The sequence below is a fragment of the Mauremys reevesii genome, linkage group 1 (genome assembly GCF_016161935.1).
Source record: "Mauremys reevesii isolate NIE-2019 linkage group 1, ASM1616193v1, whole genome shotgun sequence".
NCBI lineage: Eukaryota > Metazoa > Chordata > Testudines > Geoemydidae > Mauremys > Mauremys reevesii.
In genome coordinates, this window is record NC_052623.1 from 292,325,953 (window position 1) to 292,470,131 (window position 144,179).

General features: G+C 40.8%; 1 protein-coding gene and 1 long non-coding RNA gene across 2 annotated transcripts; both read left to right on the plus strand.

The window, feature by feature from the left end:
- Positions 1 to 32,860: 32,860 nt before the first annotated feature.
- Positions 32,861 to 83,439, plus strand: LOC120374886 (potassium voltage-gated channel subfamily C member 2-like). Its single transcript, XM_039495327.1, has 6 exons — positions 32,861 to 32,957; positions 37,331 to 37,377; positions 72,530 to 73,457; positions 76,429 to 76,596; positions 81,188 to 81,282; positions 82,310 to 83,439. The coding sequence occupies exons 1-5, from the start codon at positions 32,861 to 32,863 to the stop codon at positions 81,247 to 81,249; spliced, it is 1,302 nt and encodes a 433-aa protein (XP_039351261.1). The 3' UTR covers positions 81,250 to 81,282; positions 82,310 to 83,439.
- On the plus strand, positions 53,598 to 59,189 carry LOC120395574. The gene is made up of 3 exons (XR_005592705.1): positions 53,598 to 53,656; positions 58,154 to 58,165; positions 59,022 to 59,189. It is a non-coding gene; the product is annotated as an uncharacterized LOC120395574 (long non-coding RNA).
- Positions 83,440 to 144,179: the final 60,740 nt, after the last annotated feature.

Sequence of the window (144,179 nt, forward strand, 5' to 3'; positions counted from 1 at the left end):
TTCCAAACTAAACATTCCCAGTTCCTTCAGCCTTTGCTCATATGGCTTGCATTCCATCCCTTTGATCATCTTTGTTGCTCTCTCTGGATCCTTTCCAGTTTCTCTACATTCTTTTTATACATTGGTAACCAAAACTGGACACAGTACTCCAACTGAGACCTAACCAGCACTGAGTAGACTAGTGCTATCACTTCCTGTGACTTGCATGCTATGACTCTGTTAATGCAACCTACAATTGCATTTGCAAACAGCATCGTGTTGCTGACTCATGTTGAGGTTGTGATCCACCACAACTCCCAGATTCATCTCAGCAGTGCTGCTGCCAAGATAGTTTTCCCCTATTCTCTATTTGTACATTTGGTTTTTCTTCCTAAGTGTAGCACCTGATTTGTCTTTATTGAATTTCATTTTGTTGTTTATATCCCAGTTCTCCAATTTATCAAGATCCCTCTGAATTTTAGCTCTATCCTCCAAAGTATTGGCACCCCCCCGAGCTTTGTGTCATATGCAAACTTGATCAGTATGCTCGCTATACCTACATCTAGGTCATTAATAAACATGTTAAACAACACTGGACCCAGAACAGATCCCTGTTGAACCCCACATGAGACCTCCCTCCAATCCAACATAATTCCATTAATAATTACTTTTTGTTTGCTATTGTTTAACCAGTTATGTATCCACTTAATGGTAGTTCTGCTGAGCCCACATTTCTCCAGCTTACTTATCAAAATGCATGTGGGACTGTGTTAAAAGCCTTGCTGAAGTCCAGGTATATTATGTCCTCTGCATTCATCCTAGCCACCAAATCAGTTACCCTGTCAAAGAAGGAAATCAAGCTGGTTTCCATGCTGGCTGCTAGTGATTACCCCTTCATCCTCCAGATATTCGCAAATTGAATGTTTCATACATTGCCCTAGTAGCTTCCCAGGTATTGAAGTCAGGCTGATTTTAATTAAACTAGAAATGTTATAGGTGAATAAATGGTTTAAGGTTTTTAATTTAAAATGAGATGATACAGCCATGAGGCTATATATAGTACCAAGAGTTTAGTTTACCACAAGGTAATCCCATAGACTGGTTAAAATCCAGGGCGCACATATGTTTTTCGCATGTTTTATACATTGCTGTGGAGTTTAAAGGATCTGGTTAAAATCTGTGAATATCAACCTTTATAATTGATTACTTTGCTGTTTCTGCAACCCAAGAAGATTCGAGTTGTATTCCTAACCTGTATTTGATCTGCAATTTATTAATATCCAGCTTGCTACAAAAGCTCATACTCACAGGGCTTTCTGAAAGGTACTAGTGGATTTAAAGTGGAAGGCTAAAACAAAGGCAAATGCTAACACACAAGCTATACACAACCAAAAAATACGTGATGGTGGATTTTGGTAGTTAGAATCTTTTTTGAGTGACAGTCTGACCTATGTGCAAGGTTAAACTAAGCCAGTGTTTCTCAAACTGGGGTTGCCGCTTGTGTAGGGAAAGCCCCTGGTGGACCAGGCTGGTTTGTTTACCTGCCCTGGCCGCAGGTCCGGCCGATCACGGCTCCCACTGGCCGCGGTTCGCTGCTCCGGGCCAATGGGAGCTGCTGGAAGCAGTGCGGGCCGAGGGACGTACTGGCCACCGCTTCCAGCAGCTCCCATTGGTCTGCAGTGGTGAACCGCGATCGGCTGGACCTGTGGACAAGGCAGGTAAACAAACTGGTCTGGCCCGCCAGGGGCTTTCCCTACACAAGTGGCGACCTCAGTTTGAGAAACACTGAGCTAAGCAATGTTTTTGGTAAGAAGCATTAAAGGTTGTGGCATAGGATTTCTGTGTGTCAAAAGTGTGTGACCACTTACAGGTCAGAAACAAAGATGACTCATGAACAGAGAATAAATGTGGTCTGACTAATTCTGAAATATTCTAATTTGTGTTGAGTTTAGTGGAAGTGTCTCCTAACATTAGACAAAATACCATCTGTTTGGCACAAGGATGCCAAAGGCAGTGGGCATAAAGAGCCACTTTCTAATCCCATACAATAACAGAACAGGCATCAAGAGGGGTCTTTGTTAACATGCTTACTACAATCCCATAGTCCCAAGTGATTTGGCAACTTCAGGCTAATGCAAGGCACTCAGCTTCTCATCAAGCATTCTATGATCAGCTCCATGTGTTAGCAGTAAGTATGTTACTCCTCCTTGGAACAGCAGTAGAGTGTTTCTGACCACTAATAACCCTTCATCCCCTAAACTCTAAGGTATGCCACATGATCAACCCTGTTCTTTTTCCCTTATACTTCATCATGACACAAGAAAGCAAAAGCTGGCCTGCAGTTAGTTATTTACAGAACAATAGATGAGAAAATTAACTCTCCATTTGCACAGTAAACTACTAATATTGAATCGCAACACCTGATGTCTAAGGTGTGTCATATTAAATGAAGTTAAAAGTTTAATTAAATTAATTTAAAAAAATGTTGATTTTATTAAATTGCTGAAGTTCTTATTAAAGATGTTCTCGAACAAAATCAATAGAGCCAAACACTTTGTGGGCTCTGGAGAAGTTTAGAGCTGGACCTTGCAATGTGGTTCTATCACTAGTTAAAATTTTCTCAAATATGCAGAAATTACACCCTCCTTCCCACACACAAGCTGTTTACTTAATGTAAAAATTGCACAAGTGCATTTCCTGTGAGCACAATCCATACAAACAAGGAAATCAGCAGTTAACCCTAACATTAATTTCCACAGCAACTTCAGTTCACATGTCTAATCATGCAAATAACTTGATACCTATATGCACACAGTCTTCACCTTCACAGCAGACTTGCTTCTACTTCCCATGTTCCCACATATCCAGTTCCCTCAGTCACACTCAAACACACAAGATTAATTGGACTTTTTTCTGAGGTAGTGATAGCACAGTACATACTTACAAAGAAAGCATGTCTCTTGGTAAAATACCTTAAGCTCCCCAAGGCTGCAGGTAAGCTTGTGCATTTGTGTGGGTTTGGAGGAACTGAATGAATATGTGCATTGTGGCTGGATGTATGTTGGAGGGAAAGGCATTTTTGTTATGCAGATGGAGAGTTTGTGAATGTATAGGGTGCTGTAATGTTTGTCAATATGGGGCATAAGCCGGCATGTAGATGCAAGGAGGAGTGTGTGGGGCCATAGGGGTAAACAAGATATAACATGGGGAAGCAAGCAGGACTAAGGGGACAGCATGAGGCTGGGAGTGAGTAGAGCTACGATGTAGGGCAGGAGGGAATAGGTTAGTGAGTGAGACTGTAGTAGAATTGGGAGAGTAAACAGACCTTAATTGGGAGCAAAGAGATTCCTTTCCCTGGTGAAGCATAGCATCAGGTGAAATACTACTCTTTGGCTTCACCTTCACCTTCACCTACTCCCTGTATTCCCCTTCCACAGACACACTCATTCCCCCTGCCCTCATATTCCTCCTCATTCCCCATGGTCCCTCCCCAACCCACCCAAGGCTGCTGGCTAGCAGTAGTTTGCCAGAAGCAGAGCTGCCTTGAAGACCATCCTAAGGATTGTGAAAGTGGCTCTCCTGCTGACAAACCACAGGAAACTTCTTCCCAGATTGTGTGTCTTCCATTGTGGAGATGCAAACTGGCTTTGTTAGCCCAATTTGGCTGCTACTCTACTCTCTCTCTGTTCCTTCTCACCATTTCTTGGCACCTAATAACAAGGGAGATCAGGAAGAGGGGTGGCTTGCTGCTGAATTGTACTAACAAACCAAGCTTGAACCTCCTCTGTGCTTCCCACACAGGCACTGTGTAGATCTGATGAACCTCATGCTCTTCACTGTGCAGAACGGCTGCTTCACTAGTCTGTGGAGAGAGAAAGGTGTTGCAGCACACTAGATATTTCTCTCAGAGCACAGAGAATCCACTCTCCATAAGCTAGAGCAGGTGCATCAGGTGGCGAGAGCAGGGTAGCGCTGGTGTTCCCTGTTGCCACCACCTTTTTAATGAGCATACCCTCAATGCCGTCCCATAGCCCAGTTCACACACTGCTTCTCCCAGCATCTTCAGTCCCTCTCCGGATGTCTCCTGCCTCCACTCTGTCCACCATGTCCCCATACTCCAGCTCATTCCCTTATTTCCATTTCTTCCCCTTCACCCCGCCAAGGGCACTTTTTAATTTTTTTTGGTAAGTCTTGTGATTTGTAGAAGAGCATGCCATTGACAAAATGTCTCTCTTCTCTTGGCTTCCTTTGATAAAACTCAATTTAGTTATGACAAATTACAGCAATAATTTTTAAATTACAGTAATAATTTTGTTTATTCAAGAGATTGTAAATATGAGATATGGGGTGAAATTTGAAGACTATGAAACGTTTATATTTTAAGAAGCATGAGGAAAAACTAATCAAAATTCCAAAAAGGTAGCATTTAAATGTTTACTCTGCTGAAGCTACTAAACTTTTTTTATATAATTAATATTATTAATTTAATTATCCCTTGAAGATTTATTCTGCCAGATTTGGAGATTAATAATTAAAATACAAAAGAGAGATTTTTAATAATGCTTTATGTTGAAATCGCAGTAAAACCTTACTTTGGAATCACTACTAATACTTCCAGTACTATTCTGTATTTTCATTAGACTTACAGAATTTGCAGATGATACCAAGCTGGAAGGAGTAGCAAGCACTTTGGAAGAGAGGATTAGAATTCAAAATGACCTTGATAAACTGGAGAATTGATCTGACGTCAACAAGATGAAATTCAGTAAAGAGAAACACAAAGTACTTCACTGAGGAAGTAAAAATCAAATGCACAAGAAGACTGGGAATAACAGGCTAAGTGGTAGTACTACTGAATAGGATCTGGGTGTTATAGTGGATCACAAATTAAATATAAGACAACAATGTGATGCAGTTGTGAAAAAGGCTAATATAATTCTGGGGTGTATTCACAGGAGTGTTGTACGTAATACATAGGAGGTAATTGTCCTGATCTCTTTGGGACTTGTGAGGCCTCAGCTGGAGTACTGTGTCCAGTTTTGGGTGCAACACTTTAGCAAAGGTGTGGATAAATTGAAGAAAGTCCAGAGGAGAGCAATGAAAATGATCAAAGGTTTAAAAAACTTAACCTTATGAGGAAAGGTTAAAAAGAATCTGGGCATGGTTAGTCTTGAGAAAAGAGGACTGAGGATGGACCTGTTAAGTCTTCAAATCTGTTAAGGGTGTTATAAAGAGGATGATGATCAATTATTCTCCAGGTCCACTGAAGGTAGGACAAAAAGTAATGGTCCTAATTTGCAGCAAGGGAGATTTTGGTTAGATATTAGGAAAAACTTTCTAACTATACAGGTAGTTAAGCTCTGAAATAGGCTTCCAAGGGAGGTTGTGGAATCCCCATCATTGGAAGTTTTTAAGAACAGACTGGACAAACACCTGTCAGAGATGGTCTAACTTTAACTGGTGCTGCCTCAACACAGTCGGCTGGACATGACCTCTTGAGATTCTTGGCAGCCTATATTTCTACGATTCTATAACGTGACACATGAAATTAGCTTTCTTCCATCTGATTCACAAATTGTGTAGAAAATGCTCTAATTATTTAGTGAAACAGGAAAACCAGCCCCAAGAGTGAGAGAAAATTGCATTCTTTGCCCCAGATACACTACTCCCCCATCACTTGAACGGTAAAATCGAAGGGCAGAAAGGAAGTGACTGTTTGACATGGCCCCCTCATTGAAATGCTGTGTTTAGACATCTTCCATCTGACTGCAGATACAGCTGAGTTTATATAAACATTAGTACTTGTGAAATGTTAATTAGAATTGCAATTGTAGTTTAAATACATAACATGATGCATTTTAGCTTCAGAAAAGTATAGATAATTTTGGCACAAATCTATTTTTAGAGTAGAGTAGAGTATTTACAAAGACTCAAGCAAAATTAAATTGGTAATGTTAGCTATTTTTTAGAAAATTATAAAGCAATGTCATTTCCATAATTTATCTCAAAACTTTCAAAAAATATACACCAAGCGATATTACAGTAATTTGGATATAATCTATAAATCCATATAATCTAATCTGTTTGCACAGGCAACACATTGTATAATTACTAAGTATTATATTACAGGGCCTGGACAAAGATATTCTAAAACTCTGCCTCCCATCAAGTTTGGGCATGTCAAAATTAAAACTAAATTGACATATTTCAATTATCCAGGTTGATACAAGTAGAAATAGTTCAGTTATACATGGTTCTCTAATATTTTTCATGAAGTAATTAAACAATATTTGCATTAAATACACCACAGTTCAACTTAGAAATGTCTTCACTGGTTTCATGTGATGACTAGTTCTTTTCCAACAAATTCACAAATCCAGTTTTTATGAATTCAAATTAGATTGTAAATTCTTTGGGGCCAGGACCATGTCACTTTGCAAAATGCTGCCCCAATACTTAAGAAGCCTTTTGATGCTACCACAATCTAGTTAACAACAATAATGGATGAATGAATCTGATAGGATCAAGTTAAATTCACATATTTGATTTAGTTTGGGAAGTACATTAAGCATTTTAAATAATACTACTTTGTTTCCTTCGATATTATCCATTTTTCATTAGTATCATGAAAACTGATACTTTCAGCTCTCTGATGCAATACTTGTATTAGTAATGTGCCATTACATTAAATTAGTTTGTTTGTATGATCCTGTACTTTATAAGAGCCTTCAAAAAGCTCAAGATTAGTGTTTCTCAAACTGGGATCGCTGCTTGGATAGGGAAAACCCTTGGCGGGCCGGGCCGGTTTGTTTACATGCCCATTCTGCAGGTCCGGCCGATCGCGGCTCTCACTGGCTGCAGTTCGCTGCTTCGGGCCAATGGGAGCTGCTGGAAGCAGCGCAGGCCGAGGGATGTACTGGCCCCTGCTTCCAGCAGCTCCCATTGGCCTGCAATGGCGAACCGCGGCCAGTGGGAGCCGCAATCGGCTGGACCTGCGGATGGGGCAGGTAAACAAACTGGCCCAGCCCACCAGGGGCTTTCCCTACCCAAGCGGCGACCCCAGTTTCAAAAACACTGCTTAAGATTCACGAGTCAATATATTTGTGAATAAAATCAGCTGAAGTGGAAATGTCATTTTCTCAGAGATGCCTTTTTCTTTCAGTATTTAAAATATTCTACACTGATGTGGGGGAAAAAGCCCTTTTAAATATAAGGACAACATATAAAAAGTAAAATGAATAAAAGCATAGAAATTATTTAAACAAAAATCTTGTTATAAATGCCTTTGTACTTGAGTACTTGTAGTATTGAGAGAGCTAAATGATCGTTTCTGAAGCTTTAAGTATTTGATCAAAGATAATTTATAATTCTGTTTTTAAGAAATTGAGGACTGCAATATTTGAGTCCTTTTATTGCGATCTCCTGTTTGCTTAGCAGCAGCAAAAAAATGACAAACTAGCAAATTGAATAGATGTCACTCCTAGGCTCCCCCTAAAATAGCTGCAGAAATTATTTATTCAATATAACTAATGCTGTAAAATATATGTTTAGTATTCAGTATTTTATTAGATTAGCATTTCCTTGGGGGAGTGAAGTGATTCCTATAATGATACATGGGGCCTGTTGCTGATCATATCTTGATTGTCTGGAGTTTATATGTGCCCCAGAAGGTTGTATAAATCAGCTTTACACCAGGAAGGTTGGTCAGGTATACAAGTAGGGGAGCTGTACTGATTAGCCAGATGCGTAAGGAGGGTTGGATGTTGTAGGGCTGCTTAGGAGCCAGGAAACTCATAAAATTGAAGTCCCTACTAGCCTAAGCAGCACTGCACACTTGAAAGGTCTGTAGCAAATTGCTCCTCCATCCTCCCAGCACAACTGGGGAGCTCTGGGGCCAACTATCTCTTGATGCTTCCCCACGGTGGTGTTGATTCTGCACCATCCCCAGTGTTGGTCTGTGACTAAGCACAACTGAGCTTAGAATCTATAATTTTCCAGCTTTGCCTAGCTTATATAAAATGAGAGGAAAATCACTGAGATTGTAAAATCTCTTACAGGAGAAACTTGTGGCTGCAAAATCTTGATAAGAAAATTGGTTGATTGTTTATGTCGTTATTCCCCATCTTTATGCAAATTGACTGATATGTAAGTGGGTTGTGATTTTTCCTCAGGTTCCAAGTGTGCTGTATGTTTGGCACAAACTACCCAAACATTCCAATGGGTCCATGCCCCTGGCAGAGTTTAGGGGCATGTATATAAGGGCATACTTCTGTTTTCAGGAGAATGTGAGGAAGCAAAAATCCTTCTGGGATTCCCACTATTCTTTCTGTCCATATTAATCTGTTTTAACAGTGAAGCTAAGTGAATGTTTATGACTCAGGGTGATTTCTGTGGAGTAGCATAGAAATGACGCTCCAATTATTTCTGCTGACATAAAGCTATCACTGCCTAATAACACTATGTCAAATGCATTGTTAAAGTATTATTTGAATTACCTTTGCCATTTGGGTAGAGTTTAGATTTGTCTGAGCTCATGCATAGTTTGAATGAAAAATTCTTTGCAGACCTTGAAAAGACATCTCTTGTGATGAGCTTTATTTATTCTGGAACATTCTTGGGAAAATTGTATCGCAGGCATTCTTTTATTCTGCTTTCTCTTATCAGCAGTTAAATAGGAGGGAGAGCAGAACCCTGCTGCTCCTTTTATAATGATGTTGCCCCTTTGGCCCGAGCAGTTAGCCAATATTTGGGGCCTTGCCAGGTTTTTTCCATTAGGAAGAGAAATTGATGGTACCAATCAGGTATTTTTTTGGTGCAATCCTATTTATTTACAAAGAATGTACATGCAGCCCTGTTGCCCTGAACACAGTAGAATCATACAACCGTGGGCAGTTTCCTTGCTCAGAGCCTGCCTTTCCAGCACATTCTGTGTCCAAGAAACTCTGTCTCTCTTCTTTCTATAAGGGTCACATGTGAGACTGCTCCTCTTACTGTCTGCTGGCTTTTTTCTGTAGCACACACCCACAGCTTGCCAAACCAACCCCCAAATCCTCTTGCGTTTACAATCAAGGGCTTGGCTACACTTATGAGTTAGTGCGCAATAAAGGAGCCCTGTGTGCACTAGCTCACTCCCCGTCCACAATGGCAAGGCACGTAGCGCGCTCTGACTCCACGACTAGAGCGCTGCTGGTACTCCACCTCAGTGAGTGGAATAACGTTTGATGCGCCCCTGCTGGAGCACTGCGGCGCCAGTGTGAATGGGGTGTTGCATTACTGCGCTCTGTCCCATAATCCCCTTAAGTCAAGTGGCCACTCTTGTCATTGTTTTGAATCACTGCAGGAATGCGGATATGCCCTTTGGAAGCTCCATTTCTGACAGCCAGCTGCTTACCTGCTCTGACACAAAGCAACCATTAGTGTGGAATGCTTTGTGTGTGAGAGACATGTGGGATGGGAAGGGGGAGGTCTGCTGCTGTCTGAACTTACAAGATAGCATGCTCACATGCTCTCAGCCTCCCCAAAACCCACTCTCTCTCCCCCACATACACACAACACACTCCCTGTCACACTCCACTCCACCCCCCCGTTTGAAAAACATGTTGCAGTCGCATGCTGGGATAGCTGCCCATAATGCACTGCTCCCAGTGCCGCTGCAAGTGCCGCAAATGTGGCCATGCCAGTGCACTTGCAGTTGTCAGTGTGGACAGACTGCAGTGCTTCCCCTACTGTGCTCTATGAAGGCTGGTTTAACTCAAAGCGCTCTACATCTGCAAGTGTAGCCATGCCCCAAGTAACCTCTTGGCCCACATGCTTAGCTCCTGATCAGGCCTTTTCATGCAGCCCCAGTGACTTGGGCAGTGGCTTCTATTATTTCCAGCTATCTCGCTTTATACAAAGGCTTAATTGCTTCTTGCATTTAGCCTGAAAGAAGAGTATTTAGCACACCCATCAGCTTTAACCTGGTCTGTGACTGTCTATAGATCAAAGACCTGCTTGATGGCAGCTATTAGCACCTTCCAGTATAACAATAACATTGCATTTTAATATGTGTGGCATCTTCATGAGAATGTAAGGTGATCATCTGCAGGAGTCAGGAAGGAATCCTATTTCTCCCCTTCCCCAATGTAGTGTCTCATAGCTGTATAAATGTATTCTGTTTTTTTTAACCTTCCTCTGAAATATCACATATTGACCTCTGCTACAGAAAGAGTTTAGAACTCAACTGATTAATGCCCTGACCTTGCATTCTTTTATGAGACCGTGTTAGCTTCTTAAGTCCTCATGTATACATTTCTCTTGGTAGCAAAAGGGAAATCAGTAACAGTAAATCACTTTGTAGTTCATATTTGCCACCGGCATCTTTCCCAGCTTTGCTTCTGATGGATGTAAGTTTCAGAAAGCCTCATGTTAATTGAGTATTTTAGGATCTACTTTATCTTTTACAGACCATTCTCTGCAGAGAATCTGGTTGTAGTGATAGTGTCTCCCTTTTCATCTCATCATGCTCATGTTGTAGCTGAAACAGAGCACATTTCAAAATGTTTGGAGATTTGGTTAAGTTTTTGTTAGCTTATCCAACCCTTATCTGAAGTTTTCTGGTCTATCAAATTCATATGAAAATTTACCAAGATTTACATTAGTTCAAGTTTCCAATCAGGCTGAAAATAACAGCAACATTTCTTAACAGTATTTCAGGATTTCTGGTCCCATTTGTAAACAGAAGAGCAGAGAACAGACCATATTTTATTCTCAAGGGCTTTGGAGGGAGTGGGGGAGGTCTCCCAAAAGGGAAAGTGCAGACAGACTGACCAGTGAACTTAAATGTTAGGCACAATAAGTGGAGTGATAAAGTTCCCGATGCATTTTGAGTGGAGTTTTAAAAATATTGCACATTTCCACTTTCACTGGAATTGTTAACACTACTGAAGATTTCAAACACAAAAACTTCTAACCTGTGAGACTGGTTCTAAGCTGGTGCATAGGACCCAGTGCATTTTCAGATTTTGCCAACCTATTCATGACAATACACTTCATAAAGTTTTGGGTTGTAATACCTTTGAAAAGATTCCCATTAGCCCACAGAGCTACAATCCGTCTGCTACAAGCAAGTCTGGTAGGTGGAGCCATATAATAATGATGCTACATTGGGTCCCTAATGAATATTAGTTCCATTTCAAGGTCCTGATATTAATCTTGGAGACTTTCAGTGGCTTGGATCTAATGTACCTTATGGACTGCATCTCCATGACCAGAAACTTCCATGACAGCTACACTCAGGAATGATGGGGTTATCCACGACAAGAGTTATCTGTGTGAGTGCTTGAGTCTGGACTTTCTCAGTGGCTAGCCTATGGCTGTGTAACTCATTTCCTTAAGATATTAGAGTGACTCCTAATCTTCCTGCCTTCAGGATGAAATTCAAGACCAATCTCCTCACCTTTTACTTTCCAATAATAACAATAAATCACTAGTAACCAGTGCCAAACCCCTTTCTATACCTTTTAATTGGAGGAAGGGTTTCTTTTCTTGTAAAGTGCTCAGATACCATAGTGATGAGTGCAGTATAAATACGCAGACAGACATAAATATGGGCCAAATACCTATCCCTGCAGTTAAACCCATATTCACATTCATTATAAAAATATTTAGGTCTAATTGTCATACACTCCTTATGGAAAAGTTTTGTAGAATTGAATAGCAGTCCATAGAATTTAGTTAAACATCAAATGGGCCTCCATTTCAGGTGCCTACTAAATTTTGGTACCCAGCATGAGAAATGGGCTTTTACCAGAGGTGCAGAACACCCAGAGCAACCACAGTTATGAGTGCTCAGCATTTCAAAATACAGGTTCTAGGTGTCTCAAGTTTGGCATCCAAAATAGTGGATACTTTTGAAAATTAAAACCATGGGTTTTAATAGTGTGTGTTTATATATATGTGTGTGTTTTATATATATATATATATATATATATATATAATATGTTAAATGTTCTAGTAAGGCTACTATTTTCTTTTAAATTGTGTAGGACTTTGCCATAAGAGTCAATGCTGGAGCTAAGGTTCTGGGCGAGCACTCAGAGGATCTGGGTTTACATCCCAGCCCTGCCATTGCCATACTGTGTGATCTTGAGCAAGTAACTTCCTTATTGTTTGTGCGTCAGTTCCCCATCTGACCAATGGAGATAATACTTCACTACTTCACAAGGATTGCACAAAGATACGTTCTTTAATGTTTGGGGAGTTCCATCCAGTGAGGGAGACCAAATAAATACCTAGACAGAAAGAAAAAATATTTGCGGCATAAAGTGCTTCTGCTCTTTTTCATTGAAGTGTGAATACTATTTTCTACGTTCTGGGAGAGTAAATGGTGATACTTTAAAATATACATTTTTATCATTTGTGTGATGCAGTTTTCTTTAACTTGCCAAAACCTCATAAAGGAATAAGAGCCGTAGCACTAGGACAGTGGTTCTCAACCTGTGCTCTGCGGACCCAGTGAAAGACTTGGATTGAAAAGTGACTGAACAGAATTTAACTATATATACAAACAACAGAAAAGGGATCTGCACTTCCATTCAAAATTTCCAAAGGGGTCCGCACCTCCAGTTAAAAACGTTTAGGGGTCCAGCCATGAAAAAAAGTTGAGAACTACTGCATTAGAGTACAGGAAGCAATAACTGGTTTGTGGTATAAATATCAAAATGAAGCTGATGCACTGGATAGCCACAAAAGCCAAACAGACTTGTGGTAATCCAAAGCCTCTGGCTTGCTTTGGCCATCACTACAAAAGCCATTTATTGCTTTGAATATCCCAATGCTATGAATGGAATTCCTGTTAGACCACAAGATTTAAAAATGATGGGGACAGTAAAACATAGCGTAAAATAACTGGTATATTCTTCTCTAATGGTGGAATGAAAGAGTTTGGTTTTTAAGATTTCCAGAGAATTCGTACTGGAGGATGTGGCAAATATGTGTATGTTTGGGGGAATAAATGAGAGGAAAGAGAAAACGAACAAAAAAAAGGAGTGAGAATAACACTACCCCAGGAAGTAGAAAAGGAAAAATGGGTAGGATGATAAAATGAGTGATGAGAAGAAGACAAGGAAATAAAATGGGAGGCAGAGAGATAAAAGGAATTAAGGAATGTAAAGACATTACAAAAAACATGCACACAGTTCAGGTTAGAAAACAGTGTTCATTTTATCTACTATACAGTGTATTTTATTTCCAAGACACAGAATGGAGAATCCAGCTTAAGCCCATTGTGGGGTGGGAGAAATTCTTGACAGCGTTGGATCCAGGAATGAGGGGCAGATTATTTGACCACAAATGTCCAGCAATAGGACATACCAGCGCCTCATCCACAGCCCAATTAGAAAATTTACCAATTTATTTTTATGTGACTTTCAATCCCCCTGGAATTTTGTTTTTCACACGTTTTGAGGGCCCCAAAAGCCTTTGCAAATTGGTTTGTGAAATCTACTTCTAGCTCAAAATGTTTTAATTTTGCCATTTGAGCAATTTGAAATTTGGCACAAAAGTACTCGCAGAGTAGTGGCCATCTTTCACAGCTTAGGCTTGTGGACAGAAGATGAGATTCCACAGTATTCTTTACAGACAAAAGAACTTCCAATTTTCTTTCAATTGTTTTCTATTTCACAAATGTGTTTTAAATTCACAAACAGGCACATTTTGAGTCCCCACTCCCAACCTTTTTGTCATGAAACTTTGCACAGTTGTAATGTGCTTAAAATATACCGCAGTATAAAAATGAGCCTAATACCAATATTATTTTAAATACTATTTTTGCTACTTGTTTTAATTCCTTATATTGTGGCATGTAATTTTAGATGTAAAGCCTTTCTTTAGACATAGATATGAATATATACCTAGTTTTCAGGCTTAAATGTATTTTGTGTGTGTGTGTGTGTGTGTGTGTGTGTGTGTGTGTGTATACATATAACAATTCAGTAAGACAAGATGGGAGGAAATGTCAGTATAATATCATAAATCAATAGAAGTGTACCTGTTATATTTCAAAAGACCACTGAATGTCCCTGGATTTGATAAACAGAGAGATCAATCACATATTAAATCCATTTTCAAGGGGGGGGGAAAAGAAATCTATTGCATTGCAATAAAGTGGGCAGTATTCAGTCAATGAATTCTGTGAGTGAATGTTCCTGCTTTTGGGCTTTTTAATATCTATAAATCTAGACATTTTCATATTGATGTGATTGTCTAGATTTTTGATCTGTTGATAACAGGTAAAAAGAGAGAATCTAGCATATAGTTATGCTGATCTAGAAAATGACAAGAGAGCCTGTCATTCCATCTTAGTTTGAATTAGTAAAGCACATTCCAAATCAAAATACTTAGCATATTTTCAGGATATCTTCCTACCTAAATGTTTGGCTTGTAAATGTGAGATGTGGGGTGCTGAGAATTTTGAAACATATGCCCCCTCCAATTTTTCAAAATTATCGTTGGAAAAAAGTCTCTCCTTCTTTCTAAAGGACAGGCTATTGAATGTATTTTCAAATGCCAAGGGAAAAGATAGGGGACAGGTGGGGGTGTAAACTAGTTGTGTTTTCTGCAGAGAATCTAGTGATTCCCATTGATGAAACCAGGCAGTGACACACAGGGAGAAAGCACTGTATACAAGTAAATCATTCTCGACATATCCCTTGGGCACTTGGCTTTCTTGTTTTATTCAGTGCATTGGGATGTGCTATTATTATTTCACATGTGATGATGTGTGTGCCTGTGCTGTCACTTTCCATTGCTGGAATAAGCAGTTTGAGCTGAATTATTTGTGTTTAAATATTCCTTCTTTTCTTCCTAAATGAAAAGTTGTTCTTCTGCAATTTCAGGACTTATTGAATTTGGTCAGCGAATAAAAACACGATTCTCCCTTCTCTTCCCCCATCTTCTACTCTAAAATTAAGAAGAGCCAATTACATTGTGGACTGTTTCTAACATGTATTGGGCACTGATAGTTAAGTATAAAGTAAGGTGGAGAAAATGCAGCTCTGCCTTCCAGTCCTGTTCATTTCCAAATGTAGGGCCTGCTCCTGAAGATACTGAATGTGGGCAACTACCACTGATGTCCAAAGCAATTCGGGGTGCTCATCCTCTGTTCAGATCAGACCCAAAGAAAGGTGTAGTATACGAGGCAGTCCTAACAAACATATTTTTGTTTTAAAGTAATCATGTGGCACTTTGCCTTGTGTTTTTCAAGGTCATTTTATTTGTGGTACACACATTTCTTTTACCTATTCATGAACATAGTAGCGTAATGCTGTTTGTCACCATTTTAAATCAGGACTAAGACCTCTAAATCCGGATCACAATCTCAACTGGCTGGTCCTGAAAGGAAAAAGGCTCGTGTTTTGTTCCCCCTTCACTCCCATATTCTTTTTGCCACTCCTATTATTCAGTAGTGGCTGTGGGTTTTTTAAAGGTGGTAGGGGAGGCAAAAGCACATTGTTTAGCATCCCTTTCAGTATAAATAGTGTAATCACATGCTGAACAAATAACAGCTGGAAGGGAAAATGTTTTCCTATCCCATGAAAATGTTCAAGATTCTGAAACTATTTCCTGTTCTGCTTCAGGATGAAACTGCAACCTTTCAAAACATTTTGTGAAAAATGTGTATGAGAGTGTGTGCAAGAGAGTCTGATCAACAGTCAAGTGGTTAGGGCACTCACCTTGGATGTAGAAGACCCCAGTTGAAGCCCCTATCTGCCTGACCTGGAATTCATAGATTTCCCCACCCCCCGCCTTGTCTTGGTTTTTTCCTGATTTATTCACAGTCAAGAATCTGATCTGTGACCACTGCCCTTTGATTGAGAGGAGTTAGATAGAGCACCCTTCAGGGTCCCCCAATAGAGCTCTTGATTTGTGTCTGAGAATGCTGCCCTCATACTGGTCCCAGCTCTGAGCATTATTTTAATCAAGTTTATTTAAAATGTCCTTGACTTTAACAAGTTGCACATGTATATTTGGCTATCAGTCAGTGAGATGCAATCACTGGTCCCAGACCTGAGAAGCTTATTTCACTGTTTTATTATCAGATTACACATATTCAGGACTATGCTGTGGCTTTGAGCCACTGTCCAAGGTTGGCAGATTGTCAGTAGGCACTTCCCTAGCAGGAGCACAATGCTTCAGAGCCAGAGAATGCAGTTCTTCCTACGTCCTTTGAAAGGATGTGGAGGTGTAATTCTTATTCTTATGTATTATTAGTGCTTGTCTGATGTCCCCTTTTCCATCCTACAACAGAAAATCAATACTAACTGACTTCATTAAAATTGTATGATCCCACCTCTGAGGAAGAAAGTAAGTAATCAGTTGCACGAGTAGCAGATGGAACATAACAGTACCTAACAGCTATTGGGGGAGAGTGTAGCTCTATTCAAATCAATGTCAAAGCTCCCAGTAATTTCAATTGGCCTTGGATTTTATCCAGTTTTCTTTGCCTCCTCTTGTAAGCATGGACTCCATCCTGGGGGATCCGAAGAAGGAAGTTGTCTGATGCACAGAAAGAGGAAACTGTTCCTGGCTCAAGTGATGACCTTATGTCAACAGCATTGGCTAGAATTTGGTCATATTTGCACGCTTACCTCCAGTCATATGTTTTAAATTAAAACAATTAAACTGGTACTTCAAAATGTAAACTTTCCACTACAAAGCTTTCTACACAGAGAGGTACTTTTTTAACTCCAGATGTGTGTCTTGAGTCATTGTAGCAGAGGTGTACATGGTTTGTCCAGCTCAGAATATTAAATGAGGCAATTGTAGCATTATGCAAAGTGACAATTTCAACACCAAACATAAAATATATCATCAGCAGTTGTATCCAAGCTTCTGCTTTAGTTCTCTATTTGTGTGGGGAATAGAGCAAAAGTTAAATAAGTGATATTCATAAAAGAGTCAAGCAGGGTTGAAGCAATGTCAACTTGATCTGTTGTCATGAGAGAATATCTCTAGATGAAATTTCATATGTAACCTGTGTAGTCAAAGTCAGAAAAATTTCCATATGACCTTCTGAGGCACAAAATATGGAATCCTGCTATTGGCCAGCTGTAAGTCAAATAGCCTTCACAAAGGCTCATAGATAAAACTGTCCTCTAGAATAATTTGTACAGGGTCTTACTGTGAAATAGCATTACAGTGAAAAATATCCTGCAAGTGTGCAAGAATAAGTGTGCACATAATTAATCATTACAACCTTTGGATTGTACAATGCTGATTTTTAAGTCATTTGTTACTTGCCACCCTTTTAGTAGGTGATATAAAAATAAAATGTCAGCTCAGCTAATTAACAGTAAATTACACTAAAATAATTAACCAGAGAAAATGTCACATAAGCGCATGGTACTGTTGTCTGTTTAAAAGTTTCTTTAGTTTCACTGTCACAGATCAGGTCAGGTGCCCCTGCTGGCCACCTACCAGATTTCTCTGCAGACTGAGCGGAGTCCATAGACACACTCTTGGGGTTGAGATCTGCTGAATAGCATCTCATCCCAAGAGCTGGAACCTGCTGCAATGGTGACCCTTCAGCCTCGTACTTAAACACGCCCTCTCCTTGGACTCCACTCCAAGGGTTGAGCTTTCTAGTTTGTACTTTCTCTCAGGAAACTTATGGTAGTTGTGAAGCAGATAATAAACAAACACACACCCTTTGCAATGAGTTTAACACCTGAATGCTCTTATTTAATCAAGTAAAGCACAAGAGAGTACAGATCATTTAGAAAACAATAAGCATCCTAGCTGCAATCCTCCTTGCTAGCTCACCCATCCCTTGGGAGTCTTCGGGGCCCAGAAATGCAGGCAGGGCCTCAGGGAGACCCCTACACACTGGGTTGCTGCTCTCTTCTTTTGAGCTATAGACAAAATGTCCACCACCCCTAGATAAATCTGCTCTTCCCTCTTTGCTTTTAGCCCCCTCTGTAGGGTGATACCTTTGCCAGCTGCTCCTCAGCAGCACAAACCCCTGCCAGGTGACTTCATTGCCAAGGCAACCTCTCCCTTGCTAAACCATTTCTGCTGCTTATAAGCCAGTCTGCTATGCAGAGCTATTACATTTCAACGGTAGAACATGTTAAATCAATGGCTTTCTTTTGTTGTTCTTTTGCCACCAACCTTTGGAATTTCAGCCCAACAAGGAGGCAAACAGACAACAGAGGAGGTAAACAGCTGCACATTCAAAATGGAGTTTGCGGCTTGGCACAGATGCGTAGAGTTCATAATCTCACACAGCATCCATCAATTATAAAACAGATTCCCAAAGTGTAACAATGACATGTTGTTGTCTCTTTTCTTTTCGGATTCAGACTATTGTCCAGTTACGTAGCTGGAGAATGTTTGCAATTGTTCTTACTCCACATGCTTCACAACCCAATTTCTTGCATTATAGAATTCTTCCAATGCTGATTGCAAAGAAAGGATTGATCTTTCCTTATAAGAAGAATTCCAGAGAAAGAATATAGTCTGATGGTCCAGAATACTTGAAAAACAACTCTATACAAATAAAACTCACCTAGCCATGTCATGTGATAAATATGCGTTATAATCAGCAGCAGATTGTATTTGTAATCCAACAATGGGATTTTTGGTCCCTCTCCATCCAGTCCCAGTTTTACCTCTGCAGACCTTCAGGTGTCTAACCCTTATGCTCCCTGCCCATGATGCTCTTCATTCTCCTCCTGTCCTTTCCCTGCTTCTTCCTTTCCCTTTTCGCCCTGTTTCCCTTTCCCTTTGCCCATTTCCTTCTCACTGCAATGATCCTTCCTTTCCTCCACTTTAATCCTACTCATGTCAGCAAAATAACCTCCGACTAAGTTGTTGTAACATAAATGAAACAAATGAAAAGAGATTTTCAAACTATTGTGATCTGTGCTTGCCATCACCCTATTTGTATGTTGTAACCTTTTCTCCCATGGCTTATATGTGGCATTTTTTTTGGTCTTCTTAGTTTGTCAACTACTTTGAGCAAAGAACAGCACTTTACAAATAAAGAGTAAGGAACATTTTTTTTCTAGCTAATATTTTAAATGGAAATGGAATGTCCAGAAAAGCAATAACACACAATTTTCACATAGACATTTTTAGTAAGGATTCCACGCTCAGCTGTATTCAAAAACAAAACACTGGCAGGACATTTACATGGATTTCAAACATATTCACAATTAGGACACAATCTGCACAAGCCAGTGGAATCTGTAAGTTCTTTGACCCAATAGAGATTTACTAACAGACCCCTGAGACCCTGTTTAAAAAACACCTCAACAATGCCAGTCCAGATAAAATCCTGTAGTTTATTTTATTTGGCACAATAAGAAATAAATGAGAGATGAAAGCTCTTTGAAAGCAGGGTGGGAAACAAAGGGAAAAAAATAGCAGGGATAAGATTAATTAATTAATAGAATTTTTAAATCTTAGCAGAGAGATTTCACTGCTCTATAATTCCAAAAAAAATCTTTTTCCTAATATTTCACAGCCATCGATACTATCTCATATGTTTTCCTTTATATATGTAAGTGTTGTAAATATTCTTGTGACCTTTTCATATACTTCTGGATGCTACTTGAAAAGAGGACAACTGTCTTTCAAACCAATTGAAACCTATGACAGCTCTAAAACCCTACAACACTGCAACTGATTGTGCTCCATTCCCATTATACAATACAAACTTCTGGACCATTTGGAAAGACTCAGCAAATTCTAATGCTGTCTAAACCAAAATTGCCATTTAGAACTTGGATGGAAAATCTATCGCACAGCATTACAGAAAGGCACACTGTCTTTGCCTTTCTCGTAATCTACTTCTGAGGCTACTCATGTGAGTAAGGATTATGGGGTAATGCCTAGCATGCTTGGCTATATATTAAGTCACTTAAGAAAATCCAATTTGTATTCCAGGTTGTATGTAAAGCACGTGTACAAGCTCGCAGAGGTAAGGTTGAGTGGTAAAGCTTAACTTCTGGAATTGCCTCACTTTGTAGTATTTTATTTCCCCTTTGTTAGGGTCAGATTGTCACCTGTCCTGTTCAATTATAAGTAAAGATGTAAGGCATCCCTTACTTTTCTGTCTTCTTATCACTCTACCCTTCACAGACCTTCTTTTCCCTCTGGACACCTCCACTTCACTCACTTTCTGCACTCTCCACATACACTCACTACTGTCCACACTTCTGAAATTCTCTTACCACTAACTCAGCTCTTCTTGGACAATATACTCTGCTGCATTCTTTCTCGGTCCCTGCTATCTCAGCCCCTCTACTCTTTGCTGCGTTTCGAATTCCTACTCTCTGCTGAGTCCCCTGGCCAGGGCCAGCTTCAGCTTTTTTTGCCACCCCAAGCAGCTAAGCCAAAAAAAAAAAAAGCTGCCATCGGTGGTAGCTCTACCGCACTGCTTCATTCTTCAGTGGCAATTCAGCGGTGGGTCCTTTGCTCCGAGAGGGACTGAGTTGCTGCCGAAGATCCGGACGTGCCGCCCCTTTCTATGGGCTGCCAAAAGCACATGCTTGTGTCACTGGTGCCTGGAGCCGGCCCTGCCCCTGGCCTAGCAAACACTGTTGATGGTTGAAAAGACCTGCCGGGGAAAATGATTAAGAAAGGGACTCTATGGTCAGCAGGAGTTGGGATCCAGGGAAAGGCATTATAGTAAAATCCTAGAGAGTGGCCCTGGAGTCTTTTTCTCCTCCTCTCCCTGGATTTGAGAGAAGACATGCCTGAAGCTGAAGATCATAAGAGAGGTAGCAGAGCCAACAATGGATAGATCTTCTTCTCCCTCTCCTCAGAGGGGAAAAGGACAGGAGAGGTTCAGTATGGCATCTCTTCTGAGCCCTGCGTTACTTTGCACAGTGAAGCGTAGAGTCCCTTCTGCACCCCTGAACAGCTGTGAGCTGTCAGGAGAGGGGAAGCAGGAGGCTGTTCAAGTACCACGTGGTTTGTGAGAGAGGTATTTACTTCCAGAGATTATTCCTTTTGCTACCTTCTGACAACATGTGGCTAGTCAAGGGATGCCACATTCAACCACACAGGTCCCAGGAAAGACTAGATTTGGAAAATGAGGTTTGTTTATAAAAGCGTTAGCCAGTCATGGACAATCCCAGTGTTAACAAACCCAATTTTCCTAGGTTACAGAGGCATAGTTAGCATGACCCAAGAACCCATCTCTAGCAGCAACTATGGCAAGGAGCAACAGAAGGTTTCACCTTTTCTCTTCTGGAGGAGGGGCAGGTACAAGTCTCCTAATCCTGTTGCTGAGGGTAGTTAAATGCTCCTCAGTGGAATCTGTTTATGCTGTAGCAGTGGTTCCCAAACTTTACTGATTCATGGCCCATCTTCTTTAAAAAATGATGTTTGAAGCATCCTGGGCAAATTTCTCTTTTTATGCACATTTATTTTTGGCCTTAACAGAGTTAAGTTAAATATTTCCTAGCTCACTAGTCAAATAAATGCCTAAGGAAGATTAAAATGTGTGCATATAACCAGGCCTGGCTGGAAAACAAGAATTTTCTTTTACAAAAGTTTTTAAGGTTTCTGCATTTTGTTTTTGTTCCAGTGTGGAATGAAACCAAGAGAAAGGTAGACTAGGGCTGTCAAGCAATTAAAAAAAATCACAAAAGTGCCATGCAAATGCCTGTTCTCACTTTCAGGTGACATTGTAAATAAGAAACAGGCAGCAGTCTCTCCTGTAAATGTAAACAAACTTGTTTGATTGGCGGAACAGGAAGTAGGACTGAGTGGACTTATAGGCTCTAAAGTTTTACATTGTTTTGTTTTTGAGTGAAGTTATGTAACAAAAAAAATCTACATTTGTTAGTTACACTTTCACGATAAAAAGATTGCACTACAGTACTTGTATGAGGTGAATTGAAAAATACTATTTCTTTTGTTTATCATTTTTACAGTGTAAATATTTGTAATAAAAATATAAAGTGAGCAGTGTATATTTTGTATTCTGTGTTGTAACAGAAATCAATATATTTGAAAATGTAGAAAAATCTAAAATATTTAATACATTTCAATTGGTATTCTATTGTTTAACAGTGCGATTAATCGCGATTAATTTTTTAATCACGATTAATTTTTTTTTAGTTAATTGTGTGAGTTAACTGCGATTAATTGACAGCCTAAGACCTTAGAATAGCCAGTAGCACTCACTGAGGATACAGGAGACTCCTTAGCCTGAAAATAGAAGACCTTTACCTGGACATCAGGCAGCTTCTTCTCAAGGAGGTGTCTTGCTCCTCAGCAGTGCAAGCCCACTCCCAGTCAGGTCCCTTGGATGCCTGGACAAACCACACAGCTGCTTTCTTTGCTGTGTATAGGCTCAAATTGTAGCCAGCCAGCTGCTCTGTAGTTGCAGAGTAAAGCAGCTCTTCTTAGTTCTGTCACCAGACTTTTGTCTGCTGCACATGATCAACAACCCCCACACCCAACTTCCCTGTGGAGACAGAAGGAAATTCCCTGAGTGCCCTTTGCCTTGCAGCACTGCAGGGATTGCAGTGGGAGTTCCTGCTCTGCAGCAGCATTCTGTGTGGGGGGGCTCCTTGATTTTTGGGCTCCCTTTGGCTGCAGGTTTTGCAGGAGAGTGCACTGAACCGTTATTGCTGGTGGTGTCTTCTGCCAGATCTTTCAATTATTATTCTTAAATCCTGATTGTCACCATGAAAGATGCAGAAAATAAATCCCCGTTAGCCATGATGAATCCAAGGGATGAAAGCCCGTTGCACCCTCAAAACGTCTGTTTGAGTAACTGTCATACAAACCTGCCTGTTATGACTCTCAAGATGCTTTCTAATCTTATTACATTGAGCTTGGAGATGAAAGACAAGAAAAGTAAATAACTAAGTGCTGTAAGAATCCTGAGAATTCCCGAGGCCGTACTTCATAACTCAGACATCATTTTCCCTTGGGAGGCTCACCAGTTGAATGAAATGAGAAAAGAAAGCGCTGTCTTCAATGGGAAATCTCTTACTTTTGAAATGATCAGTAAAGCAGTTCATCAAGAAAGTGCTGAATTTTGCATTGGTTTTGTTTTTTCAAGGCAAGTGGATTTTTTTTTGCTTTGTCCTGCTATCTCCTTGATAAGTCAATGGACAGGTTCAGTGAAAATTTTAAATGAGGAAGAAAGCAACTTAGGGGCCTTTTCAACCACACCTTCAGAGTTGTTTACTTGATAAATTCTTGAAGGAGGAAGTTGACTCAGTCTTTAAAGACTTTGGTAAAATGTATGCTTTTTACTAGTATTTTGTTGGTTAAACAGTGCCATGATTGTCCTTAATTACTTAGCAATATATGTGACATTTTACATTTTCAAAGCACAATAAACATCCTAAGTATCTTAAAAAGGTTCATTATTAAATATTTTAATTTGTGCCAAACCAAAAGGGAAAAATAGTCTTAGGGATGCAAGAACCAACTGAAAAGCAGGAAGCATTGGGGCATGTATGCCTTAAACCCACACATATAAATAAATTAATAATCATTAATTCAGAAGATCATGAGGGGGAACAAAAGCTCCACATTTTAGCATATGCTGTTCTGTTATTCCTGACAGAAAGTTTTTTGCATTCACACAATCAATCATCTGTTCTGTGTACACTGAATAGGTAGAGCTTTTCTATTAATAGAATTCTTTTGCTACTGTCAGTGCTATATAAAGACCCACTTAAATACAGACAAGAAGAGAGTCCACAAAGCTAAAGGTGCATTACTTCATAGAAGGTATCAATGACAGCACCTCTAGGAAATATGATTCTTGTGATACATTAATAAAATATTACTAAGGGAAATGTGAATGTACTACTAGAATCTGTCTGTGTGTGGTAGCTATTTATATGTGTTCTCTGGCCTCAGTTCAGCAAAACATGTAAGCGTGTGCTTAATTTTAACCATTGACTTCAATGCAATGTAAGCATGTACTTATACATTTTGCTGAATTGGGGCGCCTTTAAGCATCCATATAAACAGCCTGGGGTTAAATATAATAATAATACTTAAAACCTATACAGCACTTTATATCTTCAAAGCACTGTATGATCATTAATAATACAATGGAAGAGGCACAATAAATGTATTGAAAAAATCTTAAAAGGTGACAGGTGCGATGTTACCTGCATTTATCTCTGACGTCAATGGAGTTTTGCCTGGGTGCAGGTTGCAAGATTGGGTCTTGTGTTAATATCAACCCAGCCACTAAGGAGTCAGCCAAATCCTGAATTAATGTAAGTGAATTGGTTTTAGGTTATCCAGAAGGTTTGATGACAGAGCCAGGCCTTCAATTGAGCTCTTAAGAAAAATAAAATAAATGACAAGTTGAGATACTAGTGCTGATTACATATCTATGAAAGGGAAACATAGCCTGCTAAACCCAGGGTTGTGAGTTCAATCCTTGAGGGGACCATTTAGGGATCTGGGGCAAAAATCTGTCTGGGGATTGGACCTGCTTTGAGCAGGGGGTTGGACTAGGTGACCTCCTGAGGTCCCATCCAACCCTGGTATTTTATGATTCTATGATCATCAATAAGGCACTGTGCTTTTTTGGAAGTAAAACCATTTGCTCTCTCTGTCTTTGTCTTTCTTTACTCATATGTAAAACATGTATAACAACAAACAGCTGTGTTGTGAAGATTCACTAATGTTTATAAAGAGCTTTGATATCCTTGGAAGAAAGTTGCTGTATGAAAGCCTGACCCAAGTCTATTTAAGTTGATGGGATTTTTTCCCAAGTGCAAGACATTGTTTTTATTTGCATTTAGTGGCTTGTCTTCATTCATGGACAGAGACAAAACTAGAACCACACTCAGAGGTTCATGGACTTATCCATTTCTACACTGAACTTCAATAGGTAGACAGTCACTTGGAAAAAGAAAACTGTCTGCATCATAACCCAGAATTTAAAATATAACAGATACAAACATCTTGCAAGTCAAATATAGCATTTAAAAACTTTGGGTGGAATTTTCAAAAGTACCTTATTGATTATGATCAAAAGTCCCATTAATGTTTGTTCCTAAGTCACTTAGGCTCTTTTGATGATTTCACCCTAAATGCCCAGATTTTCCAGTGTTCCTCAATTTGTGGGTGCCCAACTTGAGACTTCTTTAAGGTTTTAGAGGGAACATTTTTCAGCACTTCTGGAAAATCAGGCTCCTTTAAAGTGTCTCAAGTTGGGCACCCAGAATCATTAGTTACTTTTGAAAATGTAGGCCTTAGCTCTTTCCATATGTGTGGGTTGAGCAGTCGCATGCAAACCCAAGTGCTACATCTTGGTGCAATGGGAAATACTATTTGTCCTTGAAGTTAAAAATATATTTTAAATCAAATTATATAAAGACCATTTGTATGAAAGCTTTTCCTGAATATTAGTCTATAAAGCAGTATATTTCATATATAACATGAAAATTAGGAGTCCTTGGTCACTAATATGATAATTATTATTATAGTGTAGATGTTTCACTTTGAGACTTCTATTTTGTTTCTCTGTTTCTAACCCAGGTTCTGTTTCTGTATTTTAAACAGAGAACAGCGAATGGCCACCCGTTCAACCAAATATAACACATTTAAAGGTCAGACAACTACTGCACAATTGTTTCATGACCTAATAAAATTGCAGTGTTTTTCTTTAGATAAAATGTTGTTATGATCTGAGATATAGTATATTGAAGAAGAAATTATGCTGAAACCTGCCCTTATTTTACAATTCCCTTTACTGCCTGAGTTAGTGGAAATGCAACTTTTGCTCACTGAAGGCATAATTCTTCCCCCTTTTCTGCAGCAATGCAGGACCCAAGACACAACAGAGCTGAAGCAATGCTACTGTGCCAGGGGGGCCAGGAATATTTTTCTGCAGCCCTGTGAGCAATTCATACTTTTCATGAGCCATGAAGCCCAGATAGAAATTAGGAGGGTTTAGAGGGAATTTGAAATCAAGTAACCAAAGACAGTTTTAAAAAGTCTTTGCTATTTGTTCAAGACTGTCAGAACCAGGAAGTTCACAAGAGGAATAGCAGGTCTGCTGGACTACAAGGCAGTAAACTGAGCAGTTAAGGAGAATATTGTGTGGCATAAGATGACATTCATTGAATGTTACTTACCTGGTTTTTCAGTTGATCACTCTGTTTCTTAGTTAAAGAGTAGCCAGTTTTGTATTTTAAACACAACTAGATTTAATGTGCTTATAGGGGTGAGGGTAATGGGCTAACGTTCCACATCAACCCTAAAATATTAGAGTGGGTTTTTGTTTGTTTGTTGCGTTTGTAAAGAATTAATCTGAGATGTTCAATTTCAAAGCTTGGGAGAGGCATCAGGTTTTTAAAAAGACAAAATTATAGCGCATCAGTTTTTCGGTTGGAAAATGCTTTTTGTCAAAACTAAAACATTCCATGGGAACATTGCTTTCATCAAAACTTTTGATGAAATTAGTATCAGAATAATTCATTTCTATAAGGTCTAAATATTTATTATTGAAACATTTAGACTTTTGTTATCTGTAATCATTAAAGTCAAAACATTTTGACTATTGTGTTATGTCACATAATATTATAGTCAAAGTTTTGACTACTGTATTTAGGGCTCTTCTTTTTGTAGGTTTAATTATTAAAAATAACCTCCCCCAAATGAAATTAATAGTTATGTAATTTGCCCTTCAAAAACCCATTTTTTGGATGTTTTCTTTGTAAAAACTGTCGTGAGTAATGTATATTATATACATTACAGTAGTATGTACTGTTATGGATAACCTCTTTGTAATGTTCCTTAGCGCACTTTAACATAGTGCTTTTTGAAACAGTCCTATCTTAAAGTGCACTTAGGGAACATTTAGTGCACATCAACAGGGTCTACATGGACCAATTAATGCTCAACATATTAGTGAGCCCTAGAAATTACATCCCAGTAGTCCACATTACTCCTCCATATAGAGAAATCTTTAGATATAAGTAGCTATTTCTGGTATCTTCCCGGTGTTTATCAGATTAACACAGATTTTATTTTTATGAGGGTGTTTTATTTGTTAAAACCAAAAATCAGAAGCCCTAAATACATCATAAAAGTCAAATCAATCAATTATATTTAGACTTTATCCAAATGAAACATTTTGACTTTATTGAAGTGAAATGTTTTTTGATTTTCTAAAACCAATTCATTTTCATACTAATTTGAAAAAAATCCCCACAATTTTGGAAATACCCATGGAACAGCAATTCTGGGTTCTCACCAGCTTTAACCCCTCCCCCTCCTCATAAAAAATCTAGGATCTAACTCATCCCCGGTATAATTTCCTTGCATTAATTTGATTCACTATAAGTAAAACACATCACATGCAATCAGCTTAGTTCACATAGATTTGATGGTCATATGCAGTGTAATTAAGGCCTGAATTTTATTAAATCTGTGACTAGAACTGAGAAACACTGTTAAAGCTGTTGGTCTCTTTGCAAAATTTAATGCCATTTAAAACATTTGTGAAGTCAAGAATGGCAAAGTTTTCAGTCCACGATCCTCTCACTATGGGAAAAAGCTTTTGTGAAGCATGGCCTTATAAGTCTGAGTCCAACAAGTATTGGCATAATATAATTTATCAGCCAAGGAGAAAAGTCTATTTTTAAGAAGAAAAACGTATAGGCCCCAATTTATGAGAGCATTTAAGCACATATTTAACTTTGAGCACATGCTTAAGTCACTTTGATTTCAATGAGACTTACAGGACCTTCTTTAGCAAGAAGTTATGAAGTTAAATGCTGCTTGAAAATAAAGGAGCTTTGGCAAGCGTACCAGAGGACAAGGGAGGCAAACAGTTGCTCTTGTTCTGAGCCACAGACATGGTGCTTCTATGAGGAGTTGCGTGTGATTCTTGGCAGCTACTCCACCACTACCCCAAAACGCTCCATGGATACCTCCCAGGAGCCCCATGTGACCTCAAGCAATAAGGAGGAGGCCACTGTTGATGAGGAACAGGAGGAGGAGAATGCAAGGCAGGCAAGTGGAGGATCCATTCTCCCCAACAGCCAAGAACTGTTTTTAACCCTGGAGCCCATCCCTTCACAGGACCAGTTGGCGGTGGAGCATGATGCTGGGGAAGGCACCTCTGGTGAGTACACATTTCCAATCAAACTGTAGGGGTTACATGCTATTATTTTTAACGTTGAATCTGAACAAAAAAGTAGGTGTAGTGGTTATTGGTGGCCGCTCCAGCTACGCAGAGGGTGATCTCTGAAAAAAGACTGTTTATGTGCACTGGAATGGCCCTGGAATCCTCCATGGAGCTCTCTAGGAAGCATTCATGGAGGTACTCTGCAATCCTTTGCAGAAGGTTTCTGGAAAGGGCTGCCTTATTTTGTCTTCCAAGGTAGGACACTTTCCTGCATCACTGCAGTATTAACTCTTCTGGCATCATTGCGGCACACAGCATTGCAGCATAAGGACCAGGTCTGTACTCAGATGCTTGCAGTATCAGCTCCCTTGCTGCTTCTGTTACCCTCAGGAGAGTGATATCGCAGATGGTCACCTAGGGGAAACGGGGGAAGTTTTAAATGCTAGTCCTTAAACCGCAAGCAATTCAACAAGTAATCTGCCCTTGTCTGGTGAATTCTGGGTCACACAACTACGCTTTCCCGAGCATGCCCTGGTTGTGGTTGGAAGGGATCACCACATATTGCAACCAGCATTTTAAAAAAAAGAGGGGAGGTGACTCTTCCTGTTTGTCTCTGTTCCACCCCAACCCAGTGCAGTTTTTGTAACAATCAAACTATTTGCGGGGCTTTATATTAGTGCCTGTCCTCAAGCACCATCCAGGTTGCTAGGGGAAAGGAGGCTGTGCTGAGGTTGGAACCATTGTTCCCAAGGATGTCTTAACAAAAGCTGCAGCAGAAGACCTCTCGCCCAGGCCTCATGATCTTACTCATCATGGCTATAGCAGCAAACCGATTCTTGCAGTAGCCAACAGTTGTGATTACGTTGTAGCTTGCAGGGGAGTGCATTGAGGGGTGTTTCTTTAAAAAAAAAAAGAATTAACCTCGGCCCAGAAACAATGTATGCACTGTCAATACTACTCTCATGCTTTGTATTCTTTGCAGCTGAAACCTTGTCCATCGGTGCATCCTCCACACTGGGACAGAGACTTTCCCAGATTAGAAGGCAGAAAAAGAAGACTCGGGAGGACATCTTCAATGAGTTAATGTGCGCCTCCGAGAGTGACAAGATGGAACTAGGCGCATGGAGGATTGCGCTGTCCAAAAGCCTGGATGCTAGAGTCCCTCTACAGCTGGACACTAGAGTCCCTCTACAGCCTATGCTGAACCTGCTGCCATTGTCACCCAGTTTTACATCCTCCTCTCCCAAACATCCTAGGATGCGGAGGGGAAAAGTCCATTGTTCCTTGCACTCAACACCAGGCGAGGGTACAAGGACCAGAAGGCGCCCATTCCCACACTTTTGATTGTTATTGAAGTGCAATTGTAAGCAAGCTGTCCTTGTCTCCCTCCCCACCCCCAGTGTTATCAGTCCTTCTGTCCCAGGTTATCTTACTTTTCTTTGCTGTCTCTCAGTGTTTGTGAGCATAATAAAATTTAATGGATTGAGGAGAAAAGGATCTTTATTCTATCTGCGCATAGTGGTTAGTGAGGTAGAGTTTACAGGGGAGTAAATGAAATGAAGAGGACAGCTTGGTAAGGAACAACATATATAAGTGTCACATTACTGTGGGTCATTGCTGAAATGAATTTTCAAAGCCTCACAGAGACACAGAGCCCTTCAGTGTGCTCTTCTGATTGCCCTAGTGTCCGGCGGCTCAAAATTGGCTGCCAGGTGATCTGCTTCAACCTCCCACCCGGCCGCAAATGTTTCTCCCCTTGTTTCACAGATATTATGGAGCACACAGCAGGCAGCAACAACAATGGGGATTTTGCTTTCACTGAGGTCTAACCTAGTAAGCAAACAATGCCAGTGGGCTTTTAAACGTCCAAAGGCACGTTCCACCACCATTCTGCACTTGCTCAGCCTATGGTTGAACCGGTCCTTACAGCTGTCCAAGCTGCCTGTGTATGGATTCATGAGCCATGGGAGCAAGCGGTAGGCTGGGTCTCCCAGGATCACGACTGGCATTTCAACATCACCAATGGTTATTTTGCAGTCTGGAAAGAAAGTTCCTGCTTGCAGCTTTCTGAATAGACTGGAGTTCATAAAGATGCGAGCATCATGCACCTTTCCTGACCATCCCACGTTGATGTCGGTCAAATGGTCCCTGTGATCCACCAGCGCTTGCAGCACCATTGAGAAGTACCCTTTTTGGTTTACGTACTCTTTGGCAAGGTGCTCTGGTGCCAAGATAGGGATATGCATCCCATCTATCACCCCACCGCAGTTAAGGAACCTCATCGCAGCAAAACCATCCACTATGTCCTGCACATTTTCCAGAGTCACTACCCTTCTTAGCAGAGTTCTATTTATTGCCCTGGCAACTTGGATCACAACAGACCCCATAGTAGATTTACCCACTCCGAATTGATGCCCCACTGACCGGTAGCAGTCTGGCATTGCAAGCTTCCACAGAGCTATTGCCACTGGCTTCTCCACTGTCAGAGCAGCTCTCATTTTAGTATTGCTGCACTTCTGGGCTGGGCAAAGCTCTTCACACAGGTCCTGGAAAGTGACCTTATGCATTTGAAAATTCTGCAGCCACAGCTCATCATCGCATAGCTGCATAACTATGTGGTCCCACCAGTCAGTGCTTGTTTCCTGGGCCATGAAGTGATGCTCCACCGTGTCAAGGTGATGCGTGACTGTTGCCAACATCTGCAAATTGCTCCACTCCATGCCTTCCAGCAGGGCTGCCTGTGTAGCATCACATCATTCCACGTGGCGGCTCCTGCTTTGGCTGAGTAAATATTGCAGGATAAGGCGCGAGGTGTTTGTAATGCTCACAACAACAGTGTACAGCTGAACAGGGTCTGTGCTTGCTGTGCTATGGTGTCTGCATGGGTAACCCAGGCTTAAGAAAAAAGTCATGAAAAAGGCTTGGTTTCTTTGCCATTGATTTCAGGGAGGGAGGAAGTAAGTGCATCATGGGAGGCTAGCCATGTTCCCATAACCACAGTGCAAATGTTTTGGTCCCATGAGGCATTGCAAGCCCAACCCAACATTCCCCACCCTGCTCCATGCACTGTGGGATAGCTACGCACAGTAGTGTAGGGTAGTGTAATGTAATGTAGTGTGGACATGCTCTTAGTCTCTGTCCAGGAGGCTTTATTTCTCCAAGCATAACCAAACACAAAAAAACAGTTCCTTACCCTGGGCTACCACTCCTAGGGGATTTCCCCCTCACCTCTCAATGCTTTCTGCAGGAATCTTCCATGCTCTCCCCTCTCCCCCTTCAGCTTTCCACAGCCTCCGCTCCTAGAGGATTCTGGCAGCCTCTCCCATGTTGTTTCTTGGAGCTATCTGGCTCTGACTACTCCTGTCTCTCTCCCTCCAGGTCCAGGTGCCCTCTTTTAAATCAAATTGGGGTCAGCTGACCAGGCACAGGTGCTTTGGCCCTGCTCTTTCTTAAAGGGGCAGTGTCACCCAGTGACTCTTCCTCCTTGTAAAAGCTTTTTGAATCAAGTTTCATCCTGCATAAGTATGGAAAAATTCCCAATCAGAAAAATTTTGTGTGCATGACATTGACTAGTAAATTGGCATAGCACTGTGTGATGTTTCAGCTGCCCTGGCCCACTTCCTTAAAAATGTACATCAGAGCGTTTTAAATCCAGCCTAAGCTCTGCTTCTCTCCCCCCATTCCCCATTTGGAACATAATTAAGTTAATCGTTCAAGGGAGAGTTGACACATGTAGTGATTGGTCACAGGGTTTTTATGGTCATATTTCATATTCTTCTAAAAGGATGGTAACCATGCTGCAGTTTTACTTGGTGAATGTCCTGAATGCAGTGACAGTACCTTATTATTCAGCATAAAATGTTTATGTGCTGATTGACTGCTGATTAAATCCATTCCATATGGAGCACTACAGCTGAATTATACAGACACTTTCTTTCCCAGCAGAATATTAAAAGAGGAAATATTTCACTGTGGTGCCTACAATTCCTTTCAAGGATATGGTAACTTGAATATTAATATCCCCAGGTTTGCAGATGTTGACACTATATACCATAATAAAAAGTAGTTATGTTCCAGTTTGGTGTAGTTTTGTTCACATTTTTTATGCTTTTGGGCCATTATGAGTTCAGCACTGAGAGATGCAGGCACCCTGAATGCCTGAGAACTTCTCAGCACAATGTGGGAAACTTGTTTTTAGTGACCAATCTGATGTCATGTTGACTGATGTGTTGCTCTGCTAAAAAAAATGACAGATAAATAAACAAGTTTACTGATGAGAGGAGAATCTGTAATTGGGAGTTTGACCAAGGTCAACTGGACATTAAGCAAAAAGTCATACGCAGCAAATTGGTTCGGTGATGAATGGTATAATCATCTGCAGAATGCAATCAGGGACTTGAAATGAGTAATTGCTAGAAGTGAAAATGCGCAATGGTTTGTAGAAAGATTATAAGAGATTTAATAACAGCATAGTGGAAAGATATTGGTCAAATTCTGCTCTCAGCTATACCAGTGTAAATCCAGAGTAAGCGACAGCCAGATCCCTGGCTTCCCACTCTATCTATTTGGACCATGGAGAGTTACTGTAACAGGACAGCGGAGAATTCTCTGTTGATGGGGAATCACTGAGAGGCAGAAAAAGCCGATGTCACTCGCTCTACTCTGTTTCTGAACCCCAGGGTTAGGGGCATCCCTCATAGGTGCGCCTGGAGGAAGAGAGGGGTGGTGGCCAGAAACCCTTTGTTTTGGTGATTCTGGGCCGGCAGAATGACCCCCAGAGAGTCATTCCAGCTGGTGCAAATTGGAGCAGACCTGAGAATTTGGATCATTGTCTTCAGTGGAGTTACTCCAGATTTATACAGATGTAAGCAGGTGCATATTTGGTTCATTGTGTACAATAGCAGGACTCAGGTCATCCTGATAAGAGTGAAACAAGATCTAAACATTTAAGATGCAAGCTTATTTACCTTTTATTTAGGAAACCTAAGAAATTAAATATGGTGTTGTAGGGGATCTGATAAAACAATATATTTCTTAAGTGTTCTTGATAATATCTAACTCTCTATGAATGTACTCCCAAACCATCCTAACCTAAGGAACTGACATAGCCTATAGATAGATCAGTGGCAGTGACATATTTGCAATTGTAGATATTTAGCCAATAGGGATTCTATTGTGTTAACAGCGTCTCTTTATCTCCTTTTGTTTGCTCTTTTGTGGGAGGGAGTTGCACTGATAGGGTGAGTAGTTCACTAATTTTGTGTTCTTCCAGTGATGTTAGGCTGCAGTATGTCTAAGTGTGGAGTCCTCTTTCAGGTATTTTCAGTATTCCAGTTAACTAGGACATCACCAATGAGCGTGTGAAAAGCTGCTGACACAGCGTGTGCATAGAGAGTGTCATCACACTTAACTGCACATATTAGGCCGATTCCTCAGTTCTAGTCGTTCTGAGCAAGGAGCAGACCAGGGTGGGTGGTGGTTACAGGTCATGGCAAAGCATCTCCGTGATCCTTGCACTGTGGAAAGCTAAGACAGTTTCAGGGGCCCATTGTATTAACTAGGGATTGCTGAGCACAGCTGTGCTCTGCCCAAGTTTCCTATCTCCCTGGGAATGAGGAGGTGGCATAGGAACCATTCTACTTTCTATTGCCAGGAAAATCCCCATGTAGACAACAGCCTGTGAGATCAGGGACTGTAAAAGTGGCTCAATCACTTTTGCCCCCTCCTGTCTTGCACTGAGTACAGCTCAGTTTGACTTGAGAGTGTGAGCCACAGACTCCAGCCTGTTGAGATTTTCAGAAATCAAGGGCATGCACAGGGGAAGGGGGGGACAAGCGGGGGCACACCCCCAGTAATTGGCAGGGGCACAGAGTTCCTCCAGCCCCAGGGATGTGGTGGGGGCACAGAATGTGCCCCTCCAAAAATGGTCAAATTTAAATTCCTGTGCACACCCCTGGATAAGCTAAATTCCATACCCTTATTTCAGCATTGAGTAAGTGTGTAGTGTAGCATATGGAGGGCCCTCCCAGTGTATTCTTCTTCCTCTATCTCCTCTTTTTGCTCAACATTTGAACAAGTAAATAAATATACAAGGTCTGAGATTCACCATCTAGCAGGTTTCCTAACCAAACCTGAGTTAGCATGATCCAGAGATCATGTGGCTTGTAATTTTTATTAAGATTTATCATTAAGTCTGTGGGCTATAAATATAAGACTATAAGAAAGTATAGAATGCACAATGAAAAACAAATTAGGAAACTGAAATGGCAAGGCTGGGTAAGTAACTTGTAAAGGTTACTTACCGTGAGTCTTTCACATCGGAACTGGACTACTTGATCAAATTACTCAGTGTGTCTAAAAGATAAAATGATGGTAACAAAATATATGCTCTAACTATGGGTCTCTAAATATCTCCAGCACTGGCAGTTCTGTAAAACACTTGCAGACTGCTGAACCAGACTGAACCATCTCTAAATGGAGCACCGGACCTATAGACTTGTTTAAACATTTAGTAAACTATTGAGCTGAAGAAAATTATTTCAAATTTAGTGACAATCTGTGGACATCTAAATGTGCAAAGACATCCCAATCAAATTTGCAGTAAAAGGTCAGGTAAACTGGTTTTGAGCAATCCATTTTTCAGTGCTTTGAAATTGGGTAAGTGCCTCTGTCACGTACACCATTCTAACCATGGGGATTCCTCCAGCCTCCTCGCTCTGATTTACTCAGTGCACATACTGCAAGTAGCCTGTCACAGAGCTTTTGTTCTTGAATACAGCCAGAGGCTGTGAGTAAACTGCAGCCAAAAATCAAATTGTGGCGTCTAATGAAATGGATGCCACTAATTCAGAAGCATCGGTACTGTCAGTTAATCCACTTGGTTACTTCCAGGATAAGAACATCAAGGGGTTGAAAATGAATACATTTACTTTCTTCGTTGCATTTAGCTACATCATTTGACCTGGTTATTATTGCTCTTCCTAGAATTTCAGTAATCCGATTAGAGAACAAGGTGTTTTTTCCTGTGAAATGAGGAAAGCATTTTATGAAATATCATATTCTCATGAACTGTAGGTTGGAAATGGAATCTGATTTGTACAGTCTGCAATAAAATATTCCATCTAATTATCTTACAAATGACAATGTAAAAGTTTAGTTGGAACTGCTTTCCATTTGTGAGACAGATGGGTAAATTCTGTTATAACGGATCTTCTAAATTACCCAAAGCCTTACCAAGCCAGCCAGTGTAACTAGTAACGTGACCCACCTAACACCTGAATAAGTGCAGTTTGGTACCTGAAGTTAATTTAAAATATTTTTTTTCATGTGGTTACACCAATTTAGAGTGAAGATTTTCTCAGATGTGCTGTGGACTCAGTGATCTTTGTTTCAACCTATCTTTAGGTTAAGCCAGTACTGGGGTGTCAGTGGATGGCGCAGAAACAGCACTATACTGTGGGTCGCATATCTGACAAGCATTTTATTTGATTTGATTTTTTCCAGTTAACCAACCTTAAGCCTATTTATTTATTTATTGTGGAGGAAGAGAAGGCAAGAAGCTCTGCTCCTTTGTTAAGCTGAACAAGTTTTTAGAACAGATCTATAATATGCGAACCTTTGCACATTCATTTTTAAACAAGCCAAGGTGCTCAAGGCTTTTTACAACAAGCCAGATCTTTTAGCATGTAACAATGGGCTTTGGGTGTTTGTTTTACTTGATTTATTAGTTTTTTTTTAAATCTGGCATCAGGTAGCTGCTGCCAACAACTAGAGGTACACCTCTACCCTGATATAACGTGACCCGATATAACATGAATTCGGATATAATGTGGTAAAGCAGTGCTCCGGGTGGGGCGTGGCTGCGCACTCTGGCAGATCAAAGCAAGTTTGATATAAAGCGGTTTTACCTATAACGCGGTAAGATTTTTTGGCTCCCCAGGACAGCGTTATATAGAGGTAGAGGTGTATATCAACAACAGCGTATGTGTCTGTGTTTGGTACCTATACACATGCTACACAGATTCAGTGTCACATTATCAAAATCAAACTCTGTCCCTGACTCAGCAAGTGTCTAGCTGTGAGCATGTGACTGGTCCCATTGACTCTAAAAGTGTCCTATAAGGAGACGCTCAAAATTGCACACCCGTAAACTTGGACACAGTAATTTTGTAATACAAACTTTGAGTCTACTTTTCTTGGTTCCCCCTCTGATTCTTTCAGTGTAACACCTCTAAATTTGATTATTATCTTAATTACACAAGCATTTCCATTGCACATGGATTTCCATGGAGTTAGTCTGGAATTACAAGCACATAACTGTGATCAAATTGGATCGTCTATAGCTCTACTCTGTTGCTGAAACAAACTGTCTCAGCTAGCTTAGGTTTTGGTGACACGTCTTTGATACATATTTATTTCCAACATCCTTTGCTGCAGACTGCTGCCTGCCTCATTGTCCTTGATTTTTCTTTAGAGGTCAAATTTTCAAGTTGCTTGTGCAACTCTGTATATGCAGACCAGAGGCATCCAAATCTTGCACGGGACATTTTTATGCAATGTCGCTTCTGCACACAATCACAGAATGTGAATACACCCATTTACATTTAATTTGTGTTTGCTTTACTCTCATAAACGGGAGGTTTTTACACATACTGTACGTTCTTTCATTTGTGGGCTCAAGGATTGCACGTGCAAATGAATGAGCTGCAAAGCTTTAAGTATACAAATAGAAATAATATTCTGAAAATTTGGCCCTACAAATTGCTTTGAATTTGAGTGTTCCAGAGTACCCTAGAACCCAAAAAACAAATATAATCAGAATCTGAATCTTTCACTGTTTGCACATATTACTGCTAACAGCTAAATGAGGTTCTCCTTTAACTCAAGCAGCGTAGTCCCCAGGGCCGCCCAGACGGGGTGGGTCAAGTGGGGCAATTTGCCCCAGGCCCCGGGCTCCGCAAGGGCCCCCACCAGAACGGCCAGGGCTCCCTTGCTGGCCCAGCCCGACCCCGCCTCTGCCCCTCCCGGCGCCTCAGTGCCTCCAGCAGTGTCCCGGACAGCTCCAGCGCGGCGCCGGCGGGGCCCCTGAGCCCCGCCCCGCTCAGAGCCGCGTGGTCAGGGGGCGGGGCTGGGAGCTCCACGCCGAGCGGAGGAAGCTCAGGCCCCGCCCCCTCACTACGTGGCTCTGAGCAGGGCGGGGCTCAGGGGCCCCACCGGAGACACGCTGCCTCTGTCCAGGGAAGGTCCTGGATGCGCTGAGGATCCGGGTGAGGGGGAAGCCAGGGGTAAGGGGCCGGGGCCGGGGCCGGGGGGGTTGGCTAAGGGGCAGGGAGTCCCAGGAACAGGGAGGGGGCAGAGGTGGGGGCAGTCAGGGGACAGGGAATGGGGGGGTTGGATTGTGGGCGTTCTGGGGGTCTGTCAGGACTCAGCGGGGTGGGGGGATAGGGGTTGGGGCAGCCAGGGGACAGGGAGCAGGGGTGGGGTCCTGGGGTGGTAGTGGAGGGTCTTTGGGGGACAGTGAGGGGACAAGGAGCAGGATGGGTCGGGTATTCTGAGGCAGGCAGGCAGTCGGGGGGCAGGAAGTGGGTGGGGATGGGATAGGGGGCAGGGCCAGGCTGTTTGGGAGGCACAGCCTTCCCTACCCTAAAGCTCATTCAGCAGTTTGAGGCTTGCAGGAGAGCCAAGCTGTTAGCTTTTCCATTAGGGCTACCATCCCTTTCACTTCTCAAATGCCAAATTATAGTCTACATTTAATTTCAGTGCCATAAGGAGATTCATGTCAGGGGAGGGTAGCTTCATTTAAAATTAGGCACTGGGGGAGGGATCACATGAGAAGAGCAATATCCTACACCACCTACCTCCTTCCCAACCCTACCAAGGAAGACCCCCCCTCCCTGAGGCTTCCAAGGGGTTAATTCAGTGGTTCTCAAACTTTTGTACTGGTGACCCGTTTCACACAGCAAACCTCTGAGTGCGACACCCCCTGTCTTATAAATTGAAAACACTTTTTTATATATTTAATACTATTATAAATGCTGGAGGCAAAGCAGGGTTTGAGGTGGAGACTGACAGCTCACGACCCCCAGTTTGAGAACCCCTGGGTTAATTTAATTTTAGCACCTTGTGGCCATTCACATGCATATGCAATTTTGAGCATTTCAGTTTTCACAACATAGGCTCATCCCAGATTCTGGACAAGCTCAAATGCTCAGTTCGTGGAGTATGTACGTAAGCTATACTAAAGACAAACCCACAGTAACTGTCTCCAGTTTGTGAGGGACCCCATGGAGCCAGTCTCTAGGAAACAGATAAATGCATGGAGATTAAGTCCATTAATGGCTATTAGCCAGGATGGGTAAGGAATGGTGTCTCTAGCTTCTGTTTGTCAGAGGGTGGAGATGGATGGCAGGAAGGAGATCGCTTGATCATTGCCTGTTAGGTTCACTCCCTCTGGGGCACTTGGCATTGGCCATTGTCGGTAGACAGGATACTGGGCTGGATGGACCTTTGGTTTGACCCAGTACGGCCATTCTTATGTTCTAAGCTAAATGAACCCAAAGTTATGGAAACAGATATGAGTCAAGGAAGCCAGCAGAGTATCAGAAACCTGGAAAAATCTCTGCCTGGATGGGCTCAGGCATTTGATCACAAGCTGAGGTGGTTCAAAAGTTTTGGATTTTTTTTAAGCAGATTTTTTTATTGTTTCTTTAAACAATCTAACACAGCAAGCAGCAAATATTTGGCCACATACTTCTGAAACCCCAAACCATATTCAGGTTTTGGCAGACTAATTTCAGCTTTTCAATTAAAAAAAACACAACAAATTTTGAAGGAAAACAGACATTGTCTGTGATTTTTTTTCTGCTTTTTAAAAACCCCTAGTTTTCGATCCAAAAAAAGTTTTGACGGAGAATATTTGTCCAACCCTTTTAATGAGCTTTAGTGCCTTTTAGCACTAGCTGATGCTGAGAACCAGTGATACCTTGTAAAGAAGTTTTCTCAAAACCGGGTTTGTGCCGAGATGCGGAAGGTTTATTTTTCCCAGGGCCACCCATGGGGGGGGAGGGGAGGAAGTGGGCAATTTGCCCCGGGCTTCACAGGGGCCCCCATGAGACTATAGTATTGTATAGTATTGCAATTTTTTTTATGGAAGGGGCCCCCGAAATTGCTTTGCTCCAGGCCCCCTGAATCCTCTGGGCGGCCCTGGTAGTACCTTTTTTTTTTGAGCCAGAGATCCTGGTTTCTATCTCCAGTGCCATATATGTGGTGTTTATTTGATGGTTACAACAACACATGAATATATGAAGCCATGGATTTGTTACTAGTGGTGATCATGTAGTAAAATAACTCCCTCTCCCTGCAGTGCGGTGGGAAGGTTTATGTCCAGAGGTATACAAACTTTTCCAAACCAGCTTTGTCCATCTCCAGTTTCCAACATTAATGTGCTTGGACCATTTACAAACTGCAGATAAAAAGAGATTTCATACTTTTCTGAGAGAACTTTCCATAATTACATCAGTAGCACTGAATTGAAATAGCTGCTCTACGGGATTTAAGGAAAACTGTTAACATATATAAAGATATCTATAGCTGTAGATAGATAGATAGACATAGATATAAAAACGTATATATTGCTGTCCATCATTGTAATACCTGAGCACAATGTGTATATGAAGCATTACCCTTCATAGCCTACAAGTGTCTAGGGAGTATGTCTTTAGTTAACTGCCTTAAGCAACATGAGGGATAAAGCTCACATCCCTTATCTTTCCAATAGAGGCCTCTACTCAGTGAGCTAAAAGAGTGGCTCCTAAGTCAGTCTGGGAAGGGAACTGAGCTGGTGTGACAGATACTGCATTCTGTAAAGGACAGTGTCATAGAGTCACATAAGCCTTTTCTTTACAGAAGCACTCTCGAAACCCATTGCATATTGGTAGATAGTTTGCTAAAATAGTACTGAAGTTTAGCTGCAGAAAACATGCTTTTAGCAACCAATGTTCTTAGCACTTGCCCCTTATGGTCTGTTTCAAAAGTATGATGCAACGCTTTACCCCATAACACTTATTAAATGTTAATTGGAGTTTTATGGCTAAAATAAGATGCACTTAAAATGTATTAGTAATATAGTAATAAATACTTTGCACTTCAAGAACCTTCCATCCCAGGATATCAGAGTGCTAATAGATAATTTTGCTTATCAGAAATGAAGATAGTTTCTCTCATCAACTATATGGCTATATGAAGAAATGACAATGAATATATAAAAAGGGATGGTCCCAGGGTAGGGACACACATAGTAACTGTTCTAGAAGTCTTTTGTATTTGGTAACCCAGAGTAACAGAGACGTTCCTGGATCCCAGGCAACAGATAAAGATTGGGCCAGGAAAAGAAAGCTATCACTGGCACAATTGTTAATGTAAGAAATGCATTAATCAAAAATACACTGAATTAAAATACAGCAAAAGGAAGATTATGCAAAAAGATATGAAAGCAAAACATCATCTATATAAACACGAATGTAAAGTTTCCGCAGAATATGTGGTAGTTGAAATTCTGAGAGCATCCTTGGGTACTGTGCACATACTGGCACTTCTATGATTTTAATTTTCCATAAACTAAAATAGCATTATCAGACTCGAACATCCATATTCTGCCTATGGGGATCCTCAACAAACAGCCCTCATTTAGATGCTTAGCACTTGCTGCAGTGTATTGAATATCCTACGTTCCCATATCAGGAGGCGCTCAGCACTTCACAGGACTGAGCCCTAAAACCCCACATAGTAGGCTCTAAACCTAGAATATTATTCTTTGTTGGTAGATGCAAATTGGTGCCAGCTTTTCTAAACTGAAAAAAATGCCCCATCCTCATTTTGCATTTGATTTCTTTTGGAGATAGAACCCTTGTGTTCATTTTATGCATGGCCACTCAATTTGTCTCAGGGCCAGTTTTTGTGCTGGATTGGCACAGGTGTATTTCCTAAACTTCCCCCTTACTATCACAGCAGCTGAACCTGGCAAGGGGAAACCACCCACAATCTGAAAAGCTCATCAGAACAATACTGTCTGATTCTCTCTTGACAGGTTAATTAATTGCATGACATTCTATTTTGTGTGATTTTTGGATGATTTTGATACTTTTATTTTAAATGTGGTTCCTAGCAGAGTTTGAAAAGGCTGATACATTGTCTGCTTGTCTGTCAGTTTAGCTGGTGCTTGATAAAGGAAAAAGAGAGAGAGAGCACAAAGGAGAGTCTGCCATTTGAAGTTTTAAACTAGGAACCATCCAAAATAATCCTGTATGCTATGAAGTCTGAGAAATTTCAGTTTGAAACTGTACAAGAGGAAAATTAAATACATGACAGCTAAATAATAGACTGTATCCCATTAGCTGCATTAATTATGATCAGCTGTATATCTTGTTTGGTAGTGGTAAGGGGATTATGTGTTGTTTCCTTTGCTTTAAGCGTGTAGATAGTTCCATTGAAACAAGAGTGTAAGTAGAGGTGGGTGGAGAGAGGTAAGTCACTTTCATGGATGATATTGATATTTTGAAATTTTGGTTTTGTTCTGATTTGTAAATGAAAACCAAAATTTTCAAAATTCGCTGTGACAGAGAATTGAGCCTAGCCCTGGGGCCGTCCATCTTGTGGGCTATCATGGTGCCTGCTCCCCAGAAGCCAGACAGGGGAGCTGGCAGAGAAACTTTGTTGAAATTGAATTGTCTCCGCAAAACAGTGTAGATTTTGATGAATCAGTAAATTCCAATGGAAAAACTATTTGTTGGAATTTCTGTGACCAGCTCTGAATGAAAGTCTTTCAAGGTCTGTGACTTGGCTGGTAATGCATGGGAGCCTGAAAATGAGACTAATTTTTTGATGATTAGTATTGTTTTGCTATTTTCACTTGAAATTGGGGTACTTCCTTAAGAAACCCCTAAAGATAAACCTGTTGTATGAGAACAGTGAAGGAACAAAATGGAATATGTTCACATTCAGTGAAACAGTATCAACTCTCCTACATGTTTTTTCATGTAGTCAGTGATGGTGAAAGTTTTTGGATTAACGATGCAAGTTATTTAAAGCCCTCTCAGTGACCATGCAAATCTCTCCACACTACACAATGGAGTTTGAATCGCTCAGATTCCATTCCCATTCAAGTTTTAACCTGTCTTATCTGTCTGTCAGGACACTACTCTGTGCCATTTTTTTGTTAGTTTCATTGATGTGGTCACTTGTCCACTAGGAAAGGTTTGGAACACTGATTCATAAAGGATCAACCACAAACTAAACCTTTGGGCCAGATGAAACTGTTGAACTAGGATACCCCTCCCCACCCCAGTATCCCATTCCCAATCTCTTGAGACATCCATCACTCCCATTAAACTGCATTACTAGAGAAATTTAAGAATTAGCTCATGAATAATGGAGTGGGTTAAGTGAATTGACCAGATATTATAATTTTCAAATTGAGACAATTCCAGAGGTTTCATAACGCTCCCCACCTTCTCGTGCCTAAATATTTGTTTATATTTATGGGATGAAGAGGATTTTGTAGTTTTCATTTCATGCCAAGGCTCTGAAAAGCCATTGCTGAAGAAAATTTTAAAAGACAAAATTCCCTCATTCATTTATGGGGACTGACCCGACAACCCAGGATGGCATATTACTTTGTGTCAGGCAAGTACAACTAAAGAGACGTCTAAATTCTTCACAAGTGAAGACGTTCACTGAAATACATTGTTGACCTGGAAGTGTGTGGTTTAGAAGAGCCAAGAATGGCCTGGCTAGACACAGAAGCATTGTCTGCACTTGAGCAGTTTGCTATTGTAATCCTCTCATGCCTGTAGCACACTGTGTCCACACATGCAATGATGTGCAAACATGCACAGCACTGTTGTAATTGGTAAGCACTGTGGCATCCACCACCATGGCATTCTGCACGATTGTATTACCAGTGTAGACAGCAAGCGCTGGCGTAGAAGTTTCAGTTGATCTTCCCAGCACCATTCCATACTGATCAAGAAACGCTTTCAGTGGCATCTCCGGTTGAGTTTCTGTACTTTCATGCCCCAAGAACAAGTCTTTCAGAAGTCACTCAACTATTCAAAATTCCTCATAAACCTCAATCTCATAACACAAACTTTTCCACCAGCATCCACTTTTGAGACTGCTAAGTTCCAGTGCAAGCTTCTGAAGTCTTTTGTGCAGCACAGTTCTCTTCTTTGTCTCAAAAAAGCATCCTGTGATCATGCAGCTGTATGAACGAAGCAGATGCTGGAGGGCTTGTATCAATTTGGGGCAATTAGATCTGAGTATGGTTGAACTTGACTCTGAAGAACACTCTCATTTCTGACTGGGTGTCAGAACATTTGGATTACTATACAGGTGTTGTGCACTGAGAACAGTAATGTGAGGAAATCCGTGCCCTGAAGGTCTGGGATGCAAATGTCCACTCTGGGGCAAGGTGGGAAACCAGCCCTTTCTCTCGAGAGTTCAAGGACATTTTCAGATCATGGGGCACAGCAATAATTCTTGACATCACAAGATACCTCAACCTGTGCCGTTGTGGACCTAGAAGGAATTGGCTGCCCTTGTCATTCTAAACCCAGGCTGACACCAGGATCTGGGAGCACCTGGGCCTTTGCCAGAGTCCCTCCCAAGACCAGATTTCCTATTAAAAACTGTACAGCTGGTTCCTGAGCTAGTTCTGGAAGAAAAGGAATCAGTAGATTGTGGGACATTTTATACAAGGTAGGTTGCTTTTTGTTGGATGTTTATTAATTTGTGCCTTTTCTGTGTATTTAGTGCTGGAAAATAGGTTTTCTTGATCTGCACATGCACTATAATTCTTGTGAAACAGAGGTATTTAGCCTTGTGTGAGGACAGAAATCCCCCTAGCTGCAGATGCTATCACTGTAGCTGATTGGGCAGCACCTCCCCACCTAGTTTAGTGGCTGGGACGCTTTGACAACTCCTTCAGTGACTCCTGTGACATTCTTACCCTGCAGTAACCAGTCCCCTTGGCCATTCTTCCCCAGAAACACTCACGAAGGTGAAACTACCCTGTTAACCTCGTGCAGAGATTGTCTGAAGCATGTCCTGTGACTGTTCTCTGATAGAGGCCATATACTGAAACCTTTAAGAAGTCACATACTCTGTAGTGCTGGAAATTGCAAAGCTGGATATGGCCAGATGTAGCTTACATCATAGACCTAGTTTGTAAATTATGTTGTTTAGGTCAGTCCATGTGCTGTGGCTGGACAAAGGCAGCTATCTAGTCGGGATCAAAATTTTCAGTATGCCACACTTTTATACACACAGAAAAGGACATTCACAGTACTAATCTACCTAGCAGTCAACTAAGAAAAGGGGCGGTGATGGCAGTGGAAGCATGGCTCTGTTCATTCCTCCTGTTGTCAGCTAATCTAACTGGGACAGGAATCTAGTGAAATTGTTTATTTTAGCCCTAATCTTCCCAGTCTTCAGGGATCACCTAAAATAATCTCTCAGCAAGTCACTGCTCTAGTTTGGCAACTAAATTCAGCAGAAATACTGCTTTCTCCACATCCCACACCCCAAATACTTCTCTGCATCCTGCAAGAAGGAACTTTATGATAGACTATGTGTATTGAATATCACCCCCTACTCATTCCAACTCCAAAAAAAAAAGGTGAATATTTAGTTAAGGGGTGCTATTTTGGTGCTGCTACTTACCATTTTGAAACTGGGCTCAGACCTAGCTATCCTCTGAGACAGAAGAATGTGAAAGTTAAGATTCCTTTGAGAGGAACAGATACAATGGTTGTTATTAAGAAGTATGTTGCTGCAAAGCAATGCAGTGTTTATTAACATTCCTGCTAAATCTTTGTTTTTCCCTTTTCACTATCACTAGTGCAGATCCCATTGCAGGCCAGGGTACTGAGCTCTTATCCAGACCCTGAAGGGACAGAGCACCTTGCAAATCTATTGTTAAAATGGAGAATCAGGGTCTACATCGTCTAGAGATGTAGAACAAAATCAGAAGATAGACTGGAAGATCAGATGAGCGGGAGCGGAAGAGAGAATTTCAAGGAAGAAAAAAAATCAAGACGCTTCCAAATCACCAGGACAGATACAGAGATGAAGATCTCAACCCCTTGAGAGAACATGTATAGATGGAGAAGGCCGTAGGACTAGGAATTCCATAGGGAAGGCATGAGATAATTCAGGTTGACTGTGCTATCCATAAGTGCCTCAGCATGTCTCCACTCATATCTCTCACCCTGTATGTAGCAGAAATCTACACCTCCCTCAGTAGCATGTCACAGAACAGCAGCACCACATTTCGGACTGCTCTGTTTTTTCCCTGTCTTCTTGCAGCCTTACCTAAGGCACTCTATTCCTGAAGATCTAATCCATGATCTGGAGAACATTAATCTCAAACGGATCTCATTTCCACTCCATGGAGTGCCTGCCACTGCACTATCTTTTGTATTTTGATTGCAGTCTGATATTTGTGCCGCCACTTTTGTTGTTGTTAAATAAAGTGGTTTTTTTCCAGCATGTAGCTTTCTCTCAAGATGTTATGACACTGGAAGCTGTTATACTGTCAATGATATATGAACAAAAGGAATTGATTTAAAATCATGAAGCACCAAATGAAATATAGAATTCCCCAAGGCATAGTTCACTTTTCCATCACTACCATCAGCCACCATCTTTTATTGGTCTGCCACATGCGTATTTCAGCAATGACGATGCTCTTAAATTTATGTACAAGTAGATTAGTCCTTATCGAAGTAAAAAGAGGTATGCATAACCAATCTTGAAAATAACATCAACCACCAGTAAATATACCATGCAGACATCAAATCTGATGTGGAAACAACAAATTCTGCTTTGTTCAGCCCTCTTCTCATTTTGCTAATGCTTATTTTGCAGAGTATGTGAAGCAGCTCTAATGAGCGTAGCATGCCTTATACTGACATCAGTGGCAATATTGTTCTCCAAAGGTTCTCTGGCTGCATGATCAGCAGCAAGATTTTCAGTCATGTCAAGAAACACATTTATTGAACAATTTTATGACTGAGCAATTTGCTACAGACACTACCCCTAAAGAACTGTGCTCCATTTGACCTCAATTTACATTTAAAATAAATGTTTGTGGCCTGCATTATTGTGAGGATAACTTTGAAAATATGAACTGAGCATATTACAATGCAGTGTTGTGTTCCTGAGTCTTCAGACGGCCTGAAATGATAGTTCTGAGAGATGTGAACTGTCCCAGGCATCTCAATGACATGTTAACCTTGCAACATAAAGATGAATTTAAATGTCAATTCTATATCACTACTGTTCATTTTAGCAAGAAGTGTCCAGCAAATCCAAATGCTTATACCAACCCTAAATTACCTCCCATAGCTCTTCCTGTAGCGAACTTAAATATACTTCTTTCCTTCCCCAAAAAGCGAGCAAACAAACAAACAAAAACCTGAAAGGAGCTGCTGTGCTGATTCCATTATTCATATCCACATTTAATATATTAGCTTCAGTTTTCCTAAATAAATAATAAATATATGGGAAATAAAAGGAAACCAGAAAGGGGATGAAGATGTTTATTTCCCCATTGCCAGGTGGCTTAAATGAGATGTAGACACTGTGCTAACATTGCTACTGCTGGGAGAAAATACCTTTCTTAAATAATTTTAATGTTCATCTTAAATATGCTGAAGTGGGAAGATCATTCTTGTCTGTCTTAGGAGACACATGAAGACTGCACAAATAAATTTGATAGATTTGATACAGGAAGTCATTCCTTATCTCTCTTGAGAATACCATTGGGGTAATGTATTGATTCCCTCCAAATGTTTGCAGGCTGTTGCCCAGCAGCAACATGCTCCTTGGACAAAGAAAGATTCAGCAAGATGATGCCTTGTGCATGACAGCACTGATATCTGTCATTACACTAGTTAGTCCAATCTTGAGTATAAGGATTAGTGTCAGACCCTTGGGCAAAATAGTGAAAAAGCCTTAAGAGAAGGGCTAAGCTAAGCCACATTTTGCAATGCAGACACCTTGAAATAATGGGAATATATTTGAAGTGATACTGTATGGGGCTTCTTGGCTAACACTTGTAATGGTGATAGCATAGAACATAATTTATACAGCAAATATAATGTCTAATTTGAATTTTGAACTTTGGAATATTGAGTTGTTTGCCTTTCTCTGTGTAATTACATTGCCAATTCAGCACCAGCAAGACTATTTTATCTGAGGAAAGGGTGGGGATTAGTGGATGGTAGCTATATTAGGATTTAAAAGTTGCCTATAATAGATTTTAACCTTCTCTTAAAGGAAAGTATGAGAACATAAGAATGTAAGAATGGCCATACTGGGTCAGACCAATGGTCCATCTAGCCCAGTATCCTGTCTTCTGACAATGGCCAATGCCAGGTGCTCTGGGATTACTATGAACAGTTGGTCAATCAATGACTGTTATAAAGTAAAAAGGTACATCCAGAGCCTGACCCACCCACCACTGGGCCCTAGGCAAAACCCCCTTGAGTCTGTCCCCAAGGCCCCCCTGCCATCCTTCTCCTGGCTGGCTTCCCCATGTGGGCACTCACTTCAGCTCCCTGTACTTGTAGCAGGTCTATGAGACTGTCCCTGAGTTGAGTCTTGCGGGCAGGGCAGAGGGAATGGGCTGCTGGAAGCAGGACAAGGCCAGACGTGCCCCCAGGGAGGGAACCCTGATGCCAGAGCTGGTCCCATGGCAGCAGCAAGGAGGAGCAGCACTGGCCACCCCACTGCTCACTCAGATTTGTCCTTGTGGCCCCTCTGTCATGTTGGGGTGGGGAGAGGGAGGATAATTTGAGTGAGTAGCATTGTGGTTGGATGGACAGGGTCCTAGAGCCACTCAGGTTGGGCCCCTGTCATGAACTGGATCCTAGGCACACACCGTAGGTTGCCTGTGCCTCAATCCATTTCTTATACCTAGAAATCAACATCCATGTATCAAATAAAGTTACTTGATGGTTTGCTTTGCCCCAGAGAGTTCACATAAACTTAGTTGCCTATTGTTGCAAAGAATAATTCACTGTCTTCTAAATTTAGCTTTGATCTATGTAATTGTGTAGTGAGTTTGGGAAAAGATTCTCACAGAACATGTATGGCAGCTTTAAAACAAAAAACCAACCAAATAAAAACAGCTTTCTGGCCTGAAACTGCTCTTTCAGTGCAATTGTTCAAGTACTTCATTAAAGTTGCCAGAAGAACGAATCAGTGCATCAGTTTAGATTTTTATGTTAACGCACTTCCCTTGAAGGACTTTTGAGCTGCGCTTGTTGATTCATGGAAGAATTCCAACAGTCATATCTTGTCTGGCCTAGCAAACAAGCTTAAGATGAAATACTATTTTCATTTTAAAGATCCATCTGTTATTTCATCATAGGAAGACCTAAATCCTCAGCTGAAGAGGAGACACTTTAATTTTATTAGACAATGGATTTGTTTAATTAAGTATTGCATTCCTCCTATGAGCCAGACTCTGTACATTGGAATAAATCCGAGTCTTATAGCGGTGGTGCTAATGCTTCATAGAACAGCAGAGAAGGCAAGGTGCTTACCTGCCTTGTGGATGGCGCCTGAGTAGAATGTGTCCAATCTGTGTAAGTAGCAATTTGATAGGTTTACATGAATATCTTGACAAATTTATGTTGTGATGCTTTTGTTGCCTAAAATACAGCTTATTATGTATTTTAAAGGCTCCTTATTGAGGTTGCAGGAACAAACCATCCCGATGTGTAAAAAGAATAATAAATATGGCAGGCGACCAGCTTGGCTTAAATGCTGATCTTAAATGCAAAAAAGAAGCTTACAAGAAGTGGAAGATTGGACAAATGACCAGGGAGGGGAATAAAAATATTGCTCAGGCATGCAGGAGTGAAATCAGGAAGGCCAAATCACACTTGGAGTTGCAGCTAGCAAGAGATGTTAAGAGTAACAAGAAGGGTTTCTTCAGGTTAGCAACAAAGAGAAAGTCAAGGTAAGTGTGGGCCCCTTTACTGAATGAGGGAGGCAACCTAGTGACGGAGGATGTGGGAAAAGCTAATGTACTCAATGCTTTTTTTGCCTCTGTCTTCATGAACAAGGTCAGCTCCCGGACTACTGCACTGGGCAGCACAGCATGGGAAGGAGGTGACCAGCCCTCTGTGGAGAAAGAAGTGGTTCAGGACTATTTAGAAAAGCTGGATGAGCACAAGTCCATGGGGCTGGATGTGCTGCATCCGAAGGTGCTAAAGGAATTGGCGGATGTGATTGCAGAGCCATTGGCCATTATCTTTGAAAACTCATGGCAATCGAGGGAGGTCACAGATTACTGGAAAAAGGCTAATGTAGTGCCCATCTTTAAAAAAGGGAAGGAGGAGGATCCAGAAAACTACAGACCAGTCAGCCTCACCTCAGTCCCTGGAAAAATCATGGAGCAGGTCTTCAAGGAATCAATTCTGAAGCACTTAGAGGAGAGAAAAGTGATCAGGAACAGTCAGCATGGATTCACCAAGGGCAGGTCGTGCATGACTAACCTAATTGCCTTCTATGATGAGATAACTGGCTCTGTGGATGAGGGGAAAGCAGTGGATGTGTTATTCCTTGACTTTAGCAAAGTTTTTGATATGGTCTCCCACAGTATTCTTGCCGGCAAGTTAAAGAAGTATGGGCTGGATGAATGGACTATTAGGTGGTTAGAAAACTGGCTACATCATCGGGCTCAAGGGTAGTGATAATGGCTCAATGTCTAGTTGGCAGCCGGTATCAAGTGGAGTGCCCCAAGGGTCGGTCCTGGGGCCGGTTTTGTTCAATATCTTCATTAATGATCTGGAGGATGGCGTGGATTGCACCCTCAGCAAGTTTGCAGATGACAGTAAACTGGGAGGAGTGGTAGATACTCTGGAGGGTAGGGATAGGATACAGCGAGACCTAGACGAATTAGAGGATTGGGCCAAAAGAAATCTGATGAGGTTCATCAAGGATAAGGGCAGAATCCTGCACTTAGGACGGAAGAATCCCATGCACTTCTACAGACTAGGGACCGAATGGCTAGGCAGCAGTTCTGCAGAAAAGGATCTAGGGGTTACAGTGGACGAGAAGCTGGATATGAGTCAACAGTGTGCCCTTGTTGCCAAGAAGGCTAACGGCATTTTGGGTTGTATAAGTAGGGGCATTGCCAGCAGATCAAGGGATGCAGTCATTCCCCTCTATTTGACATTGGTGAGGCCTCATCTGGAGTACTGTGTCCAGTTTTGGGCCCCACACTACAAGAAGGATGTGGAAAAATTGGAAAGAGTCCAGCGGAGGGCAACAAAAATGATTAGGGGGCTGGACCACATGACTTATGAGGAGAGGCTGAGGGAACTGGGATTGTTTAGTCTGCAGAAGAGAAGAATGAGGGGGGATTTGATAGCTGCTTTCAACTACCTGAAAGGAGGTTCCAAAGAGGATGGATCTAGACTGTTCTCAGTGGTAGCAGATGACAGAACAAGGAATAATGGTCTCAAGTTGCAGTGGGGGAGGTTTAGGTTGGATATTAGGAAAAACTTTTTCACTAGGAGGCACTGGAATGGGTTACCTAGGGAAGTGGTGGAATCTCCTTCCCTAGAGGTTTTTAAGGTCAGGCTTGACAAAGCCCTGGGCTGGGATGATTTAGTTGGTGTTGGTCCTGCTTTGAGCAGGGGGTTGGACTAGATGACCTCCTGAGGTCCCTTCCAACCCTGATATTCTATGATTCTATGATCACATCAATGCTGGTATGAAGTATTATTCAGAGTGGGGGGCTGGACCTCTGCCTCATTCAGTGCACAGGATCTGCTCTGGGAATAAATTAGGGTTGTGTAGAGGAGACTGTTGTGCGTAGGACTCATGCCTCATTTGTTGCAGAAGTTGGAAGCAGTGTAGTAAACGAGTCAGCAGATTTCAGAAGAGAAAGGGTGGGCTCATGGTTAAGGCACTAGAATGCTACCCTGGAGAACTGGATTCTATCCCTGCCATGGGTTTCCTATGTGATGCTAAGCAAGTCACTTAAACCAAACTTTTCACAGAAGGACACTAACTGTTTGTGCCTCCTTTTGTGGGTATCTGACTTGAGAACCTGGGTCTGATTTGTAGAAGTGCTGAGGACTCACAGCTGCAAGTGAAGTTAATGGGAGCTTTGCTTTGAACATATAAAGCATTAATAAGAATTTGGAAAAATAGGGTCCTAGCTATCTCAAATTAGGCACCAAAATTTAGCGGACACTGTTGCCCTTAACATCGCTGTGCCTCAATTCCCCATCTGTAAAATGGGTATAATACTGTGAGTTCATCTCATATAATAATGGGGATAATACCACGCTCTCACCTCATTTATAAAAATAAATGAATGTTTGTGAAGCACTCAGATACTACAGTGATGAGCACCACAGGAAAAAAAAAACATGACCAAATTAATAATTCCGACTTCAGAGCAGGGTTTAAATAGTGTACACTAAATAAGACATAGGGTCACACATTGAACAATGAGGAGAAAACAAAATATTGAATGGCTTTTCATTTAGTGAGCACCATCCCTTCTGTGCACGAATGAGGCAGGAATCCTGTGGAAAATATGTGATCATGTAATTAAGGATTTAATCAGAATACATATGCAGAAGAGGGCCAAGTTAAGGTTATACATGCAACCTTAATTCCTGCACTTTTTCGCTTTGGATTGCTTCTCTTTGCAACTTTAATTATGTTCTTGTAATGTAGATTTTCTTGTGTGTAATTAAATATAAATTACGAAAGTGTGTGCTGAAATAATACTATTTGATCCCTTGGTATTTGAGAGTGCCAATATTAAAATCCCACTTTCATGCCTCCAGATTAGTCTTTCTAGGTGGGAAAGCATAGTGCAGTCTCCATGTCTATTCAGTCCTTGGTATCTCTGCTAACTGCCCAAAAGGTGCCAATTAATGTAAACTGTGGTATATCTCTGTGATGTGGACACTAAGAACTAATTGAAGCCATTAGACTACTGTTGGAGGGTGATAACTTCCAGTCAGACTTATGCTTTATTTGATCTAGAAACATACAGGTTGAAGGCTCTATACAAATCCCTTGATTTTGTCTTATCTAAAATGGTGGCCTTTGTATCAATACTTACACTGTGAGTGTCGCTGTGTTGTGTGTGTTTGGGGTGGGGCAGTACTGAGATGCAAATGAGCAATCAACCTCACAAATTCTTGTAACAAAGTCTAAGAAACCTTTGGCAACTAATGCCATTGTATTACGATTACATGAGGTTAATAGAGAGAAGAGAGGTTTCCACTGCAACCGGAGATGGTGCCATTACAATTCTTATCTGATGGAAAATGCCCAAGTCCCAAATGTTTTTCTTAACAAAGCCCTATATTTACTTGTCAGATTCTAAACCAGGTTTTCAGTCACAGAGCTAGAGAGAAAGAAGATACAAGTGAACTAGAGTAGCTCAAATGAGGCAGATATTGTATGATTCAAATGATGTTTGTAACTTTCACTTTAATGGCCATAAGACTTATGGACTAGGCAGATAGAAATATAATAGAAGGCTTCTTCTCCATAAGCATTTCTCTCTTTACACCATGTATCCACATGGTTGTGAAAGTTTATGAGAAATAAACATTATCCTGAACATTTGCTCCAGTTTTGATCCATTGATCCAAATAAAGCGTTGCCAAAATCCATCACGTGGAGAACAATATTGTATGTAAAATATCATAAGTTGTCAGGTCCCAGAGCCTAAACTCTGCCATACTAATCAGAAAAGAGTGAGTCTAGGACAAGGAAATTAAGCATGCAAAAAAGTTAACAATATGGCATGTGGATTTGGGATTGGCTGAGATGGATGGCTATAAGTTGAAAGATAAACAGTAATTGGCTTTCTTCCTCAGCCCTGTAGTGAATCCTGGGTTCTGTCTGACATACTCTTCCTCAGGAGTAAGAAACCTTTGAGCCTCTAATATCAGAACTTGAAACCCAGAAGCCAGATTGAGAGACAGAGAAGAATGCCTCTCTTTCTCTTTCTCTTTCTCTTTCTCTTTCTCTTTCTCTCTCATCTTCTACTGTCAATGCAGAAACAGCATGCATAGCATTTTTTGTGGTTGTTAGAAATGGTCTTGCTATTTTAGCAGAAATATGTACAGCAGTATGTAATGAATGATAATGGTTTGCTTATCAGTCTGTGTAGCCATGCATACATTTTCTATAATGTGAGATCAAAGTGAACCTTACTACTGCTACCTTTTGAAATCGTGACTGCTAGAGTGAAAATGCTAAGTCTAGCCAAAAAAAATAAAACCTAGTGAGTTGCCAGGTTAGCCAGAGCTCAGCCAAACTATAACTAAAATAAGACCTATGCATTTAAATGAATGAAAAGGGAAGCCACTGAAGGCAATGGGAAATGATTAAAAAAACAGTTTTTTTAATTAGAGGGCCTCTGAGACTTGTGACTAGTCTCTAATTTTATGTTTTAGGTAGGTTGCTACATACTTGGTTCTGTACTGGACTAACAACGTAACTGAAGAAAGTCAGGTAATTTCAGTTTGTCTAAATGGGAAACCACTATGAGCATTTGGAAAGCTAATTTCTTTTTAAGAAAGATCATATTCCCATACAGGAATCAAATACAATAGATGTATCAGACTGTTCTTGGCAGCAAATAAATCTTGCTTCCTCCTGCGTGATTCTGAAAGGCCCTGAAGGCAACTGGTGCTATTTTACAGGGTGGAGATGGAAAGAAACTATACAAAGCATCCTCATTCTCTATGCACCACAGAGCACAATATCTTGGAGGTTACTTGGATGCTAGAGCAGACGAGTATTTTGCTGGCAGGTGTGGGAGAGAGAGAGAGACATGGGGAAAACATCAGCAGATGTATATTTTCATAGTTCTGCCAGTCAGACCCCTTTCTCATGTAGGTGAATGTAGGGGACAGCAGCTACAGTAGTAACTGCGGAGTGTTCCACTACTACTTTATGGCTTAGGAGGAATGACGTCAGCCCATCTGCCATGTACCCCATCGACTTTTCTAGTGCGCAAGTTGTTCACCCATCACTGAAATGCAGGGTCAAATCCTTTGCCTACATGCACAACTGAGGTAATGTTCTAATTATACACAATATTCAGTAGTACAATAATACACATACACAAAGTTTGTAAAATGCTTTTGGCACCCTTGGAGAGGTGCTATTTACATGCAATTTAAAATGCAACATTATTGGACTCTATTTTTCTGCTGGTATTTACTCCCTAGTTCTCATAAGTCAATGTGCCTTAGATTAATTGGGCCAGTAACTCCTCTGGTATAAACTGGCATCATTCCATTGACTTAACTTACACTGAGGTTCTGGGCCATTGCATTAAACAGGAGAAGGACTTAACTGCTTTGGAGGGACTCATTATAGAATTGGAACTCCCAGTAAGGGAAGGGAAGTTTATAGCCTTTTGCAAATGTTCCTCACCTGGTGTTGAAATAAGGTTGCTTTGTGAGACTGAAACAGATATGGCCAATTGAAGAGCCCGCACTTGAGAGAGAGAATTCCCAGTTTCTCATAAAATAGCAGCTGATCAGTGATTGAGGCCTGGTCTACACTAAGAAGGGGGTTCGAATTAGGGTACTCAAATTCAGCTACGTGAATAGCGTAGCTGAATTCGAAGTACCCTAGTTCGACCTACTCACCCGTCCAGACGCGGCGGGGTCGAACTCTGCGGCTCCCCCGTCGACTCCGCCAACTCCTTCTGCCGAGGTGGAGTACCGGAGTCGACCGCGGCACTTCCGGAGATCAGACGCGATAGTTCGAACTCCAAAAAGTCGAACTCTCCGCGTCGAACCGGCAGGTAAGTGTAGACGTACCCTCAGTGAATAGCTAGTACTGCAGCACCATAAATCCTAGCATGCTATATTACTGTGCACCCTCATCATAGATCTCAACTATAACACCACTAATGGGAAAATGTATCATGTTTTTCATTTAATTTGTGTCTGTGCATAGAATGGTAACAGCAGAAGTTTTACAATTATGTTGGGTGCTAAATTATGTTTATTTCAGAGAGAGAGAAAGAGAGAGGGAGAGAACACTATCAATGATTGCTAAAAGGAAGCCATTACTCACATTATGAAAAATAAAAGTTTGGCAAGAACTCTACAAAGCCTGGTTTGACATTAGTATTGGAGCTGTAATGCAATTTCATTGTCAGGGGGCTTTGGCTTGGCTGGTGGGGGAAAAAAGTAGAGTGGCACCTTTAAGAGTTCCCCCTTCCCTTGGGGATTGGGAGGGCAGGAAACATTACCTGAGCTGGTTAGCAGGCTGGTGGCAAGGGGTGGGGCTCAGGTAAGCTATTGACTTCTGCACACCAGATGAGGTATATAAACAGCTACCCTTGCAACCCGAGCTACCCTCTATGCCAAAATTTCCCAATCAGGAGGCCTAAAGTTAGGTAGCTAAATTTATATGTGGGCACCTAAACAAAAGTGGCCTGATTTTCAGTCAACGTGAGCTGCAAGTGTTTAGACTATTTGAAAATCAGGCAGGTTTTTTTTAGGTGCCTAAGTATTGATTTAGGAGTCTAGATCTAGGGTATTTCAGTTCTTTCCCAAAGAAAGCATTTGTGTGAGTAAAGCCTTGATTGCTTCAAGCAAATACAAAAAGGGGTGTGACCAGGGCTGGAAAAAAGTAATTTATAAATTAGTGAATACTTGCAAGAATATTTATTTATTTTGCAACATTTGCCCAGCTGCCCTGCCTACAAAGCTACTGTGTGCATTGAGGGTTCAATTCTGCAAGGGGAAGAACGCTCTTGCAAGGAAGTGCTGAGCATGTGGTGATGAGTGCCCTCCACTCTCACTGAATTAAGGAACACTCAGCACTTTGTACGAGTGCTGAAGTGTTAGATTATAAATATGCAAATTCTATCTGTGTAAGGGAAGAATATTGGTTGTGTTATCAAGCAAATCTTAAAGAGTATTTTGTTTAAGAAACTTTCCCCACCCCCTAATTTTACTATAAGGCTACCAAGGCTGGTAAGGAAGATTTTTTTTTACTTATTTTCATTCTAGATGCATAGTTTTACTGCCAGATTTATGTATCATTTCAAATAATGTGTAATCTGAATATATTTCTTTGGAAAGAGACTTTTGTTTTCTGTTAAGTCAGCACTGAGCTTGCACTAGAAAATATTAAATGTATTCCAAGGGCTTATTAAATATTCAACACCTGGCTTTTTTTTTTTTTAGTCAGTGCATCAAAGGTAAATTTTGTAAGCTCTGCAGCCGAACTAAAGTGAACTGAACCTTAAGAACTTCCAGTGAGTCCTCCTGTTAGAAAGTATACATTACACCAGGGATAGGTAACCCATGGCACTGGTGCCGAAGGCGGCACGTGAGCTGATTTTCAGTGGCACTCACACTGCCCGGGTCCTGCCACTGGTCCAGGGGGCTCTGCATTTTAATTTAATTTTAAATGAAGCTTCTTAAACATTTTAAAAATTGTATTTACTTTACATACAACAATAGTTTAGTTATATATTATAGACTTATAGAAAGACCTTCTAAAAACGTTAAAATGTATTACTGGCACGCAGAACTTTAAATCAGAGTGAATAAATGAAGACTCGGCACAGCACTTCTGAAAGGTTGCCGACCCCTGCATTACACAGTAGGGGGATTTGGAGGAGGAAGTGATGGGAGCCAGCCTCAGAGTAATTTATACTTGGGCAAAATGCAGAATCTTTTCTGGAAGGATACTGAGAAGTTGGCAAAGATTTTACCCAGATTTTAATAAAGTGACTTTGCCCCTGCAGAAGCTCTAAATTTGTGTTCTATTTTTCAACGTTGACTTAATCAGAATTACATGTTTTATGAGCAGAATATGTAGCTTATATTTTAAATCAATCTTTAAGGGAAATAATCTTTGGATCGCTATAGGATCTCTCACTTGAAATTATCATTAACAATAGGCTCATCATTGTGAATCACACATTTATAATAAAAAGTGCTGTTGAGGAGCAATGCATTATCTAAATATGTCGAAGCACTTCTTAAGTGATAACTAAATAAACCACGTAACAACTCTGGGAGGCAGGTAAGAGGTAGCAATCACCCACCACTGAAACATAGCACCTATTTAATAGCACAGCAGCACACAACAATTTAGATCTGGAAACAGTGAATATAGTGTCCAACTGAAACTGTGCGGGACTTGAAATAAATTATTACATGATTTGGATTTAAGCCAGGGCAACACAGTTAAAACCTCCTTTTTATGAGCAGTGCAATGAGTATTGCTGAATGAAAATTTTCTATTGAAATTGAACGGAAGATGCCTTCTTGACTAAAGTGAAAGTGTTTGTGAAAAATTAGCATTTAATTAGAATTTTTTTCATTTTTTGACCAAAAAAAGAGTTAAAACAAAAAAATTTAAAATATTCCAAAAACTGTTTTGTTTCAGTAGGAACACCCTTCTTTCTCCCTTTTAAAAAATCTTTATCCCCCAGTAGAAAAAAATATGAGTGGTGTTTTTGTCCCCCTGGCTGAAACAAGGAGGGGGGAAAAGAGGAGAGAGAGAGAATGCATTTGAACATTTTCCAAAATCCTGTTTTGAAAATTTTTGTCAAGTTCCCCCCCCAAAAGCCTATAATCATTTTAAAAATTGGAAAAAAAACCCATAATTTTCCCCTTTTTCATGAATATATTTATCTTTTTTCATCAATCTTAAGCCAGGAGATTTTACATATCCAGGGCCAGATGTAAAAAAATGAAGTCAATGGAGCTATGTTGATTTACCACAAGTGAGCATTTTGTCCTACAAGCAGTCAGGATCTCAGCTGCATAGACCCTCCTGAAACATACTGCCTCCCTAACATCGTGATAGAACAATAATTCAGTAATCTCTTAGATTTAAAGTGATGTCTCCACTTTCTGCAGCATGTATGCATTCCTTGAATTTTGACCAGCCCATTCTTTGTGTAGTGTTGTGAGCTATGTTAACAATCAATATCACAATTGAAGTACCACTATCATTTATTTGCAGGCTGGGCTACAGGTTGGTTTGGTGATCTCATCTGTTACAGAAAAATGGACTAGAAACCTATGCTGACTTCGTCTGAAATCTGATGCTTACCCATGCAAACAAATGGGTGTTTCATTTTAGAGGCTCATTGACTTCAGAATGAAAGCAAATGGAATTAGACAGAGGAGCAATATCACACTTGATAAGTAACTGGAGAGAGATAAGAGCGTGTGAAAATATCCTATATTTTCTAAACCAATTCGTTACATTACAAATGTTGTAAAAAGGTTGACAGACTCCGTTTCAGTATGTAGCCTCAGCTTACATGGTACTTTGTTGAGGAAAAAATGTTAAATGGAAAATGTAAAGGAAGATTTTTCAGTGAGAATATGTACTTTCATGCCATGAACTAATTTTCATTTGCTGTAAAGTGGCTACCAGAAGATTCTGATGATTATTACAATAGCACCTATAAGAGCAACAGGTCCCAACTAGAGTTGCGGCCCCATTGTGCTAGGTGCTGTACAAACACAGAGTAAATGATTCACTGCCCCCAAAAGCTTATAGTTTAATTAAGAAAAGACACAACAAATGGGCATAGCAAACAATCAGGAGTGGGGGGAGGTGGCAAGGCTACTTAAATCAAGTTCTCCCTTGCCCAGTGACATGGAGAATGGTGTGTGTGTGTGTGTGTGTGTAAAACTTCTGAATTTACACTAATCTAAATGGGGGTTGCAAGATTATGAACCTGTCACTAGCACTAGAGACATATCACAGCTATGTCCTATCTTTTTTTGCTGTGTGATGCCCACACTGTGGATAGCAGAACAGCATACTCAGCCTTTTCTGAAGGTGATTTGAATGCCTCTTCTTGCATTTCCTGCTGTAGGGGCACTGTAGCTTCCTTGTGAAAACTGAAGGTACTACCTGAATGGCTATCCCAGTCTCTGGACAAACACAAGCACATACAAACGGTGTGGCATACATCATAGCCTCATGACCCAAGTCGTTTCCCTGGACTTACACTACCTGGTATCTCTGGCATCCAATGGAATTTCCAAAGGTATATTAGTGAAAAATAATCTCGGAGGTAAACATGAACCAGAGGTGTTCAGGTTGCTAAAAAACAGGGAGGCTGTGGAAAAAGTCCAAGCTCCTTCAGTATTTTGACAGTGATACTCACATTGGGGCCTTTCACTGTGAACATCATACAAATTATAATAATAAATAGCATGCAATACAGTCTTGCCTGCTACTAAACTTCCTTGTTGTCTGGCATATTTTTTTTTACGAAGAATCCTCATCCTTGAGCTGAAGAAAATACTCTTACTGAAACTGGGTATTTTAGTAGGTGCTAATTATTTGCTAATTTGATTACTAGAGGATGCTGATCATTGTTGAATGCTAATTTGTTCCTTATTTTGTCATGGGGATTCTGTCTCTAAGTTCTTAACAAGATCACTTTGGGCTAGGCTGGAAATAACTTACTGTTCTTGTCTTTTAAGAAAAAAAATTGCCCACCATTGCAGTATATACAACAAGCAGAAATGGAGCACCTAAAATAGGGGTGCCTAAATTTTGGAGGCCCATAAAATAGAGCACAGTAGGAAAAAAATTAGGCAAGCCAAGGGCTGAGTTACAGAACTCCATGGATCAAGCTTTTGGCCACCATTGGCTTAATTAGCGATACAATCCATGTCAAAATTACAGAGAAGTTGTGGCAGCTGATGTGGTGAGTTCACTTGACGAATGCCTTCTACTTCCAATCATCCTGGCCAGTTGGTGTTACTAGCATCATCACATGAATAAGGGCAATGGTGCTGGAACAATTTATAGAGTGGGGGTGCTGAGAGCCATTGAACCAAACTATAAACCGTGTATATGGTGGAAACCACTTCAAGCCAGGTGGTGCAGTAGCACCCCTAGTTCCAGCACCTATGAGTAAGAGGGGGTTGTGTGTGGATGGGGGTTGATTTAACAAGAACAATTGCGCTATAACAGACGGTAAATTTGTAGTTAAGACAAGGACAGAGAACCTGCCTGATAAGAATCAGGAAGGCTGTATAAGATTGCTGTGTCTTAGTTTTTCAATTAAAAGTCAGAATAGTTGATCAGTATCCATGTTGGCTTTTAAGGTAAAGCCTAGTTGTAGATTTTCAGATTCAGAGAGTTTAGTAATTGCATTATTACACCAAACCCTTCAATTTAACTGATTGGGGAAAGAGAGGCAATAATAAATAAGCTGCAAATCTCTGATATAAAGTAACACAATGAATCAAATATAATTGTCAGGTCACATTACAAAATTAATCTAGTTTTCTAGAGTAAAATTGATTTTTCCCTATTAGTCATGCATACAGCATTTTCTCAACAGCAAAAAATAGCTTTTTAGATTAGTGAAGAAAGAGCATATAGTTTTGCACCAGTGCAATTTGAAATTAATGATTGATTTATTAAATGCACAAAATTGTGTTACAATGATGTTAAGGTCTGACTTAAACTAATAGAATGGAAAAATTCCAATTTAAGGCTGCCACTCTCCTTAACTTACCCCATTGTACTTAAATTCTTCACAGAGTTCCTAATGGTTTGTGATACAATATACTGTTGCCACAGCTTCACTTGTCTGTACTACTGGGATCCAGGACCTTTCCAGTAGACTGGCAACAGGGAACAATTATTCTTCTGCTTTACCAAACATATAATGTTTTTCTGTACCTGTTGGACTTCTTTCCACACTTTGTTAGGTGCTTACCTCTTTGTGTTTGAGAGAATTAATTTCAGGTGGTGGATTATTGGATAAACAAACACTATCTTGTGTGATTTGTAAGCAATATTTAAACAGCAATAAAACATTCAGTTGTATTTACTAAAGTAACTCAGAAAAAAAAACATGCCTCAGAAGATTTAAAGGATGTTATATGAACTTCAAAACTTACTTTTCCTTACCAGGTAAGAAATGAGTATTTATTTCTAGATAGAAAAGTGAAAAGCCAAAAGAGAGAGCATGAATAATCACTTTAATGAAGTCATTTTGTCACACACATTTCTGGGCAAATACAACCACTAATCACAAAGGACCAGATTTTCAAAGGTATTTAAGCAACTAAAGCTGTAGCTAGGTGCCTAGTGAGATTTTCAAATGCACCTCAGAGTTAGTGGCCAAACCTGCTTAGGTACTCTTGAAAGTTCCACTAGGAGCCTGTGATAAATGAAGGGTGGACACCCAGCCAGCCAGTAGCTATAAAATCCCTCTCAGTAGCTGTTCTCTAATTGCTCTACCTGCACATCCCTTGGCCTGCGCCGCTTCCCGCAGCCTCCATTGGCCTGGAGCGGCAAACTACGGCCAGTGGGAGCCATGATTGGTTGAACCTGTGGATGCGGCAGGTAAACAAACCAGCCCGGCTCGCCAGGGTTCTTACCCTGGCAAGCCACGTGCCAAAGGTTGCCGATCCCTGAGCTATGCTGTGAGAAGCTTTGGCCTGTTAAGAAAAATCATCAGTATCATACCTAGAAACTTCTCATTTAAAACCCCAGATATGTAAGTAGATCAGGAAATGTCTAGGAAGATGTGATTAGGCTTATCCCTTTTGTTTTGTTATGGCTTGTGGATTCCTCTGTGCCTCTATTTTGTTTTGCTTGTAACCTTTAAGTTGGCCCTCAAGAAAGCTATTCTTGGTGCTTATTCTTGTAGTTGTTCTTTTAAAATCTAGCGATAGTCTGAGTTCCCAGATGTATTATTTATTAATAAAATTTACCTTTTTCAAGAACAGAACTGGATTTTTGTGTATTAAGAGGTTTGTGCACATGTTTAATTAGCTAGTGGCAACAACTGTTTTTTTTCTTCTTCTTTCTCAGCTCTTCCCCGGAGTGGGGCATGAAAGGACTTGAGGGTGACAAGAAAGGAATTCCCAACTATGCCTTCCTAGGCTCTCAAAGGGGTTCTGCACTAGGGTGGTGGCAGGGTCTACCTATCCCAGGTCAGAGAAAAGCTGTAACCTTGGGAGTGTAATACAAGCCTGGAGTGGCAAGTATTAATTTTTAGAATCCTTGCAGGCCCCCACCTTCTGCACTCAAAGTGCCAGAGTGGGGATTCAGCCTTGACAGCACCTATATGCACCTTTATTGAAATTCTGGCCCAATACTTCAGAAACCTACAGGCCTTCTCCAGCTTCGAAAAAATCTGCCCTGCACTGTTCACTTTGGAGGAAATCCAGACTTTTTTCAAGTGTCTGCACCCAAGATTAACAAACAAATTGCCACCATGGTTTAGGCCCTGATTCAGAAAAGCACTTAAGCACATTCCCTATTCAATGTACTATGAAATCAAGGGCTAATATACCCCTGAAATATTAAAATGAAAAGATACCCCAACCCACCAAACAATAACCTCACCCACTTTCACCTACAGGCGAGTCTCATCTTACGCAGGGGTTCCATTCTGCGGTTAGCGCATAAAGCGAAAACCACGTATAGTCAAAATTACATTGAGTTGAATGGTGGGCGGAATCACCCACACTACAGGCACAGTATTAAAATTGTGGTTTTTCTTTTGTTTTTGTTTTTGCCGTCCGCGTAAAGCTGAAATCGTGCATGTTAAATGTGCGTAACATGCGACAGACCTGTACAACAGGGAAGTCTCCAAAAAACATCTCTTCATTCTGCCCATTGCACTGGACATGGTGACCCATTTATCTCTCCCTGCTTACCTCAAAGTTATTTTTCATGGGCTCCCACACAGAGAAGCTTTACTTTTTGCTTAAGTATAATGGTGGGAGAGAATCACAGATAGAGAGGCACCATACATTTAAGTCCTTAACAATCCCTGGTGAGTGTTGTGGAATCACAAAAAGATATTTAACAGTATTTTATCTGTTCCTCTGTCTCCAGTAGTTCACTGGTATTTTGATTTCCATTTGAGGCATTTGTCCTGGATTTGATAGTGGCACATGAGTGTTAAAGCTGGGAGTACTTCTGTAAGAGGGGGTTTGTGTAATGGCTGAAAGAGCATTGTGGATTTTATACTGATGATTATCTATTACTTTGTGCCCTTTGTGATAGCAGCAAGATCATTAGAGGTCTGCAACATGAAATTAAAATGCAATTAAAAAATGTGTCTAGTGCAAGAGAGACACATTTTTATGGTTTTAAGGTATTATAAACTACAGGATTTCCTTGTAGTATACCTATCTACTTCTGCATCTTGTCTCCATCTCTATAGCACATAGGTGCCTCCCAAGTATTTAAATAGCAATAATAACAACTTCTCTCTTGTTCTTCCTTCGGAGCCTGTAAGAGAAATATCTTGCTAAGTTTACTGTTAGTGCAGAGTGCAGAGAACTTGGGTGTGATGTATCACTAAGCTGGTAGGGCACTTCATTTTGTACCAGTTGGAGCTTTTTCAGGGCATGTAGCTTTTTTCGTAGATAGGATGAGCTGCAATAATCAAGCCTAGAGGTCAAAATGGATGGATCACCATGACTTGCACTGTGTCTGATAGAAGGGAAAAAGTTCAGTCGTTTGGCAAGTCACAGTTGGAAATGTGTGTCTTTTACTGCTATGGCTATTTGGCATCCACTAACACTGAGGAGATCAAAAGACCCCAAGATACAGGCTGGCAACAGGCTGAGGGCAATGCCATTGACAGTGCGGAATATTATAGAGGAGCCAAGTACTTCAAAGAGTTTTCCTTTGCCTACCAGCATCATCTCAGTCTTGCTTGGGTTCGTCGTTTGCCAGCTGTTCTTCATCCATTAGGATGAAAAGTGGGATTTTAAGAAAAGTGGGATTTCATTCTGGTTACATTTCATGTAAAGGCGATGAATGGCTGAGTGTCAGCCATGCGTTGCTGCCCCTTCAGCCTGTGTTGTCTCACCAGCTCTCTCAAGGGTTTCACCTAAAATTGAAAAATACAGAGGAGAAGATTGAGCATGTGGGACACTCCAGATGAGCAACCTCCAAAGCCCTCATACAGATCCTCTGAGTTCAATTTGGGAAGGAGGACCCAAGCTATTGCTCTTTCTCAACCTATTGTGTTTATCTGTGTGTCTGATAATTCTGATCTTTGCTATAGTTTCAACCAATTTGCCTGGTACTGAAGTTAGGCTTACTGGTCTATAATTGCCAGGATCTCCTCTGGAGCCTTTTACAAAAATCGGCATTATATTAGCTATCCTCCAGTCACCTACTACAGAGTCTGATTTAAGTGATACGTTACAGACTACAGGGAGTAGTTCTGCAATTTCATATTTGAATTCCTTCAGCACGCTTGGGTGAATACCATCTTGTCCTAATGATGGTGATTTATTACTGTTTAATTTATCAGTTTGTTCTGAATACCTCAATCTGGGACGGTTCCTCAGATTAGTCACCTAAAAAGAATGGCTCAGGTTTGGGAATCTCCCTCACACCTCTGCAGTGAAGACTGATGCAAAGAATTTATTTAGCTTCTCTGCAATGGCCTTGTCTTCCTTGAGTGCTCCTTTAGCATCTTGATCATCCAGTGGCCCCACTGATTATTTGGCAGGCTTCCTGGTTCTGATGTACTTAAAAATGTTTTGCTGTCAGTTTTTGTGTCTTTAGGTAGTTGCTCTTCAAATTCTTTCTTGGCCTGCCTTATTATACTTTTATTTTTGACTTTCCAGAGTTTATGTTCCTTTCTATTTTCCTCAGTTAGATTTGACTTCAAATATTTTAAAGATGTCTGTTTGTCTCTAACTGCTTCTTTTACTCTGTTGTTTAGCCATGGTGACATTTTTTTTGTCCCTCTTACTGTTTTTTTTTTTTTTTAATTTAGGATATGCATTTAGTTTGATCCTCTATTAAGAACATAAGAACATAAGAACATAAGAAAGGCCGTACCGGGTCAGACCAAAGGTCCATCTAGCCCAGTATCTGTCTACCGACAGTGGCCAATGCCAGGTGCCCCTGAGGGAGTGAACCTAACAGGCAATGATCAAGTGATCTCTCTCCTGCCATCCATCTCCATCCTCTGACGAACAGAGGCTAGGGACACCATTCTTACCCATCCTGGCTAATAGCCATTTATGGACTTAGCCACCATGAATTTATCCAGTCCCCTTTTAAACATTGTTATAGTCCTAGCCTTCGAAGAACTTCCTTTTATTTGTTTTAAACCTGCTGCCTATTAATTTCATTTGGTGACCCCTAGTTCTTGTATTATGGGAATAAGTAAATAACTTTTCCTTATCCACTTTCTCAACATCACTCATGATTTTATATACCTCTATCATGTCCCCCCTTAGTCTCCTCTTTTCCAAACTGAAGAGTCCTAGCCTCTTTAATCTTTCCTCATATGGGACCCTCTCTAAACCCTAATCATTTTAGTTGCTCTTTTCTGAACCTTTTCTAGTGCTAGAATATCTTTTTGAGGTGAGGAGACCACATCTGTACACAGTATTCGAGATGTATGGATTTATATAAGGGCAATAATATATTCTCAGTCTTATTCTCTATCCCCTTTTAATTATTCCTAACATCCTGTTTGCTTTTTGACCGCCTCTGCACACTGCGTGACATCTTCAGAGAACTATCCACGATAACTCCAAGATCTTTTTCCTGACTCGCTAAATTAGCCCCCATCATGTTGTATGTATAGTTGGGGTTATTTTTTCCAATGTGCATTACTTTACATTTATCCACATTAAATTTCATTTGCCATTTTGTTGCCCAATCACTTAGTTTTGTGAGATCTTTTTGAAGTTCTTCACAATATTATGTTGTTTTAAAATATTCTCCGTGCAGTTTGCAGGCATTTAACCTGTGGGAGTGTTCCTTTTAATTTTCATTTAACTAGTTTCCACATTTTTGCGTAGTTCCGCATTTTGAAGATAAATGCAACTGTCAGGGGTTTCCTTGACATGTTTCCCCCTACAACGATGTTAATTACATTATGGTCATTATTATCGAGTGGTTCAGATGTGATCTGTCTCTCCTCAGTCTGGTGTGAGATCCCACTTTTCTCTGGAGGGGTGGCCAAATAGTATACTCTCCCCTGGCTGAAGTCTAAATTATATCTGCTTTTCGTAGTCTTTGTTTATGCTGTCCCTTTAGGTTTTCTATATTAAACGTTTAATAAAACATGTATGTATGATCTAGCATAATTTTCCTACAGTCACCATTCATTCTCCCCTTTCTGTCCCTCTTTATCCCCCCCTCTCTTTTCTCTGTATTTTGGGTCTAAAGATTCCCCTATCTGAGCTTGTCAAGCCCAGTCAGAACTAGAATTTAAATGAGACAGCCAGCTTGAGCAGCTGTTGCTAAAAGTTCTGTGAAAATCTCTGTAGAAATCTCTATAACCACAAAATTAGGCATGCTTCAGAATAGATTGTAAACTGATTTTTTTTCTTCTGATCATTATAAGCTACTTGTAAAAGACTGATCCCCATCTTCTCACTTTTTTTGTTTGACTGGATAGCAAGCATAATTTCTCTGTAAAGATAATATTGGGTCCTTGGCATTTGAAATGAATGGAAATATACACTTTAAAAAATGTAACGTGCAACCCCCCTCCTCAAACACACTTTAAAAGAATGTTAAGGTTACAAAGTCAAACACCCAAAGGTTAGGGAATGTCAGAGTTAAAGCTGCCTGGGCAATTAATTTGCCTTCCTTGTGCATATGCATTACAATACCATGTTTAATTACGAGATCACATAATTTTTCCACAGGACCATTCCCCCTAACTCCCCTGGCTCTTCAACTGATCTCAGTCTCTTCTACAGTTCCCATGCCCATGCCCCAACCTCCTTCCCAGTTTCTCCACCCTGCGCCCAGTCTCAGTCTCCTTGCCTAATCAATCCCAATATCTCCTACACCCCAGCTTCCAATCCTACTTTCTCCTCCAAGCTTCTTGTTCCAATCTACTCCCTCAGCCCACTTTCCCCTATTGCAGGGGTGGACAAACTTTTTGGCCCGAGGGCGACATCGGGGTTGCACAACTGTATGGAGGGCTGGATAGCGAAGGCTGTGCCTCCCCAAACAGCCTGGCCCCCGCTCCCTATTTGCCTCCTCCCACTTCCTGCTCCGAGTGCCCCCCTCAGAACCTCCAACCCATCCAACCCCCCCTGCTCCTTGCCCCCTGACTGCCCCCTCCCGGGACCCGCACCCCCTAACCAAACCCCCTGCTCCCTGTCCTGACTGACCCGACCTCTATCCACACCCCCGCCCCCTGACAGCCCCCCCAGGACTCCCACCCCCTATCCAACCACCCTCTGCTCCTCATCCCCTGATTACCCCCTCCCGGGACCCCCCACCCCTAACTGTCCCCAGGATCCCACACCCTTATCCAACCCCCCTGCTCCCTGTCTCCTGACTGCCCTCCCGACCTCTATCCACATCCTCGCCCCCTGACAGGCCCCCCAGGACTCCCACTCCCAACCCTCCCTGTTCCCCATCCCCTGACTGCCCCCCCAGAACCTCCACCCCATCCAACCACCCCCTCCTCCCTGACTGCTCTCCAGGACCCCCCACTCCCCTACCCAACCCCATTACCAGCAGCAGGAGCTCGCAGCCGCGACACCTGGCCAGAGCCAACTGCACTCCCCACGCTGCCCAGCGGGAGCAGCGGCCCAGAGTGCAGCCTGTGTGGCGACGTGGCTGCAGGGAAGGGGGAACAGCAGGGAAGGGGCAGGGGACTAGGCTCCCCGGCTGGGAGCTCAGCGGCTGGGCAGGATGGTCCTGTGGGCTGTAGTTTGCCCCCATCTGCCCTATTGTCTCTATTGCATTCAAGTCAGGGTGTTTTCTCCTCCTCATGGCTTGGGAACCAGAAAAGGGGGATATTGAGAGTACAGGAGAGACACCGTCTCTGCTCTCCATTTCTGGTTCCTGGGGCCACAGTGGTCCACAGCAGCCAGGAGGAGCAACTGTAGGAACAGCCCTGCTCAGGCACTGCAGCCGGAGGCTGGAGCAGACTCAGTACAGATGGAATTTTTGGAAAATTTAGCTGCCAAATGCTAACAAATCTTTACTGAGCCTGTGAGAATTGACATTTTTAGAGGCTTATAACTTGGTCAAACTTGGGCAGTTTTTCACAGGAACAGCAAAAGGAACATCCCTGACACCAGGGCAATTCTCTTGCCAAATTCAAGTTTCTGGTCCAAGGAATGGTGGTACTAGAGGTTTTCAATGAAAAGGTTTTTGTAACATGGGCTAAACAACATATTTTCCCATAATCCTGCTTTTGGAAATGGCAGAACCTCTTTTGGTGAAACTTTCCAAAAATATTCAACCCAAGGCAGATAATCAGCATGGGAAATTTCAGCCTGAATGGTTAAAATTTGGCAAAGACAACTGAAAATAGAGTTTAACAATGGGAAGTATTGGGCAATCAGATCTAGAGAGAGCTATCCGTTCGGTGTGTAACAGAGAACATTTTCTCTAATGGATGACCTGCATCGATGAATTGACTGTTTACAGCTAATTTTTTTTTTGTACAAGAAATGTTTATAGCACCCCCTCTCCACCCAGTTACCTTCTTTAATGCCAATCTGCTTACAGGTTGTCATAAACAGATAGTTAAGGGTTAATGCCTCTTTTACCTGTAAAGGATTAAGAAGTTCACCTAGCCTAGCTGACACCTGACCAGAGGAACCAATGGGGGAACAAGATGTTTCAAAAGGAAGGAAGGAAGTTTTCCTTTGTTTAGAGTTTCAGTTTCAGCTGGAATGAAAAAGATCAAGGAACCAGCCTCTTATCAGAGTAGTAAGTTATAGAAAGGAATAAATAGGTTTATGTTTATTTTCTTTGTAACTTGTCTTGGTACCATTAAGGGAATTATCAAATTTGGGTATTCTTGTGTTTATTAAAGTTTTTACCCAGGGGAACATCCTCTGTGTTTTGAGTCTGTTGTCTGTGAGAATAGCTGGTATGCTAATCTCTCCCAGAGGGTTTTCTTTTCTTTAATTAAAAGCCTTTTTCTTAATACCTGATTGATTTTTCCTTGTTTTTTAGATCCAAGGGGTTTGGATCTGGATCCACCAGGAGTTGGTGGGAGAAAAATGGGGGGATGGTTAATTTATCCTTGTTTTAAGATCCAAGGGGTTTGGATCTGTGTTCACCAGGAAATTGGTGAAGTTTCTCAAGGCTACCCAAGGAAGGGAGTGCTTGTGAATGGTGGCAGCGATACCAGATCTAAGCTGGTAATTAAGCTTAGAAGTGTCCATGCAGGTCCCCACATCTGTACCCTAAAGTTCAGAGTGGGGAAGGAACCTTGACACAGGTATTGATGGACAAGTCTGGGTTCTTCTGGATCCCACCACCCACTCAGCAGGGTGTATCGTCTTTATTTTTTCCTATGAATTTATTTGGAGGTGCCTCCACCCCCTTACTCCTCCCTGGCAAGGTCACCAGGGCATCTTGGGAGGAAAATTCTAACCACAGGATAATCCCCACTTACTTGCCAGATAGCTGGAGACTTACAAGAAATAACACAAACACCTACGGTATATTCAACACAATCATTATATTAAACAGGGGACAAAGATAACATAACAGGGTAAAACACTGTTTTTAGGGTCACTGGTGCCCACGCTGATAATACCCATGACTTTCCCCAGTCACATGACCTAATGTAGCGAATATAAGATTAGTGTCCCATTGGTACGCATACTTTGTTGCGGCCCTTGATGATCTATGACCACAAAATTCTTCTCTGCAGTGGTTTAGCAGTGTGGCTGACTGGGTTCAGTACAGCCCAAAGGACTCACAAGTATTAGGAGGTGGTAAGTCCCTCCACAGGTTTAATATGCAGCAAGCTATAAAATCCCCAAACCCTTACTCCCTGGCTTGAGGACACAGTTCAGGGAGTACGTTTCCTGATTGACTAAAAACAGGTTTCCTGATTGACTAAAAGATGGTGCACTCACAAACTCCATGAATGATCCTCAGGTTCAGAGATGACTCTGGACTCCTCAGTCACTGCAGAGAGGCTGATCTCTCCTGGCAGGGATCCTCTTCAGGCAGGAATCAGGCTGCTTTGGTCCCAGGATTTCCCCTCGCCGCAAAGGGGTGCAGGTCTCAAGGTGCAGATTACACAACTGTACTAAAATCCAAACAGTAGTCTCCTAGCCCTGCATCCAGACACACACAGCAGGCAGCAGCCCTGAACTAGCAGAGTAGAGCTGACCCCATGTGGTGACTGGTCTCACCTAGGGAGCTGGAGGACTAACAGCCTGGCTGGGGACGTTTCCCAGCAAAACTCTACAAACTGAGAATCATCAGTGGAGAAGGAAAAACCCAGCTGAAGGATCTTGCTTTCAGATCCCTAAAGGCCAGTTCTCAGGGGGAACCCTGCATGCAGGCCTGGGACTCACCAGCCACACAGCCAGTCCTGCCCTTGTCCTGGCGGGCTCCAGACTGGCTCAGAAATGGCTTCTCCCCTTTCCTGAACAACCTGGGAAGGGCATCTCACTCCCTATTCATTGCTGGGCAGACTCTGAGTCTCCCTTGTCTCCCCCTCCCTACCAGGGACATGTGCCTCTCCCTGAGCTGCCAGCAGACAGAGCCCCAGGAATCTAGGTAATCTCTTTGGGGGTTACATGTTGATGACTTATTCAGGGGATATAGACAATATTCTTAGCAGCATGTATGAATTTCATGAACCAAAGCCTCAAACTTCATTAGGATCAGCTCAACCTGTCCTACCTCCTTCAGAGATTGAGAGCTGTGGGGGTGGAGGTGCCTTTGACGTTGGATTTTTGATATCCACACTCAGCAGGCAGGACTTTAGTTTTCAAGGCATATGTAACTTTTTTAATGAGGCCCTTGATGAACAGTTCCCCTGCCCAAGGCCGGTGCAACCATTTAGGTGACCTAGGCGGTCGCCTAGGGCGCTGGGATTTGAGAGGGGCGCCATTTTCTTCGGCAGTGACTGCGGCGGATGGATCTTCGGCTGTCCTGGTTGCCACCGGCATTTAGGCGGAGGGAGCTGAGGTAGGGGAGGGCCGCCTGCAGCAAGTAAGGGGGGGCGGCGGCATGCAGGGGAACTCCCTGCCCCAGCTCACCCCTGCCCCACCTCCTCCCCGAGCACGCCGTTGCTGCTTCACTTCTCCCGCCTCCCAGGTTTGCGGCACCTAAGTTGATTGGCGCCGCAAGCCTGGGAGGCGGGAGAAGTGAAGCAGCCACGGGGTGCTCGTGCTTGTGCGCGGAGTAGGAGTGAGCCGGGGCGGGGGGGGTGTGCCTCAGGGCGGAGGGTGGGGGTGGGGAGCTGCTCAAGGGGGCACCTCAGGGCGGAGGGAGGTATCTGCTGTGGGGGGGCACCTTAGGGCGGGGCGCGGAGTGGGGGGTGCAAGGAGGAAGTTTCACCTAGGGCGCGAAACATCCTTGCCCCGGCCCTGCCCCTGCCCTGCCCCTGCCCCTGCCCCTGCCACCATATTTTTGTTCATCGTGCTGTGTAAGGGTTGGCTATCACTCTCCACCTCAGGGATTGTTTCAGTTTAATGTTTCATGTGTATTAGTCTGTGAATCACTTTGGGAGCCTTTGTAATTAATTGTGCTATACAGTGTAAAAGTACAATATAAAATGTATGATTGATTATGATGATTGTTTATCAGTAGGGCCCTACCAAATTCATGGTTCATTTTGGTCAATTTCACAGTTATAGGATTTTAAAAATATTAAATTTTATGATTTCAGCACTTTAAATCTGAAATTTCATGGTATTGTAATTGTAGGGGTCCTGACCCAAAAAGGAGTTGTGTGTGTATGGGAGGGTGTCACAAGGTTACTGTAGGGGGATAACGGTACTGCTACCCTTACTTTTGTGCTGCTTCTAGTGGTGACGCTGCCTTCAGATCTGGGCAGCTGGAGAGCAGCAGCTGCCGGTGGGGACGGCAGTTCTGAAGGCAGAGCCACTGCCAGCAGCAGTGCAGAAGTAAGGCTGGCAAGAGACCATACCATGCCGCCTTTATTGCTTCTTGCAGAGCTGGGCCCTCAGTCAGCAGCTGCCACTCTCTGGTTGCCCAGATCTGAAGGCAGCAGCACAGAAGTAAGGATGGCACGATATGATATTGCCACCCTTACTTCTGCGCTGCTGCTGGCGGGGCACTGCCTTCAGAGCTGTGCGCCCAGCCGACAGCTGATGCTTTCCAGCCATGCAGCTCTGAAGGCAGCACATAAGTAAGACTGGCAATATTGTGACCCCCATAAAATAACCTTGCGATCCCTCCCCCCACAACTCCCTTTTGGGTCAGGACCCACAGTTTGAGAAATGCTGGTCTCCCCGGTGAAATCTGTATAATGTAGGGTAAAAGTACACATGAGACCAGATTTCACATTCCATGACGCATTTTTAATGGCCATGAATTTGGTAGGGCCCTACTTATTAATGTAAAGTACTTTATGGTTCTGATTTCCTTTTTCTTTCCTTTTCTTTGCAGTTCATTGCCTTTGCCTCTTTATTCTTCATCCTAGTTTCAATCACAACCTTTTGTTTGGAAACCCATGAGGCTTTCAATACTATTATAAACAAAACTGAGCACGCCATCAATGGCACAGAGGTGGTTCTACAGTATGAAATTGAGACAGATCCTGCTCTGACATATGTGGAAGGAGTCTGTGTGGTGTGGTTTACATTTGAATTTTTAGTCCGTGTTGTTTTTTCACCCAATAAACTTGAATTCATCAAAAATCTCTTGAATATCATTGACTTTGTGGCCATTCTGCCCTTTTACCTAGAGGTGGGCCTAAGTGGCCTCTCCTCCAAAGCTGCTAAGGATGTGCTTGGCTTCCTCAGGGTGGTGAGATTTGTGAGAATCCTGCGAATCTTCAAACTCACCCGGCACTTTGTAGGCCTCAGAGTGCTGGGTCACACACTCCGAGCTAGCACCAATGAGTTTTTGCTGCTGATAATATTCCTGGCACTAGGTGTGTTGATATTTGCCACCATGATCTACTATGCTGAGCGAATAGGGGCCAAGCCCAATGACCCATCTGCTAGTGAGCATACACAGTTCAAAAATATCCCCATTGGCTTCTGGTGGGCTGTGGTCACCATGACTACCCTTGGGTATGGGGACATGTATCCTCGGACTTGGTCAGGCATGTTAGTGGGTGCTCTGTGTGCTCTCGCTGGGGTGCTGACCATAGCCATGCCCGTGCCTGTCATTGTCAACAATTTTGGAATGTACTACTCCCTGGCAATGGCGAAGCAGAAACTTCCAAGAAAGAGGAAGAAGCACATCCCTCCTGCTCCTCAGGTGAGCTCCCCTACCTTTTGCAAGACAGACTTGAATATGGCCTGCAATAGCACACAGGGAGATGTCTGCCTGGGCAAAGACAACCGGCTGATGGAACACAACAGATCAGGTAGGACACAATCTCAAATGCATGTCCTCTAAATACTTTATAGACCAGTATGTTTGGTAGGTGTCAGAAAGCATTAAATCTTTCTGCAACTAAAAGATGTAGTTCCCTCCTCTCTCCCTTCACTCCAGTGTTTGCGTGTGTCAGTCTTGTAGATGGCAAAATAGTTACAATGACATTTCCAGGTCTGTGCATAGCTGGTCTATACAGTTTGCTTGCTATGTTGTGAATGCTTTTCTGCTGATGACATCGACCATTTATTTTGCTTGTTGTTTGTTTCATTGTACTGATGTTCTTTTGTTTTTCCTGCATGACTGTGACTATCTGAACAGCTACTGTGTTCCACACCGTTGAACTCCATGCTGTTCTGCTTGGTGTTTGTCTCTTGTGTCAGCTTTGCCTATGGCACATAGTGGCATATTATGTAAGATGCAATACAAAAGGAAGTCATTAAAAGAAACAGGTGCTTTACCTTGTAAAGGACAGCACTCAACGGAAGAATATAGAAAGCTGGCTTCTAGCCTTCAGATTTCTTTCCGTTCAGCACTCCAATTCCCTGGCAAGAAGTACTTCCCACATCTGTGTTATATGGGACATCACATTGTGTTTTTACTGTTATTTTGATAATATGACCGATATTAAGTTGAAGTAAAGCTTCTTGGGAAAAACTGAAAATGGCAATCATCAGCACCACTGTAGATGTCATTTCCCAGCACACACTGAATATCTTTTGAGATTAAGGAAAAAAGTTAAGTAGCATTTAGTTTAATTACTGTAGATTTGCAGTCACAAGTAGGACCGGTCAGAAAGCAAGAATTCTGTTTTGCACAAAAGTTTGAGCTCTAGCCACTGGGTTTTAGAGTTAGTCTCTCTCTCGCTCTCTCTCTCTCTCATCAGAGCTGTTCCACTTTGTACAAATAATTAAACATTCATTGGGAAAAAGAAAGAGACTGACTCTGTAGCCTGATGGCTAAAGCACTCACATGGCATGTCAGAGACCCAGCTTCAAGTTCCTGATCCAAATTAGGCAGAGCAGGGACTTGAACCAAGATCACCTATATTCCCTGCGAGTGCCCTAATTGCATGGCTGTTGAGTATTCTGGTGTTGGGCTCTTTCCAGAAATTCCATCGTGGACCTGAAAAACATTCCAGATGAAAGTTTAGTTGAAATTGACAAATTTCTGAAAAAGTTTAGTTTTCAATGAATCAGCATTTTCTGGCAGAAAAAAAAATTCTCAAAAAAATCCTGACCAGTTCTAGTCACAAGGCATTTTTTTCAAATCTGTTAACTCTTATGCTGAACACAGTTATATTGCAAAGCTTCCATATAAATCATTAGGCTCCTTTTGTAAAGTCAATAAGTAATAATAATGCAAAAACATGCCTTTCAGTGTTGGAGTAGCTGGATTTTGCTCTTTAGAGGGAAGAAGCTGAAAACTGTGACCGTGAAAAGTATCTTAATTCTGTTCTGACATTATACCACTGCTTAGTCTTAGGGCTACTCTACACTTACCGTCCGGGTCGACGCGGTGAGTTCGACTTCTCGGAGTTCTAGACGCGATAGTTCGAACTCCGGAAGCGCCGTGGTCGACTCCGGTACTCCACCACTGCAAACGGCAGTGGTGGAGTCGACGGGGGAGCCGCGGAGTTCGACCCCGCCTTGTCTGGACGGGTGAGTAGTTCGAATTAGGGTACTTCGAATTCAGCTACGCTATTCACGTAGCTGAATTTGCATACCGTAATTCGAACCCCCTTTTTAGTGTAGACCAGGCCTTAGGTTAAAAGAAGATCAATTAAAGAGAGAGCTCTCTCTTTGAGAGAGAACTCTGAGAGAGTTCTCAAGCAAAGGTAACACAGATTTTTTTTAAAATTCTAAAGATATCAAAAAAGGGAGAGAAACTTTCAGGTGACTGTGTGTTGTGGGTGGAATATAGTTAGTTTTACAGTGCTTGACTGATACACATTCTCAGACAGCATCTTCAAAGTGTTAATGACAACAGCTTTTCTGTGTCATCAAGTCCTGCTAAAGGCATTCCAGAAGAGATGAGGCTCTGTGTGACAGTGCAAAGAGATAGTTCTAGTGAGTCTGCAGATTTATTTACAAGGTGTTATAATTCTTGAGGTTAGAGAAAAAAATCTTAAAGTGATCGGCTTCTGGGTTTTTTTCCCTCTCTCTCTCTGATAGCACCACCATTTTTGCTCCATATCTAACTTCATTTCTTATGTAGTTATTGGGATTGTTGTGCATAACTTCAAGGTAGAATATTGCAATTTGTGGCCCCAGTTCAGGAAAACACTTAAGAACATGGTTAGGTGCTTTCCTTAATAGGGATGGTTTCTTGAATTGGGTCCTGAAATACTACATATTTCTTGTTTTAAAAAAGGGTCTTTTGGGAAAATAAAAGTGGGCGATGTAGAGATTCTGTTGCATGCTGAATCTTAACCACACTGACTAAGGACCACATTTAGCTCTCAGGTACATATGATTGATTTCAATGGGAGTTACATTTAATGTTAATTGTGTATTTCAGAGCAGGCTTTGGCGCTAAACGTTTATCATTTAATTCCTATGTCGAAAGTTCTTTTAAAAACTATTCTACAGCAAAATGACCAACATAACTTAATTTTTAATAAAGAAGAAAGGCTAGTGTCTTAAAGGCATGTAATTCAGTAGAATAGCCTTTTATCCGATGGTATTTTATTTTATGTTAAGCTAGCCGAACATTAGGAGAATATCTCAAATGGGATATTGAAAAGATGATTTGTTCTTAAATAAAACATTTACTTTTGCCCTTTTGCTGAATTTTGTAGTGATTAATGATGAACTGCAATCTTTTTCTTTATTCTTATCATGACATTATTACTGTTTTTTGTACTTGAGTGATGGGAATATCCGGCATTCAACATAAGCTCTTTGTGATGTCTCATTTCCTCATTCATTATTGTCTGTAAATGGGCATGGTGCTTTAACCAGTGTTATCAGGTGAAGACAGTGCAGGAAGTGAGCAGCCACTCTCACCTGGGGAAAGGCACCCACCAATCAGACGCTCTAGTACCAGAGACAAAAACAGAAGAGGGGGAACATGTTTCCTACTGACAACAGGTGATTACACGTGTGCTACTGATGGAGGGATCAGGAAAGGTATGGATTTCTTTCATTAGATCGTAAAAGGTCACTCAGCAATGTACTTGTGAAAAGCAAGCTTCAAGTAAAATAAGATGTGAACAACTGCGCTATTAGGAAAGATTGTAAATCAGTTCAATGCTCCCCCCCCCCCTTTCAGTTTATCCTTTCCTCTTCTGGTCCTTCCTTTTAGAAAACATTCATTATTTTCCTCACTCCCCTTTGTGGTATATCTGACAGTCATTCTTCTTGTGTTTTCATTTGTCTGTACCCTACATACAAGACTGCACTGTAGCTCTTTCTCATTAAGTCACTCATGCGCTTCTTTAAAACATGCTCAACTTTGATTGCTCAGCATTTTGTAGACTCTTGGGTGGGATTTTCAAAAGTGTTCAGCATTGGCCTCTCTCTACTTCCATTGACTTCAGAGGGAGCAGAGTGAGGCCAAGGTTGAGCACTGCTGAAAATCTTGCCCTTAGATCTGTATGCAGAAATGTGAATGTAAGTGTGCACAGCTGCATTTCTGTGCATAACTACTATAATTGGAGAATAATATGATTATCCATTAATGCAAGATAATAACATGAGCAATTGCAGTGATCTCATATGCAGGTGTAGGTGTTCAACTGTATATTTTTTGCTCGCAGATCCTAGGCCTTTGCCCATTGAGAATTAGAATCTGTAATATGTACTAGATATTTACAATTCTTCAAGAAATTCCTATTTAGGGCCCAGTCTGGTGAGGTACTGAGGAACAATTGCAAAGTGCTCATTATCCTTAACTCCTAATTACTCTGCACCTAGCAAGATCAAGTGTATAATTTCAATTAGACATTTCAGTGTAACAACATGACATTGGTTACTGCTAACCACAGTAAAAACCACAACTAGAACAGGTCAGAAAAAACAAACTTTTCTCTGCAATACATTTCAAATTAAAATTCTTTATTCAAAAATTTTCATCTGAAAAATTTGGGGTTTTCTGTGGGAAGTTTCAAGCTGATGCCAACAAAAAATTGTTTTGCTATAGCTTAAAATATTTTCTTTCAATTTTTTTGAAACAAAAAATCTGAAAGAACGACGTTTTAAATTTGAAAGTTAGATATAAAAATGTTTCAGAATTTCCCCAGGAAATCTGAATTATGTTATTGAAATTGACATTTTCCCATGGAAAATATTTGGTTCCAATGTAATCATATTCTTTGGTGGGAATATTTTTTATCTGTAAAATTTTGACTGTCTCTAGTCATAAGCTTCACTATAAGCAAAATACTTTGACCATTGGGCCTGAAGTTTATTCAACATAAATTATGTTACTTCACAATCTGAAAGCACTCTCAGGATATCATCAAAATAATTTGAAGATCTGAAATTTAATTCACACATCAAATGCCATAGTTTTGATTTTTTTTTTATTTTGAGTTTCAATGCTTTTTCCTTTCATTGCAGACTCTCACTGACTTCAATGGATTTTGGATCAAACTTTTACCCCCTGCTTTCATCCATCCTGTGTATTTCCCCCCCCCCACTCTTCAGATCTCATTCTCTTTGTCATAGCATCTTTGCCTTCCCCTACCTATCAGTTTTCCTTTGCTTTTGTCATTTAAAAAAGGGAAAAGAAAACATAACAAAATATTATCTTTCTAAGCTGAGTAAAAGACATCATCTAATTTCTTTTGAATCTCTCTACTTTCCCATATTGCCAAGAGAATGTTTCCAAGGGATTTGGACAAATATGAATAAAAATAGAGTTTTTTTCTCAAACTAGCTCTTTCTAATCTGTGCAAATTCCAATAGAAGCTCCTAAAATGAATCTGAAATGAACTGGAGGTTTGTGAAGCATCACAATCCAACCTGCCCTTACAATCTGGAGATAATACTGCACAATGTATTAGCAGACTTTGGATTATAAATTTGCTTTTAGCAAATGTTCTCAGTACAGCATTCAAGAAATTTTGAGATTGGGAGAAATATTAATTATAATTTCTATTATATATTTGTGTCCAATATGGTTCACAATCTGTTAGGCCCTGTACAAACACAAAAGAAGAAACTTTAAGTTTCTGCCTGAAAGAACATGTATTTTGGAGAGACCCTAGCACATAAGACCAGATTTTCCTAAAACTGCTAATCATCTCTTCCCAAATATGATATAAATACCACCAAAATTATCCTATGTAGAAGATGAACAAGTAACTGCTCATCTATATTTTCATCTACACATTTAATATTCTTCAGCAAGAATCTCATGATTTCGTTGCATGTACCTTACATGCAAATATCCCAGTCTTGCAAACTGCTTAGATATCTGCTTAGCTTTAAGCTGGTAAGTAGCATCACTGAGGACAGTAGGACTATTTGTGCTTACAATTAACATGCACATAAGTATTTGCAGGTTTAGGGCTCACATATTTTAGTATAAGGCAAAATTTGAAGTAGAATGTGGGAGGAATCACCCTGAAGTGTTTGTACTTTGTGGTCGTCTTCTGGCTGCTATCCCTGAGTATTTTTGTACAAACCAATGGAGTTCACTCATTGCTTCATGGGTAGAAATATTCAGGTTTTATTGTGTAAGTGGACTCCCTCTATTTGAGTTCTAAGATAGTGAGACAATGACGAGCAATGTTTTCTGTAAAAGCAGCAAAGAGTCCTGTGGTACCTTATAGACTAACAGACGTATTGGAGCGATGCATCCGACGAAGTGGGTATTCACCCATGAAAGCTCATGCTCCAATACATCTGTTAGTCTATAAGGTGCCAACGAAGTGGGTATTCACCCACGAAAGCTCATGCTCCAATATGTCTGTTAGTCTATAAGGTGCCACAGGACTCTTTGCTGCTTTTACAGATCCAGACTAACACAGCTACACCTCTGAATGTTTTCTGGTGATTTAAAAGCACAGTCTCTACTAAATTCAGACAAATCTGTACGCAGCATAAAGTGGGTAGATTGAGCTGACAGTATGTGTGAACAGAAATGTTTGCAAGTGCAATGTTCCATCCGAATTGTGAGTTTTTAGATGTGACTACCTGATTTCAGAATTATTTTTTCATCATGTTAGGCTTATGAGCAGTCATCTTGTGCTTTTCATTAGAATCAGTTAAATAAGGACTGCAAATGATTGTGATTTAACTTTGCAAATCAGAAAGAAATTGCAAATTTGCAAACTTAGCTATCTTATTATACTTTTATATTAGATACAAAGTCTGAGCCTTAACATTCCTGAAGATAGAGCCTCTTTACAACAACATTATTTCATCCTCTACATGAATAACTATAAAATTACTTTATATAACTATGTAGTTTTCTTTAATTTTAAGGAAAATCTGCTCATATTAGAAATTGGCTTTAACACAGATTATATCTTTCTAACACTTTTTTACAATCTGTTCTTTTAAAGACCTTGAGTATATTACCCAGATGCCACAATCTACAGCAATCGGTCAGTAGTACTCTATGAATGACCAAATCATTACCTGATTTGCACTTAGCTGAACCCTACTAAACCAGTGGAGTTGAACTGAAAAGTAGGTCGCAAAGTATGTAGCACATATGATTTGTGATGGCTTTGTTTATTCTCATTGGAAAGGACAGCTACATTAAGAGCCCGTTTTTTTCTTTTTTTTCTCTTTTGTCTCAGCATTGAGCTCTTTGCAGGGAAAGTCCCTTTGAACCCAAAATAGCACATTTGATTACATTGCATTGTATTGTTTGTCTTTGTCTATTTTCTGGCTGAATTCAACTGATGTCTGTGCATTTTCTCATAAAAGGATACGAAAAATCCCGAAGCTTAAACAACATAGCTGGCTTGGCAGGCAATGCTCTGAGACTGTCTCCAGTAACATCACCCTACAGCTCACCTTGTCCTCTAAGACGCTCTCGATCTCCCATCCCATCTATCTTGTAAACCAGATGGCATCAATCGGCTACATAGCATTAATTCAAATACTGTTTACCACATTATGGAAATAAATGTAGCATTAACTGTAGGTTCCATAAATACAATATAAATTCTGCATGATATAAATGTCAGTAGTAAGAAATGCCACTTGGGTAGCTGAAGATTCTTATCTTGGCTTTTAAGATTGTCTAAAGTAGTGCTTCTCCTTTTATCGACTATATTGTCCTACTTTACCATGGCAATAAAAGGACAGCTAGTCGACTCCATTGGCCAGTATAGTCAATAAATAAGTATATTTTCAGGGAGATATATTTAAAACAATGTGCTTCCAAATGATAATCAATCACTCCATTGGACCTTCATTACTTGTGATTCTAACCCATTCTGAAGATGTCTGGAATCTTGTCTTTGTCGCACACAATGTGATTTGGGTCTGATCATTTGCTTGGACCATACTGTCTCCATCACCTGACAGCAGTGTTACAGATTCCTGGGACCATAGATGGCTCTGGATGTGTGTTCTTGCATTGTACCATCCTGCTGAAATGAAAGCACTGATGAAATGGTCTGTATGTGGAATTGTTTTTTGTTGTTTAACCTTTTCATTTCTTTAAATTATTTGTTTTTAAATGGTTTGATTTCTTGATTAACTTTGGTACTAGACTGCTGTATCAGAGTTCTGAATGTCTCCGGTTGTTTGCACACAGATAACTGCAAAGAGGTTGTCATTACTGGTTACACGCAAGCTGAGGCCAGATCTCTTTCTTAATGGCTTGGGGAAGGCACAAAACATGAAAGAAAGGTAAACACCATCCAGGCTTGCAATTTTAAGCTAGCAAGTGCTGCTTGGTACTGTAGTCATTTTTCTACTCCAGGGTTCTTCAACATTTTCAGAGGCAGAGAGCCATGTAAAAGCAAGAAGATTATTGCTTTTATCTGTATAAATATAGGAGGGCAGTAGTTCTCAAAAGGGGTTTGACCAGCCTGAAATATGATTCATGAGCTTCATAAATTTCTTCAGTCAGTGTTTTTTTTTTTGAGGTGCTTTGTTCTATATGTTGTTTCGTCTGTCTGTTTTGCTACGTGTCTGCTGTATTCTTCATCTGTCTCCATAAAGCACAGAAGTACCTTTAAAATGTCCCCATCTTTTAAGATTAACTGTTGAGTACATTTTCTCCTTTTCCTCCTTTTTGATACAGACTATACATTTCAAGTGTAAGTTAATATCCTTTAGCCTACCAAATGTGGGAACTTTGAAGATCTTTGAAATGTGGGATTTAGCAATGATTTTGCCATTCTAACTGGTTGTCTACTGCAGCCGCATCAATCCCGCTACCTAGCAACCAACATTCATTACTGTATTCAAACTGTATCCCCTCCAGTGTTTTTTTTTTCAATTTAAAAAGCAAGAACCTGTTTACACAACAGTACAAATGCAATAGTAGATTTGATATTTTGGGCTGGTGAGGAAAAAAACCACACCCAGTCTTAGGGAAGAAAAAAAAAAAGCTAAACTAAGTCTTAAGAGATCCTTGAGATTGTTGAATAATCCTTGACTGTCATATGTTTATATTTTTTGTTAGGAAGAGAAATAACTTATTGTTGACCATGTAACATATTCTTCTGTATATAGCCTAGCTCTATAGCATGATCTGCATGTCAGACTTCTTGTACTATAATATATTTATCAAAGTATACATTTCTGATATTTAGAGATGTACAATGATTTAGTTTTGGTAAAACATTGCCAATAGAGAGAGATAATTGCAAACAGCTTTTTAGCAAAGGAATTAATATAATATCTGGTGCTGCTGTTATATTGACTACAGTGTTGTACAGAATATATCATGGATTTTTGACTGCTGAAAAAGGGACAATGGAATTTAGCCATACCAAGGACTGTACTGGAAAGAGACTACTGCTGCTGAATGGGCCATGATAAACAACTCGTGCATTGAACAGGTCATTGAGCCGTCACATGAGAAGGAGAGATTATTATGAAGATGAAGGACTGATTTCAATTGCTGCTGCCAGTGGAAGAGGTGACTCGTCACTGTTGATGAGTCAGCTGTAAATACAATGTGTGTGCATGGAATATCAGCTTTTGCCATCTATGTCAGAGGAAGCTGAATTCAAAGTCATCAGCTCTCAGACTCCATGCAAAGAACCACGTGCCTCTCTCTGTATATTCTCCCTGGTTCCCGCAGTATGGTCGTGCTGTGGATCATGCAAAGGCACACACCTATAATGATAGTGATGTAAACTACATCTGTCTTCACTTCCCTCATAACAAAGGTATTTTTTTTGCAAGGGTCATGACCATGGACAGAGTGGGTTTTGCTACAAGTTCCTGCTTTCTCAGTTTGCCATATCTATATTTTTATGAATTCCAGTGTACATGCCAATTTTTGTTTACTTTTCACTTTGATAAGAGAAATGTGGCTGCAGACAAACATCCCTGACTTTGTTCACAGTACACAATCTTTTTTCATTGTTACCTCAGACTATAAGTATTATGAGAAATAAAATTCTGGCAGCAAGAATATTTGGGTTTTTTTATTCAAACTATCACAGAAGCAACATCAATAAATATAAAATATGTATTAAAATTATATCCTAAAAAGTGTATATTTTGCATAAGAGAGATATTCTTTGATCAATTACTTTTTGTGAGTTTTGTGGTAAATTGATCTAGTCTGTTCTATGTCTTTGATGCATTGTAGTTGGTACAGTGTATTAATTATGTTCTCCCCATCCTATTTAATGAGACTTTCTCCAGAATATGTTTGTCATCTTGGTATCCTGAATGTAGGGACTATCCCAGTTGTGAAACTCTGTATCGTGGAACTTTTGTGAACATGTCAAGGTGCATGCACAATCCTGGTGGAAACTAATAGAAATGTAACTAACTGAAATGGAGAATAAAAGGCAAATGATTTGGGGATAAGCTTGGAACATACCTTATAATGTGGCTCATGTACTTGCTTTAGGTTAATGGCCTTTGAACATTCTTACGATTTACATAATTCCCCAGACCAGTCTCCTGGGGCACATACAAAGAGCTCATTCAGAGAACTGGGTTTGAAACAATCTAAAAATCTTTCTCTAGGAATCTTGTTTCCTTCCTGTTACTGATCCCAGGGCTTGTGTGGAAATAGGCACTGGGCTAGTTAATTATAGATTAAATAATAGATCACTGTATCCTGGAGTGTAGTGACACAAAAGAATGTAGTGGTCATGGTAGGTAACCAACTGAACACGAGCTTCCAGTGCCATGCTGTAGATATGATGGCAAATGTGATCTTTGGACATAAAATCAGGGGAATATCAAGTAGGAGCAGAGAGGTGTTACTATCTCTGTATGTTGTATTAGAGAGTCCTTTACTGGAATACTTTGCCCAGATCTGGTTCTTCACCTCAAAGGGATGTTGAAAAAGTATGTGGGATTGTTTTTGTTTTGTTGTTTAAAAGGTTTCAGAAAAGACCTACAAGAATGATTCAAGGTCTAGAAATTTGCCTTCTAATGAGAGACTAAAGAAGGTCAAAGGCTAAGAGGCGACTTGGTCTACAAGAGAGATTTCTGATAGCAGAGGTCTGTTTAAACTAGCAGAAAAAGGCATAATGACAGCCAATGGTTGGAAGCAAAAGTTCAGCAACTTCAGATCTGAAGTAAAGTGCAAAATTTTAACAGAAAGGGTCATTATTCATCAGAACAATTTACCTAGGGATGCGGGTTCTCCACTGCTTGAAGTCTTCACAACAAGAATGGATGTCTTTTCTAAAAGCTGTAGCTCAAACAGAAATTACCAGTCTCATGCAGAAATTGCTGGGGGAGGTTCTCTGACCTGTGTTATGCAGGGAGTCAGTGTACATGACCAGAATGATCCATTCTGGCCTTAAAATCTATGATATTATGAATACATTTCTCCATATTTTTATAAAGTTGCATTCAGCATCAGATTAACTGTGTTACTTTAACTAATACATCTCTACCCACATATAACACTGTCCATGGGAGCCAAAAAATCTTACCGTGTTATAGGTGAAACCGTGTTATATCAAACTTGCTTTGATCTGCTGAAGCATGCCCCCCTCGGAGCGCTGCTTTACTGCGTTATATCCGAATTCGTGTTATATCAGGTTGTGTTATATCGGGGTAGAGGTGTACTTATAAATATTATGATTGAGATATCCCTGTACCACAAATGCACTATGCAAACTGGAGTTAGAATTCTTAAGGATCACAGAGTAAAAAACTAAATAGCAAGCAATATGCCATGGAGCTTTTTCTATGTGTGAAAAGGGTTATTGCTGGTAAAGATGGTATTAGGACCATCAGAAGAAGAAATGGTGTAAATGAAATTAAACTATTCAAAGAATTGGGATCATAGTGGTAGCATCATGCTATATGGTTACTGAAAAAGAAGAGGGAGGGAAGGAGAATCAATTTGACATGAACATAATCATATGAAGATATGAATTAAAAAGTCATGAATGAACTAAATTATCTGAAAAGGAAAGACATTGATTTATCATCAAAGTAAATCAGGCAGAAAGTCAGATAAAGGAAATGGGAATGGAAAACTAATACTAGAAAGAGAAAATGAATATATTAATAGGCCTTATTGCAAGTCAGTGATAGGAGTGAATACATAATAGATATCTTGAAGACTAATAGAGCTAGAAGAAATTCTGAAAAAGCAGCGGTTACTATTAAGTGAAAGTTATAAAAAATATTAGCATTATTCTGCAATCTATTCTTTTGGCTTTCTAATGATTTTTTAAAACTTTTAAATCTAGGAATAGACCAGTTATTAGAAATTATTATCTTTTAAATCAGAGATGATTCATGAATGAATAATTCTGAAAACTTGGTATCTGCTCTTCTGTTTTGCATTGGTGTCCATTATGTCACGATCAACATTTCCTTCCATGTTAATTTTGCAATCATTTTTCTGTTCTGTGGTTAAAATGTTCAAAAATTGGTGTCTTTTTGTCTGTGCAAATAGTAGTAAATAATTCCAGTTGGGCATGTAACCATCTTATTTGCTGCCTCAAGCTGGAGAAAGAACTGAATTTTTTTTCAAAGGGGCTACATCTCTGCTTAAGTTTTTGAGAGTGCAACTTTGCACAAACAAACACTGTTGCTTGCATTTTTGATCACTTTTTGTGTGCAAAATTGACACATGCAGTTGACAGATTCACAGATGGGGAGATTCCAGCATGCAAAAAAATTTGAGAATACTTTTTGAAAATTTAGTACCTAACCGCAATAACCTGTGGTCATATTTAATTGCACCCACAACGATGCTCCTGCGATTATTTGCCGATGCAAGAAGGGGGAATGAATTTAAAAACTGGGCCCTAAATGGACTGCATCTAATTTTACATGGCCTGGCCACACTACACTATATTACTGTGTGAGAGAACCCAGCTAAGCCAGATTAAGGCAGGGGCTTTAGGGGCTGCAGCCTAAGACCTCGGCTCATGGGGGACCCTGCAAAAATAAATCACAGGCAGTGATCTCCAACTCTGGGCCACTAAAAGTCTCATGGTGCAGCAGGGCACTCAGGCAGGCTCCCTGCATGCCTTGGCCCCATGCTGCTCCCGGAAGCGGCTGGCTTCTAGTATGTCTCTGTGGCCCCTGGTGGGGGGGACAGGACAGCTCTGCACACTTCCCCCTCCCCCAGCACCATCCCCCCCCGGAGCACCCATTGGCCTGTGGGATCAACGGGGGCGGCGCTTGCGAGTGTGGGCAGCGCATGGAGACATACTGTCCCACTGCTCCTGGGGGCCACAGAAACGTGTGAGCAGCCAGCTGTTTCCAGGAGCAGCAGGGGGCCACGGCGTGCAGGGAGCCTGCCTGAGCCCTGCTGCGCCGCCAGCCGGGAGCCGCCTGTGATAAGTGCCTCCTGGCTGGAGCCTGCACCTTGCACGCCCTCCTCCACCCCAACCCCCTGCCCCAGATCGGAATCCCCTCCTGCACCCAAACTCCCGCCCAGACCCCGCACTCCCTCCTGCACCCCAATTCCCCAGCCCCCTCCTGCACCAAACTCCCACCCAGGAAAAAGACACGTACATAGGGCCCCCACAAAATCTAATAGCCACGGGCCCACAGGAGAGTTAAGCCGACCCTAGAACCCAGGTATAACATATCCCAACCTGGTTATAACCTAGTTGATTTAGAGAACTCCAACCTGAATTCTCTAAACCTGTAACACAGTTTGGAGAATGTTGTTAAGTCCCAGCTACGTTACAAAATGGAAATGTATAAGATGATCTCTGATATGATTGTAGCTGTAGGGTGGATGGACCTTAAAAATTCTCACTGTTTGGGAAATGTTTTGAGTACACAAAGGTAAAACCTGCCTTTGTGCGGCAGGATGGCATAGGCACTCTTTCGTAGAGAATAAAAGGTAGAGCATTTCCTACCAGTCAGTTCAGATGTCAGAGGCCTACAGATGTCAGGGGCTGTTAAAATAATAATGTGGAAGTTGTGTCTTGCCTGTAGACTGCTTATTTGCCAAACCAGCAAGCTCAGATTTTTTTTTGTTAAGAAGCTTCTTCTTTAAAATGAAGCAATACAAATTTCCATCTGTCTGAATAATAATAGACATGCCATATTATCCTATTAGGCTGATTCTAAATATAGCTGGATTCTGTTTCTTATAAGGATTTTCTTTCTTTGTGAAAAAATACAGCACCAAGGTTGTATGAAGATCTTAACAATTTCTTTTCATGGATATACATGGCTTTGGGATAATGTAATGCAGCATTTGCCATTTTGAAGGTGAACATAAACTAGTGAGTTGGCAACTAGCATTTTTCTATACTCTGCTTGCATGAACAGAGATCAGGCAGGGCTGCTCATGAACTGAATCATTAATGGGAGTTGGAGCAGATGGAAAAGACTGGAAATCATAGCTCTCTAACTCTTGGCAAATCTGCTGTTCGCTTACTAATAAACTTTTGAGTTGTGGATCATGCAGTCGGGTGGAAAATGTAATAACCTGAAAAGCACTCCTGTCATTCCAATGGTGGAAATTGTACAAGTTTTCTTTAAGCAATACCTTTTCATTCTCTTGCTCTAGTCTGTTTAGAAACGGTCCCAAACAATTTTGATTGGAGTTCATAGGCAACAGAAAGAGTTTAGTAAGTACTCTTTTGAACTACTACTTAGCAATTTTGCTTTTGATTTGTGAGGATTGGAGAGATACAAATGTTAACAATCTTAAACCCCAACTCGCCAAAGCATTTAAACACATGCTTTAACTTTAAGAATATGAGTTATCTCTGCAGTCCGTTACTGGATCAGGGTGTTACTAAATGACGGTCCCAGGGTGAAACCCTGGCCATACTGAAGTCAAAGGCAAAACTCTATTTACTTCAATAAAAGAGAGGATTTCACCTCCACTCGAAGTCTTGGGAAACAACTTCTGTCTAACTTAGGCTTTTCCAAAACATTTCACCATGGCTCCCCAGTAGTCAAACAGTAGTCTTTAGTTTTAGTAGAGCAAACCATAAAGCATGCGCATAAGAAGAACAGAGCCCTTTAGAGTGTCTTTGGGAGAAGGCTTTTTTAAGTGAAGTGAACATGAATATATAAATATATATTTGTATAGATAATATTATGAATAAAAATAAAACTCATTATTTTCAGCTTTTTGTGTGTTTTGATGTGTGATGCTTGTTTCCTAAGGTTTTAATCTCACTGGTCTTCACTTACCCCCCCCCCCCCACAGAAATGCCAAATTGATCTCTTGGCGTTCCCACTGCATTCTTAAATGTAGAGGGGGCTTCTCCCAACCCCACTGGAAAGAACGGAGCCTGAGCCACCAAACCCTTCAGATGCCCCAAGGTCCATTGGAGGCATAGAGCCATTTACAAGAAAGCACGGTATTGCTATACTGACTCCTGGGCCTCCGCTTGCTTTCCCGGCTTCCCTGGTAGTGGAATTCTATTGAAGCCAGACTGTTATGGCTTCTCAGCTGATGGCTGCTTCTGAAACACTCCTTGGCGTGGCTTTATTCACTTGGAAAACTTTTAGCACTCTGACTTTCCTTGCTTTCCTCTATGGATATGTCTACACTGCCTAAGAAGTGTGGCTGCAGCATGTGTAGACATATCCAAGCTAGCTTTGTCTAGCTGGCTTGAGTAACAGCAGCAAATGTGGCACGCACTGTACAAGCCCACCTGGGGCCCTGGGTGCATATTTGAGCAGCTAGCCCATGCTGCCATGGCTTCACTGCTACTGTAACTTGAGCTAGCTAAATCCAACTCGCTCAGCTATGTCTACACATGCAGCAGTTATGCCTCTGATTGCAGTGTAGATGTATGCTATGTCTTCTCACTTCCCCTGTACGTACGTACGCGCGCGCGTGCACTCACACACACACACAAAATCATTTCCCAGAACCTGTCTTCCATGCTCCCATCCCATGCCACCTCCTCTATGCTCCCGAGGTCTCCTGCACACCTCCTCCCCAACATGTCCTGCCCATGTCTATCAATGTACCTCCTAGTCCTGCCTCCTCCCAGACTACTTATATTGTGTGTACGTGTCTGGGGGAAGGAGTTATTGATAGAAAGCCACACTGAATACATGAATTTTGAATTTAGTTCTAAAAGTGGTAGAGTGCAAGGTCACCTTTTGTGGGAATGAATTTCCTAATCCGGGTCTAAGACTGGAAAAAATTCTGTCTTCCACTCTGAGAAGCCTTCCTCTTGATAGTTTCATTGTGTCATTGTCTGTAGCTGTTGTGGGAGGTCATGGTTTTGGAGGCAGAAACACAAGGCAGCTGGGGCTAGTTGCCTGGAGGACTTTGAATATCAAGACAGAAATTTTGAACAGAACTCTGTTCAATGGGAAGCCAGTGCGGACAGCAGAGCACCACGGTGATATGTTTGCGGAGCAGATGGCCTTCTGCTTTTGTTTTCTAACTAGATTTTTTTCTGGGTTTGAGGCTTCATTCTGAGACCTGAGTTACAAAAGCGCTGGAGGTTACAAATGCATGGGGCATTGTGGCCAGGTCTGTGTCCAATAGCAGCGGGTGTTTCTGTTTGTTTGTTTATTTAAAATATATACATCCTATATAACCCTCCTTTCACATCTGGATTCAGTCTTCAGCCTCGCTGTGGGACAGATTTCAACAGCACCTTTATCATGGCTACAGAAATGAGGAGCATTAAACAATTGTTCATTTAATTTTTGTATTAAAAAAATGAAAGTTAAGAGTAGCACAGCTGTGAGTGGAGGGCAACTGGGTCGCGTATTGGGACACACATGATTCCTACTTGTGTATCCCTAGGAACCTATCACTTGCCTGCTACTCTCTTTGAGGCCCAGAGAGGGTATGTGTATATTTTTACTTTTATGTAAACAGAACTCCTTGCATAATGGGTTGTACCCTCACAGAAGTATTCATTTTAGAATTATATTACTTCTCTGCTTTTGCAAGGTCAGGTACACTGAACACCATAAATTGTATGCTGTACATCATAACACAAAGTGTACGCATAGGGGAAAGTCTGGAGTTCAGCTCATTGATGGTATTGAACTTGCGGGAGGTGGGCTTCTACTCTAAGGAAACTGTTTAATCACAGAGACCTTGAAGGGACTGCATGAGGAAGTCCTCTTATTTCTGCACCCCAGCGCTCTCACAAGCTCATAGGATTGCCAGGCTGACTTGAGGGATGGAACATAGTTACAGCAGGCAACAAACAAATGCTTACTGAGGCCTACATTCACATGCTGTTGCTGCCTGCTGCCGCAACTGAGGAACCAGTGAGCTCTGGAGGAGGAGAAGACAGCAAGAACCAAGAGCAGCTTAACAAAGGTAAGTCTACATTTTTTTAAATGTGTTATCCCTCATCTATCTGGGCTTTGGAGAAGGAAGGAAATTCTGGCTCAGGGACAGAACTCTGGTGTGCAAAGGGGAAGCCCATGACAGAATGGATAGTTTGAGAGGGAGAGTTTGGATCAGAAATGTGGCTTTAAAGGAGGAAGGGGATACTTAGAGGTGGGCACAGAAAGGAGTCCTGGAGTGGAAGGGGCCTGTGAAAGAAGAGAGACTGGGTTCAAAGAAGAGGAGTACATCAAAGAAGGGAGAGTGGGGAGAAGGAAGATGAATTCATCATGACTACGGAGAGAGAAAGAATCTCAGGATTAGGGGGCAGGACTGGAGAAAGAGGTTGGTAGAATAAAGTTTCTATGTAGGAGGAAATGTCTGGGAGGGTCTTGACATTTCTTTGTGGGATAGGGGCCAATATTTTGGTGTTTCTGGACTGTGGTCAGCATTAAGATACTCCTGTTACCAACAGAGTTCAGAGCTGCAGAAGCCCATCACCTCCCTCGCATATGTAATCAGACAGTATTGTAGAATAGGTGGAAGCCCTGTTTTCCCATACAAGGGTTTATAAACATTAAGTTCATTTTGTTTTTAGGTAGAAAAGGCAAAAGTTAAAATAATGACAACCTCACCCCCCAAAACAAACAAACAGGCAAGGGCTAAAATATGAATAATAAGAAATAAAAAATAAATGGGTCAGACTCTGATACCATCCATTCCACCAAGTAGCTCATTACTCTGTGAGTCATCCCATTGACTTCACTGACAGCAAGGGAATCAGAATCTGACCTTGAAGAAACGAGTGAAGGAGAAAGAGAGGCCAGGGTTAAAGTGCCAAACAAGACACACTAGGTTAGGACTAATAACCAACAAAACCCGAGAGTAGCAGCAGCTATAGAGTCTGGAAAAGTTAGACTACTTTTTGGCACATGTACATCAGCCTGAGACTTTGAAGGCACTATGGAATGAATGGGCTTGTGCAGAAACCACTCTTGGGGAAAAAACTATGTTTCAGATGATAGCAGACCCCCTCCCACCCTGCTCCCTGCTATTCAGTCAAGTTTAAACATCTTAATTTGGTTCTACATAGAGAAAATGTATGTTTTCTTTTGAAATGCTGTTTTCTTTCAAGAGCAATTTCAGCCCAAGTTGGGGCAGTTTCAGAGACATCAAAAGCAGCAGTAGCTAAGGTTGAAGCACAAGTGCTGGTATACAGTCTAGCTGGTGCATGTTGGCTGGAGAATTAACAGGATTCCAAGGCCCTTCAAATTCATTTTATATAACTTCAAATGAATGTGCATTTCAATTAAAAAACTAGGTCATTTTAAATAATACATTAATATGCCCCACCCCCAAAAAAAACCCCAAAAGAAAACAATTGAGCACTAAATTCCATCATCATATCCATGCAGTTGATCTCAGATAAGGGGATTTACTGACAAAGGGTGGGTTGTTTTGTCACACATTTAAGTAGAGATCCATGGGATTGCCTCTTCCTCCAAATAGTGTTTGAGGCTGACTCCACATTTCTTCTGTTTCAAGAATAATAGATCCACAGAGCAGGATGTGCTTTGGCAAAAACAAGACACTTTTAGTATTAGGTGATATTACACCAGAGGCTTCTGCCCTGGTGCTGGCTTAAACAAAAGGCTAGTTCAGGTGAAAACATTAGACCCTTTAAGTGGCATAAAGGAAGCAGCATGGTGTAGTGGCTAAATGCCCAGACCTTGGAGCTAGAACCCTTGGGCTCTGTTTCAGCCTCTGCCATTGCTCTTGTATGACCCTGGGGAAGTCACTTCACTGTGCCTCAGTTTGCTCATCTATAAAAAGGGGATAATGTGACGTGTCTGCTTTTGAAAAGCATTGTGTGAAATTCACTTCTGCACAGAGATCCCCCACTGTGCACTATTTAAGTCTTCAAAATAGGACATAAGTGGTGCCTAGATCGTGCTTGGACTTCTGAGCTGGGACGAATTTCACCCCTCAAGATCTACATCTGAAAAGTGCCATAGATGTGCTGCATATGAGTACTACCACAGACGTGCTTCACCCTCTTCAGAAGTAGATTCAAGGGGAAGATGAGTTAATATAGCCACAGTATTTTTCACACATAGATCTGCTAATGAAAAGGTCCCAGTGGAAACATCAGCACTCAAGAAGATTATCAGTAGGAGGTACACTGAGGAGAATTTTAGTCCAATAAAAATGTTGTGATAGCCTGGCATAGAACTTAATCCTGCTCCCTAAATGGGCCATGCTTTTTGAAAGGAAATTACTGTATATCCATTTCCTTCAGACCAGCATATACTGACATTTCAATAAACAGAAAGTACTTTCCAGTGTGTATGAACTGAGGAATACATATGCAAATTAACTGGTCATTTCAGACTTCTGTATTAAAAAAATGGTGCAGTTTTCCTTTGCTTTTCAGTAAAATGTATATGTGAGAGGGAGAACTGAAATTGTTTATCCACAGTGAGATGGGAATTTGTGTTATTTTATGTACAGCTGCATAGAAATGAGAGGAATCTCACAACACATGATTTTTACATGTAACAAACAAACTAGGCTTCCTCACTCCATAAACTAGTAATGGTGTGGTATGTATGTTCTTTCAAATGATGCCTGTCATCAAATATTGCACTCACTTCTTTTTTTAGAACCTCCTGGCTTGGTGATCGAAAACATGATTTGTTGGATGAAGGTACAACACAGGCATGACTCTAATAACTTCTTTGGCCCTTTTGGGAAATAGTGTGTAGGATAATCCAGTAGTATAGAATCTTTTTTGATTTTTGTATTGTGAGTCTGACCCTTGTCTTTCTCCATCTCACAAAAATACAGTTTAGATAGTTGTTGCCAGGTAGGAAGATATCCTCTGCATATTTAGATTAGAAATAAACTAAGAAGACTCTCTTCTGTTTGTAGCTGGAAGAAAAGCAGCTTGAAGCAATACACACACATCTAGTTCCACAGCAACATTCTGCAGCCTTGCTCAATGCAGACTTGTAAAATTGAGTAACTGTTATATTATACTAGTGATGATATGTGACTGTATAGTCATAGTGCATGTCTTAAAATCCCAGAAAAAGTAAAATAATAATATATGAGAACAACATTCATCTAATCTAATGAATATACAATAGCAAGCTTTCTTCACTACTTCTTATAAATTTAACCTTAACATTACCACCAATACCTTCTTTTATGTATTCCAAGTAACAGACCTCGTACTTCTGTCACTATCAAAATGGGTTAAATGTTTTGGGTTTATTTGCTTTTTAAAGTTTTCCCTTCTTAAGGAGAAGAAAGATTTCCATTTCATTTTCTCTTTCCATACTGGCTTCAGCCCTATACAGGATTACCCTATTGTATTATCCTTCCTTCTATTACACAGCTCAGAGATTTTTATGCAATAGATACTAAAATTTAGCCCTTAATGTTCAATAAGAAGATATAAATACAATATGTTGCCAAGTGGTAGTAACACTTTTTATGGTGGGTGGCCATATTGTTTTCAAGTACTTTTCCAGTGCAGAGGGAACTTACCAATATTGTGATTGCCCCATCATATTTATGCCCACATCTTATGTCATTAATTTAAAAATCTGTTATATCAGTTTTATAAATTATAAATTTACATGGCAACCATAAGCACAATTGCTTAAATAGTATTCACTGAACTTAAGTTTCAACAAATTATTTTGGACTAGTCCCTTTAGCCAAGAATGTGTATGTGTAAGTACTTGTTGAATATTTTGAACAAATAGTTGTTTCATGTTGGGTGAGCTGTTCATTTTGACTATTCAGTGGAGGGGGGCATATTCACTCCTATGCAGATGACCTGCTCAAGAGAAGTGCAACTCTTAATTAATGAGTACTGTGGCAAATTGCCGGTACTGTTATGCTGGGTCTCACGGTTTCTCTTCTTTGGGGAAGGTTCAGGGCACCATTGCTTGCCTCTGAATCAGTATTTTTAATTACCCCACTAGTGTCCTTGAGGAGTGGAATGGAGAGGAAGGGACCTGGGCCCACCCTCTTCTCCAGGTCCCAACCCAGGGTCCCTGAGGTTAGTGGTGAACTACTTGAACTGGTGGTTCCTTCCCCTGGGCTACTTTCTTCTCCTGCCCTTCAGCTTGTGGAGGGGCTTCTTGCCTCCCTTCTACACAAGCCAGGTGCCCCTTACCTAGGGTTTTTGGACTTCTCAGCCCACCGCAGCACTCCTACAAACTTTCCTTTTGTCTCTCTTCAAAACTGTTCTCTGCTTCAACTCCTTCAAACCGCTCTCTGCTCCAACCAAACCTTCCTGCTCCAACCCCCACACTGTCTGACTGAAGAAGGGGGTTTATATCATGTGACTGACAGCTGGTGCTCTAATTGGCTTCAGGTGCTCTAGTTAATCTATAGCAAACCTTCCTCCCCTTGCAGGGAATAAGGCTCCCTGCTAACACTCTCCTGCTGCCCTCTGGCCATGCTGTATCACAGTACATAACCTTAGCATTGCTCTCTGCTCAGGGTGAATTTCATTATATAGTGAATGGTGAATAGCAAATACCCCAAATGATGCACAGATGTTACAAATTTATGAAATTTGCAAATATTTCCATAGAAATACAGTAGTCATTCAAATATTTGCAAATAAAAAAATAGCATGCCCTCTCCCTCTCAACACAATCACTATTCATCTAGCTCTAATAGCCATAAGAACATAAGAAAGGCCGTACCGGGTCAGACCAAAGGTCCATCTAGCCCAGTATCTGTCTAGCGACAGTGGCCAATGCCAGGTGCCCCAGAGGGAGTGAACCTAACAGGCAATGATCAAGTGATCTCTCTCCTGCCATCCATCTCCATCCTCTGACGAACAGAGGCTAGGGACACCATTCTTACCCATCCTGGCTAATAGCCATTTATGGACTTAGCCACCATGAATTTATCCAGTCCCTGTAAACGGGTCGACTCACCCCTGCAGCACCTCCTGCTGGTTGCTCTGCAAATTTAGCTCAGTCCAGCCCTGAGCGCCCTCTGCAGGCTGGTGATCCACCTGTTCTTAGGCCCCCTGTGGCCCTCCCTGGACCCGGTGCCCTTTTACATGGGGTGCTGCCCCCTCACAGTAACCCCTTTCTCTCTGGGTCTCCCTTTCTGTCTCAGGGAACCCCCACCCTCTATCCCTACCTTGCCTCAGTATTTGGCTACTGCCAGTCATTGTCTAGCCCCACACTCTGGGGCAGACTGCAGTATCAGCCTACTCATCACAGGCAAAGTTGGGTTTGGACCTGCTGCCTTGGCCTATCCCTAGGTTGCCTCCTGCAACCCCCAGTACCTATTGGGCCACTGCTAGGCCGCAGCCTGGGGCTTTCTAGGCTGGAGCTTCCCAGCTCCTCAGCCTTCCCCAGCCCTGCTGCGCTCAGGTATCCCATCTCCAGCTCCTAAGCAGCCAGGCCCAACTCTCTCTATAGCCAGAGAGAGACTGTGTGGCTTCTGGCTTCCCTGCCTTCTTATAAGGCCCTGTTGCTCTGTTTGGGGCGTGGCCCCCAGCTGCAGCCACTTCCCTAATCAGCCCAGCTTTTAGAGCCACTGCTCTCAAGCCCTGTCAGGCCACTTTTTAAACCCCTTCCAGCAGGAGCAGGGTCCACCCTGCTTCAGTCCCCTTTTAAACATTGTTATAGTCCTAGCCTTCACAACCTCCTCAGGTAAGGAGTTCCACAAGTTGACTGTGCGCTGCGTGAAGAAGAACTTCCTTTTATTTGTTTTAAACCTGCTGCCTATTAATTTCATTTGGTGAGCCCTAGTTCTTGTATTATGGGAATAAGTAAATAACTTTTCCTTATCCACTTTCTCAACATCACTCATGATTTTATATACCTCTATCATGTCCCCCCTTAGTCTTCTCTTTTCCAAGCTGAAGAGTCCTAGCCTCTTTAATCTTTCCTCGTATGGGACCCTCTCTAAACACCTAATCATTTTAGTTGCCCTTTTCTGAACCTTTTCTAGTGCTAGAATATCTTTTTTGAGGTGAGGAGACCACATCTGTACACAGTATTCGAGATGTGGGCGTACCATGGATTTATATAAGGGCAATAATATATTCTCAGTCTTATTCTCTATCCCCTTTTTAATGATTCCTAACCTCCTGTTTGCTTTTTTGACCGCCTCTGCACACTGCGTGGACATCTTCAGAGAACTATCCACCATGACTCCAAGATCTTTTTCCTGACTCGTTGTAGCTAAATTAGCCCCCATCATGTTGTATGTATAGTTGGGGTTATTTTTTCCAATGTGCATTACTTTACATTTATCCACATTAAATTTCATTTGCCATTTTGTTGCCCAATCACTTAGTTTTGTGAGATCTTTTTGAAGTTCTTCACAATCTGCTTTGGTCTTAACTATCTTGAGTAGTTTAGTATTGTGACGTTATTGATATAAATGGGGACCATATAGAACATGGGTTGCAACCAAGGTCCTGTAGTGGCACCAAATCCTAAGTAAAGGGGGTCATATAAGGTGTCTAAGACCAGGTTCTGGGTTGCTGGTTATGATTATGCTGTCTGTATGTCTGTGTATTATTTTGTAGTTGAAGTTATAAGTATTGGCTCTGTAATGTCTGTAATTTTGTATTATGCTCTGCCTCTGGGAAGTGTCCCAGACAAAGCTGATGTTAGCCCGGCATAGCTGGCTTGATGGCCCATTAAAGGGCCATCAGCTACACAATTGACCCATGGAGAGAAGGCAGACACGCCTTGTGACTCAGCAAAGTATGCAGGGACTGGCCCATGTGACTCCAGACTCCATTTTATTTTTGCTGTAAGTTTCCACCGTGAGGACAAAGGGATTCTTACACCTGGAAAAGTCTATATAAGGCTGATGCATCATCTCCATCTGGTCTTGAATCCTGCTTCTGACCTCTGGAGGGACTTTGCCACAAACTGAAGCTCTGCACGAAGGACTGAAGGACCCATCCCAGTGGGGGATGTTTTCCAGAGACTTAATCTGAACCTGCAGTTTACTCCAGCACTGCTGCAAGCCTGAACTAAGAACTTTGCCATTACTGTATGTAATTGATTCCATTTAACCAATTCTACCTCTCATCTCTACCTTTTTCCCTTTGTAAATAAACCTTTAGATTTTAGATTCTAAAGGATTGGCAACAGCGTGATTTGTGGGTAAGATCTGATGTGTATATTGACCTGGATCTGGGGCTTGGTCCTTTGGGTTTGAGGGAACCTTTTTCTTTTATTGGGGTGTTGGTTTTCATAACCATTTATCCCCAGGATGAGTGCACTGGTGGTGATACTGGGAGACTGGAGTGTCTAAGGAAATTGCTTGTGTGACTTGTGGTTAGCCAGTGGGGTGAGACCAAAGTCCCTTTTGTCTGGCTGGTTTGGTTTGCCTTAGAGGTGGAAAAACCCCAGCCTAGGGCTGTGACTGCCCTGTTTGAGCAATTGGTCCTGATTTGGCACTCTCAGTTGGGTCCCGCCAGAATCGCTCCGTCACAAGTATCATCTGCAAACTTTGCCACCTCACTGTTTACCCCTTTCTCCAGATCATTTATGAATAAATTGAATAGGATTGGTCCGAGGACTGACCCTTGGAGAACACCACTAGTTACCCCTCTCCATTCTGAGAATTTACCATTAATTCCTACCCTTTGTTCCCTGTCCTTTAACCAGTTCTCAATCCATGAAAGGACCTTCCCTTTTATCCCATGACAGCTTAATTTACGTAAGAGCCTTTGGTGAGGGACCTTGTCAAAGGCTTTCTGGAAATCTAAGTACACTATGTCCACCGGATCCCCCTTGTCCACATGTTTGTTGACCCCTTCAAAGAACTCTAATAGATTAGTAAGACACGATTTCCCTTTACAGAAACCATGTTGACTATTGCTCAACAGTTTATGTTTTTCTATGTGTCTGACAATTTTATTCTTTACTATTGTTTCAACTAATTTGCCCGGTACCGACGTTAGACTTACCGGTCTGTAATTGCCGGGATCACTCCTAGAGCCCTTTTTAAATATTGGCGTTACATTAGCTAACTTCCAGTCATTAATATTGGCGTTACATTAGCTAACTTCCAGTCATTAAATACACATCTAGCTGTCTCATCTATTCACAGCATGGGCATGCTCTTTCAAGAACTACATGCCTTTATACCAAATATGATCACTAATATTATGCACACTGTTACATTTGAGTGTTCACAGTCTGTTGCTAAAAAGTCTCATGAACATTATATGTTATCATGTGTATGACGTCTGCCTGGCTGCCCCCATGAAATGAAGGTACAAACTAAATAAATGTTTAAAACCTAGATGTGTATTCTGGATGTTGGAACAAAGCTAAATAGCCAGCAGCTACACTAGTGCAGGTATATTTTCAACAAGTCCACCCATCTGAGCTGAAAAGGTGTAATTGGGAGGACCATGATAAAGTTTTGCTATTCCTAACAACCACATAGAAATGTAACCTTAATGTTAGGGAATGCAGTGGTTTTGAACCATTTCAATACCTTAACTCCCTTTGCCTTATTGGCACCACCCTGGGATCACCCAGGCCTCTAACCAGGATCCCTCCTCTCATTTAGAAATATGGGAAGGTCAGGATAGTCACACCTCCCCAATATCTGTTCACAACCCTCCTGAGGTTCACAATGCCCAAGCTGAGACCACTTAGCTAGTATTCCCCAAGCTTTCCAACCTTTAGTTACTATATCATGGTAGTGTCCATGGGCCTCAGTGAGAATAGGGCCCCTATTGTTCTGGATGCTGAAGACAGCTTTCACTGTATATTTATCTTAAGGTATATTTGTGAATCTATTGTATATTTCATTTTTTTCTTCTCTAGGGATGCTGTGTGCTGAAGGAGAGCATCTAGACTTAAAAGGAGGAGTGTTAAAAAGGGCCTGTGAGATGGAGTGAGGCGTCAAAGACATCACTGGGTTGATTTAGAATAAAAGTAAAACAAGTTTATTTAATAAAAAAGTGAGTTCAAGTATAAGGGATAAAGTTAGAAATGTTACCAACAAATAAAAGTGAAAAATACTTCATAAGTGAATACAATTTAACAAAATTTTAGTCTTGGTTCAAGGTTAGATTCTTAACCGATCTTTTTCTTTCCAGTCATGGCTTTCTCTCAGGACCTTCCTCAGACGTACAAGGTTCTGGTTTCCCTTGTCATCCTAGGTGAAAGATCTTTGCCCAAGCTGGTTTCTCTCCTATATTCAGTTCCCAGAGACTTCAGCCCCCCTTGGCTGACAGGTCTATCTTTCTCAGCTTGCAAGAGCTCTGGCCCCCAGTATCTGTCCAGTGATGGATGACAAGATGGATTCTTTTCACGCCTTATATCTTCCCAAACTTGCTGTTTTGTCCCTACCCTCAGGATGACCTCATTCTGTTCTTCCCTTCCTGTGGACTTCCTCTACCTCTGCTCATTCATATGTAAGTGAGGCTTCCACTATTTTTGGCCACATATTCATTGGAGACAGGTAAATAGCTGCCTTCCTGTCTGTCTGGGAGAAAAACCTTTGAAATAAAGTGTTTTTTAGAATGACAGTAGAATTATTCACCTTGGTATCAGCAGTTCTGACTAGTCATTCAAAGTCTGATTCTGAAAAGCCAAAAGATAAATGGTTTTCTTAATGTATTTGTTTTTGAAACAAATCAACAAAATTTATTTCAAGTAAGAAAAAAAGTCAATGGTTTAATCTTGACTGGATCACCACAAGTATTTGATATGCACTTTGAACCAAATCCAGCCCTCGATAATGGCCTTAGAACCCCCATTGAAGTCACATACAGATATTGGGCCAATTTCTGATCCCCTTAGGCATGGTCTACACTGAGAGGTGGGGGGTGGGGGATCAAGCTAAGTTATGCAACTTCAGCTACGTGAATAACTTGGCTGAAATCGACGTACTTAGACCTACTCACCGCAGTGTCTTCCTACTCACTGCTGCTGCTCCCCTGTCGACAGGAGAGCACTTGGGTATCGATTTATCGTGTCTAGACTAGACACGATAAATCGACCCCTGCTGGATTGATTGCTGCCTGCTGATCCGGCGGGTAGTGTAGACATACCCTTACTCATGTTAGGTACCGTGTTGCTGCACAAGTAGTCTCAATGTCTTTAATGGGACTCTTTGTGGAGTGAGGCCTAGAGTCACAAGGGTATTTAGGCTCTGAGCACCCACTGAAATCAAGGAGTGTAAATACCTTTGTGGATCTATGTCTAAGGTACTATTCAATATGAGCAAGGGATATCTGACCTATTCTGATTACAGCACTGGTGAGGTTCCATGGGAGAAATGGAAGACATTTGGCCCTATTTTAGCCGTTTGGGTACTTGCGATGGATCAAACAATTCACAATGCTTTGTGTATGTTCTCTGATTGGATATATGCACAGGCATTTCTGGAATAAATATTGCCCTGTGCAGATTTAAAATTCCATTTCTACAAAGGCAACTTTCAAATTTGCTTTCTGGGTAAAATCCACTTCTCTTTAGAGGGCCAGCACAACATCTCTCCATCATCTAAGTCTAGGGTGACCAGATAGCAACTGTGAAAAAAGGGGATGGGGGTGGGGGGGGGAATAGGCACCCATATAAGAAATAGTCACAAAAAATGGGACTGCCCCTATAAAAATGGGACATCTGGTCACCCTACCTAAGTCCCACTTGAGCTCTATTTTGAGGACTTCAGTGGTGCATAGGCCTTCTGTCGGTGTTCTGCACGGGGGGGGATTTTACCCAAATTAAACTGAGGTGCCAGTAAAACACAATCCCATAAGTATTTACCTAAAGTAAAACACAAGAAGAGTGTGAACATGACTGGAGTGCATGTATTTAAAAATAAGTGATTATTTATATCAAATGTTTTTCAGCTTACACCCAGCTCTAAAGAGCAAACTCTTCTGTGTTATAAAATGGATCTAATGAAGAACCATTTTATGGAATCAAACTCACACTTTTGAAAAGAGAAGAAGCAAGTATCTGAGTGCCCGCATGTATTCCCGCAACCCTGACCTCCCCACTGCAGGGATAGGATGTGTAATTACATTACTGCTGGACTCAGTGTCACAAAGACTCCATTCGAAGCTTAATTCAACTCCCAACCCAGACCCTGGGAATCTTTACACTGACTTAACTGGGAATTGGATTGTGCCTTAGTTACACACAGAGGATTTCCAGAAGTTGTTAAACCCAGGGCAGCTGTAGGTTTAGGTCCTTAAAGGTGATATTTCATTGAGTGATAGTGTCTGTCAATCAGCATTAGAGGGACATGCACTGTGATGTCATTCCTGGAAATATTAGCAAGAGCAGCATGTCCATGAGAGAGGTCATTCAATGTTAGTGCTATAGCACAGGGATACAAGACACTGGATAAATACCCATGTTATCAGAATTATGCCTGGAACTGTCCATCATTAGGACTAACCCTGCTTGCTTCGCTGATACAAGTAGCCCCATTGAAGTCAGAGATATTGCTTGCCTGATTAAAGGCTGCCAGGTCTAGCCTTTAGTTTATGCATATATACTTTCCCCATAGTCAGTAAACACATACACTTTCCACCGTGTCATTGGTTTGCTATGTCATTCTATGCACCTTTTAAAAATCCTTACAGCTAATAAAATTAAATGAAATTTTATTTCTGATAAACATTGTCTTTGCTGAGCATTCCGTCTCATACTAAACTTTAGCTGAAAAGTAATATACTGAAATGATTGATAACAGAACATAGGAACACAAAGAGGAATAAAAAGACTTGTATGGCTTCAGACTGTTTAGTTAAATTTAGGGGTTTTTTTTAATCGGGGCCATTTTATCTCCTATCTTTCATGTGAAAATGTTACTACTACATCATGATTTAAAGCCTTCCTCTTTTTTCCTTAAAGAGTTGAATGCCAAATGAGATCGGAAAAGGAGGATTGTGTGCTCAAGGAATTCCAAATTCTGTGACCTTTAAAAAGGAAAGACAGAGAAATCAGGGCCTCTATCATTTTCTTCCTGTTTCTGCCTGGGGTCCATTCTTATTTCAATACCAAGATGATAAGTACTTAGATACCAAAGTGATAGATGCCTTTTACATATAAAATGAAGTAATACAGTAATGTTCAAAACCACCAACCTTCTATAGCATTCCTGGAGGGGTTTGGACAACTATGAGAAAATAATGTAGATTTTTTGTCGTGTCTGCAGCCCCTAGCATGGTGGGGGACAGCTGGATTTTTTGTTTCCTGGGCATTTCCATGATTATCTCTCAGGATGTCCTTCATACAGGAGATTAGATTTCCTTTAGTACCTTAACCTACATCAGTGGTAAAATGGAAAAAAAATGGAGGTGTGGGGAAATCTGAACCCCCTCCATAAAAATGGAAACATTTGAAAATTTCTCATGAACAAGTGAGAAAACAAAAATTTCAATATTTTTGCAAATACTATTTTTCAGCCAGCTGTGTTTTAAAGATAACCATATCACATCAAGAATTTCTTTTTTAAAATGTCTAAATATTGAGTTGGTAGTTGCCTTTATGCAGTACATTTTTTGTGGCCACACACTCCCTAGGCATGATCACTGATGTCCTTCAAAAGGATGGCAGAGCGCTGATAGCTAGATGATAAATAGTATAAGCCCTGATTCAGAAAACCACCCCATCCTGTAAAGCATTTAAACACATGCTCAAGTCTCATTGACTTTAAATGGATTTAAGAACAGTTGTGACTACTGGGCCTACAAAATTTACCCCTATTGGAAGATCAAATATAAGAAGCAAATGAAAGTTCATAAAATGTTACAATAACCTCACATTTTTGTTTCCGTGGAAATTATTCATGAAAAAGAGGTTGGGTGGTTTTTAATAAATGAATATTTAAAAACAAATGCAAGAGAACCCGAGAAAGACGCTGGATTAGTCCAAACAAACAGGACCTGCTCATATAATTTAAGAATTGTTGGAATCATAGAATCAGAGACTATCAGGGTTGGAAGGGACCTCAGGAGGTCATCTAATCCAACCCCCTACTCAAAGCAGGACCAATCCCCAACTAAATCATCCAGCCAGGGCTTTGTCAAGCCTGACCTTAAAAACCTCATGCTTGGTAAAAACAGAAGTTGTGGAATCAGAAGCTAATAGACCAAAATTAGTGTGATGGCTATCAGACCTAATTGATGGATAATATAATGAGGGGGATGAACTATGTTGCCCACTTTCCCCGTTTTTGGATTTCTTAAAAAAGAGACTTTGAAAATAAGTTTTTTGCCCCCTCTCTCTCTGAACGCCATTCCCACCTTGCATCCCAGCTAGTCTTGTCTCATTTCATCTTCCTGGACCCCAAGAAAGAAGGAGAAAACCAGACTGAAAGACCAACTTCCAGGTGAAAAGCTGGCTGGCCTTCCTCTTGTTCATAGAACTTTTTCTCACTTGTGAGTTCTGAAAACCATCACATCGTCGTGACATCCAGTCCTCAGCCCCTGAATGGGATACCCAATTACCTATGTCACAGAGGCCTGTAAGATCCTGTTTTCTCTTCCTTCCCTGTTGTGTTAGTTTCTGCTCCTCTGTTCCTTTCTGCCTATCCTATCTTTCATTCATTTTCTCAGCTTTTCATCAAACCATGAAATCAGCTGGATTGCATCGTCATAGCAAGATGTGATGACCACAGGCTTGTCTTGTCTAAGGAAAAAAAGACCCAACCAGATGACATCCCTGACCAGAAAGTGAACTAGGGTTCAAGCAACAGGTATGTGATCAACCTACCTGCCAAAGCATCCACTATCGATTGACCAGCTGTCCAGTGTTCCAAAGTCATCAGCAGCCATATTTCTCCCAACTTTTCTAGCTGATCTCTCCTCCACCTTATATTTGTCTGTTTGTTAGATACAGAAGAAGTAAATACTCTTTAGGCATCAGGACTGAAAGTAAAATTAACCCTTTCCTTTTCATTAAAGAAAGATTTTTTAAAAAAACATGAGTCATATTTTGCCTCCAAAAAGAGAGTGACACTAAATGTTTTGATCCTTTGTTCTTCATAAACACTCAATTTCAGTTTCAGTATAAATGCTTGTTTTAATTTCTTGTTCTTTCTTATATTTGATCAATAAACTTTTAATTTTAGAATGAGTAACATTTGGGTGTTTGCCGAGAAATCAAGTAACCTAACGTTTCAGTAGAAAAAATAAAATAAATCCCAGACCTCTTCATATCACTGTTTTTATGTTGAACAGTGAAATAATTTATTACACCTTTAACTCATTGGACCCTTGACATCAATATAACAGCACTTAATGCTTACATGCTTTGCTGAACCAGGATTATAATCTGCACTACAACACAAAGCAATGCCCTTTGAAGAGGTAAAGATCTTGTAACATCTCTTTAAAATGTCTAAAATCTTGTTTAACACTCTCTTCCTCTCCTGTCTATGCTGTTGAGGTCAGATTTACCATCTGTTCACCAGATTTAAGTCTATCTGCTGGAAACATTTTTCACTGAGGACAGGATAGTTCTGGTTCCAACTTCAGTGTGAATCTGATTTACAAAGGTAACTTAAATTCACCAGCTATAAAATTAAATCTGAAAAACAACAACAGTGAATGTTGAAATGCTCTGGAAACTGTACATCATTTGGTTATTCAATAGCATAATTACACTTACCCTTCTCTGTCCAACAACCTTTTCCCTCAAGAAAGCTCAAATCTCTATGCTTCTTAATGGCAAAATCTGTCAAAATTGACATATAAAGACTTGAAAATTATTCTCTGTCAAAGAAGCTGAATTTCAGAAGTGCCTTTCTGAAGTTCCTAATAAATCAATATTGTTAAGTACATTAATGTAGTTGTAAGTTTCCTTCTGAAAAGGAATATTGTTTCAATGGAAAATATTTATATAGTAACTAAGAAAAGTTGGCCCAATTCTCAGCTGCTCTGCACTTTGTGTTGTTGCTTATCCCAGGGCAAAGTGAGTACCAAAAACCGCCATTCTGATCTGGTGCAGTGTTTTATACCCCTTTTGCACTCACTTTGAATGTAAAATGAGTGAACAGTGGTGAACTGGATGGTAGTATTACAGCTGGAAAAGTTAGAAACGGGGACCTTAATTTAGGATGTTGGTACAACAAGCAGAAGAACTGACGATGTTATTTTATCAAATGAAATGTATGGTATACTTATAGTCTACAATACCATTTCTCAGAAATGTCAAGGAGAGTGACCTTATTTGATCTTAACAACTGAACTCTGGTGAGGTTGCAAATTTACTGAGAACACCTGAGCAATGAATAGTTTCCAGGAACAAAAATGTAAACCTGGAAAGGAAGATAAAGGCTAAGATGGCTGGACCATATTGGGGAATGACAAGCACCCCACGGAGTGTATACACAGTCATCTGGAAAATGTGTGACTCATTGTTTGAAGGAGTCGGATCTGTCCATTGTCCCACAAAAAACTCATGCTCCTGTCCTTTCTATTTCTCACGTTGATTAGTGCTAACTCCTTCTTGCTGGCCTTGCTTGGCTATTTGTCTGATTCTTCTAGAGGTAGTCTTGTTTTTTTCCACCTAGACCCCCATGTACAGAGCTCCCTTCCTGAACTGATTCCTCTTCTCATTGCTGTATCTCCTTAAGGCCTACTGTTGCTGCAATATTTACAAAATATTAGTTGACTAAGATGTCTATTTCCATTAGATGTAATAATAATCTACCTCCCTTAGTCCATCATGCTGAAGACTAGCTCTCACTGCATAGACTCATAATCTTATTTATAGTACCGCTGTCCTCTCTGCCTTGCTCCTTCCTGTCTGTCTGGTTACTCACTCAGTCATATCTACTGTGGGGCCTTGATCCTGGGAATTTACCTCTGAGAGTCTGTGCATGTGAAGGTGTCTGCCTATGCAGATCAGCTTCCAGAACTGCATCTTTAAGGCCTCAATAGAAGATGTGATCGCAAAGATAGTCAGTGGGATATTCACAGATCTAAATTAAGCACATGCATAGTTTTTTTTGCAGGATTGGGGCATTACTCTGCAAGCTCCTGTGGGCAGTGATCATGTCTTCTGGGGGTTTTTTTTGTTTGTTTTTTGGGGTGGGTGGGTGGGGGAAGTTCATAGCACAACTTTGGGCACCATTGGAAAAAAGAATAAGGAGAGCAAACATGTATGCAGAGGGAGAAAGCATGGTTGGGTGTAAAGAGAACTAGGAATTAGGACACTCAAGATCTCTTCCCAGGTCTGTTAATCACTTGCTGTGAGATGTGGTCACCTAACCTCTCCTCAGTTTATCCATCTGGAAGATGAGTATAAAACTAGCCTGCTTCATTAGAAGGATGGGAGGTCTGAGACTGAATTAATGTTTGCAAAGTGCTTTGAGCTCTTTAGATGAAAGCACTTTGCAAGTGCAAAGAGGATGATTGTTATTATTTGGCTCAGTAATTTCTTAATCACCACTCCCTCCCACTGCAAAACAAACAAAATAAAAAATAACTTCCTCCCCCCAAAAATTCAATAAAAAACAACCAACCAGATTACAGCAGAACAAAACAAAAACACACAACTAAACAGGAAGATTACTTTGTCTTCAATGATTTAAAAGGTTGTTTGGCTTGTGTGTTTCTTTCGTGTAAAGCAAGCTTAAGTTTACAGTAATGGACTATCAAATTATTCAGCAATTGTATTACTATACTATCCTGAGATTGCTGTTTTCAAAGCATGTTCAGGGAGGGGCTTTTGTTACGGATTTCTTCTAAGTGATGTGTAACAAGCAATGCTGGAGTTTTTGTTGCAAATCATAACTCTGTATTTTAAAAAAAACTGGGCATTTTACTATTCCCCGCTGCCCAAACGAATAGCCTTAAAAGGACAATTGCCATATATCAAGTATGCTTGTCAACAGCAAAATGCTGTGCAGTATATGAGAAAACTAATCACATGTAAAATCTAAACCTTCTGTACAGTTAGCCTTGCTTTTATTAGTAGAACTGTGTAGCAGCTGAGTTCCCTCTGGCTTTATACTTGTTTCCGCTCAGCTTCCAGGGGAATGTTAGAGAAATCCCAGTTGTTTCCTGTAACAGAGGGCTGCAGGGCTTATCTGTTGATCAGGAACTAGAATCCTGCTTAAGTCTGCTAAATTTTGATGACTCCTTGTGGCTAATACAGGTTGTTAACTCCACCAGTGTATAAGAGGTGGAGTTGAGTCTCTGCCCAGAGGACACTATGACAAATGCAAAGTATGCCATTTGGGAAGGAACAATCAGTTGTACACCTACTAGGAAGGACTATTGAGGAAAGAGATCAGGGGGTCATACTGGATCACAAGCTAAATCTGAGTCACCAGTGTACCACTATTGCACAAAAAATGAATATCACTCTGGGATGTATCAGCAGAAATGTTGTAAGCAAGACATGAGAAGTAATTCTTCTGCTCTACTCCGTGCTGATTAGGCCTCAGCTGGAGCATTGTGTTCAGCTCTGGATGCCACATTTCAGGAAAGATATGGACAAATTGCAGAAAGTCCAGAAAAGAACAACAAAAATGATTAAAGATATAGAAAACATGACCTGTAAGGGAAGATTGAAAAAATTGGGTTTGTTTAGTACGGAGAAGAAAAGCTTGGTGTGTGTGTGTGTGTGTGGGGGGGGGGGGGGACATAACAGTTTTCAAGTGCATAAAAGGTTGTTACAAGGAGGAGGGAGCTAAATTGTTCTCCTTAACCTCTAATGATAGGACAAGAAGCAATAGGCTTAAGTTGCAGCAAGAGCAGTTCAGGTTGGATATTAGGAAAAAAATCCTGTCTGGGTAGTTAAGCACTGGAATAAATTGCCTAGGAAGCTTGTGGGCTCTCCATCATTGGACAATCTTAAGAGCAGGTTAGACAAATGCCTGTCAGGGGTGGTCTAGATAATACTTAGTCCTGCCATGAGCACAGGGGACTGGACAAGGTCCCTTCCAGTCCTATGATTCTGTGTAGCTCAGTGGAGAACTGGGCCACGTATAAGAAAGGACTGGAACAATATATCGTAGCTAATGATTAACTGATGAGTAAAAGATGGCAGTTTTAGTGAATATAATAGGGGTTAAACTGTATAAGCTCCTGTGTAGTTTAATATCACCTATTAAACCTGCACACAAAACTTTTCCTGAAATAGTGGCAATCCTACAAATCACCTATCCCCAAAGCCACTGCTCACTGAGGAGTGCTTTCACTTTTGTAAACAGGAAAAAAAGGAAAAAGGAACATTAAAGCCAAATGGAAAAGTATAATTAGGCAGGCAAAAAAGAATTTGATGAGCAACTAGTAAAAAACCAAAAAAACCCTAACAGCGATTTTTTTTAAAAAGTACATCAGAAGCAGATGCCAAACAATCAGAGCAGGCAAGTGGATGATCAGGACGCCAATGGAGCACTCAAGGAAGAAAAGGCTCTTGTGGAGAAACTAAATGAATTATTTGCATTGGTTTCCACTGCAGAGGATATGAGGGGGATACCCATTCTTTTTAGGTGACAAATCTGAGAAACTGTTCCAGATTGAGGAGGTTTTAGAACAAACTGATACATTAAACAGTGTTCAGCAAAGCATGAGATGGACTAAGGTCTAAGGTAAGGTAATGTCACATATGGTGTTCACCCAAGAGTTCTGAAGGAACTCAAATATGAAATTAGAGTTGTATTAACTGTGGTATGTAACCCATCACTTAAATCAGCCTCCATAACCGATTACAATAGCTAATGTAGTGCCAATTTTTTAAAAAGGCTACAGAGGAAGTCCTGGCAATTACAGGCCAGAAAGCCTAACTTCAGTACCAGGCATATTGGTTGAAACTATAGCAAAGAACAAAATTATCAGACACATAGCTAAACACAATCTGTTGGGAAACAGTCAACATGGCTTTTGTGAAGGGAAATCATGCCTTACCAATCTATTAGAATACTTTGAGGCAGTCAACAAGCATGTGGACAAGGGTAATCTAATGCATATAATGTACTTGGCCTTTCAGAAAGTCTTTGACAATTTCCACACCAAAGATTCTTAAGCAAAATAAGAAGTAATGGGATCAGAGGGAGGGTTCTCTCATGAATTGGTAACTGGTTAAAAGGTAGGAAACAAAGGGTAGGAATAAATGGTCAGTTTTCACAATGGAGAGAGGTAAATAGCAGGCCCTGTGCTGTTCAAAGATTTGTATTGGGCCCTGTGCTGTTCAACATATTCATAAATGATCTGGAAAAGGAGGTGAACAGTGAATTGGCAAAATTTGCAGATGATATAAAATTACTCCAGATTGTTAAATCCAAATCTGACTGCAAAGATTTACAAAGTGATCTCACTCAGCTGGGTGACGGCGTAACACAATGGCAGGTAAAATTCAATGTTGGTAAGTTCAAAGTAATGCACATTGGAAAAAAATCCCAACTATACATATAAAATAATGGGTTCTAAATCAGCTGTTACCACTCAAGAAAGATCTTGGAGCCATCATGGACCATTCTCTGAAAATATCTGCTCAATGTGCAGCGGCAGCCAAAAAAGCTAACATAATGTTAGGAAGTATTAGGAAATAAGACAGATTAATCTTAACAATAATAATAATAATAATAATAATAATAATACAGAAAATATCATAATGTCCCTATATAAATCCATGGTATGACCACATCTTGATTAATGTGTGCAGTTCTGGTCATCCCATCTCAAAAAAGATAGAATAGAATTGGAAAAGGTACAAAGAAGGGCAACAAAAATGATTAGGGGTATGGAACAATTTCCACGTGAGGAGAGATTAAAAGACTAGGACTGTTCATCTTAGAAAAGAGATGACTAAGAGGGTTTATGACAGAGGTCTATAAAATCATGAATGGTGTCAAGGAAGTGTTACTTACCCCTTCATATAACAGAAGAACTAAGGGTCACCCAATGAAATTAATAAGCAGCAGGTTTAAAACAAACAAAATAAAGTATTTCTTCACACAATGCAGAGTCAACCTGTGGAACTCATTACCAGGGGATGTTGTGAAGGCCAAAATTATAATGGGGTTCAAAAAAGAATTAGATAAGTTCATGGAGGATAGGTCCATCAATGACTATTAGACAAGATGATCAGGGATGCAACCCAATGCTCTGGATGTCTCCAAACTTCTGGATGTCAGAAGCTGGGACTGGATGACAGGGAACTTTCCCTGAACAAGTGGTGGCCCTAGTTTGAGAACCACTGACCTACAGCACACATTGGAAAAGCATGCTTAAACAACAATAATCTGGATAAATTCTTCTTCTAGTACAGTGGTTCCCAAACTTGTTCCGCTGCTTGTGCAGGGAAAGCCCCTGGCAGGCCAGAGCAGTTTGTTTACCTGCCGCGTCCGCAGGTTCAACCGATTGCAGCTCCCACTGGCCGCGGTTCGCTGCTTCAGGCCAATGGGAGCTGCTGGAAGCAGCGCGGGCCGAGGGATGTACTGGCCGCCACTTCCAGCAGCTCCCATTGGCCTGGAGCACCGAACCACGGCCGCTGGGAGCTGCAATCGGCTGACCCTGTGGACGTGGCAGGTAAACAAATCGGCCAGCCCACCAGGGGCTTTCCCTGCACAAGCGGCGGAACAAGTTTGGGAACCACTGTTTTAGTAGTTTCTGCAACTTTTAACTTAGGGATGCACTCCTTGCCACAAGGCCCCTTCCTTTCCCTTCCCTGTCTCTTCAGGTCAGTCCCACTACTCCACCAGTTCAGAGTTCTGTTGCATACACAATGTGTCATTTGCAGGATTTTTGGGTTGAAAGCTTAAGAAAATGAAGCTCTCTGTAGCCACACAGAATACTTGACATTTTCCCTTCATTTACTCACAGGCCAATTTTTCCATTGAAATCAATGAGAGTTACACATCCATATACTGTACTCCTGAGGATCAGGGACTTGGTCTTCTTAAGAGGCAAGCATACTTAGAAAGAGAAGTTGAATTGGCCACCCAAATCACAGAAGGAAAGTGTGGGAGTAATTCATGTCCTACCAGGTCCTCACTTCAGCCATCTAAAGAAAAAGAGGGAGGGGACATTGCCATGTTTATTGGGGTAAAATGAAGCTGTTTGTTGGGATAATGATGGAGGATGCCTGGGAAGAATATTCATGGGTTTTGTGTGTCTACGAACAACTGTAGTGCATATTCAAAAACTATTGTAAGCATGGGCTGAAGTTTGAGAATGTACTGAGCTGCAGTAGCAAGGTTCAGATGGGTACATTAGAGAGGAATATTTTCCTTAGCTATTGTTCAAACATTCATAGTGGGTATAAAATAAAATTCCAGGGGAATATCTATATATCTGGTGGAAATGTGACAGATCACTCCTGTAGTTCACTGAATTTCAACGTGCAATGTTACAATCATACACCACATATTAAACTTGTGCCACACCCTTCTGTGTTTTCTGTGGATGACGTACTGTTCATGAAGCACTGTCTAGTTGAAATTTTTATGACAATGGCAGAATGTGTAAGAGGTCTGAGTTCTAACAGAATTTTCTTATTGTAACTTTTTTCTACTGGTATTCAGTTTTTCTTTTCAAATGACTTGTACAGACTGTCCTCATACCTGCTTTATTATTCCCTTATACATTCTTAGCATAGTCTTGGTTTGTAATTAAAAAGAATAATGAAAGGTTAATGTAAAATATCCACACAACAGTGATGTTGTTCAAGTAATTGCAACCATTTTTTAGTCTCTAGTATTTCAGCAGGGACTTTTAACCACTTTAAGTTATGCTTCACAGCTATCTATTATAGTAAGTGCTTCCTATTATTGAAGAGCATCATTATATTAAGTCCTAATTATTATTACTTTGAAACTCTGACGTGTATAGAGAAGTGAAAGCAACCATAACTATGTTTCTTTAAAAAGACAAGTTGCCAAGCTTGTACATTTGAACCCCCTAAGTTATTAATAATAAATTAAATAATATTACTGAAGGACTAAGAAAAATATAAAGCTGTTTCAGGCTATTGAGAATCTATTGTTTTACAAGCCTTTTTTAACCCCATCTAAAAATTGGACACACATCCTTTTTCTTTTTATACGGGACTCTAAAATATCCTTGAAGAAAAGTGCCACTTGAAGCTCATGTTAATCACTTTGGCGATCTATTTATGTTGGCAAAAAGCTTGTAAGTTCTGTACATAATTATGGTAGCCTATGCAACTATGTGATTGTGACATTACCCAGGGTAGAATCTGGACTGATGGACAACTGTATCCCCTCAATTCTCCAATCTGGTGTGCCTTTTACCCTGCTTCGCTATGAGAGCAACCACTTCTGGCCTGCTCACCAACAGACTCCAGCATGTAAATCACTCCCAGCTATACTGTATAAGTGCTATAGCCAGCCACTCATGAATTACACTGCAGAGCAATACCAGCAAATGCCCGGTCCCAGACTTTCCTACAGAACTGTGCATCTTGTACTGCCCAATCCTCCTGGACAATACAAGCTCATATAAAACTCTATCATTTATTAATAGAAAAGAATACGACAACTCTTGTTATCCCAAATGGAGTTTCCCAAACACTTCAATCCAAACACCTGGTGCAGATAAAACAATTAAACAAATTTATTAGCTACTGAAAGATAGATTTTAAGTGACTACAAGTAGTGAGGAATATAAGTCAGAATTGGTTACAAGGAAATGAAAGGTAAAACACAACTAATACCTAACTTAACAAGCTAAATGAATACAAAGCAAAGATCTCTCTGACCACATGTTCCAGCAGTTTTACTGGCTGAACTGCATTCAGTCAGGATCTCCTCCCTCCCAGGTCCAATGCTGCTTCCTTAGTTTGTCAGGTGTTGATGATGCTGAGAGTAGAGAGGAAGGGGGAGAGAGATTTGGGGCATCTGCCCTTTCTTCTTATAGCCCTTTCTTTTGCGCAAAATCATCTCTAGCTGACGTTCATGAGACAGAATGTCTGTGTGGTCAGGAACCTTAAACTGTTTCTTTGTCAAAATGAAGATCTTTTGCCCCCACCCTCTCACCTGCTGAAGAGTGGCCACTTAATCAGGTGATGGTCCCTTTGATCTCATTGACCCCTGTCTGAGGCATTGGCTAGCCTTTTGTCTCTGGGGAACTCGTTTGTGACTGGTCTCCAGAATATGTTGAAACATGCCCTAGAACTAACACAGACTGGAATCTTATATCTTTACAAACAATGTTGCCACCCATATTTTACCAGGACAGTAACAATCAGCAAATCATGAGTTTTCAAATGATACCTTACACAGTAAGCTTTGTACAAACTTTAACATAATCTTGTAAAAGGGGAGAACATGGGGGTACAGACTGTCACAGTGATACTATCACCGTTGTCGCACTGTAACTCCCTCCATTTGTTTGTTACACTTACTGATTGTGTCTTGTCTTAATTTAGAAAGCAAACTCTTTGAGGCTGGAATGATCTTTCACTAGATGTTTGTATAGTGCCTGCTCCCCTGGAACCTTGTTGGACCCGTCTCCATTGTTGAGTGGATCTGGTTCTTCACATTATTCCTCCAGGTCTCTAAAACTTCTCCTTACCCTTTCTCTTGTTCCCATTTTTCCTCCACCAATTTTTTCTAAGCTCTTTGAAGGTATATTGGATTTTGTTACTTAAACTTTCATAGGGGTGATTTTCATACAAGACTAATCTGGCATGGTCACTTTAAACTCATCTCTTATTTTCCATTATACTCAGGGCAATACAATTTGATAGAAATTCTGCAAATAAAGAAATAAAAATTAACTAAATATAATAATTCTGCAATATATGCAAAATATTTTATTGAATTTGGCTGCTTCTTTCGCTCCAATCATTAGAATTGTTTAAGGACATTTCAACAGCGCAAGCTGAAATTTTGACCTGTAGCATGACTCATCAAGAATTACAGTCTTTAAAGTATTGGAAATACAACTGTCTTTTTAAAACCTTTCCTTCTAGTTACAAGCTGTACCCTCCAATTTCTTCCTTCTGAGACTGATTTACAACACATCTGTTGCAAAACTCTAGCAATCGCTTTTAAATATCATATTTCAACAGCCTTTAATGTGCAGAAATTTTGCTTAAATTGTTCAGTCCATCATCCCCAGTTCCTGAACTAATTAACTCCTTACAGAGTTTATTGGAACCAATTTATGCCCTTTATTTTCAGGGTCATTTATACTTCTGTGAGGTCTCCTATTGATTGATTTTCTTCCTAACTGACATATAGGCCACTTTAGTATTAAAGGTGCTATATGAAAGTAAAATTCAACGTTTTGTGTGCGTGATATAGAGGTGTTTTGCAATAGAGAGAAGCAGCTTCTTCTGCAGGAGTACTTTCCTTAGCTATTGTCTGGTCTTCACTAATCCATCTTGTTGCCGGTTTGCCTTCTCATAGAAACTCTTCCCAGCATTTTTTTGGGGGGGAAGGGGCATGGGGCTTGGACATCTAAATGTCACAGAGACCAACACCTGGATCTCTAAAGTGGCCATTTTGCTGATGCCTTCCAGCGGGCAAGTATTAACTCCTGTTTTTCCTTTCTTATTTCTGAGAACCTTGCACATTCACTACTACAACTATACTATATTACATTATAACTATACTATAGTGACACTATGCTGTTATTTAATAGAGAGCTGCAGTTATTTGATCCGGTGACATATACTCTTCTTGAAATACAATATGGGCCTGATTCTCTTCTCAAGCAGGGGTAAATCAGAAGTAACTCCACTGAAGCCAATGGAGCTGTAGTGGTGTATATCTGATGTAAGAAAGAACAGAGCACTGATAGTCTTCAAATCTGTTAAGGGCTATTATAAAGATAATATCAACAAATTGTTCTTTATGCCTACTGAAGGTATGATGAGAAGTAATGGGCTTAATCAGCAGCAAGGGAGATTGAGGTTAGATATTAGGAAAAACTTTCTAACTTTAAGACTAGGTAAACTCTGGAATTGGCTTCCAAGGGATGTTATAGAATCTCTACAATTGGAGGTTTTCATAAAATCATAGACTTTAAGGTCAGAAGGGACCATTATGATCATGTAGTCTGACCTCCTGCACAATGCAGGCTACAGAATCTCACCCACCCACTCCTGTAACAAACCTGTGTCTGAGCCACTGGAGTCCTCAAATCATGGTTTAAAGATTTCAAGATGCAGAGAATCTTCCAGCAAGTGACCCGTGCCCCATGCTGCAGAGGAAGGCGAAAAACCCTGGACAAACACCTGTCAGGGATGGTCTAGGTTTACTTTGTTCTACCACCGTGCAGCGGGCTAGACTCGATGACTTCTTGAAGTCCCTTGCAGCCCTACATTTCTGTGATTCTACGATCAGAATTAGAGCTGGGTGAATAACTGATTTTTTGGTTCATTGGCAATTCAGAAATATTAAAGACAAAGATTGTCAAACTGGCAAATTCATGAATGGTTTTGGGCTGACCCAGAACTGCATTTTTTGGTGAATAAATATTTGTCCAGTATCTTTTATTCAGCTGCAATCTGAATTCTATCTCTTCCTCCCTTCCACTCAGGGAGGATGTCCTAGCAGAGTGACCTACACCAAGTATAGGATGACAGTAATGTTGGAGCTATCCTCTAGCATATTTTTTACCGGGATAGTTTTTGCTTTTGATATGCAGTGGTGCAGGATGTGCTTTGGGTTTCCTCAGTCTCCTACAGCCTGGGTGAATATCCTAACCAGTAGGCTACTGGTATAAAGCCACTATCAATTTTCATGAGGTGCCTTCCTCTGTAGCTGTGTTAGGTACCTAACTTCCTAAGAGGGGCAGGGCATAGGCTCCACCCCATCCTACTGACTAACCTAGCCAGCTCCCCATTCATCTTGGCTTCTTCAAATCTCATTCTTAGGTGCTCAACTCTCCCCACACATTATACAGGGAGTTTGGGTGCCTAACTCAGGACTGTGAATTCCTCTAGGTGGCAGGGCACCTAAAAGTTAGGCATTACAATGCTTAAGCCACTTTGTGGATCTCATCCTTGGAACGCAAGCCTCCAGCCCTTATATAAGTGAATACATGCTAATGAATTCAATGGGTTTACTCACTTAAGGAAAAGCTGCAGGATCATGTTCATAGCCCTTAGTCTGCTGTATTGTTCACACATTTCTCTGGATGTTTTTGGGTGAAAATGTAACACTACAATGAGTCTGTTCCATAACAACAATAACACAACACAATGTGGACTATTGTATAGGAACTACCTTAGCAGATCAGACTAGTTGTCCATCTAGTCCAGTATCCTGTCTGTGATAGTGTCCAGCAGCAGATGGTTCAGAGGATATTCCCTCCCCCTCCTACCCTCAAAAAATAAATAACATTCTCAGTCATGGCACTGTACATAGATACTTCAATAAACTATTTTTACTATTTATCCCAAATTAGAATGATAAAGGAAAGAACATTGCTGGATGTACTTAAGCTTTTGGTCTGTTTCCGTTGGTGAGAGTACAGATAGTTGAAGTTGAAAACATCTGCATACTACCCATACTTTGAAACACCTTGCCTTACAATGTCAACAATATTCAAACATGGGGTTATTTGGTTCTTAGTAACTAATACAGAAGTTATCTAATATTTTTATGAATAAAAATAAAAGAAAGAGAAGATGTTTAATCAGCACTAACAACCCACTAGTGAAGATAATTAGCTAAAACACTTTTAATGAAGCTTTGATTGAAAACCAACATTAATACAAAGTTAATGCTTTGCTTTGCTAAGTTCAGTTAATTGCAACTATTTTGAGGAAAGCGTACCATTTTGGGATGCACTTTTGACCTCTTTAAATCATGCATCATAATTTTCTGCTATAGTACTGTCAATTTTTTTACTAGAGCTAAATTAGGGTTTTTTTCGATCTTGAATCATTTGTATTAAAGAGTGGAATTCTGCCTTGCACAATGGATGGCAGAACTGTGCCTTGTTCAATTAATGGAGAGTGACAAATTCTGCCACCCTTGCTCATCCTGAACAGTAGGTTACTCCTCCAATACTGATTTCAGTCAGACTACTTAAGGAGGAAAGTTCTACTCAGTGTGAATAAGGGTGGCAGAATCAGGTCCTAACAGATCAAAACAAAGGCTCAGGCTGAGAAACTTCCAAATGCAATTGCATATTTTGAATCACAGAAATTCTATCTAATTTGGAGATGGAAGACCTAATAGGTCATACAGGTTGTTCCCTTACAAATGCTGCATTGTTCTCTGTTATGTCTTCTAGTGTCTTTTTTTGAGGAATGAAGAAACCCGAATTGTAAAATGGGAAGGAGCATTACTACCTATGAATGAGGAAAAAGATGGGGCATCCTTAACAATAGCCAATTTCAGGCACAGTCACGTACAGTTTCATGTACAGTTTCACTGGAAAACAAAATTCAAGGAACAAGAAATGTCCTAAATAAAATGGCTGTGCGCAAGACTTGACATAAAATTTGCTAAAGAATGACAAGCTGTTGGGGACAATTTAAATACAGAGTAAAAATGAGGAGTAAATAAATAAGACAATAATGAAGATGAAAAGAAAAAAAAGAGACAAACAGTACAGAATAAAGGCGCTAGAAACAGGGTTCAAACCTGCACTGACTGAAACTGTGGTAAAATTCCCTTTGACTTTAATGGAAGCAGGGCCTGGCTCACATTGAAAGGAATGTGAAAGACACTGGACGAAAGGTGCAGTCAGGTCAAAATAAATAATATCAAAGGCAGAAGAGAAAATTAAAGGAAGCAAAACTCAACCAGGCAAAAAAACAAAACAACCCAAGTCAGACAACATACATGATAGCATCAATTTTCTGTTTAAAGCAGTTCCTAATTAATAAGTGATGATCTGCATTTTAAAACATACGGGGAAATTTATTATGAATTGTATGAAGGAGTTAACATTATTCAAGCCAAATGGCCTCATAGTTCACAATTAATCTAAATTACTTTTAAGGACAAACAATTATACAACTTTCTTTTCCACTATGAAAAATAATCAGAATAGTACATTTTGATCAAAGGCTTATGATCAGAGTTTGTGGAGAGAATAGGTATGTAATATGTAAGTTGCTAAATTCAGGTTTGAAGTTAAACCTTGAATTTCATCCGAAGACTGAAATGTAAACAGTAATTGAAGCAAACATGCCTTTCCCTTAATGCCTTGTTTACACTTAAAACATATATAATCCAGGTTGCCATTTTCTTTTAGCAGCAAAACTGAAGCTAATATTTAGAAAGCTGACCTTTTGTTTTACTGTTTCTTTCAGCCAGTTGATTTCATGACCTTTTCATTCCTCACAGAAAGAAAAAGAAGAAAGCTACCAGAAATTCGTGAAGAATTGTTTGTTGGTAGTAGGTTAAAATTAGGAAAACCACTGGAATAAAAATAGTTTATTTTGTAACATTTCTAAAACAGTGCAGCATTGAAGTGGGTGGGAGATATAAATTATTTACTGAATAATATAACATTGCTGTTAAGATTAATTGATACATTTTATGTAGTTTTTAGTATAAACACTCCACACTGATATACATCATAAAATGAATGTCAAATCTTTGATTTTTTTGTTATAATGTCCTACACACATACAGTATGAACAGTCTTATCGACTTTAGTGTTGCATGTTAGCTCATTAAATGCAATCATTATGCACTCTCCTCATTGGGCATCAAATGCTTTAGCTGTAATTAAAACGTGATCTGTACAGAAAAGGGTTGTGCATATTTGATTTGAATGTTATAAGGCATAGCAATGCCCAAGTCAGAAGGAATCTTTAAATAAAAGAGAAATATATATTGCATTATTCTATGACTCATATCTGCACCAAGAACTATCTATGGAGTTTGTTAATCTACACAGATTCTTCATCATGCACTGAATTAACTAGTCATTTATGGTAGTTTGTCATCACGCTTGCTGCTGATTCTCTGTCAGGGCTGGCCTTACCATGAAGCGAACTGAGGCGGCCGCCTCAGGTGCCAGACTGGGGGGGGGGTGCCACTAGGACCCGGAGTGTAGAAAATTGTGTCTGCTGCTGGTGCATATGTATTCTTGCTGTTGTAGATGCACAGCGATAGTGGAGTGCTGTGCTGGAGGAAGGAGGGCACAAGAGACATAACAGGCAGGCAGGAGAAAAGGTGAGAGGGAATAACAGAAAGTAGCAGGAGCTGGAGGGAGGAGGAGGAGACCTCTCTAGCACCTCCAGGAGCCTGGACTGATTAACACCAGCTTCTCAGGGAGCTTCCTGTTTCCTGCTGCTTCCCTGAACCCAGTTGAGGAGAACAGGCAGTCAACTGAAGTAGTAGGAGCCAGTTAGGCCCTTAAGACGTTGATATCTTCCCTCACTCAGGCCCTGCTACCAGCCTACTTATTTGTCCCCTTCAACTGAGTGTTGAGAGCCACTATAGCTGGCACAGAACAGCAATCATGAGTGAAAGAAGAAAATGCCCCTCTGAGGAAGCATTCAGAAAAAGAAAGCAAGCAAAGGAAGATTTTCTATCTAAGCTGGAAGGAGCTCTCCTGAGATACATAGATACAAAGTTCACAGTGAGCCTTCCTGCCCCAGTGAGGATGTGAGTGGTGAGGAGATGCCTGATCTTCCAGTTAGTGAGAGTGCAGGTGACCTGACAGCTAGTGCAGCATCCATATCTCCATCTCAAATGGATGTAACCATGCACATTCCTGAAGAAAAGTGTAGCTCAGAGAAGAGTGTAGTGGAGGTGCAAGAAACAGCTGCTGCTGAGTTTAGTTCCTTAAGTCTAGATGATCCATGACTGTGGACCCACTGGAGCAGTAACCTGAGGGACTTCCTTGTACTGCATGGGCCACAGCAAGTGAAAAACATAATGTTCCCCAAAGACAATGAAAACAGAAGTGTCCATCCAACACATTATTGGTGTGACAGAAGTGGTGACAAAGTGGAGAGGCCATGGCTTATGTACTCAAAACCCGAGAATGCTGCATACTGTTTTTGTTGCAAACTGTTCCAGTCTAATATTCCAGCCACATTGGGTTCTACAGGAAAAAAGGACTGGAAAAATCTGGCTAGAAATCTGGTATGCCATGAGAAGGCAGCAAATCACCAGAGAGCATTCCATAGGTGGAAAGAGCTTGAGATGAGATTAAGGTTAAAGGCCACCATAGATGATCAGCATCAAGAGAAGATTGCATCAATGTCTCTTTACTGGGAAAATGTTCTGAAGAGGCTCATTGCCATTGTGAGAATGCTTGCTACCCAAAACCTAGCACTGTGTGGCACTTCAGATCAGCTGTATGTGCCAAATCATGGAAACTTCCTTAAAATTGTGGAGCTGATGGCTGAGTTTGATGCTGTACTCCAGGAGCATCTCAGAAGAGTCACCACCCAAGAAATGTACACACACCACTACCCCAGAAAAACAATGCAAAATGAGATCATACAATTACTGGCAACAAAAGTCAAACAGAAGATTGTGGTAGATCTGAAGTAAGCAAGATATTACTCTGTTATTCTGGACTGCACACCTGACATCAGCCATGTGGAACAAACGACTTTAATGGTGTGTTTTGTAACAACAACAGAACCTAGTGAAAATGTCCCTGCAATGGTGACTATCAGAGAGCATTTTTTAGAATTTATTGACACTGATAATACTACAGGAGCTGGTATGACAAATGTGTTTCTTAAAAAGCTGGAAGATACGAGAATTGCCATAAATTGCATGAGAGGTCAGGGCTACGATAATGGTGCCGACATGAGAGGAAAGAACAGAGGAGTGCAGTCACGGATCCGAGAGTTAATTTTTTTTGTCCCATGAAGTTCTCATTCATTGAATTTTGTGGTCGGTGATGCAGCATCAGCTTCTAGTGAGGTTGCTGACTTTTTAAATGTAATTCAAAGCATCTATGTATTTTTCTCTGCATCAACTCATCGATGGCAAATTTTGACGCATCATCTGGGAACATCCTCTCTGAAACTGAAACCACTGAGTGTCACATGATGGGAAAGTTGAGTGGAGGTGATAAATCCTATCAAACACCAAATTGGGAAGATAGATGATGCCATAGTTGCCATTATGGAAGATAATGCTATGACAGGAGCTGTTCATGGGATAACAGTGGCAGAGGGAAATGGAATCACCAGAAACATACATAACTTCAAATTTCTGTGTCGCTTAGTGCTATGGCATGACCTCCTGTTTGAAATAAATGTTGTAAGCGAGAGACTCCAAGGTGTTGACCTTGATATATCTGGAGCAATGGAACAACTGGACAAAGCAAAGTCATACCTACAGTCTTACCAGTCAGATGAGGGATTTCAAAATGTTCTGAAGAGTGCACAGAAGTTGGCAGAGGAACTTCACACTGAAGCTATTTTCCTACCCATTCAAGAATACAAGAGTCACCAAAGAAGAGGACATTTTGATTACGAGGCACGGGATAATCCCATAAGAGACCCCAAACAACAATTCAAAGTTGAATTCTTTAACCAAGTGCTAGATTGTGCAATACAGTCAGCTGAAGAACGTTTCATGCAGCTCAAGAAACACAGCAGTATATTTGGGATGCTATATGATATTCCAAAACTCCTCACTATATCCGAAGAGGGCCTACACCAGCAGTGCAGCGCACTAGAGACCATGTTGACACATGATGACATGCACGATATCGATGCGAGTGATTTAGGTGATGAACTGAAAGCCCTTTCAAGATACATTTCAGCAGAATCAACTCCAAAGGCTGTTCTGGAATATATGTGCACAAATAAGATGACCACCTTCTTTCCAAATGTTTTTGTTGCTCTGTACATACTTCTAACACTTTCTGCAACAGTGCCAGTGGAGAACGCAGCTTCTTCAAGCTGAAGTTAATAAAAACACATCTATGCTCCACAATGATGCAGGAGAGGCCGGTCGACCTTGCAACCATCTCAATAGAGCATGAGCTGGCCCAGACTGTGGACCTTCAGCAGGAAGCAGTTCAAAAGTTAAGTGTTACTTAAAATTTTTGAACAAGGCATTTTAAGTTATTAGCTCTCCTTTATTGGGGTAGGTAGCAGAGCAACACAATGAGAGTATAAGAACAGGAAGAAGGCAGAATTGAGACCTTTCAAAGTTTTGCCCCAAGCGAGGGGGCATGGGAGCATCATTTGAGCTCCCCGCCTCAGGTGCCAAAATGTTGTGGGCCAGCCCTGCTCTCTGTGACCAGCTGGCTTCTTCACAGGAGGCAATTGATTCCCGCTATCTGAAAATGGTATTGGATTGTCAAAAAATCCCCACCTCATCCCAGCCTAGTCGTTGCCTCCTGTAGCTTGTTTGGTGTTAGTAATCCTGGCTACAGTTACTGTGGTAGGAAAAGGTACGCATCATGGTAAAATGTAATCCTAGTGCTTGAGATTCTGCAGTAAATGGCTGCATGTTCAGCAGCAATAGAATACTCTTCTGTAGAGGTTTGATATCCCATTTCTATGGCCCAGATTCTGCATCAGGATCTGCTAGTCGATGTGGGCAAAGAGGTATGAAACAGAACATTCTAATGTTGAATTGGGACCAATAACATTTCATTGGTTTTCCTGGTACCACTAGAACATTATAGTGTAATTGAAAGCAGATTATGGCATTCACCTTTCTCTTCAAATAAACTCAGGTGGCCACAGCAACAACTTGTGCCAAAAAAAAATGTTGCTAGGGCTTACTCTTCTCACATTTTGTACCTGGCACGGTCTAAAAGAAAATGTTACAGCTCCAGTGACTATCTAAATCATTAAGTATTCTACAGTACACTTAGTCAAGCTTTTCAAGAACTTGGCTATGTGGGAAATATCTGGGGGCTTGCTGTACAAAGGTTGGCATAAGGGGGTCTGAGCCTGAAGTAAAGTTCACGCTATCAACAACATAACCAGAGAGGATAGAAATGGAAAGTTAGATCTGAACAGAGACTTTTTTTACTAGGGTTTCCAGGTGTCCAGTTTTCACCTGGTTTAAAAGGGACCCTGGTGGCTCTGGTCGGCACTGCAGTGGGGCACCACAGTCTGGTCAGCAGTGCAGTGGGGGCCTGGGGCTAAGGAAGGCTCCCTATCTGGCTCTGTGTGGCTCCCAGAAGGAGCTGCCAGGTCCCTGCAGCCCCTAGATGCATGAGTGGCGAAGGGCCGACTCCACAGCTTCCATTGGTCAGGAACAGCGACCAATGGGAGCTGCATGGGTGGAACCTGGGGGTGAGAGGCAGCGACAGCCCACGGAGCCACCCATGGAGCCTCCCAGGCCACCCATGCATCTATGGGCTGCAGAGAACTGATGGCTGCTTCCTGGAAGCTGCAGTAAACACCACCAGGACACTGCACCCCAAGCCCGCTGCCCCAGCTTGGCGTACACCTCTCGCACCCAAACTCCCTCCCGGAGCCTGCACCCCCAACACCCCTGCCCACCCCCCTCATGCACCCCAAACCCCTCATCCATGTCCCCACCCCAGATCCTGAACCCCCAGCCAGAGCCCACACCCCAACCCCCTGCCCCAGCTTGGAGCCCCCTCCACCCTAAACCCCTCCTCTCTGGCCCCACCCCAGAGCCTGCATCCCCAGCCTGCGTCCTCACCCCCCTGCACCCCAACCCCTTGTCCCATCCTGGATCCCTTTCCCACACCCAAACACCTCATCCCCAGCCCCACCCAGAGCCCACACCCCCAGCTGGAGCCCTCACTCATCTCCCGCAACCCAATCTCCTGCCCCAGCCTGGTGAAAGTGAGTGAGGGTGGGGGAGAGTGAGCAATGGAAGGAGCGGGAGATGGAACAGGTGGGGGTGGTGCCTCATAGAAGGGGCAGGGTAGGGGTGTTCAGTTTTGTGTGATTCGAAAGTTGGCAACCCTACTTGTACTGTGGCAGAAATTCTTCTGATGAGGGGAAGAAGACATTTTAGGACATCCAGAGAGATGTGTGGGCCTTTCCTATTATTGAAGAGAATCTCCTACTTCATTCTGGGAGCCAAAGCTGGTGAACTGTGGTGCCAGAAGACAGATATTTTCCTCAGAGGCATTTATAGCCTCCATAGCATCATCATAGATGACACACTGTCACAGAAACGGTCACATATGGAGGGTAGGTGAAAGATGAAGCAGTCTGCCTGGATGGGCTCTTCCATGTGGTGGAGGAAGTCTGAGAGGTGAGAGGAAGGTGGATATTGTGAGGGTGGCATGCTACTAGCTGCCTTGGGGTAGGAAAGTTAGGATAACACCATTTAGCCTTTTATCATGGGCATCAGATGAGGTGGAAAAATCGGTTAAGCAGGGAAGACATCTAGGCAAAATCTTTAGTTAACCCACCTAACATGATTTAAAGAGCAAGTGGAATACCCATTTGATACATATTTTCTTTCTTCCTAACTTTATTACACAAGGTAATTTTGAATAAGATACACACTGTACATAAGGAGTCCCAAATAAAGACCTGATATTCTAACCAGTCATTGGAGCCATTCCCAAGGCTCCAGTCCTACAAACTGACCAAGGCAGGCAGAACTCCATGCCTGGGATTAGCCCCACAGGTTGCAGCCAAATTCTACATAAGTGCAGGGATCCGCCCACATGGAGCAGCTTGAAGTACTGGGGCCCACGCAATATAAAAAGAAGGAAAAAGACCACAAAGTTTTGAGACAGAAGGACAAAGGTCATCTAACAGCAAAACACACATAAATAGAGCGTCACTTTGCTTTTTCTTCCCTTTCTATTATTTGATTACATGATTTAAAAATAACTTTAAGGTTACATGCTGTGAGTTTAAAAATCATCAATAAAGATAATACTCTAATCAATGGAATTTTATACTTATTCTAAACATGAGCATGACACGTAGTAAGTACTCTGAAGATAAATGTTAAAGGTAATAAAATCATTTGCAAGGCAAATAAAACCAAGACAATTTGAAAAGCAGCATGGTTTGCATTAGGATTCAACAATGTAGCCGGTGGCATCATAGAATTATATCATTAAATCAGATTGGCCCTGTGCACTTTTGCATTTGTATCCATTATAGGAAATATTTTTCTTACCAAAAAGAAAAGACCATGCAGAGAATTACACTGAACGGCTAATACTGGCAGAACATATTTAGCATTACTTTGCTCCAGAGAGTAACCTTTCAAGACTTTGACCCGCTCTGTTTCTTTGATTAGATCAGACCCAAACACAGAGTGCTCTGAAGAAAGAGGGGAAAAATCTCTCCTTTTGGCTAAAAAGGGAAAGGGGGATTTGTGACAGGTTACCCCCTTTCCAGGGTGCCCCCTGGTGTACTGGGGTACCACTGATCCCACCTGTTCCACCAGGCTGGGATCCCTTAGACTGTCCTGATGAGCCATTCCCCCAAGCCTCCTCCAGCACACACACAGGTAGGGACAGCTGCAGAAAGACACAGACACTGAAATCAGCTCTGCATGGGAAGGCTTCAGCTTGGGAATTGCCCAGCACTCAAGTGAACACCCACTTTGGAGTGTAAACCCAAAATTGTATCATCTTGTGCTGCACAGAGAACTATATAGTGCAAGTTCATTGAAATTCGCCCCCTCCCTCAATGTGGTGGAAGATATGCACAGCTCCCCCCTCCGCCCCCAGTTATGAATTCCACAAACTGGTTTTAGAGAAAACAAAAACAAGTTTATTAACTACAAAAGATAGATGTTAAGTGATTATAAGGGCTAGCAAACAGATCAAAGCAAATAAAAAAGCACAATATAAGCTAAAAATACAAAGGAAACTGGTTACAAGTAGTAATTTCTCACCCTAAATGTTGTTTCAGGCAGATTGCAGAGGTTCTTGAAGGCAAGCTGCTCTTGCTTGCAGCTAAAAACTCCAGGTATTTCTTTTACAAGACAAACTCCCTTCCAGCCTGGGTTCAGTCCTTCTTCCCCCCCTCTGTCTTTGTTTGTTAGAGGTTCACTGCAATAATTCTGGGCAGGGATTCAGTGAAGAAGGAACACTGGTTCTGTCACTCCGCTGCCTTATATAGGTTTTACATATGGCGGGAATCCTTTGTTTTCCAGTGTGGTTCCCCTCCCCGCCAGTGGAAAAATACTGATGTTCTATCATGGAGTCCAGTACCAGATGACTCGATCACCTGACCCCACAGTGTCAAAGCAGCCATGAGTAAGAGGCTGTTTGTAGCATCCCAGGAAAGCTGCTCAGGAAGGCAGGAGATTAGCATCTTTAAAGACCTATTGTTCCCCTAATGGTCCCTTGACTGATTGTATTCCGTCTGCTGGGTGTTCCCCAGGTGCAAACACTTTTGTAGAGCAGAGGTATAGTCAATATTTCTAACTTATGCACAAAAATGATACATGCCTACAAATAGGATAATCATATTCAGTAAATCATAACCTTTCCAATACCTCACATGCTCTATGTTGCATAAAATACATTATGATTATGAAACAATCATATCATAATATTATTATGAAAATATGGGAAGCAGTGTCACAGGATTATCTTGATTTAGTGAAGAGATACCAGTTAATTCCTGTATCTGGTCTATCCCCCACATTGTCATGTTCTTCAGCATACTGAATTCTTACTGAAATAAAACCCTTTGATTTGAGATGATGCTAATTGATCTGGTCACTTTACCAAGTTTGTAAAATATAAATAAAGTAAAAAACTCATCTATAAATTTCAGCATAATTGATTTGGAAAGATTCTGTATTACTGATTAAAATTTCATTGCCTGAAATTCTGCTTTCCTTAGTGTATTTTAAGTAGTTTTAAATAGTGAAATTCATTAAAAATGTTGCATCTGGTCCAAGTTGATGTTAATAAAATTCTTAGGCTTTATATTTTTAGTTAAAGACAGGAGGAGTACTCCAAGTCAGGCAACAAAGACAAATATAAAACCACAGAATTTGGCAAGAGTGGTCTTTTAGTTCAATAATGTATAAAAACTAGTTGATACTTAGTCACAAGTATTGAATGATACCTTATTAATTATTATTATTAATACGAATTATTAATTATAATTATTTATATTATTGCAGTGCCTAGGACCCTCAGTCGTGGAGCAGGACCCCACCGTGCTAGGTGCTGCCCAAACACAGAACACACAGAGCTTACAATCTAAGCATATGACAAGAGACAACAGCTGGATAAAAACAGACCCATAGAGGAGTACCAATCATGGCCTCCTAGGGGCCAACCCAATGTCCATCTGTGGAAATATTTGGATGAGGTTGATAGTTCCATGTTGCACACCAGAGTTTGAATGTCAAGATATGGGTTGTTGACTTATTATATTGTCCACTTTTTTCTAATACTCATGAATGGCAAATTTCTTCCAATGTTCTGTTTTAAAAACACAACTAATACATGTATTAATTCTTTGCAGAGCTGTGATAGGACTGTGGATGTGGGAGGAAATGTATTATGAATGGTATATGATTTCTTCTGTCTTCACTGAGTGAAGCTGAGCCACAATGTGGTGTCAATTTTCCTTACATAAAGATGGGATTTTAATAGTGTATTAATAAATGAAGGCAGCAGTAGTCAGGCCTAGTGTGAATGCAATAGTGAGAAGGAAAATTAGAATTTGAAAGGCAGCTCAATACTATATTGCATGCTTATATACATTGCTGTACCTTCCATCGGAAATGAAGGTCACCATCTCATGAGCAGTTTGGTAATTGTCTAAAGAACTGCAAAGTAAAGTTGAGTGATTCTGCCCCTAGTCTCTAATGGTGAATGAAGTACTTCCTCCTACCAGGAGGAGGAATGGAACAGATTACATAAATTTACTTTGATGCATGAGTTTCTAGGCGTAACTTAGAACATTGCGCCTATTTTTTACTTTAGACAGGAATTGAGCTGGCAGCAGCACCAGGGGAGCCCAATGTAACAGAGCTTTAAGGACTCTTCTGGAACTATTGCCTCTCTGTCCCCCCATTTTAAACCATCTCATACCTCTCTGCATCCTGGCCAACACCACTGTTTCCTTGCCCCATCCTCGCTTGTCTCTCTCTCCACATTTCCCTTCACCTCTACACAAGCCAGCAAGCTTTTAACTCAGATCCTGTCAAGTGGAAAGGAAAGGAAATTTTCTAATTCTCCGGAATACTGCACTGAGGTTGTGTTGCAGCAGATGGTTAGAATAGAGATTTAATTGGTGAGTCAATGAGTGTTGTTTGAATTAGTGTGTCATCATTCTGGGAAGTGATTGTCTGTAATGTTTCTATTAGTATCATTTAGATGATGAGATGAAGGGAGCATGGCATTGTGTTTTCTTTTTTACAATAGTAGCTTTCTATGCTCAGAGTTAAGATGGCACATTCTGTGGGGCAGTGGTGGGAGGAGGAATGTGCATTGGGGTGGCAGATGTGTATGAGGTAACCTGTGGAAAGCAAAAACCTCAATAACCTGTGGCCAGGGTACCGAAAAGATCACCTACAGCTCCCGGATGAGGACCCTGATTGACAATGCCGCTCCTCTATACAATGGAACTCTCCATGACAGCAGTAAACCTCATCTGTGATGGTGGCATTGCTTTCTGAGGGGCTGGTCCAAGATAATGGATGTGAACCCGCACAATATCTAAAAACCACTAAAATCTCAACACCTTTCACTCCACCTCTTTGAGTTTGGCTTTTCACACATACAATAAAAAATGAGGACACACATATTTGATTTTTTTTAAAATACCTACCAAATTTCTCTCTGAGGAGAGCAAGAAAGCAAGCCACACATGACATATACTAGTCTTATTGCCGAATGCACTTCTGAACGGTTCTCAGTTCACCATCACCATGGTGATGAGGGCAGTATAGGAACTCAACTAGAATAGAATAGAAATCATAGCTGTTGGTTGCTAGGGATGGCTCAAGACTTAAATGATTTACTGGCTTTTCTGTGTGTGTGTGTGTGTATTAATGGTAGATGCAGTTAAGCAATTCTGGTTTTTAGCAAAGTTTTGTTTGGGGGAAATTTCCCAGAATTTTTAAGAAGTCAGGATTAATACTAAAAGTTATTCACCTGGGTAGCTATTCAAAGTTATATGTATTCTCCTCCCTCACCAACAGCACAGCACTGCTCCCTAGAAGTGCTCACCCACAGCTGCATTTCTTTCTGACGTGATGGAATGTTTTAATCAAGGTGATTAAATCATTGATTTAAATCAGGTTAAGGCTTTGTAAAACTAATTTGAAAATTTGTGCTATTGCAGCTTTAGATGAAGCTAACTAAATTATAAATAATTTTTTAAAAATGCTGTGACTGGTAGGAAAATGTTTTTTGAATTTTACAGCAAAGCTGTGGACCAAAAACAAAATACTGAAAAATTAAGATTCTGATGTCATAAACACTTAGTCAGGTACAGAAATGTACTCATTTCAGTGGTGCTACTTATGCTTAAAGTTAAGCAAGTGCATACATCTTGGTAGCATCAGGGACTTAAATTGTATTTTTTATTAAAAGCTTCAGTGGCTCAAAAATTTTGTCTCTTCAGAAGAAAATTGCTTCAGTTCGACCAATTAATAGTTATTAGACTTTCAATACAGTAGCAACACTATTGTGAACTTTTTTGTATATACACAGATAAACATATTCAAAAATAGGGTGAAATCATGGCTCCACTGTAGTCAATGGAAGTTTTGCCGGTGACTTTAATGAAGGGAGAATTTCTCTCAGAACCTAAGTCTTTGTAAGGGTACCTAAGAGTGGGACTTTCAAAAGCATGTAAATGATTTAGGAGCATAACCCCACTGATCTCAGACCACAAACCCTGATGGAGGATTATAGCCTGGTAGAAGCATTCCAACTTTCTTGACTTGCTGAAGGTCAGTATAAGGGTGGAAGGAAGTGTTTCAAGCAAATACAGCATGGACTACTTGTGTTCTTGGGATTTGTTGGTCTGACAGTAAGGTTGTTACTGAAGTCATGGGCTTGTCTTGTTCAGTATAGATGAGCATTCTCAGTGTAGAAAATAGTCTCTCTATAAAATCTGAAATTCTACTATCAATTAAGAAACAAGTGCAAAATATACACCAGAAAAAGAAGACAATAAAATAGGAAGAAAGTAAAAAAATCAGCAACATGTAAGTAAGAGATCTGATTTAGATTTTTGAAAAATTTAAATTAAAAATAATCAAAATAATTTTAAATTAAAAAATGGATATTTATCCACCTGGCTTCTCCATGCAGAGCCCCATTTCACTTGCAGACCCCTGTGCATAGCCTGGATGGGCCCCTTTATTCCTCTCTCACACACACATATGCTCCTCTTACCCCCACATTGCCAGTTTTCATCTGTTTTATAGATTGCCACCACCAGCCAGCTCCTCTAAAGACATTATTAAATACTTATGATGGCATAGGTGCTGGAAGTAGGGCTGATGGGGGTGTTGCCACACCCCTGGCTTGAAGTGGTTTCCATCATATACAGGATTTACAGTTTGTTTCAATGGCTCTCAGCACCCCCACTATACAAATAGTTCTAGCACCTTAGTATGATGGGATCATTTTCCCCAGAAATCCATGTAATTTTAATCTAAAACTTAATCTTGCTCAATTCTTACACAGCACCTTACATCAGTAGTCCATACTCAACGTAGTAGTCCCATTGAAGTCAGTTATTTGCATGAATATCAGAAGAGGATCAAGTCCACAGTCAAAATACTTTGACCCTGCTATATCCATCTTGCCCCTGTGTCAGTAACCTTGGATCCACCTGTGTCCAAGTTTATCAGTAACACCTGTATCCTACTGAATGTAGGCTGAACTCTACTCATAACTAATGCCTGTTTCATCAGTCAGTCCCTTCCTTTTCCTCACAACTGTTTTATCACACGCTATTCTGTACTCCTCTACCATTGACCATCTAGTTTTCCTCTTACTGTAGGTCATAAAAATGAATGTTATTTTCTTCATCTTCCCACAAAGGTGATAAAAATAGCAGATATACTTTGCAAATATAGAAATGATGCCTATTTGTAAGATTTTCATGTTGATTATAAATCTTAATCAATCTATTCATATTAGTAGGAAACGACAGGGACATGAAGGCTTTTGGCACTGTTGATAGTCAATCAATACATCTTCCTTGAGGCTTTGAGGTGCATCCTGTCTTCCAGATTTTTTCATTTTGTTTCTTGTACAGGAGGGATAGTGTATGTTATGGGCACTTAACAAATTATAATACTTAGCACTTTTATCCATACGTTTCAAAGGAAGGAAAGTATCATTATCCTTATCTTACAGGTAGGGTAACTGAGGAACAGAAAAATGGAGTGACTCCCCTGAGATAAAGTAGGAGTTTGGTGACAGAGCTGGAATTAGAACTCAGATAGCTTGACTCCCAGTCCAGTGGCCCTATGCTCCAGGCAACGCTGCCTCCCATTACTATTTTATTATGAAATAATAGTCAGTGAGCAGTTTTGTGCACATTAAAGCTAACTTCTTCCACTACAATGAAACGTCATTCAGGGAGAATGAAAACTATGAAAGCAAGGAAGGGAGAGCAAAGATTATATATAGGTACTAATATAATCCAATTCCGTATTATGTTACATGTATCATAAGAAGGTGTCATTTTTACTTCCTTATTTCTATCGTATTTCAGAAGAGTTCTTGAAAGGAGCTTTTAGTTATATCAGTGGAGGATGAATATAAAATGAGAGAATTAGAGTTAGTTTAAGTTTGGTTAAGGAAATATGTTGTAAAGAAAGGCCATGACTAGCAAGTAAAAGAAAAGCCTTGAGAATAGTGAGTTAGAAGGCCAGAAGGAATGAAGTAGGGAGGATGTCTGGTTCAAAGAATAACTAATAAGATAAAGGGAAGTTTCTAAAAATGGGGTGACTGCAAATGGTTGTAAATAAGACAAGAGAATCTGTCTTAGAAGGAGCCAGCATGGACCTTCCTACCCCACATACCAATGATATCTCAAAATTTGGGCGAATTCAGGTGCAATGGAAAACTATTGGTCAGGAAGAAGGATGGGAAGAGATAAGGAAGAAAGGCCTTGGGGAGAAATGAGGTTGTAAATCTTATCTGGAGTAAGACTGGAAATAAGGATAAATGGTTTCAAATAGTTTTTTAGCTAAAGTCAGTGATTGGCGATGGCATCATTTGTGTATTGAAGGATATAAAAAGAGTAATACATTTGTGGGTTCTTGATCAGACATGACATGCTGGAGAACATGAGGAATGAGACAGTTTTCCCTAGGTTAGTTCTATTTGTAACTATACTGGTCACATACTTATGAATATTTTGTTACTGAATTGGGTGTAGTAACTAATTATTTTTTATTATGTCAGGCATGTTTAGAGAAATAGTATAAAATGCCATTTGGCCTTCGGACTTAATAAAAGAATTAATTGTTAAGGTCTCCCACATTAATAAGTCCAAATATGATTAATAATTCAAACAGATATGCAGACAAGAATTTTGCATATACAGAATTTGTAAGACATTTGGTCAAACAGCAATCTTAGTAGTAAATATCTTGTTGGAGACAAAACAAACAAATATCCTGTTGGAGTCAAAAATCTTGTGTCTCAAGCTGCATCCCAAAACAAATGCTTTTGCATGACTCAAACTGCTGGAGCCAATAGTCCTAATTGAAATGCACATCTAAACTGACACTTAAACCTAATTTTTTAGAGCCGCACATAAGGCTGTAGGCAATACTGTCTTCGCTGGATAGCACCTTGCAGTTCAAAGGCTTCAAAAGTGTTTTATTTATGTAATATCTGATTTATCTAGGAAGACTCACATTTTGCCCACCACTGAACTACAGTCACCTCTGGTATAGAATATAGCCAGTAGCTGTTTATTAGCCTAAAGAAATACTACAGAACAAAAATAAAAACTACTGCATGTAACTGAAACTACAAAGTGGATTAAGTAGGTCCTTAATTAGACCAAAAAAAGAACCAACCAACCAACCAACCAACCAACCAACCAATCACACACACACACACACACACACACACACACACACACACACACACACACACACACACACACACATATTTTCTTTTTCATAATTTTGTAGTCTTAATGGCATGCATTCACCACACAGCAGTAGAGAACAGAAATCCTTTGGATAAGGACAACACTGGGTGACCCCTTTTTCTTTTGAAAGGTGCCATGGAATTGTTAATGCTCAGGCAGAATGGACAAGCCCATAGGCCAAGATTTTGAAGGGTGACTAGTTAGTTTTGGAGCTGAATTTGAGATACGCTTAAAGGGCCTGGTTTTCAAGTGACAGTCCTCCGCACTTTCTGGAAATCAGGCTCCTTTAAGGGGTCCCAGTCTTGGCACCCAAACTCACTAGTCAATTTGGAAAATCTTGGCCATAGTGATAAGAAAGAGCACAGAGTAAATTACAGGATTGGAAATGCATAAGCCAGTAGCACTCATACATGCCAAACTAGCTTTCCTTTCTTATTGAAATTAGCCTGATTAATGTTATTGCCTGCTCAGTAGGATCTGTTTGAAAGCAGCACCAGCAGAAACATCAAAGCTACATTCATCGGAACCACTAGACACTGACATTTTATTGTAGCTTAAATATGTTGTTGCCCCCGATATACAGTGAGATCTTTATATAGCAAAAGAGAGAAATATCGTTATCATCTCACACAAAGCTGGATATCTACCTGCACAGAAACTTAGGGTCAGATTCACAAAGGGACTTAGGTGCCCAACTGCCACTTCAGGCACCACTGGCACTCACAAAACCCCCACTTAGTGGCCACCTACCCTGTAGGTGCCTAAACCTGCTTAGCACCTATATTTTTGCAGTCAAAGTCCCCTGAGCTGCGTACATTTCTGCATCTGGACATGCGCACTGCTCCCTCTCTCTAGGTCCCCCATTTTATGCTTAAACCCCAGTGTGATCCACAAAGCAGGGGAAGACAGTAATGCCTAAACCCCTTTGTGAATCTGACCCTTTGTACATAAGGAACATATACTAATACCTAAAAATATCACTCCAACTAACTATGGAAGATGGCAGTTACAAAAACATAGGAGTTAAATCCTGCGAGGATAACTGAAACTCTACTGCAAAAAGGTATGTTACTAGTGAGAAATGTATCCAGGGACATTGTTAAACAAACGTTGAATGTCAATTCAGTGCTAACTTGACTTGAAAAAAAAAGAGAAGGAAAGTTAGCCCAGCAGCAGTTGAGAGAATGATATTCTTTGTTAATTCCGCTCTTCAGAACATCCAGAGCATTCATTTATCATTATCAACTATAACTGAAATTGGGGGATCTCAGTACATAGCTCTGAGACCATGAAACGTGAGTGATCATTAGGTATTGGGCTAAAACAATACAACAATATTCACTGACAGGAAGCTTTGGATTATTTCATATCCTCACTTCTCAGTGTTCCAGGTTATTAAAGATGACATTAGAACGTGTATAAGGAGAGAATGCTTCCCAATCTATTTTACACCTTTTTAGTAGTAAGTATTTTGCACAGGTCTGTGTTTTCATCAACATAGTTCAATGTCTATTCAACATGCATGCCTAATTGAATGTTGGTCAAGTACTTTCCATTGGCTATGATAGTAGCAGGGGTTATCTAAACATTTATGGTGCTCTAGAAATTTAACTTATACATTCCAAAGGCTAATGTCCGAGCAATTGGTACATACAGTTTTAAGATTGTTCTTAAATATCTTCATCCAGATCCTCTCCTCTGGCTGAGTTTTGCTCAGCCCAAGACCTGAGTAGGGAAGGGGGAAAGCCATGGTGCAGAGGGGCTGCTTTGCTGGGCCAGGATCACTAGAGTACAGGATAATCCAGCTATGCCTTTACTGACTGCATTTAACATGGGTGGCTGCCATCTGAGTGCCCCTTGTGGTCAGAAGTCACTCTTCAGCACCTTGTCTATGTTTCCCTAGTCTTCATGTCTCTTTCAGAACTCACTGTCAGGGCCGGCTTTAGGCCTATTCCACCAATTCCCCTGAATCGGGCCCCGCGCCTAAGAGGGCCCCGCGCCCAGTGAAAATCCCTTCCCTGGCTAGCTTTTTTTTTTTTTTTTTTTCCTGGGCCAGGTCAGCCAGGTTCAGCAGCGGCGGGCGGGTTCTTCACTCTGTCTGGGTCGTCCAGTGGCACTGCGGCGGGTCCCGGTGTGCCAGTGCCCCTGAAGACCCTGAGGAAGGACCCGCCCCGCCGCGCCAAGACCACAGAGAGACTCGTGACGTGAGTTTGTTTTAAAATTTTTTTTTTTTTTTTTTAATTGTGTTTTTTTTTTTTTTTTTTTTGTCGCCTGCCCCCCCCCCTCTGTTCACTGCCCCCCCCGCACTTCCTAAAGCCGGCCCTGCTCACTGTCCACAGGTAGTTCAAACAAGTCTCCTCTTGGGGTCCACTTTGAGTCCTCTGGTACACTCTGGTCCTCTAGGCCTCAAGCCTAGTTCAGTGTCTCTCTCCCAATTAACCCAAACTAACATAAAATACAAACTCCCTCAGTCTTCAACCTAGCTGGCCTTTACACTCTCCCCCCTGCTTGGACAGGGTCTCTCTCCCAGGCCTCCCTGCCTGGACAGCTTTCTCCCACTCTCTCTTGTTTCTTTAGCTTTTCCCCGGCTGACAAACTCACTCAGCCTTCTTGCTCCCTGCAGTATCTACAAACACAGCTGCAGTCACCTGGGCTTCCTCACTTTACTAGTACTTCTTCTTATACTTTATGGTGAAGCAGACTCAACTCCTGAGTCTATAACCATCACCTAATATATTCCTCAGCCATGCATGCCACTACACTCTCTTACCCTGATCTGTATCCTTAAAAAAACGTAGTAGAGCTTTTTAATGTTGCCCCACTTTCCTGATACTCTCACTAAATCCCTCATAATATATTTTGTCACCTTAAAGCATATACATTCTTCATAAAGGGCCTTTGTTTCCTGAGAACACTCCCTGCATTCCAGGAGCAGATGATCAACTGTTTCACTAATTTTATATGTATTATTTAACCAAGCTTTGTGTCTATTCAGTAAATATAAATTATCATTCAATGCACAGTGACCAGTTAACAGTCTAAATATGAGTAGTTTATTGATCCTTTCATAGTGCGTAGTGCATTATCCTCTATTTTGGGACATACCAAATACACTCTGCTTCCTCTTTTCTCCTTGGTCTATAATTCTTGCCATTTCTTTTAAAATCCTATGTCAATTTCTCCTTTTTCAAAAAGCATTTTTGCTTCCGTATCCACCATTTCATTGCCAGGTATCCCAGCATGGACTGGAATTCATACTACATTCATGTCTGGCCATACTAACTGTGTTGTTGAAACAGTATTTCATTTATTAGCTCACTCCTGCTTTCCCTTTTAATTGCCAGCATGCCTGATAATGAATCCAAAAAGTTAACAGCTGCAGTAAGCCATACGTCGCTTATCCAGTTTAATGCTAACATTATTCCCACCTATTCAGCTGTCATAATAACTACAAAATTAGATCTTCTTTCCATTTTTTAACTCCAATCTCAGGTATGCAAAAGGCTGCTCCCACTCCCACCTGTTTTCATCTAAAAATCTGTCAGCATATATTGGCTCTGGTGACTCCCTTTGCCATATATAAACTCATAAATTTTATCTGTCATCTGGAATGACTCTTTCTTTCTCTTTGTTTGTTATTATCTCATTCTAAATCCACATCAGGAGAGATCATTTTCTAGGTATAACTTACTGCCCCATAATTATAGATTTTAATGTCTTTTAATCCTTCCTTTTCACTTAACACTCTTACTCACATTTTAACCCTAGGAGCATGAGGGAGTTTTTTGTGTCGGGCTACATTTCATCTGCTTAATTCCCAACATTCCTCATATATTTGGCCAGTATTCTTATCTGAACTATTCCCCTTGCCTTTAGCCCAAAATATCAGATCTACCATTTTCATTCTTATGATAGGCATTTCTCCAGTAGCTACCTGCATTATACACAGCGGTGTAAGAAATGCACCACATGAAATTTGTAGTGCTTGAGCTTGAATTAACTCTGACTTTTTAACTCCCCTTTACTGAAATTTCCTGCTCTTTTTTAATACTGGGATCACTTGATTCAACCCAGATGTGGCTCCTGTTACCAGGGCTGGCTTGGTCCCAAGCTCTCCAGCCCATGAGGCAAGCTACCCTGTTACCCAGCAGAACACCCCACCTACACCATATGGGCAGGAGCAACAGCATAGAGATAGCTAAGGCAGCTCTACATTAGTTGGGAATTCACTTACACAAGACCCACCCCCCTTATCTCCTCTTTTCCTCTTTCCCTGACCTCTTCTGTAAAACTAAAGTGAGGAAGAAGAGAGTAGACTGTGCTACAAATAAAGCTATTCATTCATTTTAATATCTGGTCTTGTAACCCACTTATACTGTACATCAGAATACGGTGTTTCCATTAGAACTTGTAGTCATTACAGAAAGTAACATCTCCTATTGTTTGTTAGGGCACAAGGGTAACAGCATATGCTATACTGTCAGTGAAATTCATAAACAGTCAAAGCTTATTCACTTGTTAAAGTGAAGCATGTTTACACACTATTGTATTAGCCTATCATTCTTCACATTCCTTTTCTATGAAAAATTAAATTAGCTATACCTAGTTGATATGGGCTAGTGGATATATAGTGCAGCTCCAAACCCTGTCAACAGCCTAGGTGGCACTTGGTACCAAGCGACATAGGCCCCTTCTCCGCACTTGTCTAGATGAACAGTTCCTGTGCTGCAAGTGGGGCTGGAAATCTACAGTGCACTAGTGTGCCACACACTAACTGTCTGTGTGGACCCTGCAACCTCGGACTAAAAGTTCTCTAGTGCACTTTTATCTACTTCTGTTTCAAAGTGGAGTAGGTTAGCGTGCACTAGGGAACTTTTAGTGCATGACAGCAGGATCCACACAGAAAGTTAGTGTGTGGCACACTACTGTGCTGTAGAATTACACCCCAGCTTGCTGCATACTAAATGTTTGTCCAGACAAGCCCTCGAGCTCTGTCTTTTTTGGAGCCTCTCTCAGATAACCCAAGTAGGAGCGATCACTAAGGAGGTTGAGGTGTCCTCAGCAGAAGCAAAATGTTGCAGATGTGTGTGTAAATGCGACATTTGTTTGCACAAGGTCAAGTGGCTATCTGGTTATCATAGGTCCTTAACATTCCTGTAGTGCTCCATCTAAAGGTACTCTCTTCCCTGCCTTGCCGTTTTGTTGCACAGCAGGTTTCTGATAGGATCCAGTTTCAACAGCATTTTTTGCTACTGTCATAATCCCCATCTTCTCTATGTGCCCTACTGCTACTTGACACTCAACAGCAGGATTCTTACTTAATGCTATATCCACTCAGATGCCCCTGTTTCACTGTCCAAATGGAAGAGGGTTCATTTTACTTTAACAGCCTTGAGGTACACTAGCACTGGTTATAGGGTTCTCTGTCTTTCTCATTCTAAGGCCATCATGTATGAAAGAAACCCTCCCATGGGCCATCTCCTATCCCTCACCCCATTAGTCCTACTGTTTTCTTCTCAAAACATTGTATTCTGCAGGTTACCAGAAAGGGCACTGTGGACAGCTGGGTGTCCCCTGATAATCTGAAGGCATGGGATTGAAAGACATACATCAAATTTAGAAGACTGTATAGGATTCCATCCTAACAACAGAGCTCAATAATTGTCTTGCAAAAATAACATATCCTTATTTATACTCTAAATGTTACATTACCAAATAAGGCAGTTTTCAAGGTTCTGTATTCATCCAACTAGCTGTGGCTGTGCTCCAAGTGCTAGCGAATAAAAAATAATCTGCATGCACATTTTAGAATTTCACATCTGCTTCTGCCTGATTAGAACTGGGGGGAAAAAAAACAAAAAAAACCCTTTACATAAGAACCAGCCTGATCATTTGTTCAAAACAGAAATCAAACCAAAGTCAAACTTTTCTTAGTAATAGTAAAGGAGTAATGGTCTCAAGTTGCAGTGGGGGAGGTTTAGGTTGGATATTCGGAAAATCTTTTCACTAGGAGGGTGGTGAAGCACTGGAACAGGTTCCCTAGGGAGGTGGTGGAATCTCCTTCCTTGGAGGTTTTTAAGGTCAGGCTTGACAAAGCCCTGACTGGGATGAGTTAGTTGGGGATTGGTCTGCTTTGAGCAGGGGGTTGGACTAGATGACCTTCTGAGGTCCCTTCCAACCCTGATATTCTATGATTCTTGAGCTAACTTTTTGGTGATTCTTTTTCATATTGTCATGTTTTTGCAATTCCTGTTTTGGGCCAGGACCAGTAGCAGAAATACTGAGCTAGCTCAGCAAAGATGGCTCTCAAATTATTTCCATTCATACTCAAACAGGAAGTACCAGTCAAGAAATCCAGCTGAATAGAATGAAAAGTAAGCTTTCCGTGACTTGAGTGTAGCAGTATATGCCTGAGACTGTGTACGTGCATCCTTGCCCGTAGGCATCTGGACAGAGCCACAAATGGAATATTATAAGGATCAAATATGATTTTGAAACATATTGCAAGTCTATGCTAGTCACAGCTGTCATGATTTTCCGTGTACAACCTTAGTGAGAGGTACCTGTTCACAGAGATATGGATTCTTATTTAAACTCATTGTTTAAAGTGTTGCCTGACATTACTATGTTGGATGCATTTTATATACTATGCCAACTTGTTGACAAAAAAAGAAAAAAAAGAGAGAAAACATGATAATTTAGTACAGCTGTTTCAGTGGTAAAAGTGTCAACAATACTTTAGCCGTTTTTTTTGGTCCTGTCAGCCAAAAACATGTCCATTCTACCAAATAAATTAACATGCCCTGAAAGAATGATTGTCCATGACAGGCATTCGCAACATAGTTGGACATTTTTTATTCATTATTTTATCAGGTTATTCACTTACCCATTCATTCAGAAGACTGTGTAGCTCCTTTAAAAAATATTAATACAATTTAATTAAACAATCTGAGGTAAAATTTCAAAGAAGTTTGCAATGAATCCACCTCTAAAACATTGCAATTTTGCACATGAATCAGAAATTACACACGAAGATGAGATAACACTGTGTTTACATGTTGGTAATTAGCAGCACAAATGCCCTCTGTGTGGTTAAATACATGTTAGGTAGTCATAACATGTACAGCAGGTGTTGGGCAATCTTTATAAAATTTGACTTTTTCAGTACAGCTTCAGAGAAAAGATGATCTCTTTCTGAAGACACTGTCACATTAACCGATAGCACTTTCATACCTGCTGAGAACCTGTACCTCCTACTAACTTCAATAGTATTTGTGGGTGACCAGCACTTTTGAAAATCAGGTAATTAATTTCTAATTTTTGTAAATCCTTTTGTTTAAAATGTCTACAGACAGTTTGTTCTATGTAACCTCCATAAGGCTCTGACTTCTCCCTGCCTTTCCTGCTCTTTTTCTTTTTTTAACAGTAACAGTCTTTTTGTGGTTATCCCGCCCATAAAATGTGTAGGGCAACACTCTTAAAGCTGTGAGAGGCTCTAGCTCCATAAGGCCATTAGACATGAAGTCTAAACAGCAAGAACACATGGAAATATGAGCATTACCGATGTACATATCAAATTTAACTTTTACATCACTTTGTATTTCTAGTATATAGTTCATGTTGAGTGTCTCTCACCTATACATTTAAAATCATTAGAAGAAATGTCTTGGCTCATGATTGCTTGAAAACAGTCATATGATAATTCTTTGAGTGCTTCTCTCTTTACATGTCAACAATACTGAGTTCTGAATCAATGCTGATCATGTATGCAATTTAGCAGAGCCTAATTAGATGCTTTTAGCAGGTAAATAACTGTTTTACTGGAGCTGTAATCTAGTTTCCTCTTGCTAGTGTTATTCTACAGGAAAGAAGTGATAATTTGTGAAGTTAAACAGAATTCTGACCTTGCTTTGTGTGAATAATCCATACACTAAAATCTTATCAAAATGTATTCTCTCAATGAAAATCCATTGACTAAGATCTCTCTGGCCAGTAAATCTTGTTATCCACCTCTCCTTAATGTTCTGTAAATTAAACACAGGACACTCTTAGGAAAAAAGAGATGGCTTGATTTGGTAAAAGTTATAATAAATTAGGATGGAATGATTTATAATAATAATGAAACTCTACTGCTTATAGTTTCTATATGAATTTTACAGACCTACAAGAGTTCTGTACCCAGTACAAACTGTAATCTTATCTGTAAGAACCTTGTACATGTTTCATTCTGCTCTAGATGAAGCAGTCACTTGGTCAATCAGTCATTCTAATTAGATATTGTAATGTTGAAACTGGTACACATTACTGTATCTTATAATAAAGCATAGGTAAGAACTAGTGTGACTATTAAAAGAGCAGAAAGCCTGCACCAGGAATTGCCATTGATGCTGAAATACATTTATCTTTCCTCTACAAATCCCCTTTGGTTTGATGAATTATTTTTTTCTTCAGTGTGCAGTGGTTTCCACTGAATTATATTTTAGGAATTTGTCTAATTAGTTGAAATATTTTCAGCACAATGATTATGAGCAAAATGTTTGCATGAAATAATTGCCTTTAGGTGAAAATGTGTGTGCTAAAATACAGTGCCACAAATACAATGTACAATCTTCATGCTTAGTAAATCTCAAGATGGCTACATCTGTTCCTCAAGTCACAACTTAGAGAGGCTGGAATAAAGGCAGGGCTGGAAAAAAGACACTTGCAGTACAAAGACTATTCTGAAGGTTCCAGTACATTAGCACTCTGCACAATCATTCCCCGAGGTTTAGTGAAGCAAAATTTCTTTCAATATAGCTACAGTTTAATAGGTTATCCCTTGTTTTGTGAAAACAGAAATTAAATATATTAATATTATTCTTTTATACACTCAGTGGGTTTTCCATCTGTCGTTTTAAAGACCTGACAATCTCTTCCCATTATTTCTAACTTTATACCCACATCCATATATTCAAGGTTCTAGGCTGAGTCACTAGCTTTTTCAGTCATCAAAGGCTAGAGGGAATTCTCTGTAGAGCTTGTCAGTGCTACCTTTAAATTGGCTAAATGTGATACGATCTACTGCCTGCACTGTCTTCTCAGCCCCTGAGATCTGAGGTGTGTGAGACCAGAGCACCAATCCTGAAAAGGATTATGTACATGCTTACTTGAAATTCAGAAAATATCAGTCAGCTCTATTTCTAATGATGTTCAGTCTGATAGATCATCTGAAAAATTCAATAGCTTTTGGAAAGTTGTAAAGATGTTTACTGTACTTAGAAGAACAGCAATGAAGTGTTACTTTTTTGATACCCAAACTTCTCTGTAGAGGTTTTTACATCTACTATATGTAGGATCTATCAAACTGTGAATATCATCAGTGCTATGACTGAAGACATACTGATTTTAAAATGTTTTAATGTTTTACTAAGTATCAAAAACCGATCTAGAAATATTGCTGTCTTCCAAAGTTTCTGGCTTGTAAAGGATCCATACGTGGGTGACTGTTTGGAAATTCAAAGTGATCTGGATATTTTTAGATAATTTCCCCAGTTGTCAGGTGTGTAGGTATAAGATCTCTAAAATGTTTAGGGCCAAATCCTCAGCTGACGTAGATCAGCACTAAAGCCAATAAAGCCATGCCGACCAGCAAAGGATTCAGCTCTTAAAAAGTTTTTTTTTCGGAATAAAATAGTTAAATTATGTCTGAATGGCACTATTTGAATTAGGCACCATTCTAGCCCATAATGTATTCAATTCAGTGCAGCTGCTTGTGTATGTGCGTCTTTGTACTGCAAGTGTTAGTGCCACTCTGATCTGCTTTCGTGCAATTAACAAAGGGTATCCTTTCTTTCCTTTTCTGCTGCTGGCAGCAGACCACTTTTACTTAGCTCAATGCTCTACTTACTATTTCATTAGTTCTGAATTTACATCATTATCATCATGCCCTTCATTGACCACTTTCCTCACACCATTGACAGAATGTGAGCCTGGGCAATTCACTTTATTTTTCTAATAAAATATGACATGCCTATCTTCAAACTTGTCACTATGGGGCCCAATCCATGTGATCAATGGAAGGGCTGTCAGAGACTACCACAGAAACTGGTACACTGTATTTTCATAACATTGAAAAAATAGTATGTTTGGTTGTAAACTTACTTAAAACAGGGCTGAAATGCTGGCCTCAATGGGAATGTTGCCATTGATTTCAATGGTACTTCACCCAATCTAAAGGCAGAACAGATCTCATAAACGTGATCAAGCCCTCTGTCTCTTTAGAAACCTTTTAATTCTCCAAACTTTTAATGTTCAGGTAGTGATCTCTTCACTAGTTTCAATGAGATTTACAGACAAGACTTCTCTATATTACTTTAAAAGAAATATACTGTACTACTTTAAGACATTTACTAGAGGAATTTAAAAACAATGGGGCTTGATCAATTGCAACAGTATGGAAGAGACTCCTCCCACAGGGATCAATTGCAACCACTGTTTAGGGAAGCAGAAGAGAGGGTGGGGGTTAGCTACCTCTTATTAGCAGCTAGGGGAAATATTGACAGCATGGACCCTTGGCACTTGATCTTCCTCAAGAGCCAGCACAGAAGCAGAGGGTATCTGAGCAGATTGCCTTGTTTTCTCCATATTGTGGGGAAACCATGGGGACTGGGGACAGAACTGCTTCCTGTTCCATGCTGTGAGGAGGCAAATTGCACTCTTCCCCTCCAATAGAACGGCTTGGAGAACACCCACTGGTTTTCTTTCCCTCAGGGCCCTTCCTGTGAGTGTTTCTCTGGGGTGATGTGTGTGCATGTGCTCAGGTGCATGTGATCCAGGCCATTCTCTTACCTCTTCCCTCCCTCCCTGCCTCCTTCCTTTTAGCTTTTTCCATCTACCATGTTCTATGACATCTGTAATTCAGAGATCAAGCACTTCATATCTATGACATTTTG

What these genes read in the sequence shown, in the direction of transcription:
- LOC120374886 (XM_039495327.1), top strand. Translation starts at nt 32,861, where the DNA reads ATGACCCCCAGAGAGTCATTCCAGCTGGTGCAAATTGGAGCAGACCTG. An exon ending in TACTCCAGATTTATACAGAT is followed by an intron (nt 32,958 to 37,330) that starts GTAAGCAGGTGC and finishes GCCTCTGTCCAG; the next exon opens with GGAAGGTCCTGGATGCGCTG. An exon ending in TGATGGAGGGATCAGGAAAG is followed by an intron (nt 76,597 to 81,187) that starts GTATGGATTTCT and finishes GTTTGCACACAG; the next exon opens with ATAACTGCAAAGAGGTTGTC.